At 42.9% G+C, this 144,179-nt stretch overlaps 2 protein-coding genes across 2 annotated transcripts in view; one reads left to right on the top strand and one right to left on the bottom strand.

Annotated features, from left to right (window-relative positions):
• The first annotated feature begins 37,179 nt into the window (after window positions 1-37,179).
• LRRC7 (leucine rich repeat containing 7) lies at window positions 37,180-130,934 on the top strand. The gene is made up of 25 exons (XM_031050810.2): window positions 37,180-37,389; window positions 43,169-43,286; window positions 44,200-44,278; window positions 44,989-45,078; window positions 47,403-47,459; window positions 68,491-68,554; window positions 72,712-72,786; window positions 74,905-75,049; window positions 76,901-76,973; window positions 82,800-82,929; window positions 83,332-83,447; window positions 91,507-91,576; window positions 93,475-93,574; window positions 93,734-93,736; window positions 94,211-94,329; window positions 99,238-99,438; window positions 107,357-107,468; window positions 107,809-107,989; window positions 108,966-110,643; window positions 112,373-112,522; window positions 117,144-117,263; window positions 120,572-120,790; window positions 122,110-122,202; window positions 124,110-124,184; window positions 128,357-130,934. The coding sequence occupies exons 1-25, from the start codon at window positions 37,201-37,203 to the stop codon at window positions 128,462-128,464; spliced, it is 4,365 nt and encodes a 1,454-aa protein (XP_030906670.2). The 5' UTR covers window positions 37,180-37,200; the 3' UTR covers window positions 128,465-130,934.
• Window positions 130,935-135,920: 4,986 nt separating this feature from the next.
• The window catches only part of LRRC40 (leucine rich repeat containing 40), a 16,500-nt gene continuing 8,241 nt past the window's right edge, over window positions 135,921-144,179 (bottom strand). The window contains exons 10-15 of the mRNA XM_005151195.3: window positions 142,894-143,002; window positions 141,905-142,012; window positions 139,611-139,721; window positions 138,325-138,402; window positions 137,414-137,599; window positions 135,921-136,623 (exon numbers count right to left, since the gene is read on the bottom strand). Of these exons, the coding sequence (XP_005151252.2) occupies window positions 136,518-136,623; window positions 137,414-137,599; window positions 138,325-138,402; window positions 139,611-139,721; window positions 141,905-142,012; window positions 142,894-143,002 (698 nt within the window). The 3' untranslated portion in view covers window positions 135,921-136,517. The remainder of the gene's footprint in view (window positions 136,624-137,413; window positions 137,600-138,324; window positions 138,403-139,610; window positions 139,722-141,904; window positions 142,013-142,893; window positions 143,003-144,179) is intronic.

Raw genomic sequence — 144,179 nt, 5'->3', positions numbered from 1 at the left:
CATATTTCATAGCTCTCTAATATTCCAAAGGAAGAGCCCTTCCTAGAGATTTGGGCTAGGGGTTTTTTCCTCTTCATCTCCCCTCTTTCCATTTAACTTGGAGTGAACAGTAGTGGGTAAGATCTCTTCCATCTCAGGTTTTTGCAGCAATTTTCTTTCCTGTTAGACCTGTGTTTAACTGTTAGTTTTTGGAGGAGGCTTTTTCCCTCCGTTTCCAATTTCCCTCATGCCCTGTGATGTTCCACCTCAGTTTTCCTCTTACTTGAGTCCCTTTCTCTCTTTCTTTTATGTTTCCCATGAACGATTCCCTACTCTTTTAGAGCCAATTTTTGCTGCCACTGTCTTCATCTGCCTGCAAGTTGCTGGGAAGTGAAAGAGAGGAAAGCGAAGTCATTTATTCCATGATGCAGCTCATCTCCCTGCTCTCCGGGCCCTTACTTATCCTTACCACTCCTGTATTACTTTTGTATGTGTGGTGGGCAGTTATCCCACTGTCATTTTTAGCTTTCTTTCCTTTCATATGCGCTTCAGCTTCGTTTCTAAGTCCTTCTGTCTTTTTTTACAGTCTTGCACATTTGGGAAGTACTTTATCTCGGATATTACCCTGATCAGCAGCTTATGTCAGTAGATATTTCCATGTACTCCTTATTCATTAAACACCAAAGCTCATTCCTGAATCAACGTATGAAAGTCCGATTGTCCTGTCCATGCAGTGCCATGAAGGAACCTCCTTGATATACTCCTCTAACCTGTTTAAATAAATCCTTTCAATTTTATTTCTCAGTCTAGCACCAAGCTCTGGGGTTTTTGTGGGTTTGGTTTGGGGTTTTTTATTTATTCTTTTTTAGTTGTAATCTCTGAGGACCGAAGTCTTCAAATGTTTTTTATTAAACCATATCAGCTAAAGGCCATTCCTCCTTGGAACTCCTGGTGTTCAGCACTGATGACACCCTGCAGCGTGTGTCTTTGCTCCCCATCCCAGCAGATCCTAGTACCCTCCACAAAATTGTACTGATTTCAGTAGAGCTCACATATATCCATAAACAAGATAATGGACTGCAGCTAACCTCACTGCTGGCAAAATATGAGTAGAGAAATCACAGCTGAAGGCAAGGCATCAAATGAGGGGAAATGTGTCTGTGCCACTCCTGGATTACGGCTGCTGCTGCTGCTCGCAGCAGGGCATGTCTATAGCCAAGCCAGAGAGAAGCTGTGGGTGGCAACAACCCATGGAAGGAACATGCAGCGAGATGAATAGTCCCAGTCTCCAAAAGCCAGAGAGGTTCACAACACAATGAACAGTGTACAAACAGTTTGTACAGACAGTGTAAGTGAACGATTTCCTACCATGACTTCTTACCCTTCCCTGTCCTATTATTTCTCTGAAAAGGTTTGATGGAGTGTGCCTTTCCTGGGATGAGTGGCAGGTAGTTTGCCAGTAGGGAAAAGTAGAACCTGAGGTATGCTGGCATTTAAGTCTCTCCTATTATAAACATATAATATTCATAGCAATGGCACATAAGATCATTCTTCCCTCGTATACATCCTTATACTCTAATAATATTAAGCCCCTTAAGGATTTCCTGAGCCAGGCATCATGTCTGTGTATTATTACTTGGTCTTGGTTGGCTTTTCTCCCCTCACATGCATTTGAACACTCTTTTAAATCCCTTTGTAGCTTTGGCTTTGTATACAGTTGTGTTGCAAGGACTCATAGAACAATCACTCATCTCCATTTCTTTTCTATGTTGCCTTTCTGCACAGGATGAAGTCAGTGTTATCTGTGGGGGTTTGGACTCTTGAAGTTGGCTGTTCTGAAAAATGCATCTTTGAATGAAATATAGAAATTACATGACACTATTATTGATTAAAAAGTGATCCTCTTTAACCATCACATTGTATTATTAGCCATATCTTCACCTTTCTTACAGTTCTCAAAGCAGTGCATCTAAATATGTTTTTCTAGTATACCTGAAGTTTGTGGTTAAAATGTCACTGAATGTCTCGTTGGGGTACTGACTGCATATTGCAGCAAGCATCCTTTGTCAGCAAATGCTGTGCCAATGAGCTAACAGGAAAATCCTTCCTTTAATTCCTTTTAGGAGCGATGCCACAATATAATGAGGATGTTATAGAGTACAATTGCATTTGCACTCGCTAAAATTGCTTTCCTATGTGAAACTAAAGCTGTTGTACGTCTTCTCTATGCAGTGCCCATAAATATTCCTCTCACGTTAGCCGAGATCCCTGCTGTTGCTCAGGGAATGCGGCCTGGCTGGGCTGCAGGGTGCATGCTGACCGTGGCATGCCCATGTTCGGTGTTTGCTGACCCCCGCAGCAGGTTGATGCACCTCGCTGAATATCCAGAGGGAGTCCCTGACATTATTTAAGCACAGGTGTGCACTTTTCCCAGTTTTTAGCAGCTTGGTAGCTACTGAATAGACACCAAGGGACGTATTTTCAAACCGGGCTTTAACCTCTGTCTATAAACCCCACATTTACGTGTAGTGAAAGACATTTTTACGTGCAGGCTGGGTAATTAAGAATTAAATTGCCCTTTCTCAAGTGAAAATCATGTTTTCTGCACAGAAAAAGAAGCCAAGTTGAGAGGCTTCCTTCTCAAGAGCTGTTTGTAGGATTGATGCGGAGTCTGGAATGACTTGTTTGCCTTAAAAATAACCGATAGTAAATCCCTTGAAAATATGTGTTACCAAGTATCCGCAAGAGAAGGAGCCAGGGCAGGGCAAGGCAGTCAACTGCAGAAACGACCTTGGTCTATCCACTAGCATACAGATCTGTCTGGCAGAACTGAATTATAACAATTCCTGGAAATATCACTGATATAAAGTCCCTATTTTCTGATCTTTAAGTAAGGACACTCACAGACTGGGGTGAATGGGGGTGATTCCATGGCTTAGACAATGGGCTTGTCTCTTTGCTAGGGACTTGTGGGCAGATTAGGTCCTTGACAGCTCATGGCAGTATTGATCAGCTGGATATATAGATGACTTGTGTTAACTCATCATTTATTGCTTGCTAGCAATGGCATGTAGGACTTTAAGTGATGCTAAAAGCTTTTGTGGCAGTGTTGTTTTGTGTACAGGATGCCCATTGCTCATGAAACACTGATCTGGTACTTGGAAAAGATCAGTCTAAATGAAAGCACCTTCATTTTAGTTATTCCAGAAATACATCCAGTGGGTAAAACCAGATGTACTAACCCATGAATGGAAAGGTTCCCATTTTCAATTACATTTTGTGGCAAGCAAAGACAATGAGAGAAGCTTCATTTCAACCTAAAACCTAAAATAGATTCAAACTCTGGGATTTATAGCCTCTGTTTTTTTGTGTGCTGTTGGCTGTTTCCCCTTACATGTGTCACTGCATTCACCCAGCTGAGGGTTGGATGCTTTAGCTGCTCTGAAAGACAGCATCTCCTGCATGGCAGGAAACCTTCTCTCCTTCTGGTCACCATTGTGCTAATCTGGGAAGCCAGCTGAAAACATGGAACATGTGCTGCTAAGGGAAACCTGTGCTCTGGAGGGCTTTCCTGTTGGAAAAAAATGCTGCCAGAGTTAGCTGTAAAGCTGATTTACAGCGTCGTGGCTATAGATACAAAATACAGCCCAGAATTATGCATATATCATTCTTTTTGCATTCTTTCTTGTTTTCTTAACCTGCTTTCTATGACTTCAGAAGCTGATGGATGTTGCCAGGTGCTTGTGCAATTCAGCCTCTGTGAAAATTAATGTAATATCATGCTCAGACACTTGAGACCGCTTTGGTGCTGCAAGTGCTTATGGTTACTTCAGCTTTGATGTCTGTAAGTCAGTATAATAATAATAATAATAATACAACAAGATGTATTATTATTTGCCTTAATGGTTTTAAATTTGGAGTCTTGCTACATTCCTCTGGTGACATACACAGAAATGACAGCCAGGATTTCCTCTCATGGAACTTCGGCTTCTACTAGCAGTGAATAAGACGGGCTGGGGCTGGGTAGCCTGGCTTCCAGCCCTCTCTAAGTATGTGTGGCACATGCTGATGTTTGCTTGAAATGAGCTCCCGCTGGTATGATGCGTATGAAATGTATATATTTAGGCCACTTACCATGATTCTTGTTTTCCAGTGCAAATCTGGCAGGTTCATAACTAAGTTTTAGGAAGATAAGCTCAGGAGCATCCAGTTGGAAGGTTTCTGAAACGCACCTCCAGCCATGGCACTGGCTCTTGCGGTGTTTGCTTGTGGGTTCTGGTTTTGCAAACTCTTCCATGCTTCTGAGTACCTTGAAGTAAAGCACTGGTCAAAAGAGCCTGGAGACCCAGAGCAGCCTCCTGGGACTCAGCTCTCTCTGGGCACTGCACAGCCAGGCATGGTGTGGCCCCAGAGCAGCAAACTTGACGACTCCATTGACATCAGGTTCATCAAGTTGTGCTCCATGTGTGTGTGTAATATATACATATTTCCTTCTGGTTTGGTCTATGAACTTTTGGTCCTGTTGACTGGTTTCAGTCACATTTGATGTGGAGGAGTTTCCCAAGGTATTTAAATGTCTGTGGGCAGAAGGAAAAGAAAACTTTCAAGTGGCCTCACTGGTGTCCCACTGCAGGGGCAGGCTGTAAAGTGAACTCACTGGGGAGAGAGCCCCAAAGCAAACAGGCTTTGTAAATACCCCTCCTGCAGAAAAAGCTTCAGCTGAGCAGAAGGAACTTGAAGAGAGAGGCTCTATCCAGAGGAAAGCAGGCTTCACTGCTACTGAACATCATGGAATTACTTCTTTTTCTGTTAAGAATGGAGCATGCACACTGACAGGAAGTTTGGTTTCACCTGCTCGTTTGGAAGTGTCTTTAATTAGCTTCTATTTGAAATTTCAGACAATAGTCAGCATTTTAAGACTTCTTTTATTTTTTTTTGATGTGACAAGGAGAGCTGTTCATCTAAAGAAATGGAACTGGTTTTTCTGAGCTGAGGTATTGATTGTTTTCAGATTAGATTCTGTTCTCTGTGGGTGATGTAAGTCATTTCCATACTCAAAGAGGAATTGCAGGTGAACTTATTGGAAGACAGGAGTTTGTGATTTTAAGGGATGAGCTAGGTGCTCATCCCCAGGCTGGGACCTCCTCCTGGGTGATCTTTATAGTGACATCTGACTTTTCACCTTTGGGATTAAATGGCACATAAATCAAATATCTCTTGTATATAGCATGATGCTTGGTAGTTCTTCATTCTGTATTTCTCGCTTCCATGGTCAACTGAGATTGTGATGTTCTGCTTCAGTTCCTCATATTTCCCCCAAGTTTTTTGGATGTTGGTAGCAGAAATGAAGTGCGACACATCCATTTTGAGAATGGCTTTCCAATCGTTTGGATTAGATTTACTAGGAAATCCAACAGATCAGACTGGTTTTTGAAATGCATTATATTACATTATATGCAGTTTTCTGTCTCCTTTTGGGTAGTCGCAATTCCTAAAATAGAACATACATCTTATTGATGCTTATAGGAAATAATGTTCTGTTCCTGTAATAGTTTTGGCTGTCTTTGATAGTTTCTTTCCTGCACCAGTAGTGAAGTAATGCAAGATGGGTTTGATACTTTCTAAAGCCATATTCTACCTTGTAGTTGTTGTAGTGCATTAATAAGGATGAACACTTGGTTCCAGAAGGCAGTTATCATGAAGCTGGTTTTGTAGAACAGGATTCAGGATGGAGATAAAGAGCGGGTTACTGCTGATAATGGCAATACTCAAGAAGGAAGAATAGAAATAGTACAAACTGTATAGGTGGAAGTCAGATCCTCACCTGGTTTAAGGCAATGTGAGTGGTGAACTCCAGTACCTGGAATGTTTTATTGGTATTTAGAGACACTAACACCACTGAATGAGTTGCCCTTTGCTGTATGCAGGTGAGTTCTTGGCAAGTCATTCAGGCTTAGCTGCTGGAAGTTAGTCAGGAGCATCCTCTTTCTCCAAGCTGCTTGCCAGTTATGCCCAGGTTTATCCTGAAACATGGATTTAGGTGAAACTTTTCTCATCAGCCTGTTTGGATTGTGAGGACCAGCCATGAACGGCTGCCTCTGGGAGTGTTTGATCCATGGCACAGAGTCCTTAGCGCAGGAGTCTCCTTTCATTTCTCGCTGTACTACAGTGCAGGAAGAAAGGGAGAAATATCATTTGCCAGTTGTAAGACTTACCATGAAGTGAGGAAAAAAGAGAATTTCACAATTATTAATAATGCAATTATGGAATAAGTACTCTGTTATGAAAGAACGAGACTCTGCCATGGTTACAAATCTAAAGCAATTTATGATGCTCTGAAGTAATGTCCATCTGTACTTCTAGCTTAATCCATAAGAGATTTTCTTGCATTTTGAAGGTGCACTGGAAGTCTGCATTCTAACAGGTCATATGTGAACAGGGCTGCCCCTTTTGCCTCCTTGGGTAGGGCAGAGTTATCGGAAAGAATTGCTGTCATGCTCATTGTCTGGCTCTCTTATTTTTAAAGGCTGTAAGTCAGGGTTAGATGTTAAAAAGCAAACAACTTACTCTGGAAGACAAACGTCTTTATGATATCCAGAGAATGGATTGTGTCTAAATGAGAGTTGCCTTAAGTTCAGCTTTATCCAGAGCTTTTAAGTGGAAATCAGTGAAGTACTTGTGTGTTAACTGGACAGAGTAAGAGGGATAAAACATGGGTATTTGGAAGGCAATACTGATATGTCTTAGACTATGCTCTTCAGGCATTTATAGCCAAGAATATCTCAAAATCAGGTTTTTCTATCTAAATAGAGTTGCTACTTGGAGAAGCAAGTTTTCAATCATTTATCCCATTAAACCACCTTAAGGGGACAAATCAATGAGATTGTTTTCTTGGTTCTCATTTTATCCTTTTCCTCATGCAAGTTTAATGCAAAGTTAAATGCAAAAGCAAATTACTTGACTGTGGCACTGAAACTGGTGTTTACTTGTCTGGGGCTGAATTTCTAATGGTGCATCTGTTCCTCACTGGTTTATAGACAGAACAGTACCAATATGCATAATGAAGCAGGCTGAATGATTTCCAGGATATCCACATGCTTTCAGTTGCTGTAAGTTGCCTGGATGAAGCATTAGACTGATGTATTCTGTTGATTTTTGGTTTTGGCTTGTTTCTGCCTAATTCTTTCTGTTGTTGCTCTTGATTTGTACTTTTCTTTAAAGTTTCAAGTTTTAATGATTATCAGAGCAGCTTCTGAGGGTGAATGAAAAATCTGACTGTTCTTAGATGTTGCTAGAGTAGTGCTCCATTGCACATTAAATATCCCTGTTTCATAGAATCACAGAATCCCAGCCTGGTTTGGGTTGGAAGGGAACTTAAAGCTCCTCCAGCTCCAACCCCTGCCATGGGCAGGGACCCCTTCCACTGGAGCAGCTTGCTCCAAGCCCCTGTGTCCAACCTGGCCTTGAACACTGCCAGGGATGGGGCAGCCACAGCTTCTCTGGGCACCCTGTGCCAGCGCCTCAGCACCCTCACAGGGAAGAGTTTCTGCCTAAGAGCTCAGCTCAGTCTCCCCTGTTCTGGCAGGTTCAAGCCATTCCCCTTGGCCTGTCCCTACAGGCCCTTGTCCTAAGCCTCTCTCCAGGTTTCCTGTAGCCGCTTTAGATATTGAAAGGCTGCTCTAAGGTCTCAGCTTTCTGGCCATTCAAGTGTCTGGTGCAGCAGGTGGAAATTCGGCAGTGAATAATTCTGAAATGGAATTGTTCCTCTTTCCATGTTTATGAAAAATAATTCCTAACTGTGCACTGAGCAGCTCTGCTTTATTCTTGGTAGGCTTTCTTACATGTTCCCCTTGATTTTCAGATTACTCATGCCTCAGAGAGAGCCCAGATCAAATTGATAATACCATACTGCTAAGACTGAGTCATACTGTAGTCACAGAAATGGGTAAAGTTCAGGTTGTAAGGGCAGCCTCTTTGGGGCATTTCTTGACTTCGAAGTGCTTGATTTTCCATATTCTTTTGAGCTAGTTTTTGTGGGGGACTGTACAGAAGTACAGTCACATACTGTCATTTTGCCATGCACGATGGGAAGGAATGAAGGGGACTGGCCAAGAGCTGTGAGGCTGCTTTTCAAAGGCTTTACAATATTATTGTTACTGGACCTATAAATATTGTTTAAAAGCCTTTATAAAAGCACTTTTCCCCTGAGGGTGCTGTGCAAAGCAATGGTGTTCTGTATTAGAATGTAGACAATCTTAACACAGGGCTTTTGAATATTGTTACTTCTCTTACCGTCTTTAGTCTAAAAATACTGAATAAACCCATTTCTGACTCGTGTTTTTCCCCTTCCCTCTGAGATATTTCTTGTCCTGGATCGTGTCTGACTGGGGGTGTGGGTGACTGGTACCAGCTGCCTGCATGTCATGCAGCTGCCAAGTGGTAAGATTGAATTATGAAAGGGAATAAATGAACAGGCCTCATTGTTCAGTGAGTAGCTTGGTTTGGGGAGATTTCTATATTCTTCCTTTAATTTCACCTGTATTTTCAGTGTTGGAGTTTTCCAGACTGTGTCTGTGGCTGCTTGAGACACCTTTTTGTCCCCATACACCTCTATTTCCCCCAGTACAGCTAAGTACTACATTGCTCTGGGGAAGGCACATTCAAACCCCAGCCTACTCTGAGCATCCTACTTTCAGGAAAGATTTGGTTGCTTGGAAACTAGAGCGGTCAAACTGTGGAATTTCAGTTCTAGAGATACGGGGTTTTCTGGTTGTTCCTTTTGGATTGGAACAAAGACTGGAGAATTTCTTACAGAATCCCCCAGAAGTGGCCAGTTGAGACATTTTGTTGCAATGTAATCCAGATGCTTAATTTTGAATCTGGTGGAGTATATAAAGTCTGGTATAGGCCAGGATGGGGCTTGGAGCAAGGAGGATGGTGTCCCTGCTTGGAACTGGATGAGCTTTAACGTCCCTTCCAACCCAAACCAGTTTGTGGTTCCACTCCATGACGTAGAGCACTGACATTTTGGTATTCTGATCTAGAAAGGTTATACCAGATCATTTTGTGTTTGTCAAACCCCTCTTACACCTGTTTGGAAAACAAGGCTCTTGTGGGAAAATATTTGTATGGCAAGTTTCATTTTTTACAAGATATTATTCTCAATGATAAAAAAAGGTCAGTTTGAAATTTTTCTAGGGAGTTCTGCCTGTCTTGCTAAATCCAGTTTTTGGTTTCTGGTCATGCTTAGTCCAGTGCAGTGACTTTTTTAATCTTTACCCATTATATTTTCAGCTTGAGAACACTGAATATTTCTCCCCTCTTTCTTGAATGTCTCAATTTGAGACGTGCTCTGTCCTGTCAGCTGCTGTGTAGAGGAGATGGGAGCAAGGGTTTATGAGAGAGGAAGGCATGACATGATGCTGTATCCTGGGAAAGGCTTCTCTCCAGCCCCTGTATGTGAGAGTGATTGAATCACAATACAGATATCACTCTGTTGAGCTCAGGAGGTGCCTGATGAAAGGAGATTTTCTTTTATTCCTTTCATTTTTCTGTATCTGCTTACAGGCTTGAGTGAAGGGGATGGAGATTGACGTCTGGCACTTCTCTGGCATTGTGCTGATACTGATATTAAATTGGGATGGAGAGTATTTACAGAGTGTCTGAAAATTAATCACCAGAGCACTTTCCATCAGATGCAGGGTGACTCCTCCTTCCCCCTTTCCTCAGCCATTTAGTCTCATCCTACGCTGTGTTACTGGCAAATATGTGTATGGCAGTTTTTAATGGTTGTGTTTATATTGCACTGCTAACAGGAAACCAGTAAAATTTATCTTTGAATAGATAAAATTTATCTGTTAGAATAACTTCTCCCACTTATGATCAGGGTAGGTGTCAGGAACTGGCCTGCCAGAGCAATAAGTTTGATGGTGTGAGATTATCCACCTTTCATAAAGAGGGAATGATGGTGTGAGCTGATTGTGGCAGCAGGAGGCTCCCATTCTGGAGACACAGCTCAGCCCTTCTATTTGTCATTTTTAAGTTCTTTTCATTTTGCTTCATGCATTTTGAAGTTAACTGCTTAGGGTTGTGCCTATTGAAGGGTAGAAAGTGTAAATTGAAAGTGTATGCAGCTCTTAGCACAAGCATTGCTGTACTGATTTCATTCAAGGCAGGTGCTGACCTACTTGCTTTAAATTGGGTCCTCTTTAACCACAGTTAATTAAAATCTATCCTTTTTTTCTGTTTAAAGGAACCCTCTACATGAAAAACTGTTGTGAATGAAAATACCTAAAAATCTGCAGCTGCAGGAGTAACTACTGAGTAGATACTCCATTGTGGTCAGGGGTGTGCAGCTCATGCACATGCACACATCTGTGATCCTGAAAGGATGCTCGGGAGCACTCATTACATTTTCATCCTAATCTCTAAGCAAGAAGGAGGAACCATACAAAAATGATTTGAATGAATTAAGAGGGGAGACTGAGCTGAGCTCTTAGGCAGAAGCTCTTCCCTGTGAGGGTGTTGAGGCACTGGCACAGGGTGCCCAGAGAGGCTGTGGCTGCCCCATCCCTGGCAGTGTTCAAGGCCAGGTTGGACACAGGGGCTTGGAGCAAGCTGCTCCAGTGGAAGGGGTCCCTGCCCATGGCAGCGGTTGGAGCTGGATGAGCATTAAAACCCAAACCATTCTATGAATTGATTGCCAGTGTAGCACTTGAAGTGTACAAGGTGTGGGTAGTTGGGAGGGTGCCAAATTTCAAGCACGTTTAAGACTTCCCCATTCATTAAAAAGCAGATGTTGCTCTTAGTTATGTCAGATGAAATGTCACTACTGCAGATTTACACATGTAGAGCTTGGAGTAGGCTCTGGCTACCCATTCATCACCACACTGCTCGGCTCTCACAGGGCACACTGTTGATGAGAAAGAAATGCCTGTGTCCGTGAGGTCAGAAGTGCACCGGCTAGCTCTGCAATGTCAGTGAAAACTCACCTTTCCTGAATTGTTTCCATCTGGAAACTGAAGGGTTTGTCTTGTTTAACAGGCTCTAAATCTCCTTGAAAAGGTTATATTGCAATTAATTACAATGCAAGCAAACAATGAAGAGCAATCTAAATCCATCACTAGAGTTTGCTCTATTTTTATTGTTATGGCATTTTGAAGTGAAGTGAAAGAGATTATTTGCAAAGCAGGTGTTCAAATGAAAGTGAATGAGCAGAGTGCCAAGTGAACAGTCAGGGCTGTGTAGCTGTACTGAAACAACCTTTCAAGTCTCTCTTGCTTTTTTCTAGTAAGAAACTTCTCTTAGAAACCATAATCTGTCTAATGGTAGGGTTTACCTGGAGAAACTGGAGGATTTCTTTGAGGTTTTCCTTAACTTTGTTTTGGAGGATTTTCCGTTTTCCCAACCTTTACTATTTGTGGTATTCAGCCCAAATGAGTTTGGTTGATGTCTGAAGGCCTTGTCTCTCAATTGCCTGGCCAAGGGAGTGATTTGAGAAGATCCAGTTTTTGATATTAGAGATTCTGGTTTGAGGAAAACCAGCACCAGATGTCAAAACACACCAAGGCGAGTGTAGTGGGAGTAGCACTTGGAACACTGTGATCCTCAGTCTGTGCTCTGGCATGTGGGCAAGGAGGGGATGGCAACAGCAGAATGAATGTGGGGCTGGACGCTTTGCTGTACAACATCCCTTTGCTCATCGGGAATATGTAACTGTGTTTCTGCAAGCTTTTCTTCAAGATGCAGAAGCCATTTCCTGATGAAAATACACTGGGTTTAGTAATATATGTATTTTTTTTTAGCAAAGATTTGTACACGTATAGGTGTGTATATATATATGCATGTATGTATGTATTTCTCTCTCTCTATACATATATCTATATCTATATCTATAAAAGTAGCAGAGTAGATTCTCCTGTGTTGGAAACTAATACGTCACCTTCAGTTAAGGAATTTTTGCTGTTTTACAGAAGGTAGGAAACTCCTATTATGACCAAGAGATTTAACTAAGGCTGCCTAATCCTTGCGGACAGAGGCATTTGCTCTCATATCTTAAGAGGAGAAAAGTTCTCAGATTGCCACGGTTGGATGCTTTTTCTCCTCGAATCCTGCTGAAGAAACAGGTTTTTGCCATAAGCAGAGTGGAACATAAAAATCTCCTTGTTTGACAGAAAGGCTGTTGCATTAATCAGGTTCTTCCTGAGTCCTGCTTCCATGTTGCCTTCTCTGGGCACCCTGTGCCAGCACCTCACCACCCTCACAGGGAACAGCTTCTGCTTCAGATCTCCCCTCTGGCAATTGAAAGTGCCTGTGAAGTGGGAGGGATCTGATTGTGCTTTGCACCAACACAGGCCTTTGCTCTTGGTGGGGCTGCGCTTTTGGAGGAGCATCAGGATCATCAGGATGTTTTCCATTGTCCTATGTCTGGTGCTTGATGGGTCGATGTGTTGCTCCATCCTGGGGCTACCGTTGGGACCCTGATACTTGAGCAGTGCAGTGATGCACTGAGCTGTGAGCTGCCCTTTGTGGTTAGGACAAATGGGGGCAAACCCTCTTCCACTCCAACAGTGTTAGTTTGTGTGCTTTGCATCATTTCTCACAGCAAAAAAAATCAAGCTGTTCAAAACAAATAGTGTATTCCGTGACCATAGAGCCCGGTACGTATACAAATATGTATATAATGCATATATGTGTACTTTATCAAAATGATATAATTACATCAGTACATTTGTCATCTTGATCAGCCTTGTGAGAGTTTTGGCATAAGCCTTTTCTCTGAGGTATATAGTTCATTAGAATTATAGATTATAATGGAATACAGAATCAAATTGCAACAGTACATTCAATCCTTACCTGTGTCTACTTGCAACGGGACAGAACGTATTTTACCTGCTGGGTTGAGATCAACACACTTATAATTCAGATAACAAAAAGGGGGAAAACTGCATTACAGACCCCCAGACAGCAACAAAACAAATGTCCCTGAAGGGGATTCTCTGTACTAAAAAAAAAGAGAATATTTTATTAAAGTCTTTTATCGTAATTTTGGGGGAATTTGAACTGAAGACCAAGGGAGACTTTTTTTCTTAGCGACTACCTCTGACTCAGCATTGCTGCTGCTATTTAATTAGCATAAACTCACCCTGTTTACTCCTACCAGCACCCGGGGTGCCTTCACTGTTGCTGAGTTATGGAGTCATCTCCCACCTGGAGAGATGTCAGTTCCCACTGCAATCAATGCAGTGGTGCCAGTTCAGGTGAGCTGAGACCTGCTCGCTTCTACTGCATAAGCACTGCTGGAATGTGGACACTCACTGGAGCGAGGCTGGTGAAGGGCCATGGAGGTGATAAAAGCCTGCAGCATCTTTCAGATGAGGAGAGGCTGTTCAGCCTGGGAAGGGGGAAGCTCAGAGTAGAACACAATAAATGTGTGAATATCTGATGGGAGGGAATGAGAAGCTGGAGACTCAGTGAAGCCTGGAGACAGGACCAGAGCCAATGAGCACAAACTGAAACACATCAAATGCCCTCTGAACATATGAAAATGACTTTTTACCATGAGGGGAGCTGAGCACTGGAACAGAGAGATTGTGAAGTGCCATCCATAGGGATACCCAAACCTGGCTGGTCACAGTCCTCCTCCAGCTGTCTCTGCTTGATGCCCTGCATGGGCTCGGAGCACATCATCTTGAGGACACTTCCAACATCAACCATCCCATGATTCTGATGCTGTCAGCTTTTTCCCTCTGCTGGATTTGGCTGTGAAGGCAGGAGTGACAGTTTTCCTTTCGTAGGTTAAAAATGCATAGGAAAGAAACTCATAATCAGGAGGGGTAAAACCAGTAAGGACCAAGATAATATTCTGGTGTGAACCATCAGTGGAAATTTTAAATCTAAGGGCTTCTGTGAGTTGGTTTGAAATATAGTTTAAAGGTATTGATGTGGCATTCCTGAGCCAGCCCTCTGCATTCTTCTTGTCTGGGTTTTGTAACTATAAATGTACAAAAAAGCAGAGGTATGTACCTTTAAAACAAAGGTTGTTCTATTCAAGATTACTTAAGTGTTAGGAGATGAGTCACAAATTTCAGTTCTATTTCTGATGTAGCTTCCTATAGATTATCTGTCTCAATAGCACTGATAAGGCCTTTTAAATTGTGGCATTAATTGACCTAGTGGTTTGAGGTGTTTCCTAGAAAAGCAGTTTTCTCTCCAACGAGCATCTTCAGTGTCTTGTCCAGCACATGTAGAGGAAAAATCCCAGTTTGATGTAGAGCAATTCTGGAATGCTAAAAACTTGGTGTTTGAGTTTTTCAAATATAGAGCATTTCATAGTGCACTTCAGTGCTGTGTTGCTAGCAGGCTGAGTGAGCACTGCTGGAAGTCTGTAGTTAATGTGCCAGGGATAGTAAACCTTTCATTTCTGGTTCATCTCATGACAAAACACAGTGGAAGCAGAGGACCTCAGCTCCTCAGGTGTTGTGCTTAATTTCATGGCACCACCTTGTAAAGTAGATCCTAGTTCAGGTTCCAACTCTTTTACTCTTCCTATTGTAGAGATGCAAGAAAATCTTGCTGGGACAAGAGATTTGTCATAGAAATTGATGTATGGATACTTGAGGTTATGGAAGGTGTCAGTCAGGGCTGCCTAAAGACGCTCATACATCTTCCTGGGGAGTGTTAAATGACTTCAGTTTGGTGCTTTTAGATCAATGTGCCCAATCTGCTAAAACATTAATAGGAGCCTTTCCACCATGTGGATGGGAACTAATCAAACCCACTTTGACTATCTCACAGTTAGTAGCATGTGGATCCTTTCCTGACCAAGTTCTCTGTTTCAAAGTATAGAATTGCATGCATGCCTCTGAGTTGATTCCTGAAGTTATCACAATTGGAAGTTGGGTGGCTGATTCTGAAATGAAGGGATTTCCTAAACTGTTGGGCAAATGTCAGAATTTAATTCCTTTTTTTCTGTGAAATATATTGGCTTTTTTTTTTTTGCTTCAATTACCTCATTATTCATCACTAAAAGTTCACAATAACATCTGATGTCATCACGACATGACGTCATGAGATCATTTCACATGGCACATGGATGTCATAGAGATGAAAATCACAGTATTCTCTTTATTTCATTTTGATATATTTTAAACTAGTAAAGGTAAATTGATACATTTTGCCTTGTTTCTTTAGGTCAAGAATTTTTAGGTCAAGAATCTTTAGGTCAAGAACTTTAGGTCAAAGTTTCTCCTGCTTGCGTTCATAGGCAACATCTTGACAGTCTGAATCAGGAAGTATTAGACACCTTGTGAGTAAATTGGAGGAGTAGCTATTTTGAGTAGTAGAAAAGTTACCGCAGTCTAACACATGGGTGTTAAAACATCTGCTCCCCTAATGAGTTCACTGAGTATTTCAGTTTTCTACATGACTTGAAGTGCTCAGCCGTGCCACACTGTGCACTGCTACAGCTGGAACAAGGTGAAATCATAGCAAAGGGACTAAATGAGTTTTCAAACACAGGCTCAATTCTGACATCGCTATGAGATCTGGAAATGCTGTTTTGCAACAGAAGTGCTGCGGTTCAGTGACCTCAAACAATATCCTCCAGGCATTAAACAAGAAGTTCTTAGCACGGGTAATCTGATATTGTGTTGACCATCATGAAGCTAAATGGCACCTGAGGTATTAATTAATGCTTAGGCTATTTTTTTTTTTTGTGCCCAGTATTGTATTTATGACCATTGTCTGTGTTTGGGAACATTGCATCACTATTTTCTGTAAATCACAAAATGGTTAAAACACTGTTGTTGGAATATTAATTTCAGATGAGATTATGTGAAGTGTTACTTCCCTTTTTCTTTAATAGTGGATATCAGTTGCATTTAGCCAGATATGGAGAGGGGATTGAGCTGAGCTCTTAGGCAGAAGCTCTTCCGTGTGAGGGTGCTGAGGCGCTGGCACAGGGTGCCCAGAGAAGCTGTGGCTGCCCCATCCCTGGTAGTGCTCAAGGCCAGGTTGGACATAGGGGCTTGGAGCAAGCTGCTCCAGTGGAAGGGGTCTCTGCCAGTGGCAGCTGGTGGAGCTGGATGAGCTTTGAGGTCCTTTCAACACAAACCATTCTCTCATCCTATGATAACTCCACAGACGACTCCATAACCTCCTGGGGAACCCCTGCCCTCACACTAAAAGGCATTGTCTGGTGTTCAGATGGCGTTTCAGGTGTCTTGTGCTGTAGTCCCTAAATCATCACCCAGGAAGCCCATGTCTGTGTCGTGATGGGGAGCCTGGAACAGGGCAGGATCCTCCTAGTGCAGCAACATTGATGCCAGGGGAGCAATCACCTCCTGTGACCCATGAAGAGGTTGAGAACTCTAATTATACAAATAAGGATGGCAAACAACTTAAACGTGACTAAATATGAGGGGAAATAAGTGATTTAGAATGCTTGCATCTTAATGTTTACGGTTGCGTATTAACATGTAAATGTACTTTTTAAAGTAGATGTTTATGTACTTTTGAAAGTAAATGTTTACATGCAAAATTCCATCCTTGATTTCCTCTGAGTGTAGGAACTGAGGCTCTGGCTGTGAGTCATCTTTAGTCATCGCAGAGTCTGACATTTCTATTTGGAAAGGGCAAATCCTGCACACTCAGGTGGAGGGGACTGGCCAGTGTGAATGCTTTATTGGCTGAGGGAGCGTTTCAGAAGTAGGGGAGAAGAAGGAAGGAACATTTTCTGTTTCCCTCCTTTCTATTTGACATCACCATCTCATGCAGTAACGTTCAGTGCCAGGCTGGCATGTTCCTTTAACAAATAAAGGCCAGGCCCGACTGCTTTATAGGTATTCCAGCTTCCCTTGTAATGCAAACACTCTGCATTGGAACAGGCTACTCCTGTATGAATGCAACAGCTTAAGAGGTGATAAAACTGTGGTTTTAGATTTGGCTGCTGCCCCTGTACATAAAGCAAAAAAAATGTTTGGTACCCTTTTCCTTATGGAAATGCAAGGAAGCTGTGGTGCATCAGTTATGTCATACTGCAGATCCTGCAACCAGCTTTCAAACTGCAGATGTGTGTCTGTGAACTGATGGGTCTTGAAAAGAAAATTCCCCTAAAAGAAAAAAGTAACTCAAGCAAGTTGCCAGAAATCACTTGTTGTAAACCAATAGGAACTTCTTTCTCTGGCAGACTGACGTCTGTTATAATCATCCTCTAACCGTGGAAGACAGGTTCTTTGTCAGTTAAGTAATACCTCTTTCTATCTTAGAAAGTGACAAAATGAAATCTTTTTGTAATGATTCTGTCAGTTATAAATTGGTGCTCACAAATCTCACTGTACTGGTTCTGCAACTGCCATCCTCTTCTCTAGAAACGTTCAAACTCAACAAGCCTCTCTGGTTTTTGGGTGCCTGTTTATGTCTATTTATTTGTGACTCAGCTTGCAACAAACCTGAACTAGTAGGCCCTAAATAAAGATTCAGTAGCCCTGATTCACCACTGTGCTGCTCTGGTACCTGTATCGAGGAGCTTGGATGAGCTCTGTGGTGGTGGTGTACCACTGAAGGAGCACTGCCAGGTTCCTTCCTGCCAGTTCCTTCAGTCCCCTTCACCTGGCAAGCAGATGAGAGGAAAGAGTGCTTGAAATACCGTGGATAAGGAAGTAATGTGATGTTTCATGTGATAGGGTCTGTTCCCACTTTTCTCTTGAGTATTTTCATCCATTCTTATGGACAAGCCCTTTACACAGGATACTTTCTACACACTGTTTGTAAAACCATTTTCATGACACTTCCCAGATCCCTCCAGTCTACTGTATTCCCAGTAAACAGCTGATTACATTTTACTTGTCTGCTTTAAACAACTAAGGCAGTTCTGTTCTAACCTTCCAAACTGTTTGAAGCCGGGAAATGGTCAAAGAGGTACATTTGTTTCTACCAGCCCCTTCCTCTGGGGTTTGCCTGTGTATGAAATCAGTTTGCAGAGCTTTTTGAATGGTACTGCACAGTTTGTGTGAGACCCCAAGTGTTACCCAGAAGGACCTGGCAATCATAACAGTTATGCAGGCTTTAACAGGGTATGTATTGTTCCCGGATTGTTGGACATCAGGATATGAAGGTAGAAAAGCGAGTGACCTGTGTCCATCTTTACCAGAAACTGGTGGTACAGCTGCAAACTTTCTCCTGTTATTTTCCTGTTAGTTTTATAATGGTTCTGTCTGCAGCAAACAAATTTGGGAGGGAGGGGATGGGGATATTTATTTTGTTACGATAAATCAGAAACAAGTCCAGGTGCATGAGCAGAAATGTCTGTTCTGTACAACTTGGTGAAAGATTTCAGAGTATTAGAATTACCATCCTCATACTTGCTCTTTCCTTGATACCAGTGCCAGTTCAGGATAACCTAAGGAACTTCAAGAGCACTGCTCCTGTGATATACAGAACATTTACACTGGGATGTGGTCAGTGTAGCCGAGAGAGAATGAAGGGAAGGACTTGTTGAATTCTATTGTTGATCTCCAGTTTCATCACTGCAGGACTGATGTGTGATGGGCGTTTAATTTGATAGGACTAAGCCAGGAGAAATGTGTCAGAGATTGCTTTGAACAAAAAGGCCAGAATTTAATTAATTTCTGACTAATTTTAAATTCAATTTACAAGCTTTCATCAAATTTCTCTCAACTGGCGTGAAGAAATGGTTTTGCTGGGAGCAGAGCTGAATGGCCATTTGAAGGCATTATTACATTTAGGATAACCAGGATTTGCTGAAGGCATTTTATGAAGTGGATGTCATTGAGGAAGAGGCAAAGACCTCAGATTCACACTGCCTTACTAAATAATAATGGCTTTGTTTGGGCTGTAGGATACCAGCTTTTTTACCAAACAGATTACCTATCTTCAGAGCATTTCTCCAAAAGCTTTAAAGTCAAAGCATTTCCAGCCTGATTTTGGCAGCTGTCAACAACCAACAGCTCCAATCTCAAAATGTTGTCTTAAAAACTGAGCTGGTAGATGAGCAGGATGAGGCCAGTGAGCATCTGAACCACACAGAAGGAAGCATTTCATAATTAATAGGACTAAATTTCATAAACAGTAGGGCTAAAATTCATAAATGGAAGAAAAAAATGTAAAATATGTATACAGTTCTTTTTGGGTTTTTTGTTTTGTCTTTGTTTCAGAGCTTTAATCTGGAGAGTAAAGAGAGCAACTACATAATGTGTTGGAAATAACTGTCTACAAATATGGTTAAAACCTACCAAACACTCAAAGGTAGAGGCTGTCAGAATTCTGACAATAAACAGGTAACAAGCTGTTAAAATCGTGGTTGCATCATAGAATCCCAGACTGGTTTGGGTTGGGAGGGATGTTAAAGCTCATCCAGTTCCAACCCCCTGCCATGGGCAAGGGCACCTTCCACTAGAGCAGCTTGCTTCAAGCCCTGTCCAACCTGGCCTTTATATTATATACATATATAATATTCTACAGGACAACATAACCAGGGTTGCTGACGTCTTTCTGTTCCATTTCCAAGGAACATAATATTGCAGATATTTTTTACATCTTTTGGAAAAGCAGGATGTGATTTTTCTCCAAGAAGTGTCCCCGTGCTGCTGCATTATGTAAGGAAAGTGGACACCTGATAAAAAGCAGAGCTTAACATGACCTTCATCTAAATGCTTTTCCCCAGTCTTAGATATTTTCAGTTTATGAACTGAATTTCTAAAAGAAAGCCTATGAATAAACCAAATCATAGAACCTTTGAGCTCTTGAAGCTGAGGAGCAGTGAGCCTGCATTCAAGCTCTTGCTGCAAACAAGGCTTGCTTTGATCTTGCCTATGCTGATCACCTTTCTGGGAGTCTCTGGGGTGAAGACAGCTTGAGCTGTCTGGCCCCACTGTCCTAGTACTTGACCATGTTCATTGTGGAGACTTTTTCCTCCTATTTAGTGAGAATTTCCTGGGCTACTTGTGCCTGTGACCTTGGCCTTTTCCTGTGCAGCTCCAAGATGAAGCTGGGTCTGTCCTCTCTGCAGTCCCCCAGTACACAGGTGATGAGAGCAGTCAAATCTCTCTTAGCTTCTCCTTTATGTCGTGCTCCAGACCCCTGACTACACTGTCTTTTTGATTCAGGGCAGCCCAAGAATCTTCAGTGCATTGAATGCTCAAACCAGAGAAGCCATTTCACAGATCAGTTTTTATTTCTGTATTTCCCTTTTCATTAAGGTGAAAGAAAAAAAAGTTAGTTTAAATAACAGCATTTTACAACAATTGCTTAAACCTCACATAGCCAGATAAGGTGCGAAAAGATTCTACAAGATTGAATCTGGTTTTGATGACTTCATAACAGTTTCCATCACCTCTTCCGAGTTTCCTTATGCTTTAACTTGTCTATTCCATCAAGCTCTTACCTATAAATGAGCATGCTGGCACAGGAGAAAGTGGGTATAAATAGCCTCTGGATGAATTTAGGCCAGTTATTAATAGTCATGTGAAACACAGAGAAAGTGAAGTTTCTACAAGAACATTCCAGGAGGACTCACCAGGAGCAAGACACTTCTTGACCAGAGGTGGAGTTAGAGGAGTTTAGGTAGGAGGTTGAGTGATGTAGTTGTAAAGTCCTAGTAGGGCGTCATAATTCACCAGAGAAGTTCCTTCCCATCCCCTGCTCCTCTGCCTCTCTGTTTTTATTCGTTAAGAGCAGTAGCATAGACTGTGAGGGTGTTGTTCATCTTTCTGATCCCATCTGTTTTCCTTGGTGGGAGGGAGAAATGGGATTCATTCCAAGCTGTTCCAAATGTTTTTTTCCTCATTCAGGCTGAAATTCAGATGTTCATGTTCAGTTTCTAATGCGGTTCAGTGGCACTTAGAGTGCTGTACTCAGGGCAGGCCTGATCCATATGTCACTTGACCCAACAAAGCTGTAATCACCTCTTTACGGAGATAAAAGGGCTGAGGCAGTCGCTCTAAAATCAGATGATGGGTGTTCATTGGTGAAGCTCATTGCTTTCTTTTGCTGGGTTTACAAATCCATCTTTCTTGATTATTGACTAAATGCTTTCCTTTAAGCTTTTGTTCAGCTTCTGTTCCAGTTCCTACTGCCTCTGTTCTACTTGTCCTCTCTGCAATCATCCTGACCACTGGTCATTTTTCCTGCATTTTCAGATCCTTTCATGTCCCACTCCAAATTCTCTTCATTTTCTCCTCCATTAAAATACCAGGCAGTGTCCTGTTACTTCATGTTCTCACACCCATCATCCTGGCTGTGCTCATATTTTGCTCAATGCCTTTGTTTTCAACAGGCAATGACAGTCTGAGCACAGTGATATTCTCTTTTTCTTCCTTCCAGTCTGCAGTTATATGCCTTCAAATCAGAACCTCTCAAAAAACCAGCCTGAGAACCTGGCTCTGCAGCTTATGCCTGGAAAGTGCTTCCCAGTACTTTTCCCTGGCTTTTTCAATCTCTTCTGCAGAAGTTTTCTGCAAGTGCCTCTCTTGCATGACAACACTGTGTAAAACTGTCAAGCCCAATATAGCTGCGTGCTGGAAATGCTGTGCATTGAAAGTCCTCACAGCAGTTACAGTTAAATGCTGCTCTTTGTGTGCATAGCCACAAGCAGTAACAACTCCATTGACATTGTCTCAGTCCCTCAGGTCTCCTGACAGTGGAGGTTTATCTTCGCTTGCCAGTCAATAGGTGCAATTAAATAACTTGGATGTTACGAAAATAATATTGTTCCTTGTAAATTAAGTCCTGGCAGGATGGGGTTTTGCCTTTTTTTTAGGCCATGAAGGGACTGAATTTTTAGTCTGCTCTTATAGGACTCAAAAAAAAAAGAATGGATATAATTAGACATTAGCAGGATCGTCACATTACAAGAGCTGACTACATCTAGTAAATAAGTAAATGCATGATTTTGTATTTCTTTTGTGTATGTGCAGTGTTTAGTAATCAGTGCTAAGGACTTTGACGTACATGGTGGAATCATGTAATGGTTTGGGTTGAAAGGGATGTTAAAGCTCCTCCAGCTCCAACCCCTGCCACAGGCAGGGACCCCTTCCACTGGAGCAGCTTGCTCCAAGCCCCTGTGTCCAACCTGGCCTTGAACACTGCCAGGGATGGGGCAGCCACAGCTTCTCTGGGCACCCTGTGCCAGTGCCTCAGCACCCTCCCAGGGAAGAGCTTCTGCCTAAGAGCTCAGCTCAGTCTCCCCTGTTCTGGCAGGTTCAAGCCATTCCCTTTGGCCTGTCCCTACAGGCCCTTGTCCAAAGCCCCTCTCCAGCTTTCCTGCAGCCCCTTTAGGCGCTGGAGGCTTCTCTAAGGTCTCCCTTTATGAAGCCTTCTCTTCTCCAGCTCCTTCAGTTTCATCATTCAGTGCCTAGTTTTTGTCTGTATTGTTTTCCAAATGCCCTTTCCATTGCCTTCTCCAGGTCTCACAGAGAATCCATAGAGAGAGAGACTGAAAAGTGACAAAGCATCTTCCAACTGTTAAATTACGAGTATGTAATAAATATTTCAATGTAAATTAGCATTAGAGTGTTTGATGAGTCAGGCAATAGCAAACGAAAAATATCAAATGCAGAAGAACACAGGAGTAGGTATCATGGCCAGGGCTCTGCTGTGCTGCTCCTGGGAACACATTTATCAACCCATGCTTGTCATTATGGGTGGCTGGGATAATTTAAATTGAAATAAACTGATGAAATCATAAACTCTGTGGATAAATATCTAAGACCTTCAGGAAACTCCTTAATTCTTTTGCCTGCTCTGGGAGAATGACAAATGGGGATTGTTCAGTTTGATTATGGAAGAAGATGGATCAGACACCAGATTGATGCAGTTGAGGAAAACCAGTTAAATCTTTATAAAGTGCATCTGCTCAAGTGTTGTATTGTGAAGCAGATGAAATGAAGTTATTGACAACTCCTGTAAGAATTAACTTGAGCATTTTAAAATGGGATGAGGAGTATATTTAAACACCTTTACAAATATTTATATGAATATTATGGTATAGCTGTAACTCAGTTGGATGTGCATATAACTTTCCAGTTTTATTTGGTGTTAGCATCACCCCTACCTCAGTGGTGGTTTTGCTTTGGCTTGTGGCTCTCCAAATGATTATAGCACGTGATACCTGGTACAGAAACTGTGTCTGTTCTAATGCCAGAGTTCTGTTAATCCAGTCAGGGATGGGAGATTCCGTGTTTCACTTCTCTCTGGCTTGCAAGCATGTGCCTCTAGGCCAGGCTTTGCTCTCCTTTCTAGACCTCTTATCACCCGAGCAGATTGTACAATACAAGTTGCGTGTCTGTTCCTATGTTGCTGCCAAAGGCTATCAGTGTTCATACACAGCTAAGACTTCATTTAGCAGGTGGGTGGATGCTAAAATACTGCTTAGTTCTTTGTCCATGGTTTTTTAATCTTGTTCCAGGCTGTAAGAAGTTACCCTGGTCATAGAGCATTCGCTGTGCTTGCTCAGAGGAGGTGTCTTAGCCCTTGGAGAACGTTTGCTGGGCTAGATGAGCTGACACAAGGGAAGACCTGACGTTGTAGGAGGGAATAGTTAGCAATTTAATGATGAGCACTGGAAAAAGCATGCACGAGCAAGGGAGCTACTAAATAAATCCCAAAGGAAATCCTTGTTGTGATATGAAAAGAATGCGTCCAAGTTCTTGAATCTTCCAGAGCTGTCATTTCCACACCTGGGATTTCTGATGATCCAATGAACCCCTCCATGAAGAGCCAAGCGCTTGTATTTCTGGAGTGGAGCAATTTGGCACAGCTCCGGTTGATGATCCCACTTTACAATGGGAGTGCTGAAATTCTCTTGGGAAAGTCATTGCTAAGACTGCATAATTGGGCATTGAAGTTGTGATTATACTTTCCAAACTCCAGGACTTTGTTAAAAACCTGACATTCCAATGTACTGAATCTCAGTGTTTGACAGCTCAGCTGTGAGAATTTTTTTAGAGAACATTTGTACCATAAGAACAGCATGTTAATTGACTAAAAAAAACTGGGACAGATTAATCATGGGAGGGAAACACGATACTGAGGAGAATGAGGTTCTAGAGCCCTCTGCTGATGGAAACCTTTAGAACTACAGTTCATTTCAGCTGGCCTGTTTTGAATGGCCTGGGTTATTCATCTCATCCATTTCGGTACCCGGACTCGGGGTGGAGTAAATCACACACTGAGGTGGTTTTCTGGTGGTGCTGACCAGGAAGCAGCCTGAAGGACAGGCTTGCTCCACACCCTGATGGCCAAAGATGAGGTGATCCTGCTGCTGGGTGTCAGTAGGTGTGTGTTCAGGCGTGGTGTTGGCACGTGGGGTTTAGAAGGATGTCATTCCTCCTTCAGCAGTGGCTGTGATTGTCATTAAAGTGATGTATGCTGCAAAAACGATCACAGTATGGCTGAGCACTATTGCTTAATGCATTGCAAGAGCAGAGAGAAGAGACAAGAGCTGGAAAATTCACCAGCAGAGGACATGTACTAAGAGCTTACACCTCCCGCACAAACACTGCTGCAGGCTTTGCAGCTTCTCTTTGTTTTTCAACACAGTGTTTTGACCACTAGCCCCTGCAGCACAGCACCACTGTTGTGCATGCCCCATTCCTGGCAGTGCTCAAAGCCAGGTGGGACACAGGGGCTTGGAGAAAGCTTCCAGTGGAAGGTGCCCCTGCCCATGGTAGGGGTTGGAGCTGGATGAGCTTTAAGGTCCTTTCCAACCCAAACCAGGCTGGGATTCTGTGCTTTTATGATTTTGAGAGTTCCCCTCTGAGCAGATAACAGTGACTTTGATGTGGAGTTTGCATCCACAAAGTGCTGAATTGATTTATTGTTATTTTAAATTCGTTGCTAGAAACAGGAGCTGGGATCGTGCCAGGCAGGCAGAGGTCTTGTTTATTGTTCTGTGAGAACATCTGAAGCACAAAGAGGTCTGAGAGGGCTTCTTTCAGATTTATAGAGCTGAGGTCTTCTGGCACAATCGTTTACTTGGGGAATAGAGGAGCTGTCCTGAAGTTGCCCTTAAATCTGCCATTCCCTTGTGCAAGATGCAGTTACTCACAGCGGTTCAACATCAGTACACCCAGAGCAAGGCAGAGGTAGCTCTGGGCAGCTCTGGGGCTCGAATTCACAGTTCTGCAATTATGCAGTGTATTCTGCACTGAAACAAAATGAACATTTTTAGTGTAAATGTGTTTTAAACTCTGCAGATGAACTAGGCAGTGCCCTGGGTTCAGGAGGCTTTCAGTGAAGGGTCCGGGTGCTTAATTCTTCCTAGCTCAAGGCCAGTGATGGAGGTAGTTGGTGTGGAGGTGAAAGGGCAGGATTCCGACCTTATTGCTTGATGCTAGCTTAAAATACGCCAGAGAAATGTGTCAGCTGCTGTATACATGGAAATAGAGAGGAGATGTACTCGGGTGTTCACAGGTAGTGAGGTATGCACAGGGATAATGGATGTAAAACTGTGTTCTTGTATTCAAGTAACCAGTTTTCTTGGGTATTTGTGGGAATGGTGTTTTTCCCTTGTGCTGACATTCTGCTGTACAGACACAGGCTTTTGCATTTTAATGATCTGATTTCTGAATGTACAAGCAAGCATTGCAGCAGGAACTCATAGAGTCAGCGGGTATGGTGAAACAAATAGGGAGCACTGAGCAAAAGTTGTATCCAGAGCCAGGAGTTGTATCCAGAGCCAGGAAGGAAGACAGAATAACAGAAGAAAGAGGAACTGATGGGCAGTAAAAGGTGTTTGTATTTTTCTTGGCAAAACTTCAGACCTATGGAGAGAAATGAGGGTAAGCGAGGGGGGGAAGGAATTAACAATGGTGAGAACTAAGTTATGTGTTTGTGTGGTTCAGATGGAGAACTTGGGTAACTATGTAGGATCTCACACAAGAGAGAATAATGGCACAGTGCAGAAAGCAGCCTGATCATTGGGAATTGTTGTGGTAGGATGTATCTTCAAAACCAGGTACAGGGTGCTGGGGAGGTGAAGGACAGAGGATGTGAGCAGGAAGAGAGGTTTGGAGGTAAGAGCTGTGGTTAGGAGGTGAAGGACAATAGGGGATGGATAAAGGAGAGTGAATAGAGAACTGTATTAAGCTCAGGGAGGAAGAAGAAGACGGGGCAGATAAGAAGTTATTGCTGGTGGATGAATGGGAGACCAGAAGAGGCTAAAGAAGATAGGTGACTGCTGGGGAGAAGGTTATGCAGAATATAGGAGGATGCCAGGAGGTGCTGAGAGAAGGGAGAAGGTGGGCAGCAAGAGCTGGAGAGTAAGCAGTGCTTCTGACACTTGGGTCAGTGGAAGGTAGAAGAGTTGAACTAGGTGATGGTGAGGTGATGTCAGAAGACTTCTTATAAAGGGAGACCGTGGTGAAGGTGACAATCAGGGATCAAAAAAGGCTCTGGATGGACCTGGCAGTAATGTGGATGCTGACAGGATAGAAAATGTCTCTCGGCTGTTCCAAGAGGAACAGTTTGATAACTGTTGGGGGTTGGAACTAGATGATCTTAAGGTCCTTTTCAACCCTAACTATTCTATAACAGGTTAAGAGGAGGTGGGTAGGATCATTATGAAGAGGAAGGGAGAAGCCCAGAGCTGCCTGCCAGTGCTGTGATGTGACATGGCATGCATGCTGATGGTCAGTGTAAGTGAAGGGATCTGTAGTCCTGCCACATTGCTCCATTTCTGTCCATGTGGCCCAATTCTCATTGGTGTGAGCAAGAAGCTGCAGATGAGGAGCAGAGGGGCGGTGCACAGGCAGATTTCCTTCTGGTGAGGAGCTAGGGCATAGTCAGCTAGGACATAATCTACACCCTGGAGCATGGACACAGTCCTGGGGGCTGTGGGCTAGGTGGGACCTTGTGAAAAGTACAAGGAATAGTAGGAATATTCACAGGAGTGGTGACCTGAGGGGGCAGGAGCTGTCTCAGAGCAGAGTTTGAGTGGTGGATGAGGTCTGCAAATAACCTCCCATGGAATCAGAACTGCTGGGTTTTTTTCATGATTAAAAAAAGTTCTGTTTTTCAGAAGGAAAAGAGTTTGTGGCTGGATGTGGCTGTGTCCCATGGGGAGCAAGCAACACCTATTTCCAGGCAGTTTATTGTATTTCAATGTAACCCTGTTTTGGAAACACGTGTCTGAACAAGTATGTGTTAGGGCATGTTGAAAATGAGCTTCATCTCTTTCTGTGCTGGACTTCAGCCATACCTGCTCCAGCGGGATTGTGTCGGACTTGTGCTGAGCAAGGTAGTAGTAACAGGAAACAAGAGAGAGGTCCCGTGTCCCCATGCATCTCTGCCGGGTTCTTTCAGATCAGCTTTTGGTATGAGTTGTAGCTGTCACTTTTAATTAAAACTTCCTTTCTAGCTGCAGTTTGTAGTTGCACATTATCGTCTCTGGAAGTCTGATCCTGCATACTCAGCACAATGCTACAGTTTCCCTGTAGTAAGCTCCTGCTAAGCTGATGAATATGTCAGGGCTAATGCAGACAGGTTGTGATGTAAAGCACTGAAAAGTAATTGGTCATTTTGTATGGTCCTGTGCTCTCTGAGGAAGGAACCAGACTTAATGAAACTTATACAGCTCATACTTAAATGACAGTTTGTTTGGTTGATGTCTCTACCAGGTAAATTATGTTCTCTATTCTGTCCCTTTGGATTGCAGTTCTAGCCATCATAGGGGCAACAAAATCCATTACACCATAAAGCAAGAAGTTAACTGTATTTCATACCCAATTCCATACCAGATAAACTTTCCAACAGAAGGATTGCATTTGGTAAAAGCTGAAACACATCAAAGATCCAAGTAAAAATGGAAATTCCCCCATTTCCAGAAAACCCACTTTCCAAAGGCTATTTCATGTCTTATTGTCTTATCTGTATTGAGGTTCTCTCCTACTCCAATGCCTGCATCAAAGGCATGGAAGAGCTTAATTCTTAATTTTCAACATGTGCTATTAATATGCAACACATTATTGGAATTCTGTTAATTATTGTATAAAAAGAAACTGAGCAAAACTGGAGTTTTCCTGAAGGTTATGTGAAAACTCTCCTTAGGGAGAACAGGATGCAGGAATCAAGTCAGGAGCAACATCCCAGCCTGTGTAGCAAAGCCAGAGAAACTGTGTCATCAGTATTCACAAGAGACAAAAGGTGAAGCTGCAGCCTTATCATTCATGCTTGGTTATTTTATTTTGGGATTATCCAAATCTGAATATGAACTTGAATGGAGAATGTTATAATGGGCATGTAATGAGGAGAATTCGATTGTCATGCATTAGATGGCCTTTCTGGGTGAGATGTGGTGGCATTTCTGTGCAAAAAAACCAATTTGGGTAATATTTCACACCCCTTTTTTTGATAAGACACATTCCCCTGGTGTGACTTCACCTTTAGAGCCAGTTTCTTAATCTCCTCAGGAAGATGAATGAAAACTATTCCAATTGGCTTATTCAAACTGAACATCTCAATTCCTAACTTGGAGTTTCCAGTTGGAATACAGAAGTGATGTGCCTGCCCCCCGCACCTGGCTCAAGATTGAGATTTCAATCAAATCTGCTTCTTGCTGCTGAAGAGGATGAGTAAAACTGGAACTTAACAAGATGTATCATGACTTCCAATGGAGAAAATGAGATCAAAAGAAACAGGGGCTGCTTAAACTGAGCAACATTCTTTGTCCTTTTCAACTGCCCTGATTGGAACCTTGTGAAGAACATTAACCTGATGGGAAGGCACCGAAGTTTCACGTTGTTTTCTGAAGCTGTTCTCCCTGGCCGGGCCCCAGCAGAGGCAGGGGTCTGCAGCATGGAGCCCTGCTCTGGAATTCCACAGCATGTTCCTCAGAGCCTTGCTTGCAGCTATTTCCTCCTGTAATTCTTCTAATATTGCCCCTGGTTTTCTTCCATTCCTGCACAGATTATTATCACTGATCTACTGAGTGGAAAGGCTAAGATGACTTTTTTTTCCTTTATCTTTTTTCCTTGCTGTCAGTGCACAGTTGTATTGACTTTAGCAGAAATACTGGATAAAGAACAGAATCACCCGCAGTCCCTCCTTTGGTTCATCTTAACTAATAATAACTAACAGCAACTAAGCAATAAAAAAGCAAGAAAGCTGGAGAGGGGCTTGGGACAAGGGCCTGTAGGGGCAGGCCAAGGGGAATGGCTTGAACCTGCCAGAACAGGGGAGACTGAGATGAGCTCTTAGGCAGAAGCTCTTCCCTGTGAGGGTGCTGAGGCGCTGGCACAGGGTGCCCAGAGAAGCTGTGGCTGCCCCATCCCTGGCAGTGTTCAAGGCCAGGTTGGACACAGGGGCTTGGAGCAAGCTGCTCCAGTGGAAGGTGTCTCTGCCAGTGGCAGGGGTTGGAGCTGGATGAGCTGAAGGTCCATTTCAACAAAAACCAGGCTGGGATTCTGTGATTCTATGAAATGAAATCACAACAAAAGTAGAAAACTGGAACCATAAAAAGTTACAATCTTTGGTGGAGAACTGTGGTTTTCCCCCTCTAGTTTTAACAGTCTTGAGAAGAAAACATTTATCAGGGAAGCAATAAACTGGGAAAATTCAGTTCAGGACCTAAAGTCTGGCAGATCATAGAATCACAGACAATCTAATCTAAACCTCCTCTCTGGCAGGGATTGGAGCTGGATGAGCTTAAAGGTTCCTTCTAGCATCAACCATTCCATGATTCTATGATTTAAATTTTCTTTCAAATCCTACTTACACCATTAGAAGAAAACAAACTTCCAAATTGTGGTAGCAGAAGGGGCTGGAATCCTAGGGACAAGTGAGTTTGGCAAGTGCAGCCAACCTTCAAGTAGCCATGGACTGGCTGTGGGGGAGACGTTACATTGGTGTGATGGCAGGAGCATCACTAATGCATGGGTTTGGTGGCATCCCAGACCATGCTCTTGCTTGGATTACTCTAGTTCAAGAAGGGTTTGGTATCAGGAAAAGAAATGATAGGTGAAGGGTCCAGGCTGGCACTGCCCTCACATAGCTGCTGGGGTGATGCAGGACCTCTGGGAAGGCTAGAAGGGGACAGTGTGAACTGTGATGTGTTTAGTGATTAGTGTAGTGTGATTCCTAAGCTCAATACTATAACTCACTGCAAAGAGCCAACATATTAGCATATTAATGTTGTTGATTCTGCTGATAATAACAGAAAGGAAAAAGGAACAGAAAAATCATCACTTCTCAGTGATGTATGACAAAGAAATCAGCCAAGTAAATTGTCTGCTGCTCTGGATATAATGAGTATTTTCTGAACCCTCTGGCAAATGTTACTGTTATTACTCACTTCAGCCTTGCAATGCTCTCATTCCCTTCCAAATCCTTTATTTTCAGGATCTCTCCATGACTTTCTAGCACTACCAGATCACTCAAACTCTGCACTTTCTTGCAGCTTTTTGGGTGAAGTTTCTGTTGTATGAACTGTTTGATGTTTGGTACCCTGTCAGACAACACAGCCTGGTCCTGCAGCACTTACTACCTGTTGTTTCTCTTGCTGTTTGAATCTTCACTCAGACCGTTGACATTGATGGCAGTGCATCGAGAAGCTAAGACCTCCCTGATATAAGAATAATTTAATGAAGTGTTGCATCAAAAACTTAGTTGGTAGAAAAATTAAATCCATAATTAATCTATAATGAAAAGCAGAAAATCAGAAGCTGATTTATCCTGCCAATATAGAGAGGCACATTCTGGAGTTTTACGTTAATACTTTAGCTACCTCTTTTCTTCATGTAGCTGCTTGACGCTTGAGAAGTGGGTATCAGAAAACTATTGCTTGCTTCTAAGAATTAAAACTGCCTTCAATGATTAAAAGTGATTTGGTTCCAGTGAAGACTTCCAAGGAGAGGAGGAACAGGTAGACACAGGGCAGCAGCTCCATGGTACTTGGCATGTTAGCATTCAGTGATCCCAAGGAACTCATGGCTGGAGAGTGGGATAAAGGCTGCAGGAAGCTGATCCATCCTGGCTGTGGAGTAGGATAAAATCCTTTTAAAGAAGAGCTGCATAGAATTTAGTAGTATCCATGGCAGGGGTTGGAACTGGATGAGCTTTAGGGTCTCTTCCACCCAAACCATTCCAGGGTTCTATGATTTTAGGAGCCGATTTCCTTGGGGAAACTGAATGATTCTTCTCATGCTTGATACAAGCCAGTGGGCCTGATACAAACCAAAGCTGTGAATCACAAAGCTTTTTTTAATAGGCTTACCAGTGCGTTCTACCCTGTATTTTTGGTGGTTGGGTTTTCGGTTGAGTTTTTTAGCATGTCTATAGGTAAATGCTTTTGAAGTTGTGCAGGTCCAAGGTGATCATCAGAACTGACTTCATAATTACAGCCACACCTTTCAAGTAGGGCATTTGGGAGTTGTTATTTTAAATGTGCTTTCAATAAGAGATCAAGTGGATTCCAAAGGCACTTTGAAACCAGCTCTTGTGTTACAACTCCTTCAAGTTCCTTGCCCAATAATTGCCACTTCCTACTTGTTCCTACTGGCTTTTTAACACTGCTAATGGAAAAGTAGAGCACATTGGAGATAACACTTTGCACATTTTAGGATAGAACTAAACCGATTAGATAAGAATATTTTCCGGGAGATATGGCATTTCTTGTGGGGTTTAAAGCAAATTCTTAATTACTTTGTGAGGGGGGGAAAGGAAAATGGCAATATCTGATCCTGTGTAGGCCTGTTGCAGGGAAAAAGCTTCTGAGATGGAAAATAAACTCTTATATCTTAAAAAATAGATTGCTGCATCTCCTGTTCTTCAAAGAGACTTGGCGTCTTGTTGAGCTTTTTTATTTCATCTTTAAACCAGAGCTCTGTGAGCAGTGCAGTGATTGTCTCTGCCTCCGTCTTCTAAAGAGGTGAGGAGAATGTCTTCTCGTGCTTACTGAGAAACAGGGATTAGTGGGTTTCCTGCACAAAAGAGCCATTAACTGAGAAGAGATTAGATTTTATTGTAATTAATTTTCATAAAACGACTGTTTTTCTTAGATTAAGGGGTTTCTTTATAAGAGAATGAACTGCAGCTGATGATAATGAGATGCTTGCATGAAGCTGATAAACAGCAGTTTATATTTATGCTTCTTTCATAGGTTCTTAATCTCATTCAAGAAAATATACTCTTTTAAAAGCATTCAGAAAACCAGTCACAACATTTTTAAGCCTTTGGGGAGGAAATCTTGTGTTTCTGTTTCATTTTGTTTTGTGAATTGTTGAAAATGGCACATGGTGGTTTGTTATGAACGCAGTTGTAGAGAATGAATTATTTGTTAAGACGGTAATAAACTTCATCATCTTTCTTTTGCTTCTGAAAAACCCCACCAATTCCCACTACCTTTGCAGGATGGTCTGTATAGCTTTGCAAGCTGCTGAGCATCTCTGTGTCATCTGATGAGTCTGGAGAATGTAGTGTTCTTACATGTGAGACAGAACAGATAACCTGGCATGTCTTCATTTTGGCTGTGGTAGAGATCCTTTAGAGATAAGAAACCTGGAGAGGGGCTGGGGACAAGGGCCTGCAGGGACAGGCCAAGGGGAATGGCTTGAACCTGCCAGAACAGGGGAGACTGAGCTGAGCTCTTAGGCACAAGCTCTTCCCTGTGAGGGTGCTGAGGCGCTGGCACAGGGTGCCCAGAGAAGCTGTGGCTGCCCCATCCCTGGCAGTGTTCAAGGCCAGGTTGGCCACAGGGGCTTGGAGCAAGCTGCTCCAGTGGAAGGGGTCCTTGTCCATGGCAGGGCCTGGAGCTGGATGGGCTTCAAGGTCCCTTCCAACACAAACCAGTCCAGGATTCTATGGTTGTATTATTCAGCAAGTGACACACGGTGAGCACTAACCCCTCAGCTATGGAGAATTACAGCTCACTAGTTTGAATGGGGAAAAGCACTAAGCACTTGTGTTTCTGTGGGGAAATGGGAAGACTTTCTCTATCTCTTACAGGGATTAAAGAATTCTGTAAAGCAGCAATTCATGTGGTGACTCAGGCCTCCCAAAGTGGGGAGCTTGGCTTTCTGTTGACTTGGATTTAAATTTTGCTCCCAAGTAACAATCGTCTTACAATGAGGAACCATTAGAACAAGAGCAAAGCCCAGTGAAATTTATGAAGGAATAAAATGTAGGTAAGCAAAGAGTAGTCATCAAAGCTGGAATTAGTGGAGAGTAGGAATTAATAACACTGAGATTAATAAAGGGCTTAATTACCATTAGCCCACAGGGCATGAAACTGTGCTCCTTTCCCTGATACCACAGTCCTTTAATTCTGTGCTGGTGCTTTGTGCAGTGATTGCAAAGAACAGTATAAATCCATGGGGACTTTCTTACAGGATTTTCAACATTTTTGCTTGTTTACTTCATTATTTACTTTTTGTAATTAAAAAGGAGACTATGGACACATGCAAACCCACTGCTTACGAGCGCACGTTGAAGGTCATCCTTCCCCACGGCCATTCTTCCAGCAGCTGTTCTCTAAGCAGCAGTTTCTGTGGCAGTTACTTCATGGTGATTTTTCTCACAAATCTTAGCAATGCACCACAATTCAGGTCCAAAGTGCCTCATTCCAGCACTGATCTTTTCCTAAATACAGCTTCTGCTTTGGTCTTGGTTTGTTTTTTCCCTGAAGAGGATGGTTCCATTAGATGACCAGTTAACTCCACCAACCCCTTTTAGCATGACAATTGGGTCTTACTGTACCTTTTGAGGAAGATAAAGTCATTAAATCCCCTTTGATTATGCTCTGCAGGTTTTTTTTTCTGTCTCATTTATAAACCACTTTTCTGTTGAATAAGAAATTACAGATATTCCTATAAACTGCAGTAATGGGAATGTTTCTGTTTGCATAAGCAAAAGAAAGGAGTCCTGTTGAAACTGCTGGGTTTAGTGCAGTATTCACTATCTGCACACTTTACACTGTTACTGCTCTGGGTTTCTATTGAAATGAAGCGTGGGGTTTGCTCTGCGTCTGTGCCTACAGGAGAGGAGAATAATGCAGAGCCAAGTGCTTTGTAATGCCTGTGGGAAGCACGTTGTGAGGAGTTTCTGAAGTTCCTGTCACTGCTTGGTTGTTCATTATCTTTAAATGGTTTGAGAAGCTACAAATAATTTGATATTCCAAGGGCATTTATTTTTACCGTGTCAAGGTTTGAGATAGGCAGTTGCAGACGCTGGGTCCTGTGCTTGATGCAGGAGCTGTACAGATGGCAGGTAGCTTCATTTGGCTTGTGCAGAGCGTGTTCTGTGACCAGAGCTTTGACAGTTCTCATCTGCTTCCATCTTGTCCACGCCAGGGAGCTATTTGGGGGGGCTCCTGGAGGTGAGGATGCAGAACAGGTTGGTGTCAGTGATGGTGCTGCACCTCCTCCTGCCGCTGCTTGGATTCTGGAAGTACTGGTGAGGTGGAGGAGCTGTGCAGGGTTTGTGCTGCCTCCCCCAGGGCATTTCCCGAAGGAATAGTGCCCTGGAACACACTGAGGTGCTCCCTCTGGAAAGGATCACCAACCAGGGAGCCTGGGCTGGGCAGCCCATCCAGGGAACACAGGGAACACCATATCCACAGGGTCTCTTCAGCAGCCCTGTGATGGTGACACCTTTCCTCTTGTCACTGCTTTGCTCCTGCCCCTGCTGCTTCCCCTGGAGGTTTGCTGAAGCCAGCAGTGGCTGCGGCTGCAGATGGTCCTCAAGCCAGGTAGAACATGGTGCAAGGTGGATAACTGCAAGTGGCGATGGCCAAAGCCACTTTCAACATCCAAACACAAACTGAGAGCAGGGGGGCTGACTGCATGGGCTGTGTTGTGGTGGTGGGAGCAGGCACAGTGTGAAACAGGTGGAGACAGCAGATAGCACAGGAGCCATCAAAACCCCTGTGGTGAGAGGAAACCAGGAGCACCTTTGGTGGGATGGGCCATTCCCTGCTGGACTTGCTTTGGAGCAGAGCTTTAGGGCTTTGCCTTTTATGGAAAGTGACAAAGGCAACATATTTGGAAGTTGAGAAGATGATAAAAGTCATTTCCTCCCAAATGTGTTTGAAATGGAGCAACAGATGGGAGCTGAAGAGGCAGTAGCCTTGTTCCCAGCAGAAAATTAGGGGTAATGTTAAAATAAACATTCCTGTAGCATAGGGAGTTTTGGATGCTGATCGAGGAGCCACATCCAGTTACAGCGCTGGGTATGAAACCTGACTGGGGATCAAGTGTTCCTGGGGTGGGGAACTGGAAGAACACTTAAAATCAAAGCTCATGGTGGATTTGAGTGGTGTATGGCATCCTTACATGTTACCTGTGTCGCTGCTGTGTTCTGCAGGGTCTATACCACTGAACTGAAAGAAAGCTTTTAGGTTTTGTAATTCAGTGCTGGTAAAGGAATTGCTGCTTTTTCCATACCTCTGAGTGTTCTGGTTTTGCATATTTAGCAGTTTATGTACATGCATTATGCAGGTGTTCTCAGTGCATCAGCTGACTGTGGTTAAGATACAACTTTCACGTTACACCCCCAACCTGCTCGGGATGAATCACAGAATTCCTCCATCATTTTCTCTGCTTTAAACTTTGCCCTTAAGCCAACAGAAAGCAGCAGAAAACGTCTCCTTGGCACTGCTGGGTGAAAACCAGCCGCACTCAGGTTCATTGTTGCTCCTTTCAACATCCCAACATGTGTCTGCTTGAGAGCATGAACAGCCCCTATTTGTGTCACCATGTTTGTGTGCTCATCCCACTGGGGTTATTGGAGGTAGGTGCTAAGAAAACTGAAACATGGAAATGAAACATTTGAGTGTTTTATTTACCTCCAAAATATCCGTGGATTGCATGATAAAAAAGTCAGATGTCCATAAATAGAGCATTTTCTGACCAATTACTTAATTTTTGAATTAATAATTGCTTAAACACTATGAACTTTATCTGTTGGCATCCAGATGAGCTTAATTTGCTTAGCTTGGGCTAATTTTATGCATTCTCTTTATAATGTAACTCAAAACCTTGTTAGTGGTTTATAAAATGGGAGCTGAAGGTTTAGCCCTTCATGGCTTCGTGGTAATGTGCTTCAGAAGAGCCTGTTTTATCTGTAATCATGTTAAAATAGCTTCTGAAAAAGTCAATGTCTACTCCTGACTAAGAGGCTGTTTGATGGGCATAAAACCTGGGTTTTGAGTGTGGTTTTGGTCTCAAGGTGGTTTTATTCCAGTGGAAAATAGTGAGGTAAACTTGTGTAAAGTGTTACTTGTGTGAGTTAAAGGTGCTGGTGCAAACTGTGCACAAGGAAGGTCTACAGATCTTGACACCTGGATTACAGGTTGTAGGGAACAGCCTGTTCTGATGCTTCCCAGGTGCTCCTTTTACTGCAGAAAGACTAGTGGCATTTTTGCTTGTCTCTTATCTGAGTGACCAGCAGACTGTGGTGATACGAGAAGCAGGAATGACAGAGGAACTGTCTGGTTTGGGTTACTTTTGTTCTAGCTTTGTGGGCAGTTCAGGTCTCACACCCTTTTCTTTAGCTGTGTGGTTGAAAAGAGTCTCCAGAGCAGAGCTGCTCCAGCCCTCGCAGCAGCTCCATGGCCTCCTCTGGCCTCGCTCCAACAGCTCCACGTCCCTCTGGTGCTGCTGCCCCAGAGCTGGATCAGGGCTGCAGGGGGGGGTCTCCCCAGAGCACAGCAGAGGGGCAGGATCCCCTCCCTGAGCTGCTGCTCACGCTCTGGGGGTGCAGCCCAGCACACGGGGGAGTTCTGGGCTCAAGTGCTCACTGAAGCCGGGACATGGGGAGCTTCTGCTCACCCAACACCCCCAAGTCCTTCTCCTCTGGGCTGCTCCATCCAGTCTCCTCCAGCCTTTAGTTGTGCTGGGATTGCCCCGACCCAGGTGCAGAACCTTGCTCATATGTGTTGGATGTATGTCCGTATGTGTCAGATTTACACACCTAATTTTCATCATTAAAGGAAGCAACAGTTGTGGATGGGCTTGCCATATTCTCTGCTGTCCCAGCATACAGGGACAGGTGATGTCTTGAGTTTATTTTTTTGTGATTACTCTGACAAATCTTCCTTTTTCGCATGTTGTAGAAAGGTAGAATAAGAAATGCAGGCTACAGGAATTATCCCTCAGGAAAAGCTGTATTTAATGGACTGCAGTCTTGATAGTGATTCTAAAGAAATAGTCCCCAGAATGTGGATAGTTTCAGAAAGTGTTTTTCCCTTTTCCCTCAGTATGCTGCTTGGAGATGACAACCAAAAGGAAGATCATCGGCCGCCTCGTGCCCTGCCGATGTTTCCGTGGAGAAGAAGAAATCGTCTCCGTGTTGGATTACTCTCACTGTGGCCTACAGCAGGTGCCAAAGGAGGTGTTCAGCTTTGAACGGACACTAGAGGAGCTTTACCTAGATGCCAATCAAATTGAAGAGCTACCTAAGGTAATGGGTGCTGTGCCTGCAGTGCAGATGGCAAAGTTGTGTGCTTCAATGTGTGTGCAGCATGTGCTTCAGCTCGGAGATGGGGCTTGCCCTTGACCGGGAGATCTGCTTGCTTTGGAAGTCCTGGTTAGCAACTCGAGATTCAGTTCTGGTTTTAGAAGGCTTTTTCTGCCCTCTGAAGAGCCCAACAGCCGAGGCAGTGAACTCAGAGATAGTGCTGCATGGGGAGGAGTGGGGCCACCTCCTCCTCCTCACTTCTGGGCACTAAAACAGGGAGCAGCCAGTGAAGTCTTAACGTGGGGAATTAACAGTTGTTCAGGAGAAGGACTTTCTGCAGTGCAAGTAATTAGTGTGGCATTGCAGACCTCGACCAGGGTGAGCTGATCTCACATTTGGATCCTCTGTAGCGCTGCATTTGAAAGCAATTTCCTCATCAGGATAAGTGCTTTATCTTTGTGGGAGGAATGCCAGTGACTGGTGTTGTTATAACTGCAAAGGAGGTTCCGCAATGAGATTACTGAAGTAATCCTTCCTGTGCAAAACTTCTTATATGGAATCTTGAAATCTGCTCTTCTGCTGATTAATGTTTACTATGAGGAATTAAAAGTTACTGTAACTTCAGTGTTGTGGAAACAAAAGAGGGCAAGGTAGGGGAAAATCAATTATGAGTAGGTGCAAGCTACATAATGAAGCATGAAGTAATGTAATCCATTCCTTAATTGAATTTTTCTCAGCAGTACTGAAAGGTGCTTACAAGTCTTTAATTAAACATTGTTCCACTGTAATCCATTCTTCAGCATCTCTCACTGTATTCCTTATATAGGCTGCAGAGAGGCTTTATCTGAATTCTGTTTACAAATGTAGAAAACATCTTTTTTCTGTTGCATGGAGTTTTTTACTCAGATATGATGGTTCATTTAAGATTACTCAGTCCATCAAGAAATTCTTTACAGATGGTAAGACAGGGTAGCTGCAATCTTCTAAGGGTCACAGACAAAAGACATGGAGAGCCGCTTCATCTCTCCTGCTCCTAGAAAGGACAATAGAGAACCAGCTATTTTCTCTGTCCCCATAAGTATGAAGTGGGAGTAAAATAATCTCCACCACAATGAGGACTATTTCTCTTAATAATCATCTATTGTTAACTGTGTGTATTTTAATTGTGCTACTGAAGAATTGGACTGAAGAATATATAAAGTGTTGAATTTAGCCAGGGCTTTGGGGTGTATTTGTTATGAGTCTCTTGAAAGTACACATACTGCAGCATTCAGACTAAATGGCTGTGCATAAAGGAAGACAAATACATCAGGGCACAGAACAAGAGCAATATGCTGTAACTCTGTACGGCAAAGCTAAGGGCCCAAAGGGAAGGGGTTCAAAACTGTGACATTGGGGTGTGGGTGATAGGTGTCAGTGTCACAGCAGAAAGGAAACCTTCATGTTGCATCGTGGGATCATCTCCTTTGTACTGGTGGTTTGTGCAACACAACAGCACATGAGTACATACCTTGAGGAGATCTAAACATATAGGACTCTATTTTGGCACCTATCTTTTCCCATTTTTCTTTGCTATAAGTAATATTTTGAAGCAAATACTATGGATTGAAGAAGTCCTCTGGAGTAAATGCATCATCTGACACAGTCTTGGCCTTGCCTAAGGGCTGATTAATGACCATGTTAATTTGCTTTCTTATCACCATTCATAATATTTTGTCTTAAGCTGCTGTTAATCCTGACCATGAATTAAACAGTTCAAGTAATTTCTTTATCAAATTTTCCGCTTCAAATCTTTTTGCTGCATGTCTCTGAACTCTTTTCCACTGTTGAGTTGGTGTGCTAGGAGAGAAAATTCCAGGTTTTCCTTAAAAGGGCCCAATATGATTGAACATTAACATGTGGCGATCTACCACAGGCTGAACTTTCTCTAAATGTGAATTCAAATCACTTCATCCAGAAGAGATCTGTTTGGTCAATTTACCTGTTATTTACCAAAACTCTGGAGCCTCTGAAGTTACATAATTCCTTTGAAACCCCATCATCAAAATGCTTGATCATGTTTAAAAATTGAATGAAAACAGCACAGGTTAAAACCTTCATTAAGTCCTGATCTACCTGAGTTACTTCCACTGCTGCATCATGCTCTAGAAAACAATGCATTGTTTTGCATTAACCTGATTAAAGTCATTCTGCTTGGGCTTTCTTTAATCTTTTACCTTAATTTTTATGTATCGTAACAATGTTGGGTTTTTTTTTCATTCTGTCTTCATTAGAAAAGGATTTCTAGTTCCCCATTTCTAATATCTTTATTTTCTTTTAAGGATTTATAGGATTGTTAGATTGTTACTTCTTTATTTTCCCCTAAATCTAGCCAAGTCTGTTACTTTGTGTGCCTTTGGGTTCATTATCATGAGCTGCTGCTGCAGATATGCCCCTATTTGTATGAGCCACATGAATCAATGACTAATAAAAGTGAATATTGGTTTTGATGAAGGTGGACTCACTGGCGACCAATATCCAGAAAAACATGAATGAGATGGAAATTTTCCCCAGCAGTTTTCCCTTATAAAGACTTGGATTACTTTGTAAGGGACAAGATTAGTTTACTTGGTAATGCCTAAGGAAAAAATTGTCTGTCTCCAACAGCAAACTCTAGAAATAGCCACCACTGTCTTTTGCCAATTCATGTGTTGGTAAAATAATATGCTCCTGCAGTTAGAGGCTACATCTTAATGCTTAAATGTCTCTCTGAGAACAAAATACAACCAACACAAAAAAGGTAGTGAGGTAAATGCTAATGTATGGCTCATGTAGGTGGGTAGGTATTATAAATTCAAAGGTTTCTCTTTTGCATTGCATTTGCTATGTAAGTTATAGTTTCCATTAAAGGCATTGAATTCTTCTTCTAAATCTGTCACTGAGAAATCATATTTGTGTTCTGCAAAGCTAGGAAGTGTTATTTCTTTGTATTCCTGACGTCAGATTCCCCCAGAACATGAGCTGATCCATTTCTAAGCCATGCCTATGGGAAGTAAGGAGCACAGATTTCATACTGTTCTCCAGTGGCCCTCTGCTGCTGGTCAGTCAGGAAGCTGAGATGCTCGGAATGACAGCTCGTCCTTAGAACTCACAGCTCTATTGGCACCACTTGGTTTCCACCCCAAAAGAAAGAAAGAACAGCAGAACAGGGATGTACAGTGCAAGGATTACATTAAAGGCATGATGGCAAAGCCAGAAAGCACTAGAAATTGAGAAGGGCACCTTTTGAAAACACAGTGGGTAAAAAAAAGTGTCCAATTTTGGGGCTGCATGCCTGTATTCGCACTTTTATTGATCCTGATACAACAGTACATCACAGAGTTACTCCAGGGGGATTATTTTTTATTATGCTTCATTCAGCAGCTCCAAAGCCTTGTGTCTGTTCAGGTATTGTCAGAACAGATCCAGCCCTTTCTTGGCTTTTAAAATATGAATTCTCCAGGGGAATGGCTGGGGACATGCACTGGGAATTAAATTTTCCATGTACAATAGCATGGTATGGTTTCTTTATGTAGCAATATTGTGAAGGTTCCCCATGCTGAGTGTTACTCTGCTCTACAGCTTCTCCTGCAGTAATGTGGCTGGAAACTTCAGGAGCCAACCCAAGAGCCTATTAATTACATTCCTTTCCAGTCGTGTCCAAAATGATGCGTTTCCCTTTGTGTGTAGTGGCAGTTGATAGCCACTGTGGTGTGGGGCTTCTCATTCTGAGCACTGTTAATTCATATGGTTCCCTCTCAGTTTTCTGAGGATGGATTAAATGGAAGGAAGAGCAGGATTTCCTAGAGGATTACCATAGACAGTTTTGACATAAAAATGCACTTTCAAAATTATCTAAAATTTGCTTAAAGTGAAGGGTCAGGTTGGCATTTGCATGACATTTGTGTATTAATTTTCTCCTCTCCAGATACTTGGCTGGGTTTTTCATCTAGACAATGAAATCTTGATGCCTTCTCAAATAGCCTGGAGCTGAGTATATAGACTTCCTTCTGATAGAGAAGTCTGAAAGAAAGGCTCAATCTGGTGTAACCACAGCACTAACATTTGAAGAACCCTTGTGAGATACATGCAAAGAGCATTTCATAGACTCATAGAATCCCAGGCTGGAAGGATCATCTGGTCCAACCTTTCTAGCAAAGCATGACCTAAACTAGATGTCCCAGCACCTGAGTCTTACCAGTGTCCAAGGTTAGGGAATCCACCACATGGAGATTATTCCTATGGCTGCCTGTTCTCATTAGGAAAAAATTTCCTCTTGTGTCCAGTCAGAATCTCTCCAGGAGTAACCCGTGCCCATCACTCCTTGTCTTTTCCATGGGACTCTTTGTCAAAAGGGAGTCCCCATCTTCTTGTAGCTACTCTTTAGACACTGGAGCTGCTCTAAGGTCTCCCCTTAAGGAGCCTTCTTTTCTCCTGGCTGAACCATTCCAGCTCTCTCAGCCTGTCCTTAAATGGCTTCCCAGTCCTTGGATCATCAAAGCTGTTCTTGCCTGGAATGCACTGAATTTTCTGGTGCCACTTGTGAACCCTTTTTTGCAGAAAGTCCTACAAGGTTTGGTAACTTTTAACTCTTGAAAAGCAGAATTGTTTTGGAGCCCAAAGCCACAAAGTGGGAGATGTTGAGCAGGTCTTTGCTGCAACCTGGTGTGGTGGCAGTCCATTTTCCACAGGACTGTTGCTGGGGAATGTGAAGCCAAGCAATTATATCATAGAATCCCAGCCTGGTTTGTGTTGGAAGGGACCTTAAGGCTCATCCAGCTCCAACCCCTGCCACGGGCAGGGACCCCTTCCACTGGAGCAGCTGCTCCAAGCCCCTGTATCCAACCTGGCCTTGAACACTACCAGGGATGGGGCAGCCACAGCTTCTCTGGGTGTTCTCTTGTACCTGCCAGCACTGGGCTTGAAGAACCTACTGGCTACTTGATCTAAAAGATACATCTGTTTGTTCTTCATTTGCGGCACCTCTGACCTGGCGATGAAACGTGCCTAAATGTGAAATCCTTCTTCATGGCTGCTTCTTCCTAACATGGTGGTTTCATTCCTTTTCCCATGTGGAAGGTGCTGTATGAGAAGGGTGTTTCATGAAGAAAGCAGCCATGGGAAATCCGTGCTTTCAGCGTCATTTATTGATTACTTTAAGTTGAAGGAAAAGTTTGGTTTTGCAGTGGGAATTCTGACGTATTGTCAGGTTTGAATCTGAGTTTGAATGAAAGTTGGAATTAAGTCCTGAGCTTTGGGGAGATTTGAAGGACACCTTGGGAATGTTAAAGTTTGAAGGACACCTTGGGAATGTGAAAGTGTTTTATTTCTTAAAGATAGTGAATTTCTTCTGCATGCAGTCAAAATATTTCAAAATCTATCATGAAATTGAATTATAGAATCAAATATTTTAGTTTACCCCAGGCCAGAACAGTGTTTGATTCAATTTGTCACATAGAAAATATGTACCTGCAAATATTGATTGCAGTGAGTGTGAGTTTTTGACAGAAAGCTCTTCCTGATCATTCCTGCTGTCAATCAACTGCTTTGCTGCTTATTCCTTCCAACTGTGTTTGTGCTGTTTCTGATACTGAGCAGCCTGCAAGAATGTCTTCTCAAATAATGGCTTTTCACACTACTTTCTGACTATTGAATTCTTATGTAGCAAATATAGGCTTGTGATATTCGTTGTTTCTGTGTATAAATATTGATCCCAAACTGCTCCTTTTCCTGAATCACTGTAAAGTCTCTTCTTGTGTTGCAGCAACTGTTCAACTGTCAAGCTCTCCGCAAGCTGAGCATCCCAGACAACGACCTTTCCAGCCTGCCAACCACTATTGCCAGCTTGGTGAATCTCAGAGAACTTGATATCAGTAAAAATGGTAAGAGACTGAAAGTATTTGAAGGAATTGTAATGACTGTGAGGTTTTAGTTCCTAATGGCTCATAAACTTGTGTTCTAACTTGCTCCTATTGCAGATTATGTATCATTCCCCTGTCTGGCACTTTTGAGAAGTCTGGCTGATATCTACCTCATCTGCTTTTCTCTAAATAGAAAGAGTAGAGTTTACTTTATACTGTGATGGTTTGTGACTGATGAACATTGCAAACAGGAAGGCTCCTCAAGGATCCCCAAGGACCATTCCAAAGAGGAGTGGGAGACCATTTTTCAGCTCACTTATGGCCCATTCCACTCTCCAAAGTGGCCTAGCACTTTCTGGGCTCCTGTGTGATGTACTTAAGCCTATGAGGCTGCAGGTGAATGACTGCCAGGATATATATAGGCAGTGATTAGTTTGCTGAGTGTGTTCCCAAATTAGGCATTTACATTCTATCCTGTTATATTGATGAACCTAAAAGCCTTTGCCTGGCTGAACTTCAGTGTCTTTGTTTTGAAATTGAGGCTTAGGCACTCAAATTGTGAAAGATTCCCTCTTGGTCTGGGCCTGGAGGCTCTCAGGAATATATTCATATTCTCCAGCAAAGAGGAGGCAAAGAAGAAAAACAATTTGGAAAGAAATGAAAGGCACAAGTTTCAGTACAGATGACATCACTGTTTAATTCTAGAAGGTTATATAAATCAAGCATTAGCATAATAGTTTTGTACAAGGCATAATATCTGTTCTGGTGTATTTAGTCAGTGCTTAAGTATCATCTTTTACACTATAATACTAAACCATATGTGTTCTTCCTGTTATAGCCTAAGTTGATCTGAAAATGCCAAATGATTTATGAACAAAACAAGTTAAACAGGTTTTTTATGTGTGAATGACAACCCTTTCAACGTTTTTTTCAGGAATTCAAGATTTTCCAGAGAATATTAAATGTTGTAAATGTTTAACAATTATTGAAGCCAGTGTCAATCCGGTCTCCAAGTGAGTATCAATACTTTGTGTTTGTATCCCACAACTGCAGAAATTTCTTGCAAACTGACCTTCAGTGTAAAGGCATCATATCAAGTTCATTTGCAGGATTAAACTAAGTTATTTAATTGTTTTAGTACATCAGGGTTGATGCATCTATGAAAAGATCTGTTTGCCATGGAACAAACGTGGTGTCTTTCCACAGAGTAAAGAAAGCGTTGGCAAAGCAGTCCATGGGATGCAGCCTTTTGAGCGCAGGGGCTGGTGCTTTATGTGTTTGTGAAGTAGGGCAGGCTGCATCCCACATCCCTTCATCTCCTGGTTGAGACCTTAGCAACCCTTATTCCTGCAAAAAGCTTGCCATAATAATAACCAAACCTCTGTGCTGCAATCCCATGATTTATAAATGAGTGAGGGAGATAAAAAGATGATATTTTACTATTTCAGTTTTAAAAAAAAGAAAGAAAGCACCTTTGACTTAAACCCCTCAGCTGGGAAGGGAGGAAAGGCTGATGGAACTTGATTGTGCAAGGTATTTGCATTCCATGTGGTTATAGCAGCGTGGAAGAGATGAAAGTGGGCAAAAATGTTGTCTATAATGAGTTCTGCTTGAGAATTTAGGTAGAAAAAGAAGGTGCGAGAGAGTCATCTTTCTAAATATACATTGTTGTCATTTCCATAGCAACTTTGGTGGGAGCATTAAGCTTTTAACTGTTTTTTAGGCTGCCAGATGGCTTCACACAACTTCTAAATTTGACCCAGCTCTATCTAAACGATGCCTTTTTGGAGTTTCTTCCAGCTAACTTTGGAAGGTAAGAATTAGTCATCAGAGTGTGTTGCTCTTTCATATGAACCCAGTTTAAGCTTTAAGGGACCATTTTAAAGCTGTATTCTTTTCAAAAACAAAAGATTTTGGCTTTTCAGCTCTATTTTGATGAATGATTGTTTTTAGAGAGGATGTGGTGTCAGCAGGAATTCTATGATGAAGCGATGCAGTTTGGTGGTTTAGGGAAAAGGTGAGAAGAGAGAGAAATTGGAGAGGAGACCTGCCCTTGATCAAATGTATTATTAAATTGTGTCAAGGGCAGAAAGAACAATATGGTTTATGCCTGTTGAAAACTGAATGGAAGGAAAATGTGGTGAGAGTCAGGAGGAAAGAAAGAAATGACTGAACGTGGTTGAGTAACCAAAGATAAAATGTGAAAGCCGGAACAGAGAGGAGATTCAAAAGACAGCAGAGCAGAAAGGCTGGAGAATGAGGGTAAAAATAAACTCAGCAGAAGCTGAGCCAGAAAGTGTTAGATAAGGACAAAGTAAGGGGAGGAAATCAAAGTTAACACAATTTGCCACAGCCAAATGGCAGTGATCATCCAGTTGGGCAGATAGCTCAGAAGACAAAGGATTAACAGAGGAAATCCATGGTAGTGTTGCAGAATACCCCCAGTATAAGTGTTTTCCATTGTCCACCCAGCACCTGTATGTGTGTGTGTTATTGTTCAACTGGGAACATCAACTCAGTCTTCCCAAATGAACACAGAGGTGGCAGAATCTGTGTTGGAAATTGCACTGGTCTGCTCAGGCACAGAGAAAGTGATGCTTTATCAGCACTCCCTTGATGGGGCTGTCACTGACCCGAGCTGAGGCTGGGCTTTAGGCTGCAATGACTGTTAGAAAATGCTGCTTGAAAGAGGAGGAGGAAGAGAAATTGTCATTGTTTGTGTTTGAGGAGTCTTTGGAAGAGCAGAGTAAATCCTCGATAGGCTGCTTCTGGGGTTTGGAGTCACGCAGTATGTTCAAATTCATAGAATCATGGAATAGTTAGGGTTGGAAAGGACCTTAAGATCATCTGGTTCCAAACAAAATAAGAAACACCCTCAATTATCAGGTGTGGGGTGTCTATATCCATTATGCTCTTCTGAAGCTGTGCTGATGCTTTGTCTAATAATCTCTGTGCTTCAGGACATGCCTCACATTTTAACCCTCTTAGCAGAAAGCACTAACTTCTTATTTTTCCTTCACAAACACATAATTTATCTACACAAAATGATCATAGTTCCTTGATTATTTTGCTTCTATTTTATCTGTTTCGTATCTTGCATTTCCAAAACCTGCTCATATTTTCAGAACTTCCCACATTAGCATACAGACATCGCTTTTCTTTGATTAGCTCTTTACCTGCATCTCCCTTCTTGCTCTTCTCCATATTTTAGTGTTTTCTTTGTATCTTCTGTTACAGTAAGACTCAGTTGGTCTGTTACAGTCTCATTTAGCCATGCGAATAAAGTCATGAACGGTGCTACCAAGCAGCATAGTTTTCTAGAGAAGCATGATATCAGGAAGCCTGAGGCTCCATGAAAGAGGAAACTGGTGTTGGGCTGGACAGAGAACTATCTAAAGCTTTGTTGGGGTTTTATAGACTTCTCTCACAGCCACATGTTTGCACTTCTGGCACTAAAGGACCTGAACTGTAGAGATAGAATGATACAAAGAGGAGGAGTCATGAACTGCTGAAACTCACTGTCCTTCCTTCCCGTTATTCTGCTTCATGAGATTTACTGCTGTGGCTTAAATAATATTGCCAGTTGGAGTTTGCACAGTGACATGGGATTGTGAAGTGTTGTCGTGTGCAGGTTCTAATTCATGCCAGCACTTGAGCACACATCTTGCTCCTGTTTGAAATACAGCAAACTCATGGGAGATCTGTTCTGTAGATTGGTCTCCCTGTGTGGAGCCATAGAATTCAGTGCTCAAAAACTGCAGACGCTGTGAGCTGAATGGGGTTTGCTTTTTATCCCTCACTACATCTGGAAATGCTTGAGAGAAATTTTTACTATGTTTGCCTTGTTGGAATAATGACTAAAAATAGTTTAGAATTACTGTGAAATCCTGATATGTCTCAAAGGCTTTCAGAAGAGATCAGGTAAAGACAGATAACATCCTTATCTGAAGCTGACCTTGCATGAAGCTATTTGGTTCTGAATGCACTTTGACCCTATTCAACCCCACAATACCCAGACATCTTACTCTCATGCATTAAGCAGCCTCTCTTTTTGTTGTAATAAGTAGTTTGAGCTCATTCTTAAGGGTACCTGAACTAATTCATTGAATGAACTAATTCTTTTCTATCATATTTCAGACTTGTCAAATTGCGAATTTTGGAGTTAAGAGAAAATCACTTGAAAACTCTACCAAAGTAAGTGGCTGAATAATCAGATACATCTCTTCCACCTGAAATTCCCAAAAGGGCAAAACATTTGTATTGTCAGCAATGCAGTGACATTGTTTCTGTGAAGAGTTATTTTTTCATGGTTTCAAGCAATTCTGCTGAAGGGTTCTAGCAAAAAGCAAACATACAGTGGAAGATGGGGACTGGTACATTTACATTAGCTGGCCGTAACTCAATATCCAAAATCTATGATGTGACATTTCAAATGGAAAACAGCAAGAGATAACCCTTGTCAGTGATTATGTGATGCATTTTCTTTATCAAGAAGGAATCCGATGTATTGAATGCACTCACTGTATTAGTAGGACAAACTCCTCAGATGATGTGTACAGAAGCTGTATGTATTGGGTGGGTTGCAGTTCTGTGTAGAGACCTGTCTATCAGAGTATGGAAGAAATGCCCATTTGGCACTGATTTTTGATGTTATTTATGAAAAAAGCAAGTTGCTGTGTTCTGTTACTATAATGTAACCAACATTTAAATGACATTTTGAAAAGAAAACAGTAAAGAAATGAAAAATGTATCTGTCCACTTCCCATGCTGAATGTGGGACGTTGCCCTGCACACAGGAAGCAATGTTATGTGCTCTGATTGGTGTTACATGGCTGTTTTCTGTATCGGGATCTTATCCAGTGAAAGCATGCACAGGGATTCGGGGGTTGTTAGGAATGAGGGGTGTATGTCCCCACTGTAAGTGAGCCCTGTGATGGCAATAGGCTGTATTTGTGAAGAGGTGTGAATACTGCAGTGCATATTATTTAGCTCATTTAAAAGGCCACTTTTTAGCAAGCATGCAGTTCTCAAAAGCTCCTACTCAGGCATTTTGCCTCTAATGGGATATAGTGACATTTTCACTACTTCCCGTGGGATATATCCACAGCTCTTCCCTTTCTTAAAGGAAAGCTATTTTTAAAAGCAATATATATCTGCTTAAAACACTTCTATTTTGTATAAACTTTTCTTTCCTCCATTCTGAGTACATTTATTCTATTGAAAAAGAGACAAAAAAGCTTCAATCTGGTATCAAAGTATTCATCTGCGTTTAGAAATTAGACCTGTTCAGGACAGCAGATTTGCAGCCTTTGAGGTCTTTTATCACCCAGAAGGTTGTATCCACACTACATATTCATGTTATCTGACTGCCTTGGGAGCATCAGTCTCTCTTAGCAGGGAGTTACAGTCTTTGCACGCAGAAGGTGCTGGTTGGAATAAATGGATGTGTGAGTGCTAGGTTTGGAGAGTTGGGATTCCACAACAGAGCATTTTTGATCAAACAGAATATCTTTATCTTTCTAGACTAAATCTCATCCCATTAAAGATGGTAACAGAGCTGTTACTGAATTCAGTGGAAGCACCATAGGGAATGTGTCATTGTTACTGATAATTTGGAGTGGGGGTTTTTCCTGTGATAGATGGTGTTTAACAGGAAAATTTTGCCAAGTTTTACAAGTGTTTGGAATATTCATACCTAAGCACAGTAGCCTCTGCTTTCAATAGCACTAAGTGTGTTAAGGTGGATGAGTGTGACTTTTCCCACGGCCTGATTCTGACAGTGAGGAGGTGCTTTGATTCATGTCACCAAGGGAAGCGTTACTTGGAGACGTGTTTGTTCTCTGCTCTTTGCTATGGCTGAAGCTTTGCTGTATGCTGCTGAGATCAACTGGAAATCAAATGGTTTGCTTATGCAGATGATACGCTTGGAAGTGCTAGATGGAAGGGACAGCTGTGTTATGGAGTAGAGGAAGAAAGTTGACAAGGTCATTTTTGCGTCAGCTGGGGCAAAAAAGGGAGATGGATGCATTTCTGGGCATCTTTTGTCCTCTGCAGGCAGAGAAAGGTGCACAGTGTAATGGAAAGAGCTAGAACATGTTACAGGGTAATAATACATCTACTTCCTTGTCAGGGTGAATTTGACCCTTTTTATTAAAAGCATCTAAAGCAGCATGTTTTTATGTACTGGAAAGGGCCTGGAAAGATGAGGGCTGAGTGGTGAGGCCATGGGCAATACAGAGCTGGGAATGGGGCAAGTACAGCTAAAGCAGCACTGGAATGGCATTCAGCCTTTACAGGGAAACAGGGAAATGTTGAATACCAGCCTGGTTTATTTTCTTAGTCAATAAGAGACAGAAAATCATGACAAGAAAGGTGTGCATACAACTCCAGAATTGTTCAGGCTGGAAAGAGACTTTAAGCTTAAGTCCAACCATTCCCCAGCACTGCCAAGTCCACCATTAAACCATATCCCTAAGTCCCACATCTACACGTCTTTTAAGACTCTCCAGGGATGATAACTCCAGCCCTGCCCTGGGCAACCTGTTCCAATGCCTGAGCACCCCTTTGGGTATAAAGATCGCAAATTATCCAGTCTAAACCTCCCTTGGTGCCTTAAATTTGAGGCCATTTCCTCTCATCTTATTGCTTGTTACTTGAGAAGAGACCAACCCCCATGAACCATCTGCAGTTAGGAAAGTAAGTGCAGTAATGTAAGTCAGAATATACTGTGCAATCTAGTTACAAAACAGTGGTGCAGGTTCAGCTGTGTGTTTAAAGGCTTTCTTCCTTATCCAATAATTTATTAGATGTATCATGAATGAGAAAACCTGATTATGTTGGTAGCTTGTTTAGCAGTTCTAATGCAAGAAAAGACATGGAAAGGAAGGGAAATAAATAACAATATTATACTTTGGCTTTTAAATGGATGTGAAATGTATTGTGAGACTGTTCCAAGTAACTCCTGCTCTGTAGTATTGCTTAAAAGATGTTGAACAAAAAGTTACTGGAAAGCAAATGATATTTTCTCCTCTGTTCTGTGCTGTCAAGTTTATGTATAAAGAATTTTTTAAGGAAACATTTAGCAGTTTGGCATAAACAGGAATTAGATGTGCTTTGTGTTCACCACAGCTCTAATTTTGCTGTATTTCATACTCAATCATCAGTCGAGACTGTTGTCAAATGTATCCATAGTAACTGAATGCAAAATGTTCTCAAGTTATTATAAAGATATCAGAGGAAGTGAATGCAGGCTATGCTTGGCTGAAGGGTAGCTCTCTAACCAGAGCAGACATCTCCAGAGTGTTCCTCTTCAATGCATCATGCTTTAAAAAGGAGAGCTTCCCATCGGTGTATTTGTTGTCCTAAGTTTAAGGCCTCCAAACCATGTCCAAACCTGTCACTGTGTTCCCAGCACTTCCCTGACAGACAAGTAGTGAGGCATCGTTCATAAACCATGGTGCACCTCACTCTGATTCCCTCTGACAAGCAGACCACACTTTTAAACTGGTGCTGCCAGGCTGGACATGCACATCCCTCTTCAGATGGAAACCTTGCAGGATGATCCTGGTTTCTGTCAGCAGTCCCTTCTCCTCAGAAGATACTCCTAGGCTTGCAGGTATTGTTCACATACTCAAAGTACTTGTATGTTGAGCCTGTAGATTTTCACAATCCTCTTTTGCAAACTCAGTAGTTTATTGTCTCTCTTCTGTGGTTTCATTAAAGGTCATTATTGATAGAGTATTCAGGATCCTCTGAAGACTTAGAAATATTTGGAAATCTCTGGCCAATAAAGAAAACAACTTCTAATATTTTATTAAAATTTGAATTCATTCCACAAAAATAGAAAAATACAGGGGTTTTGTCTTGAATTTGTGTGAAATGGTTTAGAGTATTTATGAGATTCTGACTGAGTTTCATATGTTTGTTCAGTGTTACCTCCTCAATCACAGGGCTGTCTTTTGGCTTGCAGAACTACCTAAGACAACTTTTATTGTTCTATTTGGATAAAATTCACTTGATCTTCACTCACTGTAGCAACCTGTAATATTACTGTGTCGGAGCCCAGGGTAGTGTTTTATGGGCTCCAGTAGCTCTGTAGCATCTCTGATCCTACCCTCCTGAAATACATGTTTGAGGACAGTTGCTGGTGATGGTTTTGGTCATTCTTCACCCAAGCTGAAGCCATTTGACTCAGTGGATGGATTCCTGTTAGTTTCAATGGGGTTTGAGTGAGGTGGTTTGTGTTCAGTGTTTAATTATTCTGTGTTTGAGGCATTTCTCGAGTGGAGAAGTGGAATTCCTGTTTTCTATCCTGCTAAGTAAGGATTGAACCTGGTTGGGAAGACATGAGAAAAGAGGAGAATGTTGCTAAGGGAGAAACCATGTAGAGGACTGTGGTAGGAGACTGACAAGTCCCACAGGTCCTATCAAGGGCCCATCTTGCCCTCAGTTAGGTTTGTGGCAGTGATCAACACTTACCTGGCAGGACCTGAGTCACTTGTTGTCTGTAAACCTATTTCCATCAGCATTCCTTTCTCTGTTCTTTATAACCAAACTAACCAGCATGTGCCCCAGCCCAGAGCCTGACTGTTGACGGTTCCTCCTCCTCCATCCTCCATACATTCATTTAAAATTGTTTTTTTCCCAATCTTTGGTCATTTATTTATCCCTATGAAGACCCTCTCTGATCTCCTGCTTAGATTAAGAACTTTGAGTGAAGGAACTTTGCACATATCTCTTGGAAATCGTAGAATCCCAGCCTGGTTTATGTTGGAAGGGACCTTAAAGCTCACTCAGTTCCAACCCCTGGCATGGGCAGAGACACCTTCCACTAGAGCAGCTTGCTCCAAGCCATGCTGGTCAGTGGCCTCAGCTTGTGCTGAGCATGCATAGGAGGGTGAGCACCAAGGAGCACACTGTGACTTCACCAGGAAGGAAACAGCTGTAACACACTTCAGTGTGCACATGTACGGACAGCCCAGGGCAATGTGCACTGAAAACAGATTGTCCTGAGCATAAAATCAGGAGGACAGAGGCACCCAGTGAGCACCTCTGCCTTTCCTTGCTCTTCCTCAACAGTCTGAGCCCTGCTTGTTTGTCAGTTTTATCCATGTGGGTTGTTTAGCATTAGCTTGTGTGGGTGGTGTCCATGAACACCAGTGCATCTGTCAGCATCTCTGGGTTCAGCACAACCTGTGATTACAGTTGCACTTTTCATCTGCTGTGTCTGGTGAAACAGAAAACACCCCACTGAAAGGTTTTTCTCAAGTTTACAACAAAAAAATACATTCAGTTGCACATTTCAGTTCTGTATTGGAGCACATAGAATCATAGCATCACATGGCTTGGGTTGGAAGGGACCTTTGAGCTCATCCAGTTCCAACCCCTGCCACGGGCAGGGACACCTTCCACTGAAGCAGCTTGCTCCAAGCCCCTGTGTCCAACCTGGCCTTGAACACTGCCAGGGATGGGGCAGCCACAGCTTCTCTGGGAATTCTCCTCTTAGACCTGCAGTTATATGGAGCTACTGAGAGCACAGCTGTGCACTAAATATATCTGGCTATTTTAAAATCATGCTGGTGAATCAGGAGTGACTGAGGTTTATGACAGATGTTATGAGTGTGTGTGCCTCTGGCTTGGTGAATCAGGGGTTCACGTTATTGCCCCAGTGTTCCCACCTCAGTCCAGATAAAGAACTTCTATGCCTGTGTTATGCTCTTCTTTGTTTCCTGCTCTCTTAACTGCAGCTTGAGCTTGCAGGGCTTTGCCTCACCTCTGACCCAAACTGGAGTGTTGTTTTCCTGTAGAATGGCACAATGAGGAGATTTTTACCTCGTGGTGAAATAGTTATTAGGCTGGGATTGTCTGTGTTGATGCTTTTGAAGCCATCTCCCAAATACCATCAGTGATTTTGGAGCTGTGAACTACACTTCATTGTAAGGTCACCCTTTAGGAATGGCTGTGAATATTGGACACTCCTGTAGGAACCACAAAATGCTCTGATGGTGCCTTTCTGTGCACTCTGATGCAGAGAATACTCAGTTTCCTCTGAGGAGCCAGGCAGATGACACAGCACTCTGTATGCCTATGTTTTGTAAGTGGATTGTACAGAATGTGTGAGGGCTCAGGCACGGAGCACTTTGGTTGGTGTTAACTGGTGTAGAAATGGGCTTTTTGCAGCCATTAGTTGTTTTGAGCTAGTTGGATGAGAGTTCCCAGTGGATGCAGATACCAAAGTCATGTTTGTGCTGCCCACACTGTAAGGAAACAACTTTTCCATTACGGTGAGTCAACCCAAGTCACGCAGCAGCAGCAGTGCTGGCAGTCAGCCTCTGGGCTTGATTGCTCCAGTCCTGCCGGCGGTTATAGGCCTGGTGCCCTTTTGCTGGCTCTTTAGTTGTAATAGATGTACTGGTAGGCAGTGGATCTTCGAACGGCAGTCTAATATGCTCCCAAAATAAATGAAACCCAAAACTTTGTGTTCAACTTGGAAATAAATCCACAATATTGAAAATAATGTATTTCTATTGCCCTTCTACCAAAGGTCACCTGGTTAAATCCTAGCATTGCTTTCGCAATTTTTTTCCCTTGTAAGTGCTAAGACAGTTGTATTACGCAGAGTTCACATCAGTACAGGCTACATTTTCATCTATATTCATCTCCATCTTCACTGTTTTCCAGGAGTTTGAATATAACTTTGTTCCTGTATTAGTAATGAAGTATGCATCAAAGACCTGTGCCCTTGTGTTGGTGTTCAAAGGAGGATATTCAGGCTGAGGAAAGAACCCTCGCAGGAGAGAAGAGGGAATCAGTAAAGCCAAAAATATCTTATAGCATAATTACACCGGCAGATTTAGGAAGCAGAGCTATGTACAGGCTAAATATAACTGCATATTTTGTGTATGTCTGCTTATATACACAGACAGATACAGATATACAATATACATGTGTGTGTATATACACGCTTTCATGGGCTTACATATAGAATCCCAGACTGGTTTAGGCTGGAAGCGACCTTAAAGCCCATCCAGCTCCAACCCCTGCCATGGGCAGGGACCCCTTCCACTGGAGCAGCTTGCTCCAAGCCCCTGTGTCCAACCTGGCCTTGAACACTGCCAGGGATGGGGCAGCCACAGCTTCTCTGGGCACCCTGTGCCAGCGCCTCAGCACCCTCACAGGGAACAGCTTCTGCCTAAGAGCTCAGCTCAGTCTCCCCTGTTCTGGCAGGTTCAAGCCATTCCCCTTGGCCTGTCCCTACAGGCCCTTGCCCAAAGCCCCTCTCCAGGTTTCTTTTCTTGGTGTGCTAACACAAGCCTGGTTGTGGTGTTCCCACATTGTGTTAGGACAGCACAGTGCTTGTGTCAGGATTGCTCAGTTTTCACCATAACTGAAGTAAATCAACCATTCTTCAAACAAATCTAGTAATTTACAATTGATTTGTGAAAAGAATGTTCAGATGCAACAACAAAAGCTTTTAAGTTTCTAACACTTGTATTTAAGCCTGGTCTGGTTACTTCTTCTATGGAAGCTCATTAATTTACATTGAGCTTTATATTTTGTGAGATCAGGCTTTGTCATCCATTGCTCTTCATAGCAACAGAAGTCAGCTGACCTGTCACTGCCAAAGTGAATGGTTCGGGACATTAAGATCCTGTTGAATTCCTGAGACCAATCAAGACTGTTTCATATTCCAAGGAAGATTCCAGAAACCTGTGCTGTTGCTTGCACCCAGCAGCCAGGCAATCTGCCTGCATTTTCTCCAAACAACTTCAGGCTACTCTAATATCTCTGAGTAAACAGAAGGAGTTGGTGTGATCTCTGCTCTCAGAGATGCTGGGGCTGAGGAAAGCATCTCAGGGTTCAGTGAAATCGAACAACTGCAGCAAACCCCTTTGTAAATGGTGAGTCACTTGTGGCTGAGGAGCTGTGGTGCTGGTAGTTGATGAGAAGAGACTTGTATTTGTGGTACTCATCCCAATGACTCACTGTTCCCCCACTGAAGCTGTGGCTTCTCATCTTGTCTTTGCTTTTCCTGACAGTAGGTATTAGGGCTGTTGTTTTTGTGCTGTTAGGAAATGATGTACAACAGGGATGTTACCAACGGAATCGGTTCCTACCAGCTAACGTTAGGGGAAAATGTTTCTCTGGTCTTCAGCTCCTGCTCAGAATTTGCTTTGTGAGGAGTCTGAGTTGTAGATCAAGTTCTCGAGTACAGCTTCTAAAAATGGAAGAACTGTATAATTGTGAAGAGGAGAGCAATTAAAACTGGGTGATATTTAGTAGTACAGTGCACAAGGTCATGTACTGAGGGACTAATAGGAATTGATGTTATAAATTAGGAGTTCTTCAATCAGAAATCATCCTGGAAGAGAGACATGAGTGTATTAGTAGGATGTAAAATGTCTGAGTCATTGTTCTAATAGAGTCATGAGAGTGCCAAATGGTCTTTATTGAAGTATTTTCACTGGAGACAAAGAAGTTTTTGTGACATCATGTAAAAAACAAGGGAGACTTCATTTGGAAAAGCTCCAGATGGAACAAGGATGGGGAAGAGCTACAGAAGGTCCTAACCTGGTAGGAAAAATTATGAATGCAGAGTGTATTATATAAAAGGGCCCTAAAAATAATGTGTTCCTTAATCTAAGAAGACAGAAGTTGAGGGGAGATAGGTTGGTGTTTGTCTCTACACACACACAGGCAGTGTGTAGGCACCTTGGAAGAGAATGATTTCTTGTGTGTGGTCATAGCAGAGTAGCAAACACAGGTAAGCTGGCCCTGAGGGGCAGGAGGGGGAAGTTTCCAAAGTATCAGACTCCTCAGTCCCTTCTCCCTCCTCTTTTTAGGACTGAAGAACATCCCTTTCCATTTTGCTAAAGGACAAAAGCAGCACTTGGGGCTCTATTCCTGTATGGGGTGGGTCTGCTGTGGGCAGAGGGGAAGCAGGAGATGGGGGAACCAACCACAGGGGCTACTCCCACCTCATGGTTACTGAAGGAGCTGGCCTGGAATGTCCCAGCACACTGAGGGTGAGCATCCGATGGCCCTGCCCACCAATCACCCTCCTCCTGTGCCCAAGCTCCAGTTCTCACCAGTAGCGTGTTTTTTGATCATGGTTTGTTGGTGTATGAAGACATCAGATCTGCTCTGGACACACAGCAGGTTTGGGTGGTTTTGGCTGGAATCAACCAGAAATGGTAAGTTTTAATCACAAATTATGTAACTACATTATAAGAGTGCATTGATCAGCACTGATAATAGTCCTTTGAATGTGCTTGCCTGCATTGCCTCTTCTTTGTTGCTTTAAATCCATACATTTTTGACAGATACTGATCTTCTCATTACCTCTCTGTCCCCTTGGTTTGGGATTGTTTTAGTGCAGTCTTCCTGCATTGCCCAAATATTCCATACCTGTCATCTTACTTTTGGTTAGAGTCAGGAATAAAGGGACTTCATGGACCATGACCAGCGGGTGGTTTAGGGTTTTAGTCCTTTTGTTCAAATAGCCTTTTTATATTGATGTGTTTTTAGTCTTAAAAGATAAATCAATGTGTTTTATTCTTGATTGCACAGTTTTAGGCTTTGATTGCAATAAAATACAACTATGTGAAAATAGAGGCAATATGTTTTAGCCGCACAGTCTCATTTCCGAGAATTGCTGCCAATTATGTTTGCTGTCACATTCAGCACTGGAAAAACACTTGTTGAGACTTAGCTGTTGTCTGTAACCTTCTAGTTTGCTTTTTTCTGCAAATGCATCAAGTAATAATGAATCTTAGGGTTTTAGTTGCCTCTATTGACTTTACAACTGTACTTCTGTGCCTTCCAGTTCCACAAGAGTGGTTCTCCAAAACTCTATGCAAAAGAAACCTTCCTATCTTGTGCTAGTACTTTACTGTCAATGCTGGACTATCTTGATGCATCTTTCTTTCAACCATTTGAAAGCACAGAGGGTCAGTCTTGTCTCAAATTTGCCATGAAACGTATTTCAAAGAGAAATGGAAACAAGAAGGATGCCATCCATTAAAAGTTTTCCTTCTGGATAATGAATGAATATATTGAAAATGCTATATTTGTTCATATATAATGATAGTATCTGGTGTGGCTTCATAATTGAATAACAAAAGCTGGGAAATGGAGAATCCTGGTTTTCACCCAGAAGAATTTACTCTTAGGGAATTTTATAAAATGGATTTTTTTTCTCTCCTTTAAATTCCAAGTGTACTTTTTATTCTGTAAATATAATGTGGAAATCTGACATTTATCTCTAGCATTCTGTCTTTCCATGTCTGTCTTTCCTCCAAAATTTAGAGATAGGAAGTAGAAGCTTTAGAAAGTGGTGCTGGGCAGTGAACAGGTTCCTTTTCCCCCTGGCCAATTTATTTATTTGTGTATGTATTGTATTTTACAAGCCTGCTAAATCAAAGATGTTGTAAGTCCTGGGTTGTGATTTCTTTCATTCCTTGACCAACTGCCTGGCCGTACAGTAACTCTTTCACACCTGCAACCAGACTATTAAATGCTGCTCTGGGAATGTTAAACTTTGAATTGATTCCACTACTAAGCTCTAAAATTCATATCCCAGTTACCCACAACCACAAAATATCTGTCAACAAATGGAATGGAAACAAGACAGAGTGGTAGAAGTTGTCCTGCTCTTCTTGTAATTGTCATAATAAGTGGGGTTTAAATTACCTGTAGCTCTTACTTATGCTAGTTATTTGTTAAAAGTGGTTATACTGTGTGTAAGGAGACTCAAAGGATCAAGGTTTCTAAGCAGCAGCAGAACACCTGTATAAACAGTGTGCAGTAATTTGGTTTTAAAACAATATAAAGTGAAGTAGACCAGATTCTTCCTTGACAGAATAGATATAATAGTAGATGTTCTGCAGAGGTTAAGTTTGCAGATTGAAAGTATCTAAACCAGTACAGTGATAATTCTTGCACTTTTCTGTACCTGGGACTTTATTCCAAGTGGAGAAAACAGGCAGAATATTACAGGTGAATCACTTCTTGTGTAGGTGCTGTGTGTGTTGAATGCTGATAGTTCTCTGAAATAATGATTTTGCTGTAAAACTGACATGTCACTTGAAGTGTCTCTGGTGATTTATCAAACTATTGTCTGAAAGAGTCAAGTACAGTTATTTTGTCCTGATTCCCTATTTCAATACCACTTTGCTTTGGCTTTTTGAGATAAGTGTGAACATTTCTCAGGGTTTGCAGCACTGAAAGGCAGAGGGTAGAGCCCTGCTTCCTTCTGGAGTTCCATCTCCCAGGAGTGAGCCAAGGTATTCACACAAGATTTGAGACATCAGGAAGGTCAAATTCCTAGAATCATAGGATCCCGGACTGATTTGAATTGGAAGAGGCCTTAGAATTCATCCAGTTCCAACCCCTGCCACAGACAGGGACACCTTCTGCTAGAGCAGGATGCTCCAAGCCCCATGCAACCTGGCCTTGAGCACTGCAAGGGATGGGGCTTCTCTGAGCACCCTGTGCAGAATTTGCTGAATAAAGCTGATTCCATTAACTGGATATAAAAAACATTCTTGTGCCTTAAGAACATTGGTTCCCTTGGCTACAATAACATTTGTGTTTCTAAAATCCCTAAAACTTCTAAATCCTAATTTAGGAAATACATTTGCAAACATTGCAGGCTGGCTTAAATGTGTCAAAGTCAGTGGAACACTTTATATTGGCTGAGAATCTGTCCAGAGGCATCTAAACGCAGGTTTGAAAGCCTGGCTTTAGGCTGCTGCTGTCTGAAATGCTGTTCCACTTTCCTTCTCACTTACTATGAAGATGTAAACTCTTTCCCACACTTTGACATTCCAAATATTTTCATCATTCCTAGTGACCTGTTTTCTTCAAATACCAACTCTGGCTGAGTTTATTAAATCATATTCCACAAGACTCACTACTTTGGCACTACATTAGTAAAATATTGCCAGTATTTTAATAAGCAACTACTATTACATATTGTCCCTTCAGGCTTTTTGAACTGAATGTATTTGCTGCTGAGAGAAGATGCAGGAAAATGTGTTCTATTGTTTTCATGTTGTAAGAATGCTTTTCCAACATACGTGGTGGGTGAAGGTGGTCGGAGAAACTGCCTTCATTATTCATGTCTAAAGGCAGGGGTGGCATTTTTTTGGCTGTATCTCTAGTAAGGGACACCCGTTGGGGAAGATGCAGCTGGAATCACATTGAGCAGGCAACAGAGCTGCTTCTGCCAGCTTGGATCATCCTCACATTGCTCAAGCTGCAATTAGTGCTTCTAATCTGGTGGTGTTCATGCTGCACAGTTTTAATGTGTCAGATGGGCAAAGGGAAGATGCAGCAGAAAACATGTCCAGGCCTGTTTCGTACACCAAGTATTTTGTCTTACCACTTACTTGCTTTCTTACAACTTCCATTTAACAGATGCAAAGGTGATTTCTTTCTTCAGGAGGGTTTCTGCCTGCTCATTAGGACATATTTCAGATAAAGACTTCATAGCACAAAGTGGTGGGAGGGGGAACATTTATAACATGGAGAATCATCCAAACTCACTCTCATTTTATTCTTAATTATCCCAGAACACTCAGCTCCTCCCAGAACAGCAGGAGCTAAACCCTCCCAGGATTCCCTCTGACTGGTATTAATGAGGTCTGGTTTGGTTACACTTACACTTTGTGCTCTGCTTTCCTGGTTTATGGTGTGCAAGGAAATCACTTGTTATGCTCAGAACACTCTAAGTCAGCATCCTTTTAATTTTCCTTGATTTAAAATAAAGTACCTACAGAGTAAAACTGCCTGCACACAACCCAAACTGAGAGGAATTCAATAGAAGATGACTTCTGGAATGCACTGAGAACAGGATGAGATTTTACCTGCCCTCACTGTTGGAGACCTTTTCTTTTCCCCAGCTGGAACAGGAGACTACTCAAAGCACATGTTCCTCTGCTGCAGAGCTGCTGCAGCATTGACTTGCTCACAAGTCACTCCTCCCCTGAGTGCCTGTACTCATTGCACTGTGCGTCCCTCTCCTGCTTAGCCTGATGCCCTGGGATAGTGCATTTGTCCTTCAATGGGCTGTTGGAGTAGGGATGGATGGTGCTGAGCTGAACACTAGTAGAATGATGTTTGCAGTTGTTGCCATCCTTATCAAAGTGAGGAGCAGTGCCTGCAGCCACTGCAGGTGGTTTATTTATGTCATCAGGAAAGTGATCAAGCAAAAATCAGTGCCTCCCAGCTGCTTATGTTCTTATACACATCTAAAATGTGATTGACAATGACTTTTGAAAACTGCAGAATGCAGATGTCTGGGGAAATCACAGTGGTCATACATCCTTTAGCAGTTACATCTTCCTGTAGCTGGTCAGTGAGGTCTTTTACAAGCTATTAACCTTTGTATTTCCTATTGACATATGTTTGTAGACTATATTATATCCAGTATTTATGCCTTGTAGCCCTGGTTTTAGCACATGTGGCTTTTCCATCCTTTGCCCATTTCAGTGTGTGGCAGTAGAGATCATCTAGGTCTTACAAACTGTACTTCTACAGCTGAAACTGCTGACATCACCTATGAAGCAATCAACCATTCTTCAGAGGTTGTATAACTACATAAGGATGCTTTACATGTGACAACAGGGGCTTTCCTTCTGTTTTTTCATTTTCTGAGGTGTTCTGTGCCACCTCTGACTGCTTCCATCCTTCTTCCTCAGTTAATATGTACTTAGTTACAGAGTCATGATATTTTTCACCTCAAATTCCTCTTTGTCTTTTTCTAGCACATTCACATTTTATTTCTCTGGCTTTGCCTTTAGAAATAATGCCAGTTTTGATAGCGTTTGTAATGTCTTTAAGTCATATTTTGGTAGAAAGATTAATCAAAAGAACTGCGAAGTTAGAAATCTGTATTGAGAGGAAAATTCTTTTGCTTTTTGGGCTACCTAATTCAGTTAACTTTTAATCATTGGATATTCATTAACACCATTTGAACTTGGTTCATCCTGTTAATTAGTTCAGCATCTTAAGTTAGGTCTTCTTCCTGCTCTCTGGCAAAGTAAATGGGAAAACAGAGCCCATATTGCATTTTCCGTCTCTTTAATTTATGTTCATTTGTTCCATGCAAAACTAGTACATGGGGGTATAAAGCATGTGCTGAATTCTTTAGGGATTTGAATAACATATGGTATATCCTGGTGAAACATGGGTTATTTTTAGTTAGCTTTTAGTAGTGGGAAACGTCTGCTTCTCCTCCATCTTCAAGGTGGTAGAGACCCAGATCCCGAGTGCTACTCTACTCATTTTGCATTGATTTAGTGGTATGTTTGAGCTGGTCAGCACTGCTGTGGCTGGTTCCTTTCCACTGTATTATTGCCCCATAAACAAAATATAAGTTGTCAAATTCCTTGTTTACCAAATACTGAACCTTGTAGGCAGAAGCACAAGGTGGCCTTTGTGGCAGTGAATGACACAGTCACTCCTGCTCAGTCCTGGTGGGTTCCTAATTATTGAATAGGTGAGCCTGTCACAGCACATGGAGCAGTTTGTGCTCTCAGTATCTCACCTCTGTTACTGATACACCATGTTTCTCTTCCCACGTGCAGACAAATTGCAACAAAATCCTTGATCTCAGCAGAACCACATCTACTTTAATAGATGGGAATTTGTCTCCAAGGTTTAGTGACTGCTGGGGGGTGTTTACCCTGGGGCTCACACTGCCCTCAAGGAATATTATGTATTATAATATATATTACTGGTGCTGGTACTTTGAATGCTTTTAACTAGATATACTTCAAAATTTTACAACCTTGAAGTTTTCATCTTCAAGTTGTCCATTGAAATTAGTATTTTATGGTAGATATGAGGTGAAGAAACACACGTTACTTTCTGGAAAAGGGGCTGTAGTGAAGTTGAGGCCATTTAATCCTGCAAGTGGGCACATAGCTCCTCATTACGTTATGGATGGCAATCCTCCAGATTTTTGAGGTGAGCGTTATGAAATAGAAACACCAACTGTTAGGTGGTAATTTTCAATTTTCCATATCAAAGGATTCTTCAGGAAGTGATCATAAGTGAGACATTTCAGGGTCACGCTGTGAATGTGTACATGACAGATGATATTGTATTCCAGTATTCCAGAAAGCAGTCACAAGATTCTGTACAGGAGTACCATATGCATCATGTACTGATCATCACATCAATGACTCCATCCCAGCCCATCCTCCTGCTGTTAAACAGCAGCAGCAATAGCTGTGTTCTGTTTATGTATGTAATCAGTTAGGCAGAAGTGGATCTGAACCGAGATTCCGAATGTTCTTCCCCAAAGCTCTGAAAACTGTGTTGGAAGAGAAATCTGTGTGTGAATGAGGGTCAAAACTGTGAAGATATCACCTTTTTCTGCCATCCGTTGAGCAAACTGTTCCATCTGTGGAATGATTCATAACTGAGTCCTGAACTAAAGGATTGATTCTAGGGATCTGATGGGTTTCCAGCAGAAACAAAGCCGAAGGGAATTTAGGATTCTGTGTGGAAGGCAGTGTTTGAAGTCATGGTGTGGTTTTAAAATCTTTACACTTTGCACCCAAATATTTTTTCCCCAAAATCAGGTGTCCCTGTGTTTTTCTTATGACTGAATCACACAAGAGCTCGATTTCCAGCTTCCATTTAAAGAACCCTTGTCCATGGGGCACCAGAAGTGACAGCATGAAGAACATCAGCATGAGTTGACTGTGTTGACATAGTTCTCCCAGGATATGTTATGAGACCAAAGAACTCTGGTACACAAAGGCTGATGGAGGGGGCCTCTTTTTAGTCCCAGAGGGTTTGATCTGGGTGAGCATGATGGGTGGTTTCCCCTATGCTCAACCCAAGGGACATGTGTACAACCCCATGCATTGCACGGCAGTGTTGCTATGCAGACTCTCTGCTCCTCACTTCTCTCTGTGTTAGTTACTAAGACCTTCCAAGAGTAACACTGCCACAACTGACCAATAAAGAGCTGCTGGGGTTACTTGGTCTTCAGACACAGAACTGCTTTGGGCATCATTCTGGGGTCTCTGCTATATTCTCTGATTTGTGCATTGGTGCTGCAGTTCTTCAGTGTTAAGTTCTTCAAGTCCTTAAGTCCTTCAATACAGTTAGAAGTTGAAATGGATATTGAGAGTTAAAGATGGATAGGCATTAGGATATATATTATGTACATAATTTTAAATATTTTCTCTGTTACATATTTCAGTCCATGCATAACAGTATTTTGTACCCTCAAACTCAGTTTTTAAGCATACTCTGTTATTTTGAAGCTTGTATCATATGTAGGCTCAACACTTTATGACAGATTAATTTATACTTTTCACCCTTCACTTCACACTGTACATGTTTTATATTCTAGAGTCTATATAAATTGAGATTTACGTGATTCTATCGTGTAATGCTTTAGTCCTGGTTGAGATCTAACTACTCCGCAACAGCTATACTACTAACATTAAGTAGTAATAGTACCGTGTAACTTCCAAACTGATTTATTAATGAATTTAAAGGTACATTGCGAGGTTTAAAATACTGAAACTGGAAGAAACTCCTGGATGTGATGTTTTAATGACTTTGAAGTAAAGGAGACTGTATACAACAGAAGTGTGAGAAGATCCTATTTGAAGTGAATACAGCAGATAGCACGTACTAGCAGCATGTTTGCCTTGATTTGCTCTTCATTTCTTCAGAAAATAATGGTATCCTTTTATCATGAGCTCAAATGAAAATGCAGTTTTGTGTGTTGCTGCCCAGGACACAGTGTGTAGCTGTTGTAACTTCCTCAGTCCTCCCTTAGAAGTACGCCACGTGCGAAGCAGGCATTGATTGAGTAGCAGTGTCAGATTGTACTTACCCCTGGGTAAATCTAGTTGTGTCTGATACAGTGCCATCTCACTCCTGAGTTTTACCTATTAGAGGTGTTTGTGTTATTTATGAATATAGTTCAGATGAGGGAATGATGCAGATGTGACCAGAAGTTTGTGATTGAAGGTTTGGATAAACCTGCATGTCATCGTCACCTCCTGTCTGTCAGAAAGCTGGCCAGGGTTTTGGTGGGAATACCATGATTTCTTTAACAGAATGTATGGCAGTTGACTTTTATGGCAATTGACTTGTTTGTTCTGGCAGAATCTCTAAAGCCAGGGCATGTTCCAAGTTATTTGAAGTGTTCTTGGAGCATCTTCTAAATAAGGCAGAAAAAAAACAAGCATGAAAAACATGACAAAGTTGTATTAGGCAGTGTATGTGATGACCATAACATGTAATGAATGCCACTGAGCTGTATCATGGGAGTTATGCTTAATGGTGTATGAATATTGTAAAACTGTTGTGAGCAAGGTTCATTTTCACCCAGTATGTAGTAATCTCTCTAAGTAATCTAGGCTGATTTTCATGCATTTGTAGGGCTTTGAGACCCATGTTCCATTATTGTTTGTAAAATACTTAAAAAATAATTCCCCTTATTGTGAACTGACCATGAGGTCCAGTTCAGTAGCCCAGAATCACACTTGTTCAGCCTGGACAAGAGAAGGCTCCTGAAGGGGAGAACTGAGAGCAGCTCCAGTGCCTAAAGGGGCTGCAGGAAAGCTGGAGAGGGACTTGGGACAAGGGCCTGTAGGGACAGGCCAAGGGGAATGGCTTGAACCTGCCAGAACAGGGGAGACTGAGCTGAGCTCTTAGGCAGAAGCTCTTCCCTGTGAGGGTGCTGAGGCGCTGGCACAGGGTGCCCAGAGAAGCTGTGGCTGCCCCATCCCTGGCAGTGTTCAAGGCCAGGTTGGACACAGGGGCTTGGAGCAAGCTGCTCCAGTGGAAGGGGTCCCTGCCCGTGGCAGGGGTTGGAACTGGATGAGCTTTAAGGTCCCTTCCAACCCAAACCAGTCTGGGATTCTGTGATTTTTGTCTAACTCCTGCAGTTCTTTTATAACCTTCCTGCAGGTTTTATTAGTGCATTAGTTACCTTACATTACATCATTCAAGCAGTGAATATTTAACTGAGCATTACCCATAATTGCACCTGTCCTGTTCCAGCCTTATAAAATGACCCAACATAAAAAAAATTATAATGAATCACTCCATAAGAAAAATATAATTAATTACATGAAAGAGATAAATATATCACTGGTTAATGAAAAATGTCAGATACTATTCCCTTGTGTACCTTTGGCAGTGTGATTTATCTTTGATCTACTACTAGCCAGACAAAATTAATCTGCCTCCATACAAATGTTTGAGTTTCTGATGGAAATTACATGAAGTGGTATTTAAAACTTGCCTACAGTGGTACAAGCCAAACCTTCTAAAGCAGAAGCCTTGCTGAAAGGCAGAACACAGTGTGACATCCACAGGTCTTTACTGACTTGATTGTAACTTTGATTATTATTGGTTTTTGAAGCGTTTCAGTGTTTCACATTTCAAAATACATGATTCTGTCTCTGTATAAAGAGTGATTTCATATGCGAATGACAATGGAGCACTGCTGTTTAGGTATCTCCACTCTTGTGCTTAGAGTTTAGGATCACTTGGTGAATTGCCATCACCAGAAGCCTTTATAGACTTTAATGCAGAATGCATAGTCCTGCCTGTGAGAGAAAGCTTTGTACCAGCTATTAAAAACATGCATCACATTTCCTGGTTTATAATTGTGAAAGCTTTGTGCACTGTGGTTGTACAGTTAATATAACTGGAGAAACTTGGAGCATCTGCATGTGTAATGGGCTATAAACTTGCAGTGCTGCCAGGCTGGAATGTGTTTCTGGTGTGTTTTAAACAAAAATACTCTGATTTCCAAAGCAGTAACTGGTAAACTGTGGATAAGTAAAAGTTGAATCATTTTTAGGCAGCTCTGGAGGCCAGGCTTGGCAACACTCACTGCCATAGAGAGCACACAGGAGTGAAGGGTTCTCCTACAGTCAGTGAGATTCCGTACGGTAACCAGCGGGCCCATAGTCAGTGCTTTTGCAGTTACAAGTGTAGTTACTTACTCCATGGAGTTCAATTGATTTTCCTATCTGTGTGTGATATTTACAACTTGTATCTAAGTGTCAGAAGTCTGAACTAGATAAATGGCAGATCAGTTGAGACAGTGGTGAAAGGTTTAGGAGGAGTAAGTTAGACAAAAAGTAGATGTTTTAGGGATATACATGCTATTATGAATAGGAGGGTAGATGAGCTGGCTTGAGTGTGTTGCAGATTAATACTTAGGTGTTGTCTGCATGTGTAACACCTCACTCAGCTTTTGCAAAGCATTTCCAAAGAGAAGTGCAGTGCATTTGAGCACCAGAGGGGTTAAAAACATTTTTCACTATTACTTTAATGGAGATTATAATGTAAAATGGAATCATCTGGGGAAGAGTGGGAAATGTTCACTTTGTCCAGGTGACTTCATTATCTCTCTCTATCATCCTCTTCTGCTGTGTTGGTGGAATGCTCAGTTATGTTGCCTGGCTCCCACCCTCCCAGATGCTGCTGCAGACCAAGGGCTTGCCAGTGAAAGAGAAAATGTTTTCATTTTTACTTCTAGTTTTATAACAGGAATAAATAAATGCTGTAAAAAGACACAATGGAGTAAGAAGCAGGTTGGGAATTGGGGAGCATGAATCAAGATTTATAGTACTGAAATGGACTGTGTAGAGTATATAGAAATATGTATATATATAAATTCAGGCTGATAAAGTTGGGGCTGCTCCATCCCTGGCAGTGTTTAAGGCCAGGTTGGGCAGAGCCTTGGGTGAGATGGTTTAGTGTGATGTGTCCCTGCCCATGGCAGGGGGGTTGGAGCATTCACAGCCCCCCTGGGCAACCCATTTCAGTACCTCACCACCCTCACAGTAAATAACTTCCTCCTTAGATCCAATCTAAACCTCTGCTGTTTAAGTTTGAACCCATTACCCCTTGTCCTGTCACTACAGTCCCTAACGAATAGTCCCTCCCCAGCATCCCTATAGGCCCCCTTCAGATACTGGAAGCTGCTCTGAGGTCTCCACGCAGCCTTCTCTTTTCCAGAAATCAGGAATAACATAGTTGCCAAATAGATTTCAGAGACTTTGTAGGAAACTGAGACCAGGCAAAGCTGGACAAGAGCAATTAACGGGCAAATAGAAAGGTGACCACTGAGAAGATTGTTTCAGAAAGCCTGATAGGTTAGAACAGGCTCACAGTAGGCATCAAAGAAATCAGTAAGGGATTTCTCAGTCCTTAGGCAGATAGCTCACCAATGAACCAGAGAGGCAGCTTCTCTGTACAGAACATTGCTTTCTGTAAAGAACAGAGCCACATCTGATGCATAGTCTTAGCTGGTGAGCCCAAGATTGATTCCTTGAAGATACACTGGAAGTGAAGAAGTACAGCAGGTCATTCAGCGTGACCTGAGTCTGTTTAATTAAAGAAATCCAATGAAATATGTAACTTCTCCAGCTAAAGGGCAGACTATTTGTTTACCTACATGGGTTTTTATTTTACTAACATGTCTAACAACAAGTCCTTCACTCTGTTATTAAAGAACAGCACTTCTGTTTCTGTGACTTCTTTTTCCTGTTTTAGAAAACTGAAAGTAAAATGTGAATTGTCATAAATGTGCAGCAGTGTTCTGCAGCCAGCCCCAGCAGAGCCCCATTTCCCCTAATTTCAGTGTTCAAACAGGGCTGTGTTTTTAGCCACAGTGTCTTTGATAATCAGTTTTACTTCTGCTACAAATTGCAGGTTGGTATTTTAGATCACATCAATTAAGTCTATGCTAATCTTTGATTAGGAACAACCCTGATTACTTCAGAAAGCCTCTGAACCCACTGCTGCATTTAATGCTAAATTATGCTGTTATTTTTATCCTCTTTTTCCATGACCACAATCCAGTGTGGTGGTCAGACTGTATTGGCCTAGCAGGGCTTAAAACTAAATTAGAGGTAATACCCTGTCCCAGTGTTGTTCACACAAACAAAAGCAGTAATTCATTGAACTGAATTTGATCTCAAGGAGGGAAGCCACATTGCCTCTTGGAAGGGGTCCTGGCTAAGTTTCAAGCTAACTTAAGCTAAGTTTCAGGAGCTATAGGTAATGTTTTTAGGATGGAGCATACTGTTCTCATTTGCATCTGCATCAAACTGATGACATTCTTCTTGCAATAACAGTATCACTTGAGCTTTGGTTTTATCTGAACAATCTAATTGACATTTTGCAAGTAAAAATTTCACCTTGGATATTTCCTCATCTCTTACAGGTCAATGCACAAACTGACTCAGCTGGAAAGGCTTGATCTGGGCAATAATGAATTCTCTGAACTGGTAAGAAATGCATCAGTCCTTAATCGGAAGCCTGTGTTCTATGTGTGGGGAATTAAACCTTTACTTAAAGGCATTATGTAGTGTAGCCACATGCTGTGGCCACATTTCCTTGTAGAAAGAAGACTTATAATAGTTCATGAGGTGAATGCTGGTAACAGAATGTGCCTCACCTATGTCAAGCTTCTGCAGTTCAGATCAAGGTGATGCTTCCCTGAGCTGGTTGCTATTGTTGGAATACTTCAGTGTGGGGTGACCGGATGATCCCAGTGTAAATGCTTGGGTCATTATCCAGTAATTTCTTAGTATCTGTCAGCATGTCTTGCAAGTATTAGCAGGAGTAAATTTTGTACTCCAAACACAGTTCTGTCCCTACCTCACCTCTAAGATGAGAACTGGGTTCCCTGAGATTTAACAGCTTTCGGGAGTTTTGTCTACTGTCAGTATAGAAAACAAACGGGTTGCTGTTCCCTTTAGGTATGTTTCTACTGCACCTATAGGAGTTGACGCTTGTCAGAAACAGTGTGAGGGTGCTTAAACTCTCTTAATGTGCCTGTTTTTAAGGAGAGCTCACTGACTTCACCTGCAGGAGCTGTAAATCTGCTAAAAGAACATAAAACTCAGAAAATTGGTGCCTTGTCATTGTTGAGAGCGATCGCTGCTTGGGCTACTCAGGACTTGCTCTTGTAGACAACAAATGAACACTGTGGTACTCACTGTTGCACTGATGGTGGTGGAAATTAATGCCTGTGTGTGCCTTACCCACCACCAGCCTGTCCAGTGACTTTGAAAGCCTGCGAGCCCAACCACCTTTCCTTCGGAACCATAGAAGTAAAGACATTGCTGCTAAATCAGGGGTTGCAGCTTTAGGAGGGTGATAGTTCCTGTAGCTTTAATTAAAATGAGGGTAATTTCACTTTAAACAACTTTTGAAAGTTCATCTAACAGTAAAAAGCTGCAGGAAAGTGTCTACATCTGGTTTATAGGCAGTGCGCTATCTTCTACCATTATGGTTATAACCCCATTATCATTAACTAGTTCATACAGCTGGGTAGGAGATTTATTTGTTTAACTCAGAGTTTTAATTAAAGCTAGAAATCTTTTGCATAGTTAAATAGAATAAAACCTTCAGAAGTGGCATTTGGAATTTTGATTGTAAGAAAAATATATATTGTATATATATTATTATATAAATATTTTATACTTTTTTTTCTGAATTCAGAGTGTGTCCTCTTCAGGGGTAGTCTTTGTTTTACATGACTTCAGCATCATTCTACATTTTTTCATTGTACCATACTGTCCCCTAAGAGAGCTCAATCAGGAGCTGGTGGCCCCATTCTGCTGTGAGGCCCAGACTCCCAGGATTGAGTCATTTTTCAGGAAGCTGGTACAGCAGTGTATGAACTGGAGTCAAATGCCACAAACAAAATGGGCAAAGAGGCAAGGGCACTGCATGCATCTGCAGAAATGTCATAAGAAAAGTGGTACTAGTTTAAAAGAAAAAGGATGGAAGGGTCCTGTTTTCCTGGATTCTCAAAACTTGATTTGGGCTTCAATAGAGACTTTCTTCTTATTGGAGGAAAATACTACCTAGAACTCCAGGCTTGTTCAGCCTGGAGAAGGAAGGCTCCAGGGAGACCTTGAGCAAGCTGCTCTAGTGGAAGATGTCCCTACCCATGGCAGTGGGTTGGAACTGGATGAGCTTTAAGGTCTCTTCCAACACAAACCATTCGATGAACTGTGGTGTTGTGGAAGAGCTGAGTTTCTACAACAGTTCCTCTCTGGACCATTGAAATCCCTTTGCACTGGAAGAGTCATTGCTCTCCATACAGACAAACTGGAGCAATGGGCATGGGGTTAAGAATAAAGGCTATTGCAAAAATGAAGTAATTCTGCTCATTCATTTTCTGGAAACAAGATTATACAACTCATGAGCAAGGCATGTGCTCCTAAAATAGAAATTGGCACTTCCAAAATAGAAACCATATTCAAGTGGTTTAATGTAATCAAGGAAGGGAATAGCAAATCTGTGTCCCAGGTCTCCAGGAAAACTGAAGCATTAAATCACAAGGTAGAGACAGGGTTTTGAGATCTCCCATTCTTTGAAGTGTCAAAAAATGGCACTGGGTAAAGGATGAACAGCAGTTGCAGGATCTGAAGGGAGGGGGAAGGCTGGGGTGGCTCTTCCCAGTTTCCAGAGTCTGCTGTCAGCAGTAAGGCTTTAGGAGAAATTGTGAAAGAAAATGGATAAAGAGAGGGAGAAAAAGAAGAGGAAAGAGGACAAAACGTAATACACTTTTATCAAAGATTCATGTCAGTATTCAATTCAGATTTTATACTGGGAAGTGTTCCTTTACTAAGAGGGTGCTTGAACTCTGGTACAGGCTTCCTGGAGAGGTGGTTCATGCCCCAGGCCTGTCAGTGATGAGGACATTTGACAATGACCATAATAATATCCTTTAAGTTCTGGTCAGCTCTGAATTGGTCAGGCAGTTGGACTGCATAATTGTTGTAAGTCCCTGGAATAGTCTATTGTATTCTATTTCTATTCTAGTCTATCCTATTTATATTGCATTCCTATTCTCATTCCATTCATAGCAATCTATGGGGAAAAATGAGAATACTCTCCACAAATGCATCAACAGAAGCATTTCTAACACAGACCAATAAGTTTTTAATTTCACTTACCAAAACTTCAATGAGATCTCATCTGGATTATGGTGCCATAATACTATACCATAATGCATGCTATACCTTAATAATGCTCAAGACATTTCCAATCACACTGTAATATGTGCAACATAGGAGTAGTCTGTTGCCTTTGGGAAGGGTGTCTGTCTAATGAGAGGGATTTAAAAGAAAATTGAAGTTGAGAGAGGAACTGTGGCTTTGTGCAATAACCTCAGTCAGTGAACACCCTGCAGGAATAAAGAGACATGGACCATCACAGGAACAAACAGTATTAAATGACCAGTAATCAGTTCAGCCTGGAAATCAGAAGTGAGTTTAACCACTGAATGACAACAACATTCCAATAGAAGCAACCAAGGCAAAATAAATGATCTTTAGACTATTGCCTTATCATTTTTTAATAGAAGCAGAATAGGTGACAACACAGGAAACTGAGGGACTGAGCCCTGCGGGTGGCAGGTTCTTTCTGTACTGTGTGACTTGGAAACTCATATTTCCTGTGGAATTACATCCTTCCAAGGAACTTAGGCCACAGCAGATAATCACAGCACTCTCTGAAGGTCCTGTGGTGCTAGACAGATACTTTTGTTTCTGGCTGTGTTGGAATAATTCCAATGCAATAGTACTACAGACTTATAAATGGTAGAATCTGAAAGCAAAGAAAATATTTCATATCAGTTTCTGGCAAAGAAAGCCCTCTGCAACTTTGCAACTAAGGCACATCGAAAGTCTTGGTTTATTGGGAAGAGAGCATTTCATGAAAAAGGAAACTATGGCTTAGGCTGAAACCTGGAAATATTGTGACCTGATAGCTCCTGATTTCACAGCTGTAATGAGTGAGAAATGATTTTGGGAACTGCCTTTTGCAGTTTCTCTCACTGACATCCTGGAGTGTTGAAATGAATAAAGCATCTTAGATTAAAGTTCAATATTGTAATTTTAAGGCTTTATCATTGCATACCACTGTTTTAACCACCAAATATGACATTTGCAGCCATCAAATCATGCATAAATGCAGTTTTCAATCAAACCCAAGGAAGTTTTCAGTGGCATGACTCTCTGTTCAGCTATCACGACTCGTGCAAAAGGCAGTTTCACACATGCTGCAGCATGAGCTTTGCTCTTTCTTTCCCATGCATTGTATCTGAAGCTCTGCAGTTCTCACTTCTCTTATTTGCCTTGCTCCTGCTGCCAATAGACTGTTTAGAACAGGAACTTCTGAGTTCTTCTTTCTGTTAATTTCTGTTCCAAAGCTTCTTAAATACTGCAAGTTTTGAAAAGAGTAACAGTGATTAAATGGAATGAAATGAGGATGTTGTTCATGTCATTAACTGTCTGAAAGTCTGATGTGGGCTATAAAAATTAAAGGAAGGTGAAGAGGGAATCCTTTTTTAAAAGACAATATTGATTTCTATTGAACCACAAAAGCAGTGATTTATCTGTCCATAACACTGAATTCTTTTCCTCAGCCTGAAGTTCTCGAACAAATACAGAATCTAAAGGAGTTGTGGATGGACAACAATTCCTTGCAAGTACTACCTGGGGTATGAACATTTATTTTATGTAATTAAGTTATTGTGTGATCCAATGAGCTATTTACCTTGCAATGAAAAACTGCGCATGCATTTGCTTGGATGGGTACATATTCCTGGTTCATATAGTCATTAATTATTATCGAGACATAAGTCTCAGCAGAGCCATTCATATGAAAAGCTTTTTAATGTTGTGTTATTACATGATAGTGGCTAAGGAGGGATGTGCCTGGCTTATTTAAGCCTTGGGTGCTTTTCTTTGTGAGGGGTCATTGCTTCTTGCACATCACTGTGTGCTAACTAGCCCTTCTGTAAAAACCCATGTGAGTTTTACAAAGAAGAGGAAATATTAAGTAATCTAAATAAGCTTAAAAATAACAGATGGTAGGTACAGATTGAAGTAAGCTAAAAGCAGTTCTGAGGCAGGGGCACAGGATGTGTTTCTCTAGAAAGCACTCCAGTTAGAAACGGAACAAAAAGCATTTTACAATGCAAACATTAAGGTCATGGTTCTGAGCCATTGCTACTCACCGTACAACTTTGTTTTTCGATTTTTATTGCCATGAATTGTTTGAGATTGTAACTCTAAAATCCCTACGGTGATTGTGGCTGGAGACAGGTCTCCCCATCGTTAGGGTTTTAACACACAGGTGACAACAGATCATGGGTTTTATGCACTAATACTCCTTATTGCTGCAGGGAGAATGCAGAACTAGATCTAGCACTGACGTGACGAGGTGTTGGAAGAAGTACCATCTCCTTTTTCACCTTTGAATGTTTGTGAATCAAAATTCAACGTTTTTCATTGAACAATGACTGGGTTTTGTTTTAACTAGATTACATTTGGGTTTTATTCTGTGCTAAGCAGATGTTTGCATGGAAAACTTTAATTTTCAGTCTCTGTCCAAATCTCCACTTTTAGTGCTCTGTCAGTGCAAAGAAAAGCTGATGTGGAAACCACTTGTTACTGAAACCAGCTGGAGATCAAGAACTGAAATAGTGCAGTATCACTGCGGCAGTATAACTGAGCAGAGGGAATAGCAGATCCATAAGAGAGTGTGGGCACAAACATTATAAGCATTGTTCTGTTTCTTTCCCCTTCACAATGAAATGGGTTGATGAATCCAGTGCTGAAACGTGTTCCAAACACAGTCCTGCTGAGCTGACAGAATCCCTGGAGAGGGTCCTTAGAGGTAAAAAGGCTCAAGGAGATCGTGGAACTGAATCCCAAGGAGCATAATTATTTCAGTGAAGAATTAATGTTTCCTGAATCTGATCCTAGTAGATCCTAGATGAAGTTTTATGAAAGCCTTCCTCACAATAAGAGGTTTAAAGCAGTTAATATTAGCCTTAAAATTTGGCTTTTAAAAATAGAAATGCAATGCCAAGTGGTAATTGATTTTAAGATGTAGAGATTTGCCAGGTTTCCAGTGTGGATAATTCAGGTTTTTAAATAGTCTGTGCTACTAGTCATGTTCAACTGTTAAAATAGGTAGACTGACGAAGGGTGGGTGAAAGAGAGATTTTCCCTTTACACAACACTCAGCTAGGATTAAAGATAAGATGAAACTGCCTCTGTAGAAGCAGAGATAATTCCTGTCCTGTTGCTCATTGATGCTCTAGCTACAGATAAACACTTATTCGCAAATATGTACCGTGGGGGTTAGCCCCTCATAATTGAACTGTGAATGTCTAAAGTCTAGTTTTAGGTTCTATAAAATTCAGAGAATCAGTTTGATGCAAAAGAGCTTTACCTGCATGTCCAGCCTTAGTGCTCTTCAGGACTGCTGAATAGATGTGACTTGTGAGTAAATACCCTTGTATCTGTGTCCAGATGAAGAAATAATACAGCTGAATAAGAACTCAAACCTTGCACAGATGTGATGGATTTGGAACACATTATTTAGCTTGGCATGTGTTGCTTAGTCTGGTATGGTTGCTTTTGGAGTTGTTGGGACAAGAGGGGTGTTGGACCACCAGTCATACCTTGGCAGTGAAATAAAAGGCTGCTGAGATAACTGAATATGAGCCTGTATTACCATGTATTACCATTGCTTGTCTTTAATTGAATTTAGAAGCTGGCATGCAGTGTCTATCTGTTCAAGTAACGCTTTGTAACATGTTATTAAGTCTATAGGGAAGTTAAAACAGCTCGTGTACCTGGATGTGTCAAAAAACAGGATAGAAACTGTGGATTTGGACATATCAGGATGTGAAGGACTTGAAGATCTCTTATTGTCATCCAATATGTTGCAGCAACTGCCAGACTCCATAGGTGAGAAAAACTGAGGATTTCTTGTGATCTTTTACAGTTGAGGATTTAATTTATATCTTTTTTGGAGGTGATTGTGAGACTTTATAATAGCTGGAACAAGAACTGCCATTAAATTCCAAAGGAGTTGGAAACATCTCTGTCTGGATAGTCCATGAAGACCATTTTGTAAAGTCAGGAAAAAATCCCTGCTTAGAAGGAACTGATTATTCTACTTTGCTATTTTAAAGAGAATAAACAAAGAAAGATATAATTGAGCTGATCTGAATTAGAAAGTAAGTATAATAGTGATTATGTTAACAGCAAGAAGCTCTGGAAGGAAATTGCTGCTCTTAGTTACAGTAGCGCAATTCCATATGAGAGCATTAAACAAATAGTTCAAACTACTGGTTTTCTTTTTTGACTACATTGCATGCACAGAAGTTCTGAATTATTTAGGATATACAGAAGCTGAGTGGTTGTAGGTGTCTAACTCTGTAAATCTGCATGTTTCGTTTTGGTCTTGACCCCTTATATTTTCTTTGGTAACACTTGAAGTCTTTCTCCTACTGCTTCCAGCTGATGAACCACTAAATCATTGTCATCATCATGTTTTTCACCTCCCTAAATGTGTCACTTTGAACATGGAGCTCTTAAATTCCCCAGTCTTAGTCAAGATTCCCAAGAGTATTGCTAGGTAACGTTCCTGTGCTACAGGAATGGTATTCGATGTCTTTTACAGCTCTTTTCCATCTTGGTCTTCTACATTGCACCCTGAATTCTAGATGTTTTGCTTTATGTGGGTTTCTGATGTGCATATGCAGATTGGTTTTTAGAGGAGACTTCGCTCCTGAATAAATGTGCATTCTTTGAATTATACATTCTTGCAACTCTATATATTCAGTCCTCATTTCCAAATTCTCATTACTCAATAGTAATAGATTCAACAGGAGTAAAGCAAAACCAAACATTTTAATACTGCACTTTCCAGCATCCTTTTTAATTATACTTTTCATTTGCTTCCGTTTTCATAATTTTTTTCTATATTAGTGATTCATTTATATTATTCCCAACATTAATTGCAAATAATAATTTAAAACCTGCTATTTCAGTGCAGAATTCTTTCAGGAGGAAAAGCAGATTTTGAAGTGTTAATAACCTCCAGAAGGTGAAAATCTGTTTCAAGCTCTGTTTCTAGCATGGCAGTGCAATGTTTTTCCCATTTTTTCTGTCTTTGTTATTGTTTTCTGCAATTTTGCCCTGATAAAGCGGAAGTTTCTTTCACTTCTTGGTTAATATTACCTAGTTATGCATCTGCTTACACATAGATGTGTAATAACTCTTTTAACGATAGCAATGAGCCACAGATGCAAATACAGTCAGGACGGATTCTGGTTTTCAGTCAGGTTCCAGCCTTCTGTCTATACTCACATATTGTGAAGCTTTATAAATACAGCATTAACTTTAGATGCTTTACCTCATGTCCTGTTATGACCTGAGCACCTTTTAATCAAGGCAACAGGACTTGAATTCAATAGAAACATTAACAGATAAGCAGAAATACAGCTCTTGCTGCACAGGTAGTATCCTTGTCTTTCTTTTTTACAGGTTTTTTTTCCTAGACTCCAGGAATACATTTAATATTTCGCTTGCAGTTCAGCTTAACATTTAATCAGTGCTTCAGTTTGATGACACACATTGTCAATGGGACAAGAATGTGGCTGCGCACTATCCTATGTACCTGTGTTTTGTAAACTGTAGATTGGGGTTATTCAGCATTAGAAATCACTGTTTCTTGAAGGATACAGGGGATTAGAGTAAGCAGATATCAATGTGAAATGTTTTACTATTACTTCTTCCTTCCCTGTTTTGCAGGACTGTTGAAGAGGCTCACAACTTTGAAAGTAGATGACAATCAGCTTACAATTCTGCCAAATGCAATTGGAAAGTGAGTATAAGTCTTATGATTTTCAGCATTAAGGAAAATGTGTTTTCCCTTCTGCTTGTGGAATGTGGGGGCTTGAAAATGAAAAATAAGACAAAGATGTATTGAATTATAAAATAACTTAGAAATGTGTGCCTAACACCAGTTTATCGCATTTAGATTTGGCACAACACTGCTGTAAGTGATCAGAAGATGAAATGTATCTCATTTTCTAAGGAAAAGAACAAAGATGTTTTGCTGTATGAATCACTCACAATTTAGATGATTAGAGCAGGAAAAGTGGAAGAACCAGAGGGATTTGGGGGAATACGTCTGTTCCCATAGCAACAGCCAGGCCTCAATGCTGAGAAGAAAATGGCTGTAAACCTCCTGTGTATGGGAGGTCTCTTCAAGTACTGAAGCAGCAGAAATGAAAAAGTCATAGGTGTGTGCATCAAAGTGTGGCAGTGTCCTGTCAGTAACCTTAACTATGAAAAGCACTAATGATGCCCTTTAGCTACTCTTTTGTCAGATATTACATGATGACTGGTGCAAAATTCAAGCTTGTACTGCTGTGTGGTGAGCTTATTGCTAAATGGAACCTCCAATTTGTTGTAAAATTCAAGATGGGTGTAGGCATGTCTCTGAGCATGGAAATGGGTGATTCTGTATGAAGTTACACACTGCATGTATCCCTCTCTAGCAGAACAGATCTTTAACACTGGTATGTTTGTAAGATGTCTCTTCCTTTACATGTTTTACCTCTGAAATGCAATAAACTGATATTTGGGGTAGAAAATCAGAATACCTGGTCACTGGCTGCCTTCTGCAAGTAGAGCACTGCTGATTTCATCATCCCCTTGCACCAGCAGGAACATTCCTGCAGAAGAGAGAGCAGAGTTCAGCCTAAGGAAGGGTTGTCTGCCTGGCACAACTGAACATGTGGTTGTGCCATTTATACCAGCAGTGGAAGTGGGCATCAGAGGGCAAGCTGCACCCAGGCTCTGCCTTTGCTTCCAGCACAAAAGTTGGTCTCTCTTCAACAGGTTGTAACTCGACAAATGGTTTCATTAGAAGTAGCTTTCTTAAGCCAGGTCTGTTTGGAGGCTCCCAGAATTAAAGCCTAGAAAGCTTCGTTTAGGCTTATCCAGAAATATAACAGTACAGCAAGGTCTGTAGAACAGAAATGATTTCTAACCTGCACGGGCATTGCTTTACTACTCCTGCACCTATCTTCTAGTACTAATTTCAATAATAATTGAGTTGGTGGTGTACCATTTGGGAAAACAAATCCAGATTTATGCACTGCTACAACTGTAGCTACTGAAAGCTCAGGTTGGGATTACCATGCTGTACTTCCTGCAGTGTCTGTAGATTTATGGGGTATTCATAGAGATTTAAAAATCAGTTATATGAATCACAAAAGAACAAATCTTTGCTGCCCAAACCATGATGTAGCAATACATTCTGATAGGCAGTGAAAGCTCAGGAGGCTCAGAGCTGTGCTGGATACTGCAGAAAGGTTGATGTAATGGCCAACATTAACTGTTTTGGGGAAAATTGTTAAGAAATTTTCAAACCTTTCTTATTTATTAAATTGCTCAAATTGAAGGGGAAGCCCTCTTTTTTTTTTACCTTATATATGTTTATTTGTCATGGAGCTTTAATTACAGTTGTAAAGACACATGGTGCTGCTCCGAATGGAGTATATGCAGAGCACTAGGTTAATCAGGTAATATTATCACATTAGTTTTGAGTGATACTTTTCAGTGAAGTACTTTCATTTAATGAGGACAGTGTCTCCCCCATCAGAATGAATTTCCATTCTCTGACTCATCCATTTGGATGGTTTCCCACTGGGTCTCTTTCTCCTAAATGATAGTGGTAGTCAGTACCCACTGCAGAGTACATTGTTGTCACACAAAGATTAGCAATGTGGAGGAGGGAACTCTCCCTCCAGGGACCAATTTCCTGATGAGACACAAAGCACTTTGCCGCTGTCAGAGTCAATGTTGCTCACAGGGAACCACTACCCTCATTTTTGGCTTGTTCAAAGGGCAAGCCTTTAAATGTAAGCAGCACTTAGAGTTTGACCCTGTAAAATACAATGCACGGTACACCTAAAATTCTACCTCAAATCAGGGGATTCCAAGTTGGATACAGACTGGAGATTTTACCTACAGGACCTGGTGAAGGAATGTCCCTACTTCCCTTTGGTGAGTGGGAGAGTGTCACCAGGGAAGTCACAACCCATCCGTAGGTAATGGTGCAGCAGATCAAGAGCTAGCATGCAGTTAGAGAAGTGCTTTGTGTATGTGCCTAGGCTGTACCGTATCTGACAGCACCAGGTGCCGCAAGTGAAGGTGCAAACGTGGTATTCCCAAGTCTGCAAAATTCCTTTTGCCTGATGCTGGAGAAGTAGTGGGTGTAACTAAGGATTTAGGCTTCTTTGGCAGTCACCTGTGTACCGCAGCTGTTGGAAGAAAAGGTCTGTGACTGCATGGGATGGGACTGAGATGGATTGGAAATACCCTTTGGTCCATGGCAGTCATCATTCTCCATGAATCCCTCTCTGATCATCTGTCTAAATATATTCCTCATCTACATTAGTGTATGTCCTGTGACCTGAGTCATTTCAGTGGGTGCCAGACTGAACAGCAGGCCCGTGTCTGATTTTAGTCTGCCTTTAAACCTGTCAAGAAGGATCTGAAATTAGCCCAAGAAGACAGTAAGTAAGGTTAATGGTATTTAGCTAAATTAGCACTGTTGGTATTATAACTGCTATTGTCAACTTCCTTTCATACACAATCCATAATGAAAGAAAAACCACTTTCTGAAGTGCATATTTTCTTAGCCAAAGTAGTTACAGGGATAAAATCCAGTTTCACGCTGGTTGGTTTTGTGGCCACCTTCATTTGCTTGCTCATTCCATCAGGAAGGCAAGAAGCTGAGAATGTCTGTGCCAGACAATTCCCTTCGCATACAATTCTGTTGTCTGATGAAGTCATTCGTCACTGCCAGGGAAGCTGCTCCAGTTAGAGCTCAGCATGTCTGAGTTTCTCATTGCCATTGGAACATGGTAGTTTTCAATTAGCTTATCTGTTTTCAAGCTCTTTTGGTTGTGTTCTCATCAGTAAAAGTTAAAACGTGTGTGTCCCATAATGCACCAAACTTTCCAGCTGGACTTCTCCCTATCGAGCACACATCCTGTGTGAAGTAGGTAAATGTGATGGACTTTTGCCTTTACTGGAATTGTTTTGTACCTCCATTGAAACAAACTGTGGTGGGTGCAAAGCTTTGTTAAAGAAAAGCTAAAACCAAAACCTGGCAGAGCTCTTGGATATATTCCATGCATCTCTTTCACTAAGCACTGTGGCTTTTCAGCCTATTGAAATGCAGCAATTAGAGGCGAGTTCTGAGAATTCCCTGCTGGGAAAAGCTACTCCTGCTTTCCTGTTTCCAAAAGTTTGAAGGCTGAAAGTCCTTTTTCTAAATTAAGAAACTGGAATAAAGGTAAATTAGAGATGCAGCGAAGGCTCAGTCCTGCAGCTGTGACCCACTGAAATCTGACTGAGCAAAGGTGAACTTAGCATCAGATCTACCAAAACGTTTGGAAAAATCCCAGACAATCTTTTGGGCATGGAGTCCCATTGTCAGTGCACAGGGGGGTGACAAGCACTGAGGAAGAAACAGTTGCTGGCCATTGAGCCTTACTGTTAATTACAGCACTTGAAAGAAAAACGGCAGTATATGTGGAGCAGGAAAATGGGGGCAGAAGCAAGGAAGGATGACATTTGTGATGGGCCACCACACTTGTATTCTGTGACCTGAAGGAGCAGTGCAGCATTCATTTGAAGAAATTTTATATCCAGCCTAAGTTTTTAAGATATTCAGAGTATTTATATATGTGTGTGTGTGTATGGTTAGAATATATATGTAATATGTCTGTATTTCATATATATGTGCATATGTATAGTAAATACATAATAGATCTCTTCGTCAGGGACTGTAGTGACGGGACAAAGGGGAGCGGGTTCAGACTTAAAGAGGGGAGATTTAAGTTAGATCTAAGGCTGAAGCTCTTCCCTGTGAGGGTGCTGAGGCACTGGCACAGGGTGCCCAGAGAAGCTGTGGCTGCCCCATCCCTGGCAGTGCTCAAGGCCAGGTTGGACACAGGGGCTTGGAGCAAGCTGCTCCAGTGGAAGGGGTCCCTGCCCGTGGCAGGGGTTGGAACTGGATGAGCTTTAAGCTCCCTTCAACACAAACCATTCCACGGTTTTGTGTTGTATATATATATTCCTGCTTGTGCTCTTTGCATTAGTAAAAGGCAAACTGTTGGCTCTTAATCCACAAAATTAAGTGTTGCCTGATACCTTTTGTCTCCTGGGAAATGCAAACCTCCAGAGCATCCCAGGGTCTGAGTGCCTGGTAGGACAGGGTCCTGAATGGCTGAGAAGTGCCACTGGGGGCTGTACCATACTGGAGCAGCAGTGGATGGGCAGGTTCAAGCGCTGATTGTCAGGTCAGACCTCTTTCTTTTCCCAATTTGACAGAACACAGGAAATACAATCTAGGGAAAGGGATACAAGACCCAAATGGAGATTTTTGAACTTGAGTGTCTGAAGATGTCTTTGGTTTGCTTTGTTTCAGTCCTTGCCATAAGATACCCTTCTAAGAGCACTTTCTAGCCAGCTCTCAGCATGTAAGAGAGGCACATGCTGAGACAAAAGCCGTGTCCACCTACAAGAGGCTGAGATACTTCACTGTATTTACATCCTAGTTCATCTATTTTGTCACCACTGATCTGTACTAGGATGACCTGAAATAGCCCAGTATCACTTTGGAGATGATGCATACATAGGCTGCACAGCTATGCCTAATTTCCTCCCAGCTTAACTCCCTTAAAAGCAAAAAGCCCAAATAAACAAACAGCTGTCATTGATCTTGGCTGATAATATTCATAATGTAATAGTAGCTGTTGTCCTTAGAAACAACAAGCACTTGAAAGAGATTTGATATTTTAAGTAGTAGCTGAAATTAGTCTTTGCTGTAAGGGATTCAGCTGTAACTGTAATGTAAGAGTGATATGACTGTTTATGCTGGTGGTGGCAGCAGGTGGCTGGGCTCTGCTCCCAAGAAACAAGGGATGGGACAAGAGGAAACGGCCTCAAGCTGCACCAGGGCAGGTTTAGATGGAGCTGAGGAACAATTCCTGCCCCACAGGGTGCTCAGGCATTGGAACAGGCTGCCCAGGGCAGGGCTGCAGGCACCGGCCCTGCAAGTGTTCACATAGTGTGGAGACAAGGCCTCAGTGCCATGGGTTAGGGGTGGCCTTGGCAGGGCTGGGAATGGTTGGACTGGATGAGCTTGAAGGGGTTTTCCAACCTGGCTGATTCTAGGATTCTGTGACGTTAGGTGCCTCCAATTGAATGTACCCTGCAGGTAATTTCTGTGTCCCTTTCCTTTGCTCTCACCAGTGCTATTGCTTTGCCTGTTGTGTGTCTCTGGTGTTAAGATGACAAACTTTTTGGTTTGATTCTTCTGCTTAGTAGGAATTGCCTTGGTCACTGTTTGAAGTAGTTGAAAAACACCCTCACTACAGAAAGTAAGACTGATGATGTGAGGAAGCCAAGTGGTCTGTCTTAAACTGCCTCATTGGATAAGACTGATGAAAAGTGTTCCTAAAATCACATTATTATAGACTTTTAGGGACATCTGCACTAAACATTCCTTCTTCAGGGCATGGTGTCTGCAACAGTGTGATGCTTTACAACTTTCAGAGCTTCTAGTTTGTTCGTGTTTGTTATCTGGTCCTTGTACAGCGTCTAACAAGTGTATTTCCAATTTCAGTTTGTCTTTGTTAGAAGAATTTGACTGCAGCTGTAATGAGTTGGAGTCTCTACCTTCCACCATCGGCTACCTTCACAACCTGAGGACATTGGCTGTGGATGAGAATTTCCTTCCTGAGCTACCCAGAGAAGTGAGAAGCTGATTCTGTTTAATTTACACCTTGAAGTGTTTGTGGTAGGGCCAAGATTTCGTTCCTACTCAGACAAAATACCTCTTCAAGCAATTGCTTCTGAACAGTGTGGAAGAAGCATGTTCTTACCTACTCAGTACATACTTAGATACTCAGTACTCTTATGTACTCAACAGTAAACCAGTAAAACAACTGGTAAATTCATGTAAAGGTGAGAGTGTCCCTCAGGGTAGTGCAGGTAGCCCTGGCATTTCCCTGATGTTACTGGCAAAGGGAGGACATTGCTTCAGGTCTAGATTCTCTATTTTCTGTATTTCTGGTCACCTCCCAGCATCAAAATTCAGTGATAATGAATTTTGACACCGCAGGTATCCTGATATCTTTGGTTTTCCACCCCTCTAGATTGGGAGCTGTAAAAATGTAACAGTGATGTCTCTGCGCTCCAACAAGCTGGAATTCCTCCCTGATGAAATTGGGCAGATGCAGAAGCTGCGAGTGTTAAATCTGAGTGATAACAGGTACAGTTCACATAATTCTTCTAAGCCACTGTAAGACTTCACTAATATAAAAATTATATTTAGGAATACTTTATTTAAACTATAAGGAAAGAAACCTTGATTTATTTTCTTTAATCTATATGGTTTGGTCTTAGTTCCACTGCCAAACTTGAATGGGGCCAAGATCTGGGTTTCAGTGTGTTTTAACAGATTAAAGCCTGTTTACTTCTTTTATGTCCTGCTGTTTCCATGTGGAAGTGTGATATTTGGCTCCAAAATTGTATACTACTTTGTAATATTTAGAGATTAAAACACTGTGACAAGCTGGTGCATAGGGACTCATTAAATGCAGGCACACTGGTGGGTTATCCTGTTATCCTGCCTCTGCTGAAAGCAAAAGAAAACTTTGTATTTCCTTCCGCAAAGGTTTTGTCAAAACCCAGATTCTTCTGTTCCTATTCACATGCTATTCCTGAGAAAAGGAATCCTTAAGTGAGTCTTTCTTGATCCCCACCCCGTGTCACAGATCAGACTTTTCCTTAAAGCTCATACACGTGTATGTTCTAAGAATACTTTAATTTTCAGTGTAACCACAGAAGTAGTGCAACATAGGATGTGCAAATGCCATTTTGTTTCCAGTATTTTCATCCATACTCAGTAAAAACCAGGGGAAGGACTTTCCACATCTGTGTTTATGTTCTGTCAGCAGTTTCACTGCTGAAATTTAAGCATAAAATATAAATGAAGTCATGTAGAAATCCCTGTAATATATTGGTTTAAAATTATTTGCTTCATTCTCTTTGATGGTTTTCAGCGTTGCAATTGTGTATCATAAAATGCATAAGGTATGGACCAGAGCACATAGTTAAACCTTAGTTTGTGTCGAAACTGTCCAAATTGCAGAATCAAACCTTGGGTCATTAATTTTGGGTTTCAGATCCCAGTGCTTCCTCAGGGCCAGGGAGCATTGTCCTGTCAGTCTGTCCCCACAGCAGTGTAGGTTTGTGCTTTTATCTCTACAGCCTTTAGTGTCATCCAGGCTGGTGCCAGCGTAGGCATTGTGGCTTCCCTTGACTGTTCTGCACCCATGCACCCTATCCTGTCCTGCTGTGGTCCTGTTGAGGTGTACAGTGATCTTGAATGCGTGCATGATACAGATGAGAGGAGGCTATCACAAACATGGTGAAGCACCAGGTGATGTCTCCAGGGGCTGGTCCGCTTTCCTGCTGCATGGCCAGCACACAGGAGGAGGCACAAGCTGGTTGTAGAAGTGGGGAGGCAACAGGACAATGCTGGTTTGGGGTCTTGGGGGACTTCAAGGAGTAGCACTGCAGGGTGCCATTCCTGGCACATTAATCCAACCTGTCCTGGATCACTCTGACCTCTTTACAAACCTGTAGTTGTGCCATGAGTTTGTGTTCAGGAAGCAGAAAAATAGTGGTTTTTTGTTTTGCTTTCTTTTTTTCTTTGTTTTTGGCCAAGTAAATTTCAAGCCAGGCCAGCTGCTGATTTCAGACTCATGTCTTCATGTGCAATGGCTGAGAGAGGGAGGAGGAGGTTTACTGCTGGGATGAGGCACTGGAGGTGGTAGCACCAGGCAGGGCTTCCAACCAAGCTGACCTGACAGATGGATGCCACCAGAGCAGCAACCCTGCTCCACCTTCCTTTGTCCCCAGCTACCCAGTTCTAAGAGAGGATTGGGATTTCCATTGTGGAGGAAGGTAATTACCAGGGCCAGCATCCTGATGATGTGATATTCCTCGGGGTGGAAAGGGCTACTGTCTTTCCCACCCACCCTTCAGTACTGGCTAGTAGCCCTGCATCTGCCCATACACTTGCTCAGGGCTCACTGGACACATCACTGAGCTGATTTATCTCACCGGAAAAGGAAGAAGTGATCATTCTTCTTGTTGTGTTCATTGTATGACACTCTTTATGGCTGAGTTCCTCACCACTGAGCCTCACAAACATGAGAACAGGACCTTTACCTCTTGAGGTGAGAAGCTGTTCTCTCAAGGCAACCTGAAGGGCCACACAATGGGATCTAAGCATTGAATAACTAGTGGGAGAGCAGAATCTAGGCTTGGAGAGATAGGAACTAACTCAGAATGTAGGCCTTCAGCCTTTAAACCACCTGCATTGTCTCATGTACTTTTCTCTAGGGGCTCGGGGAGTACATTTTTACTCTTTGTTGATACCCGTTCTGGCTGAGGTTAGATGTTGCCCTGCTGGGACACTGTGATAATACTGCTGTTATGGACATCCCCATTTTAATGAAATCAAAGTTCCAATGTTTTGGCACCAAAGGTTTTGGACAAAGTTCAGATACCATCTTAATGCTGGGGTTTTACATTTTTTTTTTTACTTTTCTGGTTTTCCATTTTCCCATTCATACCCACATTAAGGCAATATCCATTCTTTCTTTGAATGAGTCCACATGTCCGTGCTAATAAGGAGCATACTTGGCCTCTGCTTGTTGCTAGGAGCCTTTCCATGTCACTACACCAGTTTTGCCCCTGCTTCACCTGTGACAGAGGAGGTAGAGCACCCCAGCTCTTCTCCTGGATACCCCCTCGAGCCCTTGGAAGAGGAGACAGACACACAAGCAGAACAGAAAAGCAGTTCTAGAGCCAGGGGGTCAGTGCATGTGCTTCACCCTATGGTGATGGGCTCCTTGGCATCTTTGCACATTATTTCTCTCACAGAGGGAACAGGCTTGTCATGGATGTGTAGTTTTACAAAGGGAACACAGTCTTTGGGGATCTATCCACTGGAGGTTCATTCCAGTGAATGATACCTCAGGGTCATCTACTTCATCACATGCCAGATTTCACCTCTCATGTGTACAGCTGTGACCATAAATGGTGCACTTGTGTATCCATTAGCCTCTTATGCCATTGTCTTTATCCCTGTGGCTCTCTGCTAGTAGCTTGGATGGACGATGGTTTTGGCTACTGGAAACTTTCCCTCATGTTCAATATCTCCTGAAGGCCCCCATCACTGTAAGATGGACCTTGCTATTGTAATTGACCAGAAGCTGACTTAATTCCAGGACATTCTTCAAATATTCACATTAGAATTCCATTTTAACCAGGGAAATAGACCCCAGCTTTTCTTTCCCATGCCATACACTCTAAGGCTGTATCCCTGCTTCCCATCTCCATAGGTGGGAGTCCTTTCTCCTTTGATCTTTACAGGTCCAAACCTTTTCAACCCTCTTCATCTCTGGGATATGCAATATTCTGTTGTCTCTACACACTAAAAGGCAGTGGTGGGTTCAATCCTGACTTGCTAAGGAGGGTTAGTGTGCAAGCACCCAGAGCTTGGGGAGCTTCACCTTCTGCAGTCAGGGAAGTTTTGTCTCCAGGTACTTGCAATGCAGCTACCTGGAGGTTCATCCTGGCCTTTGGCAGCCATAACACTATCTCCAGTGCTTCAAGAACCAATGCAGCATTTGATAAGTAGTTGTGCAGTTACTACCTGTACAAAAGATACCGAGACCTCCAGCAAGTAATGAGTCCCTGGGGGTAGCTGCTTGGATTCAGTCACTGTTAAGAGTACACATGGGATTCATTCAAAGAAAAACGATGTCTTACCAGTAACCGGTGTTCTTCACAATGTGTAGTCCACATATACATTTGTCTTCCATCTGCTTCTCCTCTCTCCTCAGAGTCCTTCCAGGTATGAGTCCTGTGATTGAGAGGTAGAATTGTTAGAATGTACATTTGGGCTACACTTCTCAAAGAGCATCGGTTACTGGTAAGTAACCTTTCTTTTAGTTTTAGATTGTGCTTAAAGAAGAGCTCAAAGAATCATCACCTTTCTGTATTTGCACTGCTTCTGTCCTGGGGTCAGAACTCAGTTGCTGCTCTGAATCTCACCCACAGAAGTTAGACAGAAAAGGGTCCTAAGATGACATGACTCGTTCAAGACAAGGCTATTCCCTGGTGTACCTCTTCTTTTTCTGGCTAGATGTTTAACTGTACAGTATTGCCCATTCCCAAAGAGGTAGTTACTGCTGGCCATGTATATCCACAGAGGTTTTATGAACAGTATGTTGATGGGTTAATATAAATCATGCTCTTTCAAACTTCCCCACTCTGAAAACCCTGTTATTACCAATTTGCTGAGAGCTACCTTGGAGACCTGTCACAGACACAACTGTCTTTGGGCTTCACTGACTGACTGGTGATGCTGCTGTAATGATCAGTTTTCAACATGTTTGGACACGAATTTTCCATGTTTGGGTTATTATTAAAAAGCCTTTCTGAATGTCACTGAAGTATGATATATACAGCGGTATGATATATACATTGATGAATCTAGAAGGTATTTCCCATAAATTGTTTGTACAGTTATGTTACTCAAAGTAATAATCAGGGGAAACGTTTCCCATCCTCTGAGCTGGGTTACTTAGGAAATAACAAAAATGTAGTACCTGGTGCAAATATGTAGTGGGTTATTTTGCAAAACTATGAGAAAAATAATTATTAACAGGAAATATAAGTTCAAGTTATGTCCGTCAGGAGGCTTCAGCAAAAGCCAAGACCACATTTGCACCATGAGACCCCTCAAACATCAACATTTGATGTTTTCTGTATTTACGCACCACCAGTAACATTTTCTTTCCTTTGCTTGTGTCCCATGAATAATAAAATAATAATATAAGTTTATAACCATTAAGAAAGTAACAAAATATGCAGAAGGTATATTCTGGGATCAATGATGGAATTATACTGAAGTCCTCCCTCCAGACTAGTGTAACACGCTGATGTGTAGCTTTCCTGAGGTTGTGAAGTCATATGATACAGTGGTTTAACGCTTAGGGGTGTCATGTCAAAAAGTGTGCTGGGGGGAGTTCAGTTTTCTTCACCTGAGGAACTTCAGGGGAAATTTCTTCTCCTTTTTTTCTCATGAGAAAACATATTTTATGTGATGATGAAACACTATAAATGAGCATTGGCATTTCAGTTGTTTCCAGACTGTTACTGGGGACAGTTGTTTCCCTGCAAAATCAATTGGTGCATCAGGGTTTACCGTAAAAGAAATATTCTTGTTAATAACTTTAAAACTTTTACATTTACTGATAGCATATGTGATTTAACCTGTAGTTTAACCTAATTAGTATAAATCATGGAATCCCAGACTGGTTTGGGTTGGAAGGGACCTTAAACTCATCCAGTTCCTACCCCCTGCCACAAGCAGGGACACCTTCCACTAGAGCAGGTTGCTTTAAGCCCCTGTGTCCAACCTGGCCCTGAACACTGCCCAAGATGGGGCATGCAGACATCTCTACAGCACTTGGAGTTTCCTTTAATTTGGCCATCACATTTTCAGCTCTCTTTACAAACCAGTGTAAGAGATTGCAAACTGAAGTTATTAGTGATGCAAACATTGCAGAGGAATGGAACTGTTGCTCATGCAAGGGAACACACCAAGCAGGCACCAGCTGGAACTGGTGTTATTGTCCTGAGCAATCAGAGAAAGTGTTTTGCTGTGGACTTTATGTTTCAGGACATCATTGAGCTGATGCCTGAAGTAAGGGTGTAGGGTCTGGGTCTGTAACCATGTTTCTGTCCATCCTGTTCCCCATCCTGACTGCTGCCCTTGCTCTGCCAAGCCTTCTGGCAGAAAGATGGCCTCATGCAAAAGTCCTTTATTCAGCCTGAATAAAATACCAGTCACAGCCAGAGCAAGCCAGTTTGGTACAGCCTAGTTTGCCTTTGATTTCTAAGTCAGTTTGATTTGGCCATCTTCTTGATTAGCTATCTCTGCACCAATTAGAGTTTCATTTAGTTCTGTGAATGCATTTTCCCTTAGATTGATAAAACTAATGACATATGTGGTTTTCCAAGCTGTCTAGTGGGAAGTTTCAGCATCACAGCATAAAAGAAATGCTCTCTGTTGAACAGCACAGCCAGAAAGTTTTATTTCTCTGTACTGACTAGAGGTATGTGCAAGAGCAATGGAAGCAGTGCAGATTGATTGCTTTTTTCAGGTACTGATGAACATTTCCCTCTTCAGAGGAGGCCAAATCCTTTACTGAGGATGATGTGAGCTAGCTCTTTGAAATCAGCAGGTTATGCTGATTTATAGCAAGTAGGATCTGGCATAGAGGATGTAGAAGCAATCAACCTACATCCATGCAGAACTAATGCCTATTGAGATCCTCTATAGCTGTGGTATATCCTTGTTTTGACTGATGAAGCTGGAAAAACATTGATGTATTTCCCTTTCATGGTTAAACTAATGCAGTGTAAGTGCCAGTTATCATGGGCCTTGTTTTGACCCTGAGTAGAGCATGAAATCACTTGGTAATTCATTTGTTGGTGAAGGTCAGAGTGCTTGCATGAGTGCTGGCAGTACAGATGAGGGTGAGATGTTCCTACAGCACATGATTTATGAAGCAGTCTTAGCTCTCAAAACCAAATTGCAGTTAGACAAAGCAGCTGGGGCTTATCTCGGTTGAGCATTTTCTAAAACCACCCATGATTTTGGGTGCCCCCATTCTTTGAGCTCTATTTGGGGATTTCTTCCTTTAAAGACTCCTTAAAATCTGGCCTTTTCAGAGGTTTAATAATGGGTATGTAGGCTTACTGACAAAGAAGAATTAAAAATAACTGATTCTGTGTTTTGTTTGAGTATGGAAATGGAAAACCAGCTTGGAGATCCCCTTGCACACACCATTTCTGGAGCAAGCTCACCAGCTTGGCTTCTCCCTTTGGTATACACTTCTCGAGTACATTGAACCACCACCAGTAATATCTGCTGAACCCTAAAATGTATAGAAATAACAGTATCAATTGAAAAGCAGAAGTTCTTCTCCTTTTATGCAGAACAAAAAGCTCTACATTAAACACATGGTTAAACACTATTTAAGAATCTTTATGTTAACTATTGAAGCTGAAACCTGTAACCTTAATATATAAAGAGTGTCCATAGTGCACTGTTCCACAGCAATAACACTGAAATAACACTATCTTCAGAGGTAATGATTTTGTGGCAAAAATACACCTACAAATTCCACAATTGGCACAGTTTCAAAGCACTGCAGAGAGGCAGTGGTGTAAAAGCTCACGAGGTGCTTATGTCCCAAAAGTATGGGTAGGTTTTAATGTGCAGAAGGCTGCAGGAGTGGTGCTGGTGATTTGGTGGGTGATGGCAATGGTTTATGATGAGAATGCCCTGCACATGGGACAGCACGATGTCACCATTACCTGAGATGAGAGTGAACATCCCTGTAAGAGCTTTTGTTTCCATAGCATGGGGTGTCTGACTCTCAGGAAAAGACTTTTCCTCTTTTCTTGCTGTTAAATCACATTTAGCTTTTGTCTTTATAGGCAGTCCTCTGGTCAATCCATTTCTTCCTAAAGTCCTCCAGCTCCTTCACTATCCCTAACACCAAGATGGATCAGTGTCAGTGTGTGGTCAGGACACCTTGTGTTGGTACAGACCAGGAAGTAAAAAGAACATGTTCAGAATGAGTGGGGAAAACCTGAGCAAAGCTTCCACAAGGATTTAGTCATCCTGTCCCCACTCCTACATTCAGTTCACTCTTAGGAAATGCATTTACATGTATAACTAAAATGTTAAATTTTTTTTCCACTTCATTTAATTTTGGCATTTAGGTTCACTCTGAATATTTATAATATTTTAATCATTTTCCTAACATTTCTGCAAAAAGGAATTTTCAATAAGTTCAGAGTATTTCTGTTCCAAAATGTGAATGTCCAATAGCAGGTTTCCAGTTACCTGAAAACTGTCAGGTCTTTCCTCTAAGTCTCCCTGGGACCAGGATTTTTCCTATTGTCTGCATTATAAACTTTAACTTTGGTTACCTTAGAGCCAAGGCAAAATATTGGTGCCTCCTTAGCACTTTTAGGGTATGATATCAGCAGTTTTAGATTCCAAATCTGGAAGGCCTTTAATAATCGATTATATTTTCTTAAAAAGTGAGAGAATATAAAGAGATGAAATCAGAGCAATCTCAGTCTGGTCAAGATTAACGTGTTACTTACAGAGCTTTGAAAGAAACTATAGTGCAAATGGATTCATGCGGTTCCAATATTATTGTTCACAGGCTGAAGAATTTACCCTTCACTTTTACAAAGCTCAAAGAACTTGCAGCTTTGTGGCTCTCTGACAACCAGGTAATGACTTTGGGTACTCTTTATTTTCTTCACTAACTCGGGGTCTTAGCCCGGGCTGGAGATGAAACCTGTAATTTAATACAGGATTGTAGGAGAACTTTACGAGTATTTGCTCCCAGTCCAGCTTTATGCTTTCATATCAAGGTCTAGATTCCTCTGGCTGTTATTTATTAACTCGGAGAGATCACCTTTGCAGGATTTATCACTTGCATTTAGCTAAGCTTCTCTAAGGCCAAAAGTACAAGAGAATGTTTTGTAAATAGAAATTCAAGAGGTAAGACTTTGTTATCAAACTTTCCATCCTTTACTCCATCTGTGCCTCTGTTCTTGTCATCTGCCTTTTCCCTTTCCCTGTCCATGCTTCCATTGCTGGGTCCTTTAAGCTCCATTAAAGTCAATGGGAGTTTAAATATGTAAAAGATGCACCAGAACTCTGAGGTTTGTTTTGGAGAAAACTCTCATTTAAGTTTCTTTTACATTTAAATTTGCTTTTCTTTGTTCCAAAGGGATTGGCTTTGCACTTATATGTTCTTTGGATTCTATTTTAAAACAAATGATGTAACATATGCAACACTGAGAAGCATAACAGTTCAACCAGCATCTCAGCACTGGAATAAGTCCCAACCCTCTCCAGGACTGATGGATAGAATCATTTTGCAACTCTATAATTTAACCCTAAATGGAGAAAACTCCATTTGCACAAAGCCATGTTTGACATTACCTAACAGGTTTTAATAATCCCAATACAGTCTTATAATCTCATTGTTCCCACTTTGTAATAATGCTCATAGTCAGATATTACACCTCTTTAGCTGTGGTTGATGAGGTTAATTCTTCAGGGGCCAATTGTCATGCTATCAGAAATGAGTCCATCCTTTTATCCACATGAAAAAGCCCTCATGGAAGCAGAGCCCAGCAGATGGGGAGGTTCCGTTTTCCAGACATCAGATGACATTCCTGCTGACTCCTGGCCAGGGCACACCATGCAGCCAGGCCCTCACATCACAGCAAAACCAAGAGCATGGCAGTCAGTAGATTTACACTGGTGCTGCTTACTGCCCTGCTCCCTCTGAGTACTGCTTAATTCTATAGCTAAGCAAAAAATGTTAAAGCTGAAGGGAGGGTGGACTAAGTGGAGGGATAATAGAAAAACACAGAATCCCAGCCTGGTTTGAGTTGGAAGGGAGCTTAAAGCTCACTGAGCGCCAACCCCTGCACAGGCAGGGACCCCTTCCACTGGAGCAGCTTGCTCCAAGCCCCTGTGTCCAACCTGGCCTTGAGCACTGCCAGGGATGGGGCAGCCACAGCTTCTCTGGGCACCCTGTGCCAGCGCCTCAGCATCCTCACAGGGAAGAGCTTCTGCCTAAGAGCTCAGCTCAGTCTCCCCTGTTCTGGCAGGTTCAAGCCATTCCCCTTGTCCAAAGCCCCTTACATCAGTTGAAGCAAGACCCAGCGGTAACATCTGAATAGTTAGAGTGCCTCCATGCAAATTCTCCAGTATCTTGCACCAGTTTTACCCTCAGATGAACTAATAACTGTCATGAATCTTCTCCTCGTTAGCCCTAGCTTTAAATAGACCACAGCCGCAGAGTGGGTGTTGTAACTGTGTAGATGCAGCTCTGCTCCAGTGGGCCTTCAGCTTCCTCCATGGGATGACTGAATGAGCAGTCAGTATTTCTGATAGATGGGGTTATTCTGTTGATCCTGGTAGGAATTCCAGAAGTGAGGAATTGGAGATGAGGCTTTTCCACCAAAGTGATACTTGGTTTAGTCCACAGAGAAGTTTGTTTTCATGTAGAATTTTAGTTAATTTTGTATTTTCTATTTATCAAATACTAAATCTCCTCTTCACGCACATGCTGTAAATTAACAGTTCTCTGTTTTGCCTTTCTGTGCAGTCCAAGGCTCTCATTCCACTGCAAACTGAGGCTCACCCCGAAACAAAGCAGCGAGTACTGACTAACTACATGTTTCCCCAGCAACCCCGCAGCGATGAAGGTAAAATGCCATCAGCTCTGCCTACAGAGCTTGTGCTCTGTAGAGCTTGTGCAGATAGTGGAGGAAAGAACAGAGGGAGGGAAAGGAAGGGGTTTCAGACCTGGTTCTGTGTATGTGTGTCTCTTCTGACACACAAAGCCGTTGGTGCACACATACCAGTGTGTGTTTTGTCATACCCAAACGAATCCTGTTTACAGATCCTTTATCCTCAGCCCATCAAATTTACGTTTTCCTAAACACTTTCATACTGTCAGCAGAATGGCTTTGTAGAAGCAATCTGAACTTGGGAATTGAGTGTGCATGGGACAGAAATGCTAAGATATGCCTTGCTGCCATGCAGATGGGCAAGTGGTCAGAGCAGGCTCAACCTGCGGGGACACTGGACCCATCTGAAGGAGCTTTCATACATCACTCCACTCCAGACCTGCATCAAAACCCTGTTGCTCCCCCTCACTCTCACTTCAGTTTAGAGCTTAAGCACTGTTTGTAATGGGTTATGGGTTACTACTCTCACTTCCCCCCCTCAGCAGTGCTAAGCCAATAACCCAAGATGACAGATCAACTAAGAACATGTCTGTTAGATCATTTCCAGTCTTCTGCTGGGTGCACTAATGGCTCTTTGCAATTTAACTGTAGATTTCCAGTCAGACAGTGATAGTTTTAACCCCACTTTATGGGAGGAGCAGAGACAGCAACGTATGACTGTTGCCTTTGAATTCGAAGAAAAAAAGGAAGAGGAGGAAAATGCAGGGAAAGTTAAGGTAAGTTCTATTTGATTTATTCTGGAATTCACATAGTATGAACAGGGTCCATCTGCAGATCTTGGATTGATTTGGTTTTGAGTTCTAAATACCTAGAAAGTACTTGCCACCGTGTTTGAAGTACAGCAATTGAGGAAGAATAGCATGTCTGTTCTCCCTAAAGTTCACACCACCCATTTCTGCTTTTGCTATTGCTGTCTAGACAGCAACACTTCACTTTCACACGTCAGCTCAGGCCCATAGCCCTCATGTCGGGTTCCTGCTGTTTTGTCACGAAGACAAGAATAACACAGAATGTTGGGAGACTTGGAATTCATGTCCCACCACCTGGTTCCTGAGAAATACTCAGATCACACAGGGGATTCCATGTTCCTCTCAAAGTTAATGGGATCTTTGCAGCTTCATAGGGGTACACAGGAATGTGCAGTGGAGAGGGTCTCTCTCATCAGGTTTGTAACCTCCTGAAAAGGAAGATCAAAACATGAATATCCTCCTCCAGTTATCTGAAATCAATGTAAGTCCAGAGTTTTCAGTAGAGTCCATAATCATAAACCTTGTCAGAAGGACATTGTCAGGACCAGCTACATGTACAGGGCATGAAAATTTCCATTTCTTGAATAATATAAAGGAATTACCCCAGATCAGACACGTACACACTGCACATTTTTTCCTGTGGGAAGATACCCTACGTTAAATGTATTGCCAGGGACAAAAATCCTCTGAGGAGGTTTAAGTCATATTTTCCTTTTAAAATTAGCAATACCATTATTAACAGTTATTAAACATCCCATTTAGATTTTCTCGGAAATCTTGGACTTTTCCTTTTTAATATTTTTCCAAGTCAAGGACTTTTCATCTAACTCTTGTAACCAGGGATAACAGACTCTGCTGCTTTAATAAAGCAGAGAATGAAGCCCAAACACAACCTTTGCCTCACAATAAAGGGATTAAACTGAAATTGTACCCCAGATGAATTGCAGGTTTATGGATCATATAAGGAAAACAGCATCTGGGAATCTTTGTAAGATGATAGAAGAATTTAATTGCATTGTATGGCATTTGCTAGTGTTAGTTTAAATATCGGAATGTAATGTATGAATTACATCACTTAGCCGTTTGGGTTTAATATATTTCAGAACACTATGAATGGCTGAAACAAATGTCTCCTCTGAGTAAACTGTTCTTGTAGAATAAATAACTCCTTCATGCACTGAGCTGTTCCCCTACGTCAGTTCAAATGCTGCCATCTGCTGCACGGAGAACAGGGAAGCAGAGGCACAGCACCATGTTTCCAGGTTTCCTAGAAACAGGACTTAGCAAGAATAGCTGGCCTGTGCCCAGGCTGTGAGCAGATGTCTCTGTGTGGTGTGATCCCAGGCCCTGGAGCTGTTGCGGGTGCAATTGGATGCTCTGGTAGTGGTGATTCTTACCTGTTCTCCCTCTCATCCGTAGGGAGTGGGCATAAACCAGTGCTGTAGAACAGGAGTCTGCTTCTGTATGAGATTCATCTATTCCCACATAAAATCCAATGTTCCTCTCCTCCAAAATCTGAGAATCACGGAATGGTTTGGGTTGGAAGGGACCGTAAAGCTCATCCAGTTCCAACCCCTGCCATTGGCAGAGGCACCTTCCACTAGAGCAGCTTGCTCCAAGCCCCATCCAGCTTGGCGTTGGATAATGATTCTAATGTCTTTTCATCACTTCAAACCACTAAACTTTGCAGCTAATGCTACACTTATTGCTTATATGTAGCAGAATAATTAAATGGAAAGCTAAGCAGGGAGCTAGGAGCTGATCAGATATTTTCTCCTGTCTGTGTACCTTGAAGAGAGCTTCTCTTCTCTCAGGTACCTCACTGTGTGCACACCAGGTACCCAGGAACACCTGCAGTGTGTGAAAACTGGAAGTAGAGACCTAATACTGTTCAAACCTGGGAAATCTTGCCAGACTGTGAAAGGATTTCCCACTGGAGGTGTGTGTGGGATTTTCCCTATCATGGAAAAGAGCGGTTTTGCCCAAGCCATGAAAAAATGACCTCAAAATCAGTTACTATGAATAAGTTAGAAATGTTTATGACTGCCCCCAGTTTTACATCCTGGGCATGATGTGCAGTGCTATGGAATACCTCTTTGGCTAGTTTGGGTCAGGTGTCCTGTCTCTGCTTCCTCCTGGCCTCCCCTCCTCCCTGGCAGAGCAGGAGACTCACAAAGTCCTTGGTCAGAGTAAACATTAGTGAGCAGCAGCTAAAACCATCGGTGTTATCAGCGCTGTTCCCAGGCTGAAAGTCAAAATACAGCACTGCACCAGCTACTAAGAAGGAGAAAAATGACTGCTACTGATGAACCCAGGACAGATCTAGATACAAATGAGCATGAGGGTGTTTTAAGGAGTTGACCAAGCTGTCCATCAGCCTGTGTGTAGAGCTGGAACCTTCTGAGGACTCAGTGTGTGTCACACCATCCCGGTGTGGCCATAGGTCAAATGGAGGTTTTAACATGTATGTTCTTAGCAGTTTTACCTGACCTTTATGGGATGAATTCGAAGGTTAATTTAAACTGTCACTAGGCAGCAACCACAGACATCAGTGATGCTTTATAGCATGCATAGTTTTCAGTTTTGATCTTTCCAAGCTGAAACTGAACTCTCAGCTAGCTATAGGTTAAAACAGATTTATTTGGTAACTGAAATTGCTCAGTAGCTTCTTCCATCAAGAATTTTGAATTTGAAAATTCTCTTTCAGGGTCACGCTCCTTTTGATGTAGCATTAAGCATGCGAGAGCTGTGTCGACAGGGAGTACAGATTTCCTCTAATAATAAGCCTAAATCACTGATCAAAATATCCGCATTCAGTGGCTATCTCCTTCCACCGCTGCCATGTGAAACATTCACTGTTTAATATTAATACAGTGATACAAAACTCTTGCTGAAATCCCTGCCTGTGACTTGTCTATCTCAGGAAAACCTTTCAGTTAATTCTTCCTTGCCTAGTACAAGTGAGAACTTGCCCTGTGGCTTGGCTTTTAGCTGCCTCTGTCTGCAGACCTTACCCTTAAATCACAGTCCTAATCCTGGGGAAAAACAGTTGCCTCATTAGGCCACGTGGAAACACGATTTCTTTCAACCGTAAATCAACCAGAGCTTTAGTAACACTTTACAGACTTAATTTATTATTTTCTGTTGAAATTCTTTCTCAACATATGGCATCACAGTCATACATTGTAACATTTTATGTTAAAGTCATGTCAGAATCAATTCTCTGTACTGTTTATTTGGTTGTGGTTCAGAATCGTATGCTAGTATTTCATACAGTTTTATTTTCCAAATCGATCATGCTTTTGCTTCTAAACTCTTCCTATGAACAGCCCATGCTCATTGGAATCCCAAATTACATTTTTTCCTGCTCTTTAGGAATTTAAGTTCCAGCAGCTGTAACAGTGAGCTATCAAAAGTAAGCTCCCTTGGCTTACCTTACATACACAATGAGGCAAAAGCTTCTTTGTAGTAAACGCTTCCAAATACTTATCACATGGTAAATGTGGGGTGATTTCAAATTTCACAGCCTCGTAACTGGGAGCAGTTATCCTGACATGCACTGGGAGCTGGAAGTTTACCCTATTTAAGGATTTTATTGCTTTTCCACCCCACATTCAGGTGCTCAGAGAACAGTGAGCTCAGCCAGCACTAGCTGTGTTTCAGCTGACTGTGTGTGGTGGCTGGTCCATGTGCAGCTTGTCCCTGCTGCTCCACAGGATGGGCTTTCTGGTTCCCCTGTAAATCCCACATGAAGTCACAACCATCTTTCATAGCTTGGACAAAGGTGGTGGGCATAGGACAGGTTTGCAGTGGGGAGGGCAGGAGATGCTCTTGAGGAGCACAGGGCCCTGTGCTGAGAGGGAAGCATCTGTGTTAGGGCTCGAGAGACAGACCAATAGGTGCCCACACACTCTGTGCAGCCCAGGCAGCCTTGCCAGGGTAATGCTTTGTTTGGATGTACACTTCAGTTTCCTCAGCATCTCTTCTCATGACGGGGTGTGACATTCGGCAGACAAAATAAGTCCATAGTGCAGGAGGTGTCAGCATCACGTATGTCATCTTTCCTGCTTGGATCGCTGCTGATGTGGACATTCGCTGCACCGTCTCCTCAAAGCAATTTGCTGGCAGTGTGATGTCTTTGCAGGTGATGGGGTGATGACACCCATGGGCCTTCACAGCTGCTCCTCCCCCTTCACTCAGCCCTGAGATTTTGTAGAGTTGTCTTCAAATCAGTATCGGTTTGGACTTGGGAAATAGGATGTTTCTCTGCTTCTGAGTGATAAAAATTATAGACTTAAATGTGGAGCTTTCTGGCAAATCTGTCTGTTAGTCACTCAAAGTACCATTTGGGTCATGGTTTGAATCTGTTTTCTTGTGTGAGAAAAGAGTGAGACACACTTGAGTGCACGTATGTACAACAAAGAGCGAATAGATCCCGGTAGATCAGAGTCTGTTCTCAGCTGCCATAGATAATTCAGATGAATTCAGAACACTGAACAGAGTTATAATTAATTCTGCATTTACACCAGTGCTGTTTTTCAAAGGTGTGGTTTAATATGTCAGTACTCTCAAGCAAAGTATAGGATTAAACTACAATACTCCCACAGGGCACAAGATGGGCTTATAGGGAATCATCCCCATCCATTATTTTATGTCACTAAAATTCCATTACAGGTTGACATAGTGCAACTGAGTGCAAATTTCAGTAGAAAAAAATCCATGAAGATAGCTGTTTGTAGCACATTACCTCAAAGAGATAATTAAAGATTTGAGGGACTTGCACTTAGCCATAGTACTGTAACCATGGTTTTCGTTTGCATGCTGTTTTCATTTTGTATTTGTGCTTTAATTCTTTTTATGAATGTTCAGGTTGAAATAAATCTAAAACGTTATCCCACTCCATACCCGGAGGATTTAAAGAATATGGTAAAATCAGTTCAAAATCTGGTGGGCAAACCAAGCCATGGAGTACGGCCTGAGAACGCAGCACCAACCATCAACAGTGACCAAACTGTGAAAGACAAGTATGAGCACAAGTGGCCCATGGCACCAAAGGAGATTTCAGTGGAGGTAATGTAAAAGGATCATTGTTCCTCTCCAGAGTTCAAAATGAGGTTCTCACTTTACTCCCTCCAGTGATTTGCTGCATCTGCTGTGAACTTCATGCCTAAGAGCTCCTAGTTTCATTCTGTAACTTATAATTTAGTTTTATATCCAGTCTCTGGTTTTCCCAAAACTCCTGAGTTTATCAGACTGAATTTGGGGGTTTAAATCTACTTAGATCTGAATTTAGCTACTGATACATACAAGCACTCTCCTAAACTGTAGTGATATGACTTGCAGATTAGGAGGAGAATGGGCCTGAGCATGATTTACATCTCAGACTTCAGTAAGTGCATTTCTGTGTCAGATATGTTGCTGGCAAATCAGTTTGTTCCATCTGACCTCATGATGCTATTAGGTTCTGCTGCTTCTATTCATGCTGTGTTAGTGGATAGATAGCCAGGGACCTTGTCACAAGTCAATGGAGTCAGCAGGAGTGCTGCTTCAACTGCAGGGAGCTTTAGATCAGGTTTCCCCTGCACAGAGGGGACTTGACAGAGGTTGCAGAATATAGCCCTTGGTACGTTTGCCAGTGTGTATAGTAACAACATCTTCACTTCTAACATGAATGCAGTCACTGAAAGGTGAATTCCGGAGCACCGCAGTCTTGTGCAAAGCTGCTACAAACAGCTGGAGCTTCATCTCAAAGGGCACCAACTCATTAAGGTTCACACTAATGACTTGCTCTGTGCAGGCACAGTTTATAGCTAAGGGAATCTCTTACCCTGGCAGCATGCACTGGTAGTTTAAAAGCTCAGGTAGGGCTACAAGAACACCTTGAAAATCTTGATGAAGTCTTCATGTGGAAAAGAAAGAAATGAGGAAAAGAAATGATCACATTAACTTGTCACTCCTCTGTTAGTTACACATCGTGCTGAACTCATTGTCCTTGAAATATCCCTGGCTCTGGCTAGTTGTGTGTGCAGGAATCTTTCTTCCTCAATTCCCCATAGCCTTACCATGGATTGGCTGTTCTTACGTATTCAGCAGTTGCTGTAGCTTCTCTGTCAGTGCCCTGTGTTTCATTTACACTGCATTTCCTAGGAAAAAACCCAAGCAAACAAAAATCACAAGTTTTCAAGATGGCTGCAGAAGACTTTCTCCAAATCTAGGCACAGTTTTGATTAGTCCTTCAAACTAAAATACTTAAATAATTCATGTTTTTATCTAAATTTGAAATCTTAAATTCCACCATTATTCCTTCTGACTCTTTTAATCCTTTCTTACTGTGTAAATCTGGCCTTTGTGTGACCATCGATGTGTTCTGCTGTTGTTGCTGAATACATGCAATTGATTTTGTATCATGTAACTTTTGAACTTGAATATTCTTAACAGCTTTCTGCAGGTTTGAATCATCCCTGCTGTGAACATATTATCTCTGTGGAATTTGGATCAGTGTTATCTGACAAAGGCATTAGGTGTTTGATCTTGTGGCTATGGTTTCAGAAGGAGGTGGCTGCACTGATATACTGCAGCCTAAACTAAATGTTTAGTACAGTTCAAATGAATGTTCAATTGTTAAACTAAAACGTTACTGAGCCACAGAAGTGTCTTGTGCGTGCACAGAGCCCAGTGGAGCCCCTGTTAGGGAGATGTAAGGAGCAAGTAAATTGCAGAAACACCATAAAATACTATAGTTACTGTGAGATGCTTGTGTTATACAGGCTGTTTTCTAACACAGAAAAGGGTGAAGGCAAATTTCCTTCTTACATTTCATTCTTTGACAACAATGCATTCACTTTTGCAACAGGAAGATAGTCCTGTCTGGTTTTCCTGGGAATGTTCATGGGCATCACAGAAAGCATTCTATAAAAGCAGTTGAATTGCTGAAGAAGCTGCAGTAAATCCTGGATTGCAATTAAATTATGTGATTGCAATTTCCTACTGAAACTCCTACCATGAGCAACTGATGTAAGCACATGGTGAAGATGTATTTTTTTCATCTTCCAATATTGTAATAGTGAAGATGGTGGAACTTTATGAAGATCTTAATATCCCTGGTACTCAGTCAAGACTAGTATCATAGAACACCAGGGTGGAAGGGACCTCTAGGACCATCTGGATTAGTTACACAACTACCTCCTCAACTAAAGAAGAGAAAAAAGTGTTCTTGTCATTCACACAAGTAACGGCACTGGGAAGATGTTGTGGCTGTAAAGTAGGATGCTGCATACATTTTGCTCTCTTTGGCTTCCTGCATGAGGATAAAGAGGAAGTATGAGAAGCTGGAAAAAAGGTGAATAATTTTGTGAATAATATTAGCATGATTTCAGTTATAACACGTTAAATAAAATGTAATTAAGCTCCATTTGCTTTGCAGATAATTAGGAGACATGATCTCAAGCCTCACATTAAATACAGTTTGAAATTGCAGGTGTGTTCTGATGTAGTTTAGGCTGAAGACAGTTTCTAACAAGGTAATTTGATTTCAGGTGCACTGCTCACTTTTCATCCATCCTCAGAGGGCAAAGCTGGTTTCTTTTCTGATCACTTTTGGTTTTCCTTGCAATTAATTTACACATCTCTTCACAAAACTCTCTCTAAACAAGTAAAGGAAGCATTTGAAATGAGAAAGAAACTGCATTTCAAACCCCCTGTATCATCCTCCACCTGCAGTTCCAATAAGCAAACAATTTCTTAAGTAATCATCTATTAAAATAAACATCTTCATTGTCCTAAGAATGAATGTCCTGATGTCTTTTGTGTTGCAAGATGTGCATTTTGGACAAAAGAGAGCCTGGGATAACTCAGTATGTCGTGTAGCTATTCCATGAGAAACAATGAGAAATACCTCAAATCAGATTTCAATCAAGATCTTTATAGTTTTGATATTCTTGAGATGTATGGATTGAGAAATAAACTGGAAATACTTCTATATAACTCTCAGCTTTGGATCAAGCCAACCTCTTTCTAATCCAGCCTACAACATTCTACCCTCTGTGTTAATTCCAAGCAGGTCCACTGTGTAAAAAGGAGAGGCTGTTACTCTTGAAGTGATCCAATGCAGATCCTAGTGCTAGTAGCTAGAAGAATACGGCCTGAGCCATATGGGATCTTCTGAGACCTTCACCTCATCCCAGTCAACATCAGCCCTTGATCCTTCTAACTGCTGACCTTGTCACTGTGTGGGTTTGGGTTGTGGGGTTTGTTCCCCCAGGATGCCTGGCTTCACTTGATTCAGTCCATGTAGCTACTGTGGGAGCTGTTTTCCACTAATGAGATGCGCCATGACAGGCTCTCCTGGTTGGGAGAGGAATACATGCTGCAGTTTTGGTTTGTATCTGCTTTAAGCCCATGTCTTGATAAGCTCTTTGCAGCAGAATTACCTGTATTTTACCAGGAATCAGAAGTATCCTCATTATAGCAGTTTGGGTTTCTCCACAGCACGAAAGATCTTTACTGAGGTTATGCCCTTGTCAAAGGAGGAAGGTGGTAATAATTTCCTCATCTGGAAGCCTGGCTCACAGGAGACCTTCCTTCAGATAGGATGTCAAATGTCTTTAAGTTCATTTTCAGTTACTTTGACCTTATTTCAGTGTCTGGATTGGAGGGGCATTATTCAGAGCTGTCTCCAGGATACAGCTGCCTTCCCTAAAAGAGATTTCTTGACCCCATGAGGCTACTGCACTGCATGATGATGCAGAAGGTGCAGTGTTCCGTGTCTGGGCATGGCATCTGTGCACTTGTACACACAGCACATGGACATGAGATGTATGCAGCTGGGTACAGTTCCATCAAGACAGAGAGCAGCGGAAACTTGTTTCCTCCCATGGATGAGAGACTGCAATCACAAATCAAGGTGTTGCAACTCAGGGCAGTGCTGAGACTTCTGTCCTCACAGTGAAGCCCACATACAGAGCTGGGCAAGAGCCTCTCTGAGGTTCGTGACTGAGGATGATGTTGGAAGGTCCTCTGCAGTACATGACTGATGACTGGTTGGATAAACTCTGTTTATGAAGCTCTGCAGTTTGTCTTTGCAGAATCCTGACCGTGTCAGATAACAGGCTTACCCAGATGAGACTGAACTACTGGAAATGGGAATTCTCAGTTTAAACTGCATCTTTGCAAACTGGGGATCTCTGACCCTGGTTTCTTTGGTGATGGGTAATTCTGGTGAGTTCCTGGGTGCATCACCTTGGCTGTATTTCTGATCACCCGGATAGGCAAGGTCAACATGTGCATTCCTCCAACTGCTTGTAGGTCCATCTGCCTGCAAGGCAAAGGCACATGGCAGAAACAATCACTGTGTCCTACCTGCAGCTTTTTTCCAGGATGACCTTTTTCCAGGAGCTGCTATGTCTGTGTTCACTATGGGAACTCCAAAACTACCTCTGCCCAGTCTGTTCCTCATGCACTTATGTCTCCTTTTGAAGCTCTATCATGTGTCTGAGATTGCTGCTGGAGCTGAAAAGCTGAGAGCTTGCTGCACCAGTGCTGTAATGTTGTGCTGGCTGCTGTGTCACCTCTGCAGGTAGGAAAGGTAGGGTTTCTTCATTCTCACACTTTCAGATTCCATATTTGCATTCGGAAGTTTTCCTTACACCAGTTCAGTTATGTCTTGTATTAACATCCTGTTTGGGAGAACCTTCAGATCTAATGGCTACCGAAACTGGTCTTTCCAGAAGCTGCCACTGCAGCCAGAGAGTGGAAGAGGTTGAGGAGCAAGTGGAAGATCCTTCCTTCTGCTTTCTTCTGGGATAATCCTAGGGTTTGGGGTAATTCTCTGCATTCCTGGATTGAGGACTGAGTTTTATTTACCTCAGTCTGACAATTGCTAGCTTGCACAGCAGCATACCCAGCACTTCCTGCCTTTCACATGCTGAGCTTCAGCGAGCATTCACTTCGTGATGCTGTCAGGAGAAGACTGTTCAGTTGGACTTTGAAGCCACTGACCTGCAGGGCTGAGAGGTGCAAGCACTGCCACTTTCTGTGCAGAGGCTTTAACGTAAGTGGCTCAGTGAGGCTTTGTTACAAAGCCACACCACTAACAGCGGTTGTCAGAAAAGAAGCCTGTGTGTCTGGGGATGTTCTGGTAGCTTCTGGTTGTGTTTGTTCCTACACTTTCTGTGATCTTCTTTATTCTTTCATTAAAATCTGGACCGAGTAATGTTTGCCTTAATCTACTTATTTCGTTGCTCCTCCAGTTCTTTCTAGCCATTCTTCAGATTGACCTCGCCTCCTCCAGTTCAGAAGTGCTACCAACCCTCTACATTAATTTAATTGTTCCTCTGGAACAGACCCATCATAAATGGTCCCACATTTCTGTGCCTTATATGCGCTGCGCCTGCCCAGAGCCCCTATCTGCTCTGCTCCAAGTCTTCATATTATTTGCAAGCAGACTCCAAGAGTTAGATTATTTCAAGAATCCCATTTCTCCACATTATAATTTGATGTTCTAGTGTTGTCAGCATGAATAATAGGTGATATTTCTCTTTCCCGATTACTTTAATAGTTTTTACCATGTATCTTCTCTTGGGGAACAGCTCACCATATTTTTCTGTCCTATACCTATATCTTTCCTGGTTAGTCCTGATGAATAAGTTCTGACACAACACAATTGCATTTATCTCTTCCCTTTGTTCTTGCAATTGGTCCTATTAATAATACTTTTCTTTCTCCTATTAGTGACCTTTTTGTTCTTGAGCGTGTAAGAAAAAATGTCCTCTTAAACACAGCAGAATTAATGGAATATGATTTGTTTTTTTACAATGTATTTCACTTTGATGGAATATTCAGAAACTCCAGACTAGTCCTTTCAAAAATGTGTTGATTTTTACTGGAATAGCTGGAGGAGGAGCTAAAAAGAAGAGAAAACCCATGAGTATAACATAGAAAATTACATAAAATCTTGCACCTGAAATAAAAACCTGTGCTCATCACTATATCACAAATGGAACTGCTGGCTCTTCCTGTCTCACAGCAAGTAGTTTTATTTTAAGCTTATAACTTTCAGAAGTTTCAAGGCACAATATTGGGGTTCTAGGTTCAAGATAGAGAAACTAAAGAATCCCATAAGGGTAACCTGTCTGATACAGACAACACTCATAGATCGACTCTGGAAATCCCAGTTGGGAAGGAGGAAGAAGAGCGTACAAAAAACTCAGAGGTACAGCAAGAGAATAACGAGGCACCGTGCTTCAGAGGTGCAGAATTCCCCACTGTGAATGCTGTGCACTTCTGTATTCCTCAAAAACGGGTTTGCATCACTTTGTTACACTGCACTAGGAGATGGCTGTGCTGCACTGGAAGAACGTTGCACTATTGGTAGCTTTTGCTGTATGTACACCACTATTGTCATGGAATAAATACCGTACACAGCACAGGATCTCTGCATGTGAAAGCGGTTTAAAGTTGTGAATAAGACTTTACAAGACATTTTAAGAATCAGTATGGATCTGTAGTTGCTAAATTGTTAGCACTGAGAGGGTTCATTACGCGGGCTGTAAAGGTACCTGGTTTGGTATGGTGCTACATCCAGTAGAACACCAAGTGCAGAAGGATAGAAACGTCCCTAGTTAATGGAGAGTAAACCTCTGAAAGTTTTCTCCTGCAGAGTAAAGCAAGTAAATTTAAACACATTGTAGCATTTTACATCTTAGTGATGTGGCTTGGGGTTTGGTACCCCATTTTAAACTGTTTCTCTTTCCTTTATTGACTTCACCCTGCAAAATCACTGGAGTACCTTTAACCACAAAATGTCAGGGTACAGAGATCCTCATAGTGTCTCTATAATTGCAAGTTCCCTTCCAGATAAATTTCTCCTACTGTTTCCTTCCTCATTTATACTGCTAATTATTGATTTTCTCCTTATATCTCTCCAAGACTTACTTTCATTTGCTAGATCCTCTCCTTCTCCAACCTCCATCCCTTTATGAAATCTCAGATCTCACTCCTGGGTAGATGCATGTTTCTCCTACCCCTCCCCACAAGGATTTTGACTACATCAGTGCTACTTCCTGGTGTTGCCCTGCCTGTTTCCACCATTCCCTTTCCATTCCACTGACACCCACAGACTGCATTTCCCATTCTGTTCCTTCTTGGGCTCCCTTTCCATCCATTCCATCCCAAGGGCAGGTTGCCAGTATTGTTCCTCCAGGAGGTGCCACTCCCATCCTGTGTCCCCAAGACAGCAATTTTCAGGTCAGCATCTTCCTCATTTCTGAGCAATTCCAGGGTTCAGAAATGCCATGGATTCCCTCTTTGCGTCTTTATTCCCTCCTAGCTATCCCATGAGTCCAATTTAAACATCTTTATTTAAAACATCTATGGGTACATCTCACTTCCCTGCCACTTCTGAACTTGTTATTTTCAGTGTATATCCTGTTGCTGGCTAGACCAGCACAACGGTTGTGCAGGGCAGCCTTTGAAGGTGCAGGTTTGCTGAACTCTCAATAAGAAGTTTATGAAATCTGAGTCATTTTAATTATCAAAAAAGACTCTTTAGAGACAAGGTCATTTTAATTAGATACTGCTGCAGGACCAGCTGCATCCATGGCAGGAGTTGTGCCACACATGTATGAATGAGGATGCTTACTCCTGAAGTAAGTTGTTGTTTGCTCTGAATTTTTATTCATTCCTACTGGCAGCTTGCACTTCTGTGGCCTTTACCCCATTCAAAATGTTTACATGGCCTTGATGTATCTCACAAGTTCCATCTGGTTTGTCCCCATTTTCAGAACGAGCTCAGCACCAGAATTGTTACATGTTTTCCTGTAGGACTGATGAGAATGTTCAGCTCACAAACCAGCATGATTGGACACGATCCGGGCAGTGGGGCTTTGGTGTGTTGTCACGTTGATGAAAAGAAGGCTGTGAAATGTTTGCTCCTTGCAGTTCGAAGTGGATTCTGGTTCCTGTGTTTACTCTGCGCTATTCTATTCCCCAGGAAGCCTTTGGACATCCTCCCACCGAGATGAGGATAGGGGAACTCCGTCCCTCCATGCCAGAGACTCCCTTGTACCCACCCAAACTTGTCCTTCTGAGTAAAGACAAGAAAGGTACTCACTTAACTTACAACCTTCTGGATGAAAATGTATGTACTGTACACGGGTAGATGACAGAGCCCTGGGTGACATGGTCTAGGGTGAGGTGTCCCTGCACATGGCAAGGGGGTTGGAATTGGATGATCTTAAGGTCCTTTCCAACCCAAACCATTCTATGATTCTATGTTTTACACATCACTATGATTTTAAAACATATTACATGGATATTTGTGGACATCTGTATATATCTCTTTAGTAATGTGTATATATCTCTTTAGTATTCATTTAAAAATGTGTTCTGAAGTGTAGCTGTCAAATGCCATCCCCTGAAAACATTTGCTGTGTTTTGTTTCAGAATCCACCGACGAGTCTGAAGCAGATAAGATCCATTGTATGAACAACAGCGTTTCCTCAGGCACTTATTCCGACTATTCCCCTTCCCAGGCTTCCTCAGGGTCCTCCAACACGCATGTTAAAATGGGGTCCTTGCAGACAACGGCTAAAGAAGCAGTAAACAACTCTTTGTGGGGGAACAGGTGGGACCATCTTTCTACACAGCTTCTGGTTGCCTTTTGTTTTATGTTATCATAGCCATTCAAAGTGATCATATGCTGCCTGTGAAGGTATTCAGTTAAATACAGTGGTTTTACCCCGGTTTTGCAGAGGTCTGTGTAGCAATTCAAAGCTCAGGCTGTGCAGAGTTGGCCACCCGTTCATACTCTGTGTCAGTAATTCTACAGCTGGTGGCTCAACTAAGTGCTATAACCATGCATTAAAAGTGCCTAGTAATTGAGCTGCAATTACTGTGCTCTCTGTGGTCCCAAGCTGCAGCTGGCTTGAGTTTCACACAGACAACAGAGTGTATGCCTCATTATTGCTGTCCTGAGCCTCACTCTGCCCTGGTTATCTGAGAACACCACAGTTCTTTGGAAGCTGTAATTTGCACTGACCATCAGCAACCTGGAAACACTTTCAACACCATCACAGGAGCACCCTGCCCTGTCTGTTCGTGCCATAAATCACCTAATACAGTTCCATCCACAGGCTCTTCCCCATTAGAGAGGTGCTGGAGCCCACTCACTGGAGATGGTTAAACCCTTGGTGGTGAGAACATGCATAAAATGAATCTGGTCTTTTTGTTAAAAAGAAAGAATCATGTGAGTGTTAAAAATCGTCTTCTATTGCACTCATAGAAGATTATTTTTGAAGCAGGAAAATATGTTCAGCTGGAATTCTATGAACATGGCAATTGAAGCCAGCCAGGAGTTTTGATGGGGTTGTTGGTTTGTCTGTGTATGTACTTGCAGAATCTGTGCTCCAGTGCAAAACACTGCTGCAGGTATCCATGCCCCACCAGTGGCACAAGGCATACAAGGATCATGGTACGATCCCAAAGCCAGAGTATACTTGGGAGAGGATTAAGTTGCCTCATAACTACATCTGTCTGATGGCTGCATGCGTGCTCTAATAGAGGGCATTTCATCTTGTTTGGGTTTGTTCTCTTTATTGCAGGTTGGCCCAGTCCTTCCCACAGCCCATTGAAACAAAGCCATTGCTGAGCCAGCGGGAGCCGGTGCCGGCCGGGAGCCTGCCGCAGCGCACGGACCGGCGCCCGCTGAGCGACACCTTCACCGACAGCTGGAACGACAGCACCCACTACGACAACACGGGCTTCGTGGCAGAGGAGAGCGCGGTGGAGAACCCCAGCGCCAACCCCCTCCTGAGCGCCAAGTCCAGGAGCACATCCGCACACGGACGCAGGCCGCTGATCCGGCAAGACAGGATCGTCGGCATTCCCCTGGAGCTGGAGCAGCCGACGCTCAGAAACACACACGAATCTGAAGTGCCTCCTCCCAACCCTTGGCAAAATTGGACCAGAACCCCCAGTCCTTTTGAAGACAGGACAGCTTTTCCTTCCAAACTGGAAAGCACCCCCACCACCAGCCCTTTGCCCGAGCGGAAAGATCATATCAAAGAGTCTCCCGAAATGACTAGCACTTTCACTCCGGGAATACCATGGGAATATCACGATCCAAATGCTAACCGAAGTCTCACAAACGTCTTTTCCCATATCCACTGTCGCCCGGATCCTTCCAAAAATGTGATTTCAATCAGCAAGAGCACGGAGCGGCTTTCCCCCATGATGAGGGATTTAAAAACGAACAAATTTAAGAAGTCTCAAAGTATCGATGAGATAGACATTGGTGCCTACAAAGTGTATAATATCCCCTTAGAAAACTATGCATCTGGTAACGATACCGTAGGCACCCACGAGAGGGTGGACAAGCTCCTGGGCCCTGAGCACGGCATGCTGAGCATGTCCCGCAGCCAGTCCGTCCCCATGCTGGACGACGAGCTGCTGACCTACGGCAGCGTCAAGGTGCAGCCGCAGCAGAAGTCGTCCGTCACGAAGAAGGTCTACCAGTTCGACCAAAGCTTCAACCCGCAGGGAGCTGTGGAGGTGACTGCAGACAAGAGGCTCCTGCCGCCGTTCCAGCTCAACCCCGACTACATCCCCCAGCAGAGTAAGAACCTGCCGCAGGAGCTGGTGAGCCCGAGGGCTTACCGCGGCTACCCGCCCGTGGAGCACATGTTCTCCTTCTCCCAGCCCTCGGTGAATGATGAGGTGGTTGCGACCCCCTTTGCCACCCAGACCTCCCGGCCGGGCTTCTTGAGGAGGGCGGATTCGCTGGCCAGCTCCACCGAGATGTCCATGTTCCGGAGGGTCAGTGAGCCCCACGACCTGCCCCCCGGCGACAGGTATGGCAGGGCCCCGTACCGCGGTGCCGTGGAGCGCCAGGGCAGTATCTCGGTGGCCGAGTCGCAGTTCCTCAAGAGGAACGGCAGGTACGAAGACGAGCACCCTTCCTACCAAGAAGTGAAAGCCCAGACTGGAAGCTTTCCCGTTAAAAACCTGACACAAAGGAGGCCGTTGTCTGCAAGAAGCTACAGTACAGAGAGTTACGGCACATCCCAAACCAGGCCGGTCTCAGCGAGGCCTACAATGGCAGCTCTGCTGGAAAAGATTCCGTCAGACTATAACTTGGGTAACTATGGCGACAAGCCTTCCGATAGCAGTGATATAAAGACAAGGCCTACCCCTGTGAAGGGAAATGAGAGCTGTGCTAAAATGCCCGCTGACTGGAGACAACAGCTACTTAGACATATAGAAGCTAGAAGGTTAGACAGGGTATGTTTGGCATTTCTCTGCAATTAATGCCTTTAGTTGTGTGTTTCGGTCTGTCAAACTATTTGCACGTACAGTGGTAACCACCAGAATTCCCAGTAATGAAATTCCTTGCATTGGTGTCAGAGGAACCGGCCCGCAAAGGGGCCTGGGGGTGCTCCAAAGCAGCTGGAGTGAGGGTTTCCTGGGTAAATGAGCAATAAATACAGAGTCTGTGCACAAGTAACGCACCGTGGTGCACATTGCTAATGCAGTAATGCTGCAGCACCACCTGAAGTAACGCAACCCATAAAACCCTCTCCTTCTCAACAGATGGGAAGGTGCTGCTGAGATGCACCACTTCAGGAATGACCTGAGAGCTTTCAAAGATGCTGGGTACAGCTTTGCAGTAAAAAGAAATAAAACCATCAGAGTTAAAGTGTAAAATTATGTATTTCAGCTTTCACGTCACTGTTAGTGGAGGGGATTTCAAGCGATCCCTTAACTCCGAAAAATACCACTGGATGCACACTGCCACTGTTTTGAACAAGGGCTATGATCATTACTCCTTCTAGCTGTAGGAAGTTCTGCTTATTTGCCTTCTATACAAACCAGTACAAGCTTTAGTGCATGATGTCAGTCTTGGTCTTGACTATTTAATGACCTGCTTCGTGAATTGGATTTACTTCATAATCTGAAGTGGTTGTGAAAAGATACTGTCATGAAATGCATAAGTTAGCTTCAAAATGTGTCCTTAAACCTATTTTTTTTGCTAGATACTCATGAGTTTGGTGTTAATATATTCATAACCTTCCAGTTGCTCGGATGTGATGCCTATTAAAATATTCTTAAGGATCAAATGGGTAAAGCTTAAAAACTGACTTGAAGGCTGAAGCTTTTCCCGTCCTTCAGCTTTCTGCCTCATGTTGTGTCAAACTGATTGGAAAATTCCTGATTTCTAGGCAAAGCAGTGCACCCCAAGTAGGGCTGTTTCTGGTGGAAATAAGCACTTCCCAGATGCTTGTTTAAGCAATAACTTCACACTCAGCTTACAATGTGTATTTGCTCATGGGAAGCTGACACTGGTGCTTTTATCCGGCTACCTTAGTCCACAGTGATCCCTGCAGGTGCCACTGAGCCAGCTCCTGGCTGTCGGCCACCCAGGATGAGCAAAGCTCTAAGGAGCTGGGCTGTGTGGTGGGGATTGTGCTGCTGGGAAGGCCTGGGCACTACCATGCAGCAGCTGCTCAGAAGAAGACACTGCCCATCTCCCCAGGGCGGTGGGATGCTGGTCGGTACAGAACCTGGTCCCTGGTGGGTCCCAGCCCAACAGGAGCAGCCACAGAGCTGGGGAGATGGTTCAGAGCCTTCTTGTGTAGGGTTTTCTCCTCTGCCTTTGATGCTCTTTATACTAGAGATATTTTCTGGCCCACCCGTGGCTGCAGACATACCAAAATTTGGCCATATTTGCAAAATAAAGACTTGTACCATGTTAAATCCTGCAATTTTCAACGTACAGAGGACATATCTCATCTGCTGTCAGCGTTGCAGTCTTTTCTGGTATCCATTTTATGTATAACTAGCAATGTATTTGCTTCCGTGTGACCCAGTGCATGCCTCGAGAAGCTATTTATTTCTCGGTACTGTTTGTTTGCTTAAACTAAAACTTTGTGAAATTAACCATTTATGTGTGATACTTACTTGAAGGAGCATGTGTGTTCATACCTGTCACGTGGTTGTTTCCTCTACTCAGACCGCTGCTTACAAACACAACACAGTTAGCCTTGGCATGCTGCACTCTGGAGGGTTTTCAGCAATGCATGCCGGCAGAAGCATGACTTTAAACTTGCAGACTAAATCTAAATTTGAAAACCAAATGCTTCAAGAGCTACCTCTACCGAAAGTAAGTATGGGATAGCCAGCATATACCAGCATTATGAATTAATTGATAACACTCCTTGCTTTCTCCTGGTTTAGCTTTTGCCTATGATTCATGCTTATCCTCTACGCAATCCCAAAAGCAAAGATGATTGTCAAACACTTTTCCTTGTTCCGTAGTCTTGCTTTTTGGATTAAGTAGCTCTCGTGGCTGTCATTACTGCTTTCTGCTCTCGTGTTACAGACTGATGCCATCATTTTCTCAATGATTGAATACTTGCACAGAAATGGAGAACATGCTTTGTTTTGTCACTGTTTGATCTTAGAAAATTGAACGCAGAAATGCTTAATTACACATTTAAATAGGCTCTGAAAGACAGGGATTTTAATAGCTGAGCATTAATTGGGTGTACTGTAATGGTTGATTGGTTTTGAGTACATGCCTACTAAACCTAAAAACTGACTTTAAACTTTTGCTGAGTGATGCTTATAGAAAAAATAATATTCTCTTTATTTCACTGGTTATTTTACAGCAATTAAGGATGTATTATTGATAAGTACTTACATTCTTATGTCATACTTATCGATTATACTTACATACAAAACCATATACAAACAAATGTGTTCAAGGCCAGGTTGGACACAGGGGCTTGGAGCAAGCTGCTCTAGTGGAAGGTGTCCCTGCCAGTGGCAGGGTGTTGGAACTGGGTGACCTTTAAGATCCCTTCAACCCAAACCAGTCTGGGATTCTATTCTATGACTGAAGAAGTATTCAATGAGAAGAGCGCAGATGTCAAGGCAGAGGGGGACACAACTGAAGGATTGTCAGAGTATCAAGAGGAGATGCTGGGATGTTGCTCTGTGGCACCTATGGCTGCGCTGGAGTCCCTGCAGCAACTCAGTGCTAGCACTAGGAACAGTGGGAGCACTGGGAGCAATGGTAGCACTGGGATTGCATGCGATGGCAGAGGACTGCCACTGCAGCAGCACAAGCTGGGACAAATTAGCAGCTTCTCTGTGAGCAGTTAAAGGGCAGCAGAGCACAGAGCCAGGCACTGCAGGGCCATCATCTGTGCTGTGAATTGCAGGGCTGGCCTCAGACTGGGGTGGCCCTGGCCAGCTGGCACCTCCCAGAATGGCCCTGGCTGGGATGGGCTCCAGAGCCAGCCAGAAATTCCTAAAGGAGGGCTCCAGTGCCAGATTTAAGGGTTTAGATCCAGGTCTACTTAGAAGAATGAGGTAGTTTAACGGCAGCAACGCAACCAGATTGAGCTGCTTGGCCTGAGGATATCCCTTAGCCCTGCTTAGCTTAGTGATACAGGACTAAGCACCGGATTTCCAGGGAAAGCTGTGAGAGATCAAAACACATGCACACTGAGCCCACTGTCAGCTTTCTCCTGTAGCCTACTTTCCACACACCGTTACCTCCATGTACACCTCCCATTCAGCTGTCCCTGGATTTAAATGAGTCCTGATGTTAGTGTGTGCTTCTCTGTTGTTCAGTTGATGCCATGTAGGTCAAATCTGAACCGTGGTAGATGTGTGTGTGTTTGGACACAGGCAGCTTTGCAGTGTTGCTTGTACTGTTTTTTCCTTCAAAGAGTTTGTTTGTCTACTTGGGTATACACTAATCCTTGTCACAAGTCCTTGCAAGAAGTTTGTTTGACATCAGCTCCTGAGAATCTTCTGTTTCCTACACACATTTAGGAATAAGGTATTTTATAGCACTTCAGGAATTTCACACTGTAGATGAATATGGATGCTAATATATGGGTGTCTAAGGAAATTCTAATATATGGATGTCTAAGGAAATTCATGACAAGTTTTGGGGTGTGGGTTTAAATGATTTATTCTGCTTTATTTCATTAGCATTGCTACATACCCATATAAGATGCTGAACCGCATGAAGGGGTGTATTCTCTTACTGTACTGTTTGGAAAGTGGTGGAAAATTATTGTGAACCGTATAATGTGAATGTTTAATATTGTTTCATTTTATTCCTTCACATGTTCTAAGGAATTTGCATTTCTTAATGAATCTAGGCCACAGCACCTTAATATTTACCTCTTCTTCCTCCTTCTTGTGGCCTAGATTCAAGAGAGTAATGAGTGACGTCTAATTGTCAGCATCAGGAAATCAAATATAGCAATTGCTTATATTGAGAGAGTTTATTACAGTGATTCGATTCCATGTATAAAATATTTGAACTGCTGCTTTCTACCTCCTTCTAGACTTACCACATATGTAGTTTGTTTGCAGCCTGCAGATGAGTAATATTGCAAATAGACAAATTCATTTTACTGCAGAAAAGCGAAAGAAAAACCTGTTATCACAGAATTTTCCTATTTATTAAGAAAGCAGAAAGCAGCCTCTCGTGTTTGTCTTTATCCATTCTGAGTGCAAACTCACCTCTGCAGATGAGTCAGTTGCTTACAAAACCAGCCCAGCATTATCTGCAGTGACAAAAGAAACACTTTGCAGAGGAATTATTTCCATTTTTGCATCCATCTCATGTTGATTTTTAAGGTTTATGGGTTTTTATCCCCAGAAGGGTACAGTACCAACTCCCTTTAGGAATAATCAGCATATTCACATGTATAGGCCAGGATGGACGGGGCTTGGAGCAAGCTGCTCTAGTGGAAGGTGTCCCTGCACATGGCAGGGGTTGGAACTGGATGTTCTTGAAGTCCGTTCTCAACCCAAACCATTCTATGAGTGTATGGTCACATAAGGATAAAACCAGGAGTTTACACAGGAAGCTGTCTCACTAACTCCATGTCTCTGCATGGGGAGGCGCCTACCACATGTTATGAATTCATGTCATTCCGCCTCGGTGTGTGGGTGCCTGAAGGGATGACGCAGCACAGAGATGATTCCCAGCCTTTGTCATTGCTTTTTACTACTCAGAACAGAGTTCTCCAATTGTACTTTTTAGGAGCTGTTTGCTGCCCTGGTTTTGGATGATGTTCCCTGATTGGGTGAGGGTTACATGGGAATGGGCAGCAAACAAGGCAGAATGGCTGATCCATGAGGCACAAAGACCCAGATTCTGGTCTGTGGACAAAGAGGGCTCAGCGTGTCCTGGGCTGACCCGGCAGCCCTCCAGGAAAGGTTTAGCTGTGTTGGGAGGGACTTAGAGCCATAAAGTCAGGTTCCATCCATGTCTAAACACCAGCCTACAGCTCTGGACCCAAATTAGAGTGTTGTGCTATCTGAGAGAACAGGGCACTGGGACGAGCCTCTGTTGAGCCATGAGTTATAACCCACAGGAAGAGAGCTGAGCCTGCTCTTCTTTTTCCATTTTTACTATGTTTATAGAAAGCTCTACAAGGAGGTCTTGCAGCTTCAACAGAGGAAAGATCTTTTCTAGTGTTTTTAATATAAGGAAGATTACATTTTCTTGATTTTTTCAGAAGACTTTTTGAATGATAACAGAATTATAATAATTAAAATTTTCTTTGATTTTAAAAAATTGGATGATTTTTTTTTCAACTTAGCATCTGAGAAGTATGATTTAAATCACAATTTACTTCTGTCTACTTTGGAATGATTTTAAAGCTTGCATTATGAATTTCTGAAGTGACCAGTTACCAGCTTTAATGTTTCAAAGCAATTTGTTCTTCAGACATCTAAAGAAGTGTTTCTTGATTTTTTTAATATCAGATGAAGAAGAAGTTGCCTGAACAACAGTGGGGAAGAGCAGACTCTTTTTGCTTTGCAGATTACCGTTGATCAGAGCTGAATGAGCAGTTAACTGAATAAGCACTACCCAGTGTGAAGTGCTGTTGGTGGTAGTGCGGCGCTGGCATTTTGGAAAGTCTAGCACAGAAAGCCCTGTCCATGGTAGCAAAATCTCCAGTGGTGCTGGAGAAAGACAGAGCCAGGAAACAGAAAGTCAGAACGGGACAGAAAAAATACATGTGGCCTAAAAAATACTGGAAACCAGATAAAATAACCAGGGGAAAAGAACAAATGTGTATAAAAGGAGAGAAAAGTGGAAAATATTCATGAAAACCTCAAGATCATTTAGGAAACTTTCAATGTGTGTTATGTCCATTCATAGCCAGTACACTGTTTAGTTACTAGTTAATATCATATAGATTATACCCTGTTACCTTAGAACAACACCAGCCATAGCCTAGAGAGAGGTCTCAGCACACACAGGATACACAGAGCATACATGAGGTGAGAGTAGTCTCAAGGTCAGTATTGCCGGTAAGGAATGTTTTCTGAAGAAACTATAAGCATATAATTTATCTTAGTGGCAAATACTTAATTCCGAGGTTTTTGATACCTGAATGATCAGTAAGAAAGTTCTAACTTGGATATTAGTGGCAGACTGCACATTTAAATTAAGGAACTTTGCCACCATTTCTTTCTTTGAAATAATGAGTTACATGAAGTTTCTCTTCTCTCTCATCATTCATTATTCTCATTACTTCTCTTATGTATCTTTCAAGATCTTCTGCTTGCAGAAAGTCCCACAAAAGATTGTTAATGAAATATTGTAAGAATTTAAGAGGATGCTGCGTTAGCAATAGCGTGTTGCAGTTTAACTGGGTTGGTTGCTGAAATAAATATGAAGAGAGTGTTTGCTGTCATGGTGTGCCCAGTGACTAAAGGCTGCCCTACCGTTTCTGCAACAGACCCCATCGCAGCAGAGCAGCATTCTGGACAATGGGCAGGAGGAGGTGTCCGTGAGCAGCCAGTGGAACCCCTACCCGCTGGGCCGGCGGGACGTGCCCCCAGACACCGTCACCAAGAAGGTAAGCACAGGAGCAGGCCTCTGACCCGGCTGTGTTTGCCCTCTCTGCGCAGCACATCGCTGGCAGGAGGAGAACAGGCTAATGGGGTTTGGGAAATGACTATTTTTGTTTCAAAGCTTAAAGCAATAACCATGGTGATTCAACTCCCTTGTTTTCTGGCCACGGCTGTTCTCTAACGTCATCAGAACTCTGTGGAAATTGTTATCCACAGGACAACATGTGAAGACCTAATACCTAAAAGGAGGATGGAGCCAGGAGGGGCTGGGCTCTGCTCCCAAGGAACAAGGGATGGGACAAGAGGAAACGGCCTCAAGCTGCACCAGGGCAGGTTTAGATGGAGCTGAGGAACAATTCCTGCCCCAGAGGGTGCTCAGGCATTGGAACAGGCTGCCCAGGGCAGGACTGCAGGCACCGGCCCTGCAAGTGTTCACACAGCGTGGAGACGAGGCCTCAGTGCCATGGGGCAGTGGTGGCCTTGGCAGGGCTGGGGTGAAGGTTGGACTTGATCTTGAAGGTCTTCTCCAACCTGGTTGGTTTTATGATTCTAGGATTTAAGGATGATGTCTTCATGCCTGCTCCCTGTTTTTGTATTCAGTGCACATGCTACTGGTTACATCTCTGTCTGCGGAATGGGCACGTGGGTTTGGCAGATGTATTCCTGCACGTGTCAGAGAGCTGTCAGCTCTCTCTTGGCCTGCAAAGTCTTCACTCAAATGTTTCATTTCAGTTACATTCTCCAGTTCACAGCACAGAATGAATGTGTGGAGATGGAGGCCAGCCCAGCACCTGGGCACAGCCATTTTCACTGGGACATCCTATGTGCACTTCATTTGCTGATAAACTGACTAGAAAGGAGCCTAATTTCAAGTACCTCGTGGTGGTGGGTACTAGATTTCACTGCTTGGATCTGGCCTGCTTCCGTGAAAACACTGGCTGCTCCCCCCCAGCCCCAGCTTGGCTCTGTTCATTGACTGGAAGCTGCCATTTCGAGGTGCTCTGATCGTAAAGCTGGGGAATGGAGGATCTTAGCAAACTGACCTGTGTTCACAATCAGCTTTACAAGGTGGAACTGCACATGCAAGCACTGATCATTACATTGAGCATTATCTATATGGAGACTGGTCCTGCTCATTCCTGAAGAAGTCTTATAAGTGAACAAAACCTCTGTGAAAGGCACAATGTGCACATGAATAACTTCTATGGCATAATTAACTGTCAGCACTGAGGAGACAAATATCTTCCTATTGGCCTCACATCTTTGTATTCAAGACCATTTTGGAAGCAGCTGCCTTTGCCTTCACACAAAAGCAGAGACAAGAGATGGACAAAAGAATTGCTTGAAGATGGAAGACTACAGCCATTGCACCTGGAGAATCCCAGAGATTCATCCCCAGGCACGGGACAGGGATGAGGAGGGCAACTGGTATTGAGGGAGCTGCCTTTGGCAGCCAGGTTATTTGAAGGGTTTCTTTATCCTCTGATATGCAAGAAACTAGGGTAAGAAATTTAAGAGAAGTCACTGCTTGTCTTCACTGGCATACTGGGATAAACCCTGCCTTTATCCATTCACACAGTCTAACTCTGTATCTTCCATTTGTACACCACTGCTGTTACTATGATAAGAAACTGCAGGTTCTGTTTCATTCTGCATATTTCAGTATCTCACTGCTGGTAAGTACAAATGTTGCATAATGGTACTGAAATCTGCTTAACTCAGTGGAGTAATCCATTGTTCTATCCCTTGTCAGCTACTTTAACTTCACTGTAAATGTTGGACACTGAGCTGAAAATAATTAACTTCTGTGGTGGATGTTAAGGAATACAGATGAATGTGGGGAAGCAGCCTGCATAATAGGTGTTTTTCTGCAGAATAATTCCCATTTCCAAGAAAGGTGGCTTATGCACCTCCAGCAAGAGCCACAGTGTGAATGCAGAAGAAGCAGTGATAGGAGCTCTTCAAAGTCTGTTAGCAGGAGGGAGAAAATGAATTCTGAGCATTGCTCACTACAGTATTTCTGCTTCCTGGAAAATGACTTTTTCTGCCATATCAACAGGACAGATGCTGGGTACCTGCCTGGTTAAATCTGCTGTGTTCTGAGTTAGCTGCTCCTCTGCCAAAAGGGGAGGGGTAGAAGTGTGGTGGGGGTTCTCCAAAAGGGCATTTGGAAATCACTTCTTGTGTAAAAAGGGATGCTGGAGAGTGAGAACGCAGATGGCAAAGGAGCAGAGCTCAGAGCAGCAGCCTGGCTGCGGGTGATGGTGCTCAAGAGAGCAGTACAGGCATGGGGATGGGTAGGACAGGACTGTGTTGGGTGAGGCTGTAGATCGCAGCAGTCCATGTGAAGGCTGAAGCTGTGCAGACCTAGAGATCCCAGCATGGGCTGCAGTGGTCTCAATGGGTGCAGAAAGAGCCTGTGCTATGGAACTGGAGCAAGGCAGCTGCCTCAGAGCTGGGAGGTACAGGAGTGTCCAAGTCACCATTTCTCTCCCTTGCTTACCTGGGAGTGTTTCTGTTAGCCACGACCAAGAGGCTGGAGTCCCCTTCCCATTCACTTCCAGCATCTGCTGTTCAGTACAGAGGTCTTTGAAGCTGATTAAGAAGATCTGAGGTTTTTCAGTGAAGAAGCACAATTTTTCTTGTATTTGAAATGGACGTTTTCCTCTGAGGCACCACTGTGTCTTCTCCTCTGTTTTGCTGAGAGTATCAGAAGGCCCAGTCCATGTACATCATCATTTTACTTGTACTGACAAAGTATTGGATCTTCTGATCAGTAGATATTATCATGGAAATTCGATGATTTGATTAGTTATGTTTTCTAAAAGCCTCATTTGTTCCTAGGAGCAGGCAGGGGATGTAACTGGTTACACTTTCCCTACTCAGTGCACAGTGCTGGCACAACACTGTATTTGTGTTATCAGTCTGATTCCAAACTGTCCTCAGGGAAAACATCCCATCCCAGTATCTTCAGAGTGTGCTGTGATGGATAATCCACCCCACATCAATCTATTAAATGTTTGCAGTTCACAAAACATCCTGAGCAGGAGCATATATTGTGCCATGAGATCAAATCAGTGTTTTCTGTTTCTAAAGCATCCTGTATGCAGCTGATTTCCCTTGACCCCCGAGGGGCACTAAATGCAACAGGCATGTCCTTGCTGCTTTTAATCACGGTGGTCTCCAACCGTGGTCAAAAGGCAAACCTCTGAGAGGATTTAAGAGGTTTGCTTTTACTTGACTCTGCAAGTTGTAATAATTGCTTCTTTTCAGCTTCCTGAATTTCTGGCCTAACGGGTTACGTTACCCACAGGCAGGTAGCCATATCCAGACTCTCATGGGATCCCAAAGCCTTCAGCATCGGAGCCGTGAGCAGCAGTACGAAGGGAACATGAACAAAGTCACCATCCAGCAGTACCAGCCGCCGCTGCCCATCCAGATTCCCTCCTCGCAGAGCTCTCGGGCACCTCAGACGGGGCGATGCTTAATCCAAACCAAGGGCCAGAGAAGCACCGAGGCGTACCAGGAGCAGGTGAGCTTGTGGGGCTGCAAAGTAATGCTTTGACGATGCTTTGTGGGGGTTCTTCTGCCCTGTGTGCAGCAGGAACAGGGAGAAACATAGGGTGGCATTGGGGGGTGGCTGAGCTGGAGGTGGATGAGCAGCTCTGTCCTCTTCCCCAGTATTTTCTGCCTGGATTGAGCAAGCAACCCACCTTGGCACTGCAGTTCCTGATCAGAGCTGACATCCTGGGTCACACCGAGTTAACTTGCAATTTCTGATGATTCTCCAGTGACTCAGTTGAGTGCTGACAGTGCAGCACATTTGGCAAGACACTGATCTCAGGTCTGTGTTGGCTGCTCCAGCTTGGCCCTAGGAAAGCCCAGCTGTAGCTCCAGTGCCCCCAGTCAACATCATGTGTGCTGCTGAGTTTCTTCATTAAGTGGTCCTATCCCCATTATATTTGGCGTTAATGCTTGCAGTAACTGTTGGAGGGACCACACTTGCAGAATACGGTGCAGATTCATCAGTAAACCTTTCCCTTGAGTAAAGGGTTGGTCAAGCCACAGAGTAGCTGCCTGTATTAAGTATTGCACTGGGATTCCAAAGCAATTGCTTGTGTGGCTTGTGTACATGCTGAGGCTGGCTCATTAAAAGCTATACTGAAGTAATTTGTATTTTATATTCAATTACCTAATGCCATTAGAGTCATCCTGACTAAAAGATGAGATTCAGCACTATTTCCTGGAGCAAGGCACTTGGAAGGGTTGGTGCTCAGCGCAGGCTGGGGCCCCAAGCTTCAAAGTACTTATCCCTTGGGTTTGACACAAGCATAGTACTGGGGGATGCTGCACGTGTGATGAGGCATCACTGACAGATTTATCCCAGTGTTTAAATTAATCATTTGGCCAATGGGAACTTCTCTCACAAAAATAAGGGTTTTATTAATCCTTGAAAACAAAATTTTTAAATATATCCAAAAACTGCATGCAGCACTGTTGAATATTAGTGTCACTGCAGCATGCTAAAAACATGTAGATACATTCCATTTATCATTATATTCTGCTGAGTTTTACTGCATTGTGCAAAGCAGCTTCTGAGAGGGTCAGCTCATTTTGTCAGCAGTGAGATTAATGGTCAAGGCCAGGTTGGACACAGGGGCTTGGAGCAAGCTGCTCCAGTGGAAGGTGTCCCTGCCCATGGCAGGGGTTGGAAGTGGATGAGCTTTAAGGTCCCTTCCAACCCAAACCAGACTGTGGTTCCATGCAATGGATATATGTGAAGAAGATGCTGCAGTTTGGATAGGCTGGAATGTTGGCATTGACTTACCTTGCCATGTCTTTTTAACCTAGTTTTGTGTGAGGATAGAGAAGAATCCTGGCCTTGGTTTTAGTATCAGCGGTGGAATAAGCGGACAAGGAAATCCATTCAAACCTTCCGATAAGGTAAGTTAGTTACACATTTCTCTCTAAATGCTCCTTGCTTTCGAGTCTCATGTGGAGACAGACACAACATGAGTGAAATTTTTATGCACTTCTGTTGTGATATTTGAAAGGATTTTCTCCATAATTGACTTTTTCTTTTGTTAGGAGAGTATTTGCTTTTTCCCTGGTTAATGAAGAAGAGAGAATCAAAGCAGAAATCATGTGGGTGCCTATGAAAACATAACTGGAGATTATCAGCTACACAGGGCTTTAGGAGCAGGACGGGGACTCTCAGACCTGTTCTGAACAGTAAAACTGACTGGAGTTTGTGGAAAAACAAGTGTAAGGGTACATCTCTGTTGAACACAGAATTCATACTCTTTAACAATACTGGATTCAGTGTGAAGAGGTTGTCTTAACTTCCACAAACACTGAGAGTATTTGTCAAATGATGACAATAAAACTGGCTTTTCACCTCTTCAAATATTTGAGATCTGCCTGCAAATTGGAAAAGTTATTTCTTTGGAAATACCAATCTGACACAACCTTAACTCCTTTCAAATTGTCATTGATAATCCTCGGTCTGAACTTCAAGAATAGTTGCACTTAACATACATAACTATTGGGTATGTTAGCAGTTCTCTCCTAAAACACTCATTTTTGTGTCCTCCTTTGAGGCTGCAAACTAGAATTAACACTTTGTAACATCACTGTCTCTTTACTGCACCATGTTTGACTCAAGCTGTGCTTCCACTGTCTATCACTTACCTGAAATTACCAGAGCAGTGTCTGTATCCCCTTGCCAATGTGCCTGCACCAGTAATATGCTCAGTTCATCAACTCTTGTGGATGGGCTTCATTTTACTGGTAGCAGAAATGCAAATCTGTGCACTAAGGGAGTGATGGGGGGCTTATGTTGAAGAGATTAATAATTATAAAGGGGTTTATATGCTGTTACTCTGAAACATTGCAGCAGGATGAGCACAGCAGAGCACAGTGCCTGTGCACTGAGGAGGATGCACACGTGCAGGACTGCCTGAGCTGCGGGGGAAATACTTCAAATATGTTCACCATTGAGGAACTCAATCTTTGATTTGGGATTTTGTTAACGTATTTTACTGAAATACTGAAAACTAATCTAGAAATATGCTTTATCACTTCATAATTTTACCCTATTCAAAGTCATTCATGGCTCAGACCTTGGACTGCCAGACCTGCAGAGCATTGCACTGAGTATCTCAAGGGCTGAATATCAAGACTGGATTTTAGAAAATGTTTTAAATTTTTAAAGTATATTCAGCACATATTACTGTATAGATTATGGTACCTTATCATTCTATTAACTAATGCTTGCTCCATTTTAATTATCCTCCTGATAACCCTGTTACTCTTTCCCTATTCATATTGGACACTATTTTGTGATGTGGAATCTTAGTTTCAAATGGTAGGTGTGTCAGAAGGGAGCTTAGAGCTCTTCCAGCTCCAGCCCCACACCACAGGCAGGAACCCCTTCCACTGGAGCAGCTTGCTCCAAGCCCCTGTGTCCAGCCTGGCCTTGAACACTGCCAGGGATGGGGCAGCCACAGCTTCTCTGGGCACCCTGTGCCAGCGCCTCAGCACCCTCACAGGGAAGAGCTTCTGCCTAAGAGCTCAGCTCAGTCTCCCCTCGGGCAGGTTAAAGCCATTCCCCTTGGCCTGTCCCTGCAGGCCCTTGTCCCAAGCCCCTCTCAGGTGATAACTCACTGACGGTCACAAAGAGCTGCTACAAACCCATCCTAGTATTTGATTACAAACAGATTTAAAAGAGTTTCATGTTTAGAACACTGACAGAATATCTAAAGCCCCAGACAGCAGTTAGGGAGACACCTGTATTTTGGGAAGTAGTTCTTGGTGATAGCATCCTAACCTCTGTTACTTCTGACTTATAGGGTATCTTTGTTACTAGGGTTCAGCCTGACGGACCAGCATCCAGCCTGCTCCAGCCTGGCGACAAGATCCTCCAGGTAGGGATGGATTTAAATCAAGCTTTGTCACTGAACTCAGTCTTTGCATCTTACAAGTACAATGACATGACTTTCAGGGCAAGTTAACTGCTGGTTTTGTTACCTTGGTACTTTAATGCTGATTTATAACAGCATTACAGTGCTTTTGAAAGCTGCTCTTGGAAAGAATAAAGCTGTTTGAAAGGAACTGAGGGTGTGAAAAAGAGGCACAAGACTGGTCCAGGTGACATGGTTTAGAAGAAGGTGCAGGAAGAGAGGAGTTTCATGGGCAGTGTCACAAGCAGGAGTCTGACAGAGCAGGACATGTCTCCAGTTTTCACCTTTGCACTGGTGCAGGGAGCTCTGTATTCACATTTGGACTATATTGGCAATTGACTCTATTGGCAATGTATTGACTGGTTTTGACAGAATAGTTGCTAGCGATATTTTTGCCTCTCTCTTGCTGCCTCAGCATTTGTGAATGCACTTGCAGGAAAAGGATCCACTGCTGGATCATGGAAGCAACTGTGGCATTTACATAAGTCTCCACTTTTTGTTCTGTTGTTTGTAACAAATGTTTCCTGTATCCCAGTGAACTTTTCAAAGAGAAAGACAGGCTGTTCCTGCACGCACCTTTCAAAGCTCCTCATTCACTGGAATTAATGGCTGTCTGTATAGAAAACATCTTCAGTAGCCTCTCTCCCTCCTCCTGCCCCGCTCCCTCCTACCCTGCAGGGGCACTGCAGTAGTGACCAGCTCTGAGCTCTGCGATAGGCAGCCCACATTTGTCAGGATGCTCCAAACATGTGAGATAGAGAAAATAACAAAGCTAAATGAAGTACAAAATTAGCTAGAGATGGTGGTATATTGAAATGTGAGCTCAGAAACAGAAGCAAATATATGCTAAAAGATGTTAAAAAGTAACAGCCAAATAAGGTGAGAGGGTGAATTCTGATGGACACAGGCCATCAGGAGCTGGGATTTCTCATGTCTCAGCATCAGGAGCATTTCCATATGTTTATTTAAGGTACTGCTGTGTGGTCTGGGGGGAGCAGATCTCACTCTCCTGATTTATTCATCTCTTACACCCATGAAGTTTGACTTTGCACTCTCAGTCCCTCTCATCAGCTCACGGCTCAGCCTCAGCTCCTCATTCATCACTGTCATTCCAGATGCTCTGGCAAGAGAGTTTGCCTTTTATTTGCAATTACTTCTGCCCATGCATAATGCCTGTTACCAGGTGTTGATTTATACTGTGGCAAGTGAAAGGGCCATTAATCTCACGGAGGAATTAACAGATAGAAACCATACCTGTGATGAAGATATTTTACTTCTCAAACACAAGCAGTGCCTCTAGCTGTGTACGTATCCCATTCCTTGGGCAGTAAGAGCTCGAAATTAGTAATACTCAGTGGCATCTCTTCACCCCAATTTTCCACCATTGCCATCACCTCTTTTTTAATCTCATGAGGCCATCCCCTACCAGCGACCAGGGCTCTGTGTTATGAGTCCTGGTGGAGGAGGAGGTCCCAGTATCTGCTGGGACTCAGAGGCACCATCTCCCTGTGTTTCCTCAGCCTCAGACCCCATCTTCATGCAGTCTGCCCCGTGATCTGCTTCTCCTGTCATACGGACCTTCATCCTATGGACTCTCTCCCCCAGTATGTCTGTCTGACCCTTTCCCACCAGGTTCCTGGCCAGTGCATTTGTGTGTCCCCATGCCTGCTATCCCCGATGTCACAGCCACTGGAACACCACCATGTCTGTGCCCCTTTTGTGCTACCACACATTGAATTCCATTTACTCAAGGTGTAGGTAAAATATGGACAGGTATTACCAGCCCAGGGCTGCAAGAGGGAATTCTTCAAACATTCACATGAAGGACTGTGCTTCCAGGGTGTTGTCAGAAGCAATGATGTTTCTGTAGTGCAGTTACGTGTCTCCCCATGCAGTTTTGGTAGATGAGGAAAGGAAGATTTAAAAAGCAAAAGGTTTGACATTCCCTGGGTGGACTTACCCATAAGAAACTGTCATGATGGAGCTAGGCTTTTTTCAGTGATATCCAGTGGTAGGACAAGGGGCAATGGGTGTAAACTGGAGCATAGGAGGTTCCACGTTAACATCAGGAAGAACTTCTTTACTGTAAGAGTGACAGAGCACTGGAACAGGTTGCCCAGGGGGGTTGTGGAGTCTCCTACATTGGAGATATTCAAGGCCCGCCTGGACAAGTTCCTGTGTGATGTACTCTAGGTTACCCTGCTCTTGCAGGGGGGTTGGACTAGATGATCTTTCGAGGTCCCTTCCAACCTTTGGGATTCTGATTCTGTGATCCATAAGCACAGTTTTGCCCAAAGCCTGTTTCTGAGAGACAAGCATCTGTGTGTCTTCTGCAGGGAGAATGTTGTTTTCAGAGGAAATCCAGAAGCTCACGGTCCCACTGGGATTGTAGGGGAACAAAATTGTTGTGACTTCCCCTCCTGTGCCATAAGCTCTTCAGTTATTTGTTTGATAAGTAAAAATTGTTCTGCTGCTATTGAATTAGCAGCAGTTTCAGTAGATGACTTTCAAGGAGGAACATGGCTGCATGGCTGCTGGAGCTGTCAGCAAGGAGAGAGCAGCTCTCAGCCATGTCGTGCAATTCTGCCACCCTGTGTTAAAGGCTGCCCCTCAGTTCTCACAAACCTTGTTACGGTGGCTCCATGTTCACCTAAAATCCATTCTTCTTGTCTAAGAATTAGAACTAAATAATCATGGAATCCCAGACTCGTTTGTGTTGAAGGGAGCTTAAAGCTCATCCAGTTCCAGTCCCCAGCCACAGACAAGGACACCTTCCACTAGAGGAAGTTGTTCCAAGCCCCTGTGTCCAACCTGGCCTTGAGCACTGCCAGGGATGGGATAACTCAATGTGTAACAATAGATGGGGATTTCATAATATATTTTGTGGGGAATGTGAGACCCCAGCAGGAGTGCCCATTTATTCCAGTTACCATTTATTTATCTGGTAAATCACAGATCCCTCTGGTTGTGGACCGCTGCTGCGTCTTTGGATGTGTGCCTCCTACAGCCCACTTCCTCCAGAAGCTTTTCTTGTGGAAATGAGGTTTCTCTGTTAGCTAAAGCTGAGATTGCACAAGCTTTTCCCACACCCCTCACTGTGCAGCTTGACAAGGAGAAGGGACAAGGGCAGAGCTGCCTGGCCTTAGGCTGTCAGCAGCTTCTTTGATTTCTATTCCTATTTCTGAATGAGCAGTGCAGATCCCAGTGAGCTGTGTGATGAACACTCAGAAACGTGTCTCTCTGAATGAACCAGAGCCTGAGATGACCTCCAACTGAATGCCAATGACTGCCTAGTTTGGGCACACAAGTGAACGTTTGAAATTCTTCATGCCTGAAATCTGTATTCCTGTTCCTCGGAGCTTTATCCTTTAATGCAGTCAGAGGCTGCAGGGCATCCTTTCTGCAGCCCCTGCACCAAGGGGAGGATCTTGGCTCCAGGGGGGGTTCTGCAGCCACTTTGTGCTGCTTGTCCCCTATGCTGCTTGTGCTGATGGTTGGCTGGGGGCTTCAGAAGTGTCTTCCATGGGTTGTAGGGTGTAGTACAGTTGTGTGGTGGCCAAGATACCCATGTGTAGTGCAATAAGCATCTTCTACAGTAGTTCTTCCATAGGGCTGTAGTTTCTGTAATAGCTAAAGGTTTCTCCTGGTGTCTTTGGAGAGGGAACCAGCACAGAATCAGAACAGTTCAGTGCATTCTCTGCTCTGTATATGCAGCATGTCTTAGCTGGTACCTGCCTTTGCACTCAGCAACGTGTTCTGGTGGCATTAACCTCCTTTGGGCTTCACAGCATTTGAACCTCTCACATCCAGGGGCATTGCTCCTTCAGAAAATATGCAGAATGTTGAAGAGTCATGGAGTAGTTTAAGTTGGGAAGCGTCCCTGAGGCTTTAAGCAGGGATGCAGCATCTGTCCAATGCAGGATGCGAGAGATATGTTCTCTTAAGGGCCCAGTCCAACTCTATTGTGCAGGAAACCATTGTATGATTATTAGTTAATGTATGATATTTATTGTATGATATAATTATTATTTATTGTAGCTTTGGTTTTAATCTGCACATATCCCTTTGCTCCCCCAACATGATGAGGCTAAACAGAACCTCCTTTGACTTCTCCTCTCCTTGTGTTTGTCTTGCAGGCAAACGGACACAGTTTTGTACATATGGAACACGAGAAGGCTGTATTACTCCTGAAGAGTTTCCAGAACACAGTAGACCTAGTTATTCAACGTGAGCTTACTGTCTAACTATTTTTTTATAAATAGTAAATATGTCTAGCCAGATCTAATGTTCAAACAGATTTATACATAGGAAACAAATTTTTTTGCCAATTGCTGGACCAATGGCAAACAGTAGTGCCAAATGTAAAATACTCTATGTTAGTACCAATCATCTTGAAAAAATATATTAACTATATAAATATATTGTTCATGTGGCTACGTATTAGTTTTACTTGTCAGCCTCTGGCTGTGCATTGGTGCGTTTTTTTAATCCAGTTACTTCTTAAAGTCAATTTCATATGATTTCAAAACACAGAAGCACATACAAATTCTTTAGGAATTCTGCTGTCCATCAGAAACACTGCCTCAAAGTTGTATATGCCTTTATAAAGATAAAATATATAAACCTGTACTTCCCATGAAATATTTCTATCATGTCACATACAAAAATAGAGAGAAAAAATATTTTCATAAACACCTCAAAGAAAGTATATATTAAATTAAATTTACTAATGTTCATTTATTTTCAATGCAAAGATATTATATGCCTTATGAAAATACCTGTACATATGCAGTGTGTATAGCTGGCTCCATATGAATTAGTAAAAATGTCACTATACAGGGTGAGATACTTAATAAATTACACTCGACTCTGGGACCTACACAAAGAACTGAGATGAAATTGGTTAACTTCTGTCGTTTGACACTTTTAGTTGATCCCATGGGAACACACTTGGTGGACGAGCAATGAGTTCAGGCAGGTATGGTCAGAAATGGAAGAAGGTTGTGATGGGTGGCAGTAAAAGCACCTTTTGTTGCTGCTGATTTTATTATTTCAGGTTTTAATTTAATGACAGGCTCTTTAGTTCCATTCCCTGTGCCTCCCAGTCTTACCCTGTTCTGTGTTTTCACACTGGTCCAGCCATGTTCCCCCCGGTCACTGTGTCACTGTCAGGGAGGCTTCAACCTTTGTCTGTTCCTTCAGTTGGGTAATGTGGCTCAGGGGGAGCAGGTTCAGTCCCCGGAGGTGATGCTGACCTGGCCTGGGGAAAGCTTCCCAATTGAAGTGTGAAGCTGGAAAACCCTTCACGTCCACATCCTAGAGCTGTCCCAACAGAGCATCCTGACAGCACACAACTGCTGCTGTTGCAGGCATCCGTCATGTCTGTAACCAACGGCAAGGTGGAGAAATATAAGAAACGGGTTTTAAAGGGACCCAGTTCCCTCTGACCTGATGGCACCAGTTGCACTGGCCAGGCTCCCTTACATCTTTTCCACCTGGATTAGAAACTCAAGGCAGAGGAGTGTAGCTATAGCATGAGGACATGGACAGAACACTGCACTCTGCTGCTTGCAAGAGCCTCTAGAATTCTCACCCTTCCTGCTCTCCCATCAGGTACATGCTGACTGGGCTAATTCTGTTCAGATTAAACAGAGCTGTGACATGCAGCCCCTGTCTGCTGCACCCTGGTGTAACTGCACCCAGGGCAACCCAGCAGCACGCTGAATGCAGTGGGTGGAAGGACTGAGCAGCACAAGGTGCCATCAGCATTCCTACCAGCCAATGTGCCCCTGCCACCACTGGAGCACACCCCTACCAGCAGCTCCAGCGTGGGGAGGTTGGTGTGCCAAGGGCTTATGCCCATATCAAGGTAAACTGGGAGAAAGGAAAACTGCTGCAGCTACTGGGCAGTCACTTGGTGCTGGGAGAGGGTGGTGGTTCTGTGACCACGTGTGCATGTGGGAGAGGAGACAAAGCACCCCACACATAAAAAGTAAATCACCGATTAGTCAGTAAAATGGTGCAGCAGGAACCATCCTCTCGTGCTGTTAGGAAGCACCAGATTTGGGAATTTTTTTCCCCTTTTTTTCTGACTGTATGGCAGCTGCTAAGCCCATCGGGATGACTTGATTCTTGGGCTCACCTCTGCCATGGGAGCTCTTTAGCCATCATCTGGGAAGCGATACTTCTGCATTTGCACATAAGCTCCCTGTGCACTGGCTGTTGCATGTTGGAAGGGACCTTAAAGCTCCTCCAGTTCCAAAACCTTCCCATGGGCAGGGACCCCTTCCACTGGAGCAGCTTGCTCCAAGCCCCTGTATCCAACCTGGCCTTGAGCACTGCCAGGGATGGGGCAGCCACAGCTTCTCCCTCCTTCATCTTCTATCTCCCTCCTCCTCAGTCAACGGGAGAAATTAAGTTTATCTGCATAAATATTAATGAAACATAAATTCCAAGCCCACCTAGTGTAAATCTGCCCTTATCCAAGGAAGTGCTCCAAGTGACAGCACCATAGTGCTGCTGGCACTGTCAGACACCAGCAGGTGCCAATGAGCTACAGCCAAAGCTTACTCTAAGTTTTCCAGTTTGGAGAAGTTATTTTATGATATTCAGAACACCAATTTAAATAATTAATACTTATCAGTAAATTAAAACCTTCTTGATGCCACCAGCTGAAAGAGCTCGCTGGATTCACAAGAGCTGGAGCTGGATTGTCTCTTGGATGTGATTTCCTAATGTGCCATCAGGTCACACCGGCTCTGGCTGAGCCCATCCAAAATTTCTCTAATTCCCCTGACATTTCCAAGGCCAAAATTTCCATTCCTGAGTCCCCACTGCCCTTTAAAAAACATAAGAATTTATTCAATATCATGTTCAGGAAACTGTAGACACCTACGTAGCTTGTAATTACACTGAATGGGATTTAGGTCCCTACATGAATGTTTTTGTACCTAAATCCTTCTCTGGAGCTGCCTTTGGCTTTTAATGTGGAAAATCACTTTTGTGACTGTTCCCCCATGTGCAGCCACTTGTTGGTGCCAGTTTGTGCTCCATTGTTTTCCTGCACACCAAGGTCAGCAGACCCAAAGCATGGTTGGCATCACCAGTCAGGCCGTGTGTGGGTCTGTGTTCCAGGACTGCCAAGTGTAATGGATTATAATGAAACACAGTGAAGCCAGGTTAGTGCAGTGGAATGTCATGTTCCAGTCCCTAACTGGGCCAAACCTCCCACCAGCTCATGAGGGGGGCTGGGGGACATTTACTCTCAAACATACCATAATGAAGCTTTAAAACCAGCCCCACTGCCCAAAATACCAAATACATTCTTGTTGGCATTATTTCTATTCAGATGGGCTGAAATGTTTAGCTAGCAGTAGTATTGGGAGCAATTAACATTATTTAATGGACTACTTAGGAGTTTTCCAATGATCCTTCAAAATACACCCTGCACCTCTTGTCTTCCCTGGGCAGTCTCCTGTAATGTCCCAGCCACGATCACCTGCAGCCTGTTTGCAGGTCAGGTACCAGGTTATGTGCATGCTTTGCACATAATGATGATATTTTATGTTATTTTATTTACTAAAAGTGATTATATGGCAAGTGTGGAGGCAGTGACAGTCCCCCTAAAGTGAATTCCATGTGTGGGTTCACTTCTGTGCATGTAAATGGATTCAGACCCAGGCAAGCATGGCCACAAGAGGCAGATGCTTTGTGCTTTTTAGATTTTTCCATGCAATAAACACTAACGATCCTCAGGGAAGGGCTAGCTTACAGAAGGAAGCCTGCAAGGTTATTCCCATATGTTCATTTTACAACAGGTTTTAAGGAGCTCAGTGGTCAGTGCCACTGCTCCGGTTCCTCCTCATAACACACAGTGTGACCCAGCACAGACTGGCAGAAAGCCTTGCTTTTCTGCTACCTTGTTGGAAGGCAGCTCCTATGGGGAAAGAAGGAAGAAAAAAAGAGGAAAAGGAAAAGAAGCTGCTTATTTTGAGACAAAGGGGAAGCTCAGACCATGGGAAGCCCACAGGACTCTCCAGTCTTAGTAATTTACCCATTTTCCCATTCCCAGCTTGCAGTTTTTACCTGGATGTTGATAAACTGTCATATTTAGAAGCCAGTTGTTCATAATAGTGATTGTTTAACATCTTCAAATTGGTTTTGATGTTTTCCAAGGTATTTGTTAGCATGTCCATGTCTGTATGCGTGTTTCACGGCACTACGCCAGCTCCCGAGGTGAGGACAGGCTCTGCCAGCCAGGGACACGATGTCCGGCAGCATCCTGGTGCAGGTACCTGGTGGAGGAGGGACAAAGCTGAGGTGCAGGGGACAGCTGAGATTAAAGCTGGGGGCCGTGTTCTCCATGCTGGGCACACAGTGCACCCAGGACAGCAATCAGCCATTCCAGGGCTGCACTAGGGATGCTCAGCCTGGAAGCTGGCTCAGGTTTTTCCAGTGTGGTCTTTATCTGAGCAGGAATGACAAGCCCTGGACACCTGGAAAGTGCAATCACTGATGTTACAGACCACCACTAACCTGCAGGAGCAAAAACTCCAACCGAAATTAATAGGAAATGTTCAGGAGATTGGTTTGCTGTTGCTAGTCAGCACTTGGAATGTAAAGCCTTTCCTTGGTTAAAGCTCTCTGGCTTGTAATATAGCTCTTAGTTACCTTGAGCAACTCAAAAGCACTTATTTATAGCTATGGATGTATATATGTATATATCTGGTGGAGATATATGCAACAGTAAATGCAAAGTCAGTGTTAAAGGGAACCCCAGGTGTTTTGGCCCGCTCAGGAGCAGGCTCTGCTCTCCAGAGGAGCAGGGTCAGTGCCTGAACAAGGGGCTGTTGGGGATATTTATCGGGGGGACTGACCTCTAATGGAGCAGAGTTGGAGGCAGGCTCTTGCAGGCTGGACTGATGTGGGGTGCTCCCCATCCCACCACCGGTGAGCCCTGTAAAAGCAGAATCAGGATTTGACACGAGTATCCATCTCCCCAGAGCCCCAGAGGTGCAGGTTGGGGCCTGTGGGGGCTGAAGCTGGTGGATTCTACACTAGGATTGCTAAAATTCAAGTGTTCCCTGCAGCTGAGCTCCCTTCCACCTCCACATCCCGCCCCAGTGCTCTTCCCCTGTCTTCTGCCATCAAACCTGAACTTTAAGCAAGCACACAAAGATACGATTCCATTTCCAGGCAGTTGGATTTGAGGCTTTATTCCCAGTGTGAATACAACATGACGATACAACTTTCAGGCCAGTAGTTTGGATAGGATATGGATTAACTGGTTTGGTTTTGGTTTGAACACGTTTGGTGATGGGCACAAGCCATGCGGCTCCCAGTGGCCAGGCTGGGGCACAGGTGGGTGGCAGCAGCAGGAAAAGCAAATGTCAGGAGCAGTTTCTATTAAAACCATTTAAAAATGATTAAAAAATGAAGCTTTTTGCCAATCCTCTCCCCGGGCAGTTCCAGCGAGTGGGCTGGAAGCAAGTGCCACCATTGCATTGCGTTCAGCATTCCCACTGCTCAGCCCCAGCCCTGTGGCACACAAGGGGTCCCCAGTGTCCCCCCGGCTCCCTGCAGCCACCGGGCTGGTGCGGGCAGCTTCCCCCCCCCCACACAGAGCAGACACTCCCATCGGTTCAGTTTTCTACTTGTGAGTACTGTAGCCAACAGCTTACTTTGTTAAAGATTTTACCATTTTATAAAAGACATGTTTAATTATGATGGAGATGGCTGTATTGTAATTAATATTTTGAGATAATTGTGATTTTGAGCTTAAATTATATACAGAAAATGGTCATTTTTGTATGTGTTCAAAGATTGCTATATTACAAATGACTAACTGTACTTTTCAGTTTAATTACAGTATTAATGTAAATAAGGCTGAATGAAGAAATATTTACTACTTTACTAACATAGATTGTGAATGTACTTAATGTTTTTTGCAGTATAAAGACTTACTGAACTTGAAAAGCTGCTTCATTTTATGTGCAAAAAGGTACTTCAGAACTCTATTTTAACTCTCTTGATCAGTGCAATCACTTCTCTGGTGGGTTAATTTGCACACGCCGGTTGTATCCACCCCGTCCCCCCCTCCATGTATGACACCCCCCGTAAGGTGCATATTGTGTTTCGAATGCATTTTGCAGATGCTGCTGTACATAGAACAACTACAGGGACTAAACCAATGCTGTGCAGTGTATAGCAGAGCCATTTTTCGGCTTTGGTGTACCCAACTTTTTCAGTATTTAAAGAAGTGTTTTGAATAACATTAAAAAGTCTCTTTATTGTATAAATAATAAAAATGTCACCTTATTGTAATTAAGCTTGTCATCTTTTACTGCCGGAAGGCAGCTGAGTTCTCAGAGAAGGCTGTTGGGAGCGAGCTGTCTGGTGGTGACCCATCCCATGGCAGCCCCATGCCTTCCCCCTCAGCCTCATCCACCAGCAAACCGAGTGGAGGCTGAGGGAGAGACTCTCTGCAGTTACCAGAGCCTTGGAAATGGAGCAGCTCCCCTCGGTCAGTCATAGCTGCAGGTGAGACATCAGATATGGAGAGGGGGTGGCTGCACTTGTGTGTGGAGCAGCTCAGCACTCACTGCTCTGTAGTTACAAATGCTGTAGGAGAGCTGGGAGAACAAGAGAGGCGTGAGGGTGGGAGAGCAGCAGCAGTTCCATCCCCCAAGTAACCACAGAGCATCTCCTGACATGTCTGAGCTCAAACCCACCATCATTCCTTCTGTACTCGACACTAGCAGGTATTTCTCACAGGAAACTCCTTCCTGTTCCCTCTCCACAGCCTCCCAGCCCCTTTTGTTCTGGAGCAGGTCAGTACCTGCTGCAGGTCTCTGGCTCCAGCCATGCTGGCCTGGTCTGGTCCATCTCCACCAGTCACTGTCGGTGTGGCTATGCACAAGGTACATCAGACCCCTCACTCTCACTGAGAGGTGCTGTTAAACCTGTGGATCAGGTCACTATTTTATGTTACCTCTGAACACATCCAAAACCTGGAAAGTTTAATGTTGAATGATGTTAATTCTGCTGTTATAGAGAGGTTGGATGGAGAAAAGAAAATGCTTCCATAACCTGCATTTTTCCCTTAGAAATACATACCACAGACAGTATCTCCATTCCACATCAACCCTCCAGCCTTCATACAGCTGGAGAGAGAAGTGAGGTGTACTTCTGCTTCTAAAGCTTAGCAGGAATATCTTTCACTTAAACACTCGTTCTTCATTGCACAAAGTTAGAAGTAGTAGTCATCCATAGGGACAGCATTAAACATTGTTTGCTGGCAGCAAAGGACAGGGCAGTACTGGGAAGACAGAGGTGATGCTGCTCAAGTGTCAGCAACAACACAGGTATCTTGGCATCTACACCTGACACAGGGCAACACAGCCATAGGACAGGTGGCTGCTCCCCCTTGGCGAGCTCAGCCTGAGAAACAACCCCCCCCTGCCCCAACAGCCCCGCTGGTACCTGCTACCACTTCCCATTCATCCACCTGGTGCTGCCTGATGGAGAAGCAATGGATCTGCTGTCCCAGCACAAGCAGCCCTCCCACTGCTACTAACATCTGTGATGTGTTACTGTCACCACTAAAGGTATTGCTTTCAGGACATGGAAGCACATTTAAACAGAAAATGAAAGTACCTGAACATTACCAGCTACATAACTTAATTACAGCATATGCTCAAATTAAACCAAACCAAACAGCCACCAGGGAGTGTTTATTGTTCAGAGCAGCTACCACCATCAACCACAGTCTGCTTATGTTCAGGTGTGGCACACACAGCTCACAGCACACCTCATATATACTCTCACTGCACAGCTACAGGGCTGAAGCCCTTTATCACATACAGACTCACCACTGAAGCAGCAGAGGAGAGAGAGACTAAATACCCTGGGGGTGGTTATAAAACAGGCATACAAAAGCAAAGTGGTTACTTCTGGCTTTTCTTCAACTACTTGGATGTTGACAATTCCATTTAAAAATCAGCTTGATTGTAGAAAAAACATTGTCACATTACTAAAGGCAGCTCGCAGTGGCATCCTTTATCCCAAAAAGTGTAAACATGTGGTGTAGTACTTTAAAATGCACTCTTGGAACATGCAGCTTGAGGAGAAAACAGTTCACAGACAGTTCCTGCTACAAATGCTTCCTGGTACAGGCAGGGTAAGAGGGAGTTGATGGAGGAGGAGGAAGGCAGGAAAACCCCATGACATTTGGTCGGATAAGGCAGTGCTTCACTTGCACTGGGACAGCCCAGGCTGACCAGGGCCTGTGCTGGTGCATCAGGTGGGAATGCGGCTCCGCAGGTACTCCAGTACCGCGGCAGTTCCTTTGGCCAGGATGGCTGCCCGTGGTGTGCGGAAAGGATTGCCCTCCAGCAGGAGTGTCCTGGAACGACAGAGGGAAACCCAGCTACTGCTTGTACCAACACGGTCACACACTCCACATGGGTCTGAAACACTTCTGAAATTCTTAATTCCTCTTCTATAAAAAGAATTTTAATTCCTGCTTCCCTTGTTCACATTAATCATCTCAGTCTCCCCTGTTCTGGCAGGTTAAAGCCATTCCCCCTTGTCCTGTCCATACAGACCCTTGTCCAAAGCTCCTCTCCAGCTTTCTTGTTGGTCCCTTTAAGCACTGGGAGCTGCTCTAAGGTCTCCTTTGAGAAGTCTCTCCAGACAGTGGGAAACCCCAAGGACCAGGAATGTGTTGGTTTTGACAAGACAGACTGCTTACATCGGTCATCTTTGAGGTGTATTATGCAGGGACATCCAGAGTCATGATTCTTCATATGTTATTCAGAGACTATCATCCTGCCTCTTATACCAAGTTATACACAGAGCTAAATGTACAGGCTGACAGTGCAGCAGCTCCCTGCCTGGCGGGTCTGTAGGTGCATCACCAGTGTGTCCATCACCACCTTAGGCTCTAACATGAGATTTACACAGACCAACACACTCTTTCCACTGTCATAAAAACCATGACACAACTCCCCCACTATTGAATAAACATGGAAGAAACTACACTGGTTTACAAGTGGTAAGAGAGATCCTTTTTGTGCACTGAGACCTACATAATAATACACTGCCAATTAGTGCTTTTTCCTCTGACAAAACATGCCCTGAAGACACAGGTCAGAATCTGTTTCCTAAACCATGTCACCACCCACAGAACACACCTCAGCGTTTCACAGTTTCCAAGCTCTGGTGGCACCTGAAGGAGGTCATTATTCTGAAGGTCCAGTGTTCCCAGCTTGTCCATCTTCTGTAGCTGCAGAGGGTCTATGGCCCCAACCTGATTGTTAGCCAGCAGGATCGTCTCCAGTGCTGGGATGCGATAAAGGACACTGGGAAATACTTTAAGTCTTCAAGAAGCAGGAGGCAAAACAATGAAAGTCAGAAGTAGGGCATTAAAAATATTAGCAGCCTTTAAATCAGACAGCATTGAAGCTTTAGCTATTTAAGAAAATGGTTAAGGTTGCTCTGAAAGGAAACAGCACCCATTATCTTAGCTGGCACACAGCAAAAGAGGTCACCGAAATGTGTACAGTGGCAGCTCAGCACCTCTAATGGTGTCACAGGCCAATTGTGGTCACTGAGTAAGGCTGGTGTGTCCCACAGAACATGACCATGGGGTGTACCACCACCAGAACAGTCAGCTCCCTCCATCCTGCTGGGGCAGGGGCAGAGGGCTCCAGTCTAGCCCAGCCCAGCCCTGCCTGGGCAGCAGCAGTGAGAGCAGATGCTCCCCAGGGCACCACTCTTCTTCCTGCAGCCCATTCCCCTCCTGTTCCTACATCTCAAGGTCCTGCTGCACTCTGGCTGCCAGAGAACAGTCCAGTTGGGGTCTGTGGTGGGATGCACTGGTCACAAGATTCTTTAATTCATTTTTTAACCAGGTCCAAAACTTTTGTGGCAGAAAGTTCCAAAACTACACTATCCATTGCATAGAGAAACAGATTCACTGCATCAGTTTTAACCCCACAGCCAATTGATCAAGTGGCCTCTCACTTACATCACAGGAAAATCATATTCAATTCAGCCAACTTATTTTAGTTATTATATTAAAAAATATATAAATAGTTCTCACCTATTAAAAGAAAGATTTATTATTTGCAGTCTTGTCAGTGCCTCCATTGCCTCAGGTAGAGATGTCAGGAAATTATTTCTGTGTTTGAAATGAGGACAAACAATAATCACTAACTTCTACAAAGTTTTAGTTAAGAATCCACCAAGACAGAATGTGTGTATTCATCAGTGCCAACATAGGGTCTTACACCAATTAATTGCTTCATAAAGGGGTTAAGACCATGCCCAAGTACAGATGCTTGCTAACACAAGCCAGGTTTCCCTTCTCATTTCTGCCAGTAAGAGATGCAAAGTCTATCCTCTAAATATTCCCAAGTACTTCAAAGCATCTATCAAACAGCTCCACAAACCTGCCTGGCAAATCAGCTCTGAGGGTTCAGAGGACAGCTGATGAAACTGCGCAGGTCCTTGGTGCCAAAGTGAAGCAGCAGGATAACTAACCCACTTCAAAATTCAGTTACCCTGGTATCCAATTGCTGTAGCAATTTCTGGCTATGGTTACCATGGTGTTTTCCACAGCAGGAAGCAATTTGGAAGCTTCTTAAATACAAGGGGTTTGTAAGGATAAAGAAGGTCTGTCCTGAGTTTGATATAAAGAGCCATTCCAGGACAATAAAGACCACTCACTAAAAGATGCCCAAACTTAGACCTAAATTCTGAGACTTAAGACTCTCGTCATAGCAGAGATGCTCCTGTCCCTTTGTCTTAGTGGCCCCTCACTCTCTCCAGGCACAGGCAGGATAGATTAAATCATGCCCAAGCAAACGCCTGCCTCTGCAACTGTGCTTTGTGAAACACCAGGGGTAACAAACACCAATGAGCTAATCCTGGTGTCTGCACAAATGCAGTGAGCATTTTTCAGGAGTTAGAGAAGGTAAAATGACAGTAACTCTCTCTTGCAAAGTACCTACAGCCAGCACGACAAGCTTTGTACCATCACTGTCCTACTTCCCAGCTGCCCACCAGGATTTCCTGGTGTGGGTTTCTTTTGTGGGGTGGTGGGGGCTGTTTTTAAATAGCAACTTCACATCTCTGAGAACCTTCTAATGACTCAAGCAAGACCTTTCATCACAGCAAGGCTCAGAGCTTGTCCACTTGGGTTGTGTGGTTTTCTTTAACCGATGCCTAAAATCTAGGCCACTTGCTGCTTCTGATCTGCCAGGCACCCAGTGCCGTGGAGGCAGCTTGGGATATGAAGAATTATTTCAGTACTGCTATAACAGATGGTGGTTTAAACAGGCATGAAAATGAGTTACCCAGAAAGGAAGTCCAATACACGTCACAAACCTGATATCCAAATGTGTCAATTTATGGAGCATGCAAAGCTCTGGGGAAATGGAGGAGATTTTGTTGAAGGCCAGGCTGACATCACAAACTGAGTCTTTCAGCTCCACAATCCTGAAACGGGATATGAATATGTTTTTATTATGTAAGCTCAGGTTTGCATTCTATTGTCTAAGTTATTGAAAAAAAACAAACCCTGAAGTATTCTACAACTCCAGGACACTCTATGCTTCCTGACATTTCAGAAGCAATCCTGAGTGAAGACAATGGAAACTTCACCTGTGAAGGTTGCCTGTCCTGGAGCCTTCACCTGATGTGAACACAGAGCTCATCCGAAGCTATCGGAATGGTAAATTTTCTCTCAATGATAAACAGAGCAAATTTTATTACAAAAAACTACTCACTTCATTGCAGCTGAGAGGTACTGCAGGAGCCATGGCAGAGATGACCATCACTGCCATCTTCTGCCCTGGAAGCGTTTTAACCCATGTTCTTCAGCAGTCAAACAAAAGGAGATTGTTCTTTTAGAGGCATGGAACTGTTTGGGTTGGAAGGGACCTTAGAAAACATCTAGGTCGCTCTGTTCCACTCTTCTGCCATTACAAATCCCAGGAAACAGCATTTGTTGCTTCTCATAAAAAGGTATTATATTCAGATGCTTTGGTGTACAATATTTAACAGATCCAAAAGTCAGCTGCTGAATCACTGTAACAACCTCTGCTTTAGCACTAAACCCAAAAGATAATTAAATGAGAAAATACTCATCTCTCCCACCTGGATGCCACTGAATTCTCTGGCACCCAGCAGCTGCACACCCACACCTACCCCAGTGAACAAAACAGCCTCCAGCGCAGGGAAAAGTGTGGGATGCACAAGCACCACCTCACTAAATTGATTCTAGAAATTGAACTGAAAATAAGAGTTTTAACTATGAGAAAGAGATTGCATCTCTTCAAGTTCTATGTGTTAAAGGTTAAATGTGCAGCACATTTGTGTCCAAGAATGGAAATCAGTTCCACCCACAAATGTGCTGCTAGCCTAAAAAAAAGTTTTCATGATTTTCTTGGGCTACCAGAGATGAAGTAACCTTCCTCCATAAACAAAAATGCTATTTATTCCCATTTGTGCCAAGAGAAACCTTTTCCCCGACTGTGATGACATAACAAGTGCAATAACATCAAATGCTGTGTGATGCGACACAAAACCTAACAAGAAGAGAGGCATAGAAACTGTTCAGGCTTCCTTACAGAAAACCAACCAATCAATTTCGCTTCCTGAAGAAACTGAATTTAAATAGAACCCCAGGTACAGTACAGTTATTGCCCAGTAAGACCAATCAAACCCCACTTGCAGCACTATGTGCATTTCTGGTGTCCTCAATGTAAGAAGGACATGGGGTTGTTGGAGCAAGTCCAGAGAAGACCACAAGGATGATCAGGGGCTGGAGCACCTCCCATATCTAAAGAGGCTGAAAACACTGGGGCTGTTCAGCCTGGAGAAGAGAAGCTGCATGGAGACCTCAGAGCAGCTTCCAGCATCTGAAGGGGGCTACAGGGATTCTGGAAAGGGACTCTTCATTAGGGATTGTAGCAATAAGACAAGGGGTGATGGGTTCAAACTGAAACAAGGGAGACTGAGCTGAGCTCTTAGGCAGAAGCTCTTCCCTGTGAGGGTGCTGAGGCGCTGGCACAGGGTGCCCAGAGAAGCTGTGGCTGCCCCATCCCTGGCAGTGTTCAAGGCCAGGTTGGACACAGGGGCTTGGAGCAAGCTGCTCCAGTGGAAGGGGTCCCTGCCTGTGGCAGGGGTTGGAGCTGGATGAGCATTAAGTTTCCTTCCAACCCAAACCATTCTATGGTTCTATGATAATGAAGTGGTGAATCCACACAGATTATCTTCACATCAGAAAAAACTGCTCCGTAGAGAAAACAATCCCCCAGTGTGGTTAAGCACCAGCACTTCATCATTGTGAGAAGTCACATCCACTCCCCTCAATTCTCCTCAACATGCTTAGCAAAGCACGATGAAAACCAACATGCAACGAAAGCACCACTGAGTAGAACCAAGCTTCTTTTTACTGCCATCTTCCTGTCCATCAGTGACCTGCAGCACGCTACTCGTACTAGAAATATGAATGTATTATCCAGCATCCCAATTATACTTCTGTTTTTGTGCCTGTGTGTAGACAAACAAATGCTTAGCATGAAGTGTAAATACACTTGACGAGGAATACCACAGGATGCTGAGGAACAAAAGTAGGAAAGAAAGCCACACAGAGAGAATAACCTTCACAACAGTACCTTGGAGGAACTTCACTCAGCTGGTTTTTGCTGAAGTTGACTGTAGTGACAGGATTGCTTCTGACTGCATTGAACATTTCATCAGGAATCACAGCTGCCTGTTTCTCACTGAACAATGGAAAGCATTTCACTGAGTAACACAAACAAGTCAAATCTTTCCTCTTTATTAGCCAGACATTTTCATCTTTCAGAAGATGAGCAGTAGGATAAAATCTACAACTTGAAATTCTTGAAAAGCTGTTAATCAGAAAGCTACTAATCACTGTGCCATGGTATGTGGCATCTGGGTGACAATATCATTTCGCATTGGTGCACTGATCTGTTACCATACTTAGGAAAAGACAGTAAGAGCTGAGTTATGTCACTGCCTCAACAAACCTATGGATGCTGCATGCTGGGCCAGAAAACATGACAAAATTGGCATGAAACAGGTTTCCCCCTCTCAGCTAAGGAAACACCCCCAGCACAATGACAGGTAACTGTACGGGCTCCTAAACATTTGTGGTGACCAAAGCCACATCAGCCCTTTCACCACTGAGGTCCCTGCCACATCCCAGCCTTCAGTAGCACTTTGCATTTCACCCAGCAGTTCTCAACATATCAGGTTTTCTTCCCCCTTCCCAACCTAACAGCTCACGTTGTTGGCTACAGTTAAGAACTAACTGGAGAAACTCATGTACTACAAGGTGTTCTGATACTTAATGGAAATTGCTAAGGAAATTTAAAAGGTACTAAAAGCACCTGAAGGTATGAAGTGTTTCAGTGATTTAAAATTAATATTACTGTGGAATATTTGATAATACAGACAAATAATTAAAACTCTGCAATTCAAACCTGTCTATTCCTGAGCACATGCATTGAAGTGAAAATTGCACAAATGCAGCAGGATTTGCACACAAGTTGATATATGTCATAAGGACTAAAAAAAAGGAAAAAACATACAAGTGTTCTTACAACCCTAGAAATAGGCAGTGTTTCAACACACAGACCTGTATTCCAACAGTTTCAATGTGGTTATGGCGTGCATGTTAATCCTGGATTCACTTGGAAGCGTCATGGCTGTCACAGGAGGCTCCTTATTTGAGTTGGTTACATCATCTGCAGGTAACAAACATGTACACTCACAAAGACTGCAGGCAGATGCAGTATCCTACACAGAGAGGTTTCGTGTCCCTAGTCACCTGCCACCACCCCTTTTAATTCTTCCTGTATTCCTGCTCAATTGGACATTAACTGATTCAGAATATTTCCAGGTATTTTCTAGTAAGGGTTCTCTGTAACCTTGGGTTTCTGGTTTGTTTGGGTTTGTTGGGTTTTTAGGAGGGGTGGGAAGGAGAGGGGTTGATGTGCATTTTAAAAGGTAGGAAGCAATGGAGATGCTACACTAGTGAAAAACTTGTGTAGGCAGCTGCCCCCATGGGAGTGGGAGCTAGAAACAAACAGGGAATTTGTACTAAAAATTATCTAGATCAAGTGTCTCCAGAACAGCAAATCTGACCACAACATTAATATTTATAAACCAGCATCACACCCTCCTCTGTTACAATCACACAGAAAAGCCCTTGGTGTTGCAAGGGCTATTTGGAACATTTAAGAAATGCAGTTTAAAAGCACTGCTCTGCACACCTGAGGTGTGGCCTCACACATGTAAGCTGCGTGAAGCTCAGCTGGAAGCCTAAACCAGTGATAAATCCAATTTCCCCTAAAAGAAACTGAACAAAACTCCGTGGAAATTGGCAGCAGTCACTAATAGAAGTCTACTAACAATTGTGCCTAACCACAACTAGTTGTCCTTTCACTAGGGAAGGTCAAAAAGGTCAAACCCAAGCTTTTTTCCCCCCATTTAAACCTCTACAGAAACAACACTCCTACTGTTTTAGCTCCAATTTAGATGCCATAGCACGCAGAATAAACTCATAAGCATAGCTGTTGAGCAGGACATCAGCTAATTTTATTACCCACAATTACATTATCTACTGTACTTCACTAGATAAGCTTCTGAGCATGTACTCTGGCATTCAATTAATTTTTGTCAAATTAGTATTTCACATCTGCATGGAACCTGATGTTCTGAAGCAATTTTACATGCTGCAGTAGCCTAACTGATACTGCCATCCTCTGGCAGAGGGAGAGAAAACACACTGAACCAAAAGGAAAATTCCCACATACCATTTTCAATAAAGCTTGCTTGCATGAATTATCAAGGCTCTAAATTAAGAGGTTAAGCATATTTTGCTAAGTGCAGCATAATCACTTCCATATGATATTTAACATG

The sequence above is a fragment of the Melopsittacus undulatus genome, chromosome 6 (genome assembly GCF_012275295.1).
Source record: "Melopsittacus undulatus isolate bMelUnd1 chromosome 6, bMelUnd1.mat.Z, whole genome shotgun sequence".
Classification (NCBI taxonomy): Eukaryota; Metazoa; Chordata; class Aves; order Psittaciformes; family Psittaculidae; genus Melopsittacus; species Melopsittacus undulatus.
Note: the sequence above shows the minus strand (reverse complement) of the source record. Positions and strands in the feature narration are given on the sequence as shown.

Coding starts and splice junctions, on each gene's coding strand:
- LRRC7 (XM_031050810.2), top strand. CDS start 37,201: ATGACAACCAAAAGGAAGATCATCGGCCGCCTCGTGCCCTGCCGATGT. Junction 37,390..43,168: donor AAATTGAAGAGCTACCTAAG/GTAATGGGTGCT, acceptor CTTGTGTTGCAG/CAACTGTTCAACTGTCAAGC. Junction 43,287..44,199: donor ACTTGATATCAGTAAAAATG/GTAAGAGACTGA, acceptor CGTTTTTTTCAG/GAATTCAAGATTTTCCAGAG.